At 48.6% G+C, this 144,179-nt stretch overlaps 3 protein-coding genes across 14 annotated transcripts; 2 read left to right on the top strand and 1 right to left on the bottom strand.

Moving 5' to 3' along the window:
* Positions 1-18,520: 18,520 nt before the first annotated feature.
* On the top strand, positions 18,521-40,495 carry LOC123166227 (protein enabled homolog). Of its 11 annotated transcripts, XM_044583992.1 has the most exons (7): positions 18,521-19,173; positions 19,246-19,303; positions 19,545-19,796; positions 20,668-20,830; positions 21,012-21,183; positions 21,656-23,216; positions 31,731-32,446. In XM_044583992.1, exons 1-4 carry the CDS (start codon positions 18,576-18,578, stop codon positions 20,765-20,767), a joined length of 1,008 nt encoding a protein of 335 aa, XP_044439927.1. In that variant the 5' UTR covers positions 18,521-18,575; the 3' UTR covers positions 20,768-20,830; positions 21,012-21,183; positions 21,656-23,216; positions 31,731-32,446. The 11 variants fall into 11 exon arrangements, 8 of the variants coding, with proteins under 8 accessions (XP_044439927.1, XP_044439928.1, XP_044439931.1 ...); XM_044583993.1 differs by lacking the exons at positions 21,656-23,216; positions 31,731-32,446 and adding an exon at positions 40,288-40,495; XM_044583996.1 differs by lacking the exons at positions 21,656-23,216; positions 31,731-32,446 and having other exon boundaries at positions 19,545-19,572; positions 19,669-19,796; positions 21,012-21,640.
* A 4,161-nt stretch (positions 40,496-44,656) lies between these two features.
* On the top strand, positions 44,657-46,309 carry LOC123169670 (protein RAFTIN 1B-like). The gene is made up of 3 exons (XM_044587548.1): positions 44,657-44,768; positions 44,907-45,027; positions 45,165-46,309. The coding sequence occupies exons 1-3, from the start codon at positions 44,724-44,726 to the stop codon at positions 46,202-46,204; spliced, it is 1,206 nt and encodes a 401-aa protein (XP_044443483.1). The 5' UTR covers positions 44,657-44,723; the 3' UTR covers positions 46,205-46,309.
* Positions 46,310-46,728: 419 nt separating this feature from the next.
* LOC123169671 (transmembrane 9 superfamily member 12) lies at positions 46,729-49,966 on the bottom strand. 2 transcript variants are annotated; one of them, XM_044587549.1, is made up of 2 exons: positions 49,843-49,966; positions 46,729-49,122 (listed from the first exon to the last, which is right to left on the bottom strand). In XM_044587549.1, the coding sequence occupies exon 2, from the start codon at positions 49,073-49,075 to the stop codon at positions 47,090-47,092; it is 1,986 nt and encodes a 661-aa protein (XP_044443484.1). In that variant the 5' UTR covers positions 49,076-49,122; positions 49,843-49,966; the 3' UTR covers positions 46,729-47,089. The 2 variants fall into 2 exon arrangements, with proteins under 2 accessions (XP_044443484.1, XP_044443485.1); XM_044587550.1 differs by having other exon boundaries at positions 49,522-49,864.
* Positions 49,967-144,179: the final 94,213 nt, after the last annotated feature.

Here is a 144,179-nt window from a genome sequence, read left to right on the forward strand (position 1 = left end):
AGGGTCCCGGGGTCCACCGGGTGGGGCCACCTATCCCGGAGGGCCCCATGGGCTGAAGTGGCGTGGGAACCAGCCCCTGGTGGGCTGGTGCGCCCCACCCAAGGGCCCAAGGCGCCTAGGGTTGGAAACCCTAGGGGCCGTTGCCCCCCGAGGGGGCATGCGCCCCCTGGTTGGAAACCCTAAGGGGGTCGTTGCCCCCCGAGGGCCCGCCGCCTCCCCCCCTCTAGATGGGATCTCCAAGGGGGCATGCGCCCCCCTAGCCCCTATATATAGTGGAGGGGAGGGAGGGCAGCCGCACCCTAAGCCCTGGCGCCTCCCTCTCCCTCCCGTGACACCTCTTCCTCCTCCAGTAGCGCTTGGCGAAGTCCTGCTGGAATCCCGCTGCTTCCACCACCACGCCGTCGTGCTGCTGGATCTCCATCAACTTCTCCTTCCCCCTTGCTAGATCAAGAAGGAGGAGACGTCTCCGCTCCGTACGTGTGTTGAACGCGGAGGTGCCGTCCGTTCAGCGCTAGGATCATCGGTGATTTGGATCACGACGAGTACGACTCCATCAATCCCGTTCTCTTGAATGCTTCCGCTCGCGATCTACAAGGGTATGTAGATGCACTCCTCTCTCTCTCGTTGCTAGATGACTCCATAGATTGATCTTGGTGATGCGTAGAAAATTTTAAATTTCTGTTACGATCCCCAACACCTATGAACTCCTAACTGGTAAGAAGCCAAATGTCAGCTACTTCAGAGTATTTGGTGCTAGGTGCTGGATCAAGGATCCACATCACACTTCAAAATTTGCACCGAAAGCACATGAAGGTTTTATGCTTGGTTACAGAAAGGATTCGCACTCCTACAAAGTCTTCAACCTCTTTCACTATAAAGTGGTTGAAACTGTAGATGTGTGGTTCGATGAAACTAACGGCTTGCAAAGAGAGCACCTGCCAAATGTGATAGATGAAGTTCCACCTAGTGAATCCATCAAGCTTATGGGAACTGGAGAAATCATACCGTCTGAAGCTCAGGCTGAAGATGAACTTTTCATTTCTGCACCTAATTAACCTGAAGACAGTGCTCAGCCTGAAGACAATCCTCCTAATGATGTCAATGATCAGCAAGAGCAAAATCTTCGTCCAGTTCATCCTCGTGTTGCAAATGAAGTACAAATTGAGAAGATAATTGATAGCATCAATGCACCTGGTCCACTCACTCGTTCAAGAGCAACACAGCTATCAAATTTCCGTGGGCACTTTGCATTTGTCTCAATATCAGAACCCAAGAAAGTTGCTGAAGCCTTCATGGAACCTGAATGGATTCAAGCTATGCAAGAAGAGCTTCAACAGTTCAAGCTGAACAATGTGTGGGAACTTGTCAAGCGTCCTGATCCTCGTAAGCACAATATCATTGGCACCAAATGGATATATCGCAACAAGCAAGATGAGCATGGTCAAGTCGTCAGAAACAAGGCTCATCTCATTGCTCAAGGATACACTCAAGTTGAAGGGATTGACTTTGATTAAACATTTGCTCCTGTGGCTAGGCTTGAAGCCATTTGCATACTGCTAGCCTGCGCAAATCATCACAACATCCTTCTGTATCAAATGGATGTGAAGAGTGCGTTTCTCAATGGCAAGATTGCAGAAGAAGTGTATGTTGCACAACCACCTGGCTTTGAAGATCCAAAACATCCTGATATGGTATACAAGCTCAACAAGGCATTGTATGGCCTCAAACAAGCCCCTCGCGCTTGGTATGACACACTCAAAGACTTCCTGAAGAGCAAAGGCTTCAAACCTGGTTCCCTGGATCCCACACTCTTCACGAAGACATATGATGGTGAACTGTTTGTGTGCCAAATATATGTGGATGACATTATCTTCGGCTGCACTAACCAGAAATACAGTGATGAGTTTGGACACATGATGCAAGAGCAATGTCAGATGTCCATGATGGGTGAGCTAAAGTTCTTCCTTGGTCTTCAAATTCGTCAGCAAAGCAATGGCATCTTCATATCTCAAGAGAAATATCTCAAAGACTGCCTGAAGAAGTTTGGAATGCAAGACTGCAAAGGTTACACGACGCCAATGCCAACCAAAAGTCATCTGGGTCCTAACGCCAATGGTAAAGAGTTTGATCAAAAGGTATACCGCTCCATGATTGGTTCTTTACTTTATTTATGTGCATCTAGGCCAGATATAATGCTTAGTGTTTGCATGTGTGCCCGATTCCATGCAGCACCAAAGGAATCGCATCACTTAGCTGTGAAGCGAATTCTTTGATATTTGGCTTATACCCCAACACTAGGATTATGGTATCCCAAGGGCTCAGAGTTTGATCTAGTTAGATTTTCGGATGCTGATTATGCTGGTGACAAGGTGGATCACAAGTCTACATCAGGCACATGTCACTTTTTGGGACGATCACTGGTCTGTTGGTCTTCAAAGAAGCAGAACTGTGTATCTCTCTCCACTGCTGAATCTGAATACATTGCTGCCGGATCTTGCTGCGCTCAGCTTCTATGGAGGAAGCAAACACTCAAGGACTATGGCATCCATCTGAAACAAGTACCACTCTACTGCGACAATGAAAGTGTCATCAAGATTGCCAACAACCCAGTTCAGCACTCGAAGACAAAGCACATTGAGATTCGTCATCACTTTCTCAGAGATCATGTCATGAAGGAAGATATTGATATCATTCACGTCAACACTGAAGAGCAATTGGCAGATATCTTCACAAAGCCCTTGAATGAGAAAAGGTTTTGCAAGTTGCGGTGTGAGCTAAATATCTTGGAATCCTCGAATGTCCTGTGATTAGGCACACATCCTAACACTTATGCATGTTGATGACATAGATGTGCAACACACGATTGAATGTATGTCTTCAATCAATGAAGACTTACACTCTGAGTGTGAATACATTAATGCGGAATGTGACTTCAGAGCGCCACGATAATTGTGCGCCGTGTCTGGGTCTAATACTTCCTATACGGTGGGTAACGCCACCACCAAATTCTTGTTTGAAGTGTTTTTCTCCTGGCATTACATTTGCTAAGTCTTCGCATTTGATTTATCTTCAACATTGATTTGTCTTCCTGATGATTTTCACCTTTTTGATTTAGTTTCACTCAGATATATATATATATACCTGTGTTCTGTCCTCTACAGCATTCACTTATAGCTATGTCTTCTCGGTTGAATCTTTTGGACTAAGTGAATGTGATTGGACCCTAACCTCTCTATGCTTCTACCTCAAACTCTATTTATCCAAATCATATGCATTCTGTTGAAACTGCCGAATGTCTTCTCTGCGTCCTTGTCAGCAAAAGATACAGAGACAAACATTAAATCTATTTTAAATGCTCAGTCCTTATTGCCTGAAACCCCAAGAAGCCGGAACGACCACCCGACAGTCCAGGCATGCGTGGGAACATGGAACAACTTCCAATGTGTTGCATGTTCGCCACGTGTCCCTCAGATGTGAACCGCCAGGGGCACCTGCGTAATTGCGTTGTGATGTCCCTCTCCCTATAAATGCACATCACATCGCGGTCAAAATCTTTCTTCCACCTCTCCACCTCGACAAACCCTAGCGCCACCGCTAGCTCTCGACGATGCCGGCGGCGAAGCGCTTAGCTGCCGCAACCTCACCGACGCCGTCCTCACGCCGGCCGCGGACATCGTCTTCTCCGCCGCCGCCGTAGGTGTCCTCCGTCGCCAAGTTAGGGCACGGAAGATGGAACTGCTCGGCCTCCACTGTACCACGTCTAGCAGTTCTTCGTGTGGTAATTAAAACTCACTTTTACTGCCTTTTTGATCCGATTGATTCATCCTTTTTCACCAAAAGTGGTTTCTGTGGCTACATCGTTAGATCTATCCTGTTCTGCATCTCATAATATGCCTAGTATATTCACTTATGCTTCACATATAGTTAGATTCCTCACTTGTACCTATTCTTGGATTCGTACAAATCTGGAACCAACTCCCAACATAAAGTGAATGTCTTCGCACTATGAGGTCAATGTCTTCTAAACTGATTTATCTTTAAAATCTTCTGAGAATGCATATGACCTCTTCCCCTTCCCTCGCATCTCTAATGCTGTCACAGGTACATGTCCGTGGGAGAATCCCTTGGTTCTCATAGTCTGCATTCATTTGCAGAATTCTTACAGCATCACATCAATTCTCCCGAAGCTAGTTCCTGTCTGACCAGCAGACGGAAGCCTTTGCCAGTTTTGAAGCCCTTCAGTCTGAACTTCATGGCAACAGAAAAGTCTGCAAGGAAGGGCGGCAGGCAGCACCATGGGGGGACATCAAGAGATTTGCCACCAGACCTCTATGAGCTGTACAAGACAGATCCAGAAGAGGATTACAATCAGCGCAAAACATGAATCTAGTGGATTCGAAGATATTGGGCCGAGCAATGGTTCAAATACAGGTTCGTGACCCAGGAGTATGCTGAGAAGAATGCCATCAAGCGACCCTGGGGAGATATCTTGTACAAAAATCTTCCACCCAGGTCCAGAACTGAAGCCATTGATCAAGGCTTCTATCCTTGCATGGTTCGCGGACCACAGCTAGAGAATGTTGATCCATCTTCTCTGCTATGGTGTCGTGACGACAATCTGTTCAAGCGCAAATACAAGTTTGCCAAGGACTCTGCTGCGAAGAACAAGAAGTCGCTGGGATTAGACTTCAACCCCGGTCCCTCTGCTCCTCGTGCCGATGGCACACGCGATGCTGAACCCAATATCGTCGGGCCCTTCTACAACCTCGAAGGTCTCATCACTCACATTATGGTTCAAGGGGCAGCCGTGGAGCACTCTGTAGATGACGTTGATTCTGATGAAGCTCCTTCTCCACCGAAGCCTCAAAAGCAGAAGAAATCCAAGGCTTTAAAGCCCTCCTCTGCACCAAGAGCTTCACGTGCGAAGCCTCTGGCCACTGCTCCTCCTACACCAAGTGTGCATTCTAAAGATCTCTCTCGCATCTCCAAGTCTGAGAAGAAGAAGAAGAAGCCCATGCAGACTACTGGTCAAGCACTGACCCCAGTTGTCGTTCTGAGGAATGAGAACAAAGCCATTGATCTGTCTAGTGACGACGATCTTGGCGATGATGCTCTTGAGCTGCTGATAAAGAGCAAGCAAGATGCGGAAATCTTCAACGATCTTCCCCTTTTTGATGTGGACATCCTGAACAAGTTCATTGATGAGTGGTTTGATAGCCCAAACCTCAGTTTTGATGATCTTCAGCTTCCTGTTGGCCTAAGCATCTCCTTCCATGGAGCCATTGCTCCTGAGCTGGCTCTAGCTCTGAGGATTGTTGAGCTAAAGAACAAAATTGACTATGAAAAAGCTCAGTTCAAGAAGCATATGGCCATGCTCAGTGTGACTGATGTGCAAAACTTCAAGCAAATGATGCATGAGCTCAAGGAGGCGTTTCACAAGAAACGAGACGAAACTAAAGGTTCACGAGAGCACATGAAACTCCTCGCTGCCAAATGCATTCAAGCTTACAATGAAGCCGAGAAGCGCAAGGCACTTGCGCGTCCTGGCATCGACCCCAAGATGGCTGCCAAGAAGAAGAAGAAGCCTGTTGTGGACCAAGTTGAAGCATCCAGGCGGGAAGAACCTCGCATTGTCTTCCCCGCTAGTATGACAGGCGTGAAGCCAAAGGTCCCCACAGTGGCTTCAGAACTCAAGAAAACAAGGACAGCCGAAGCCGAAGCCAGAAAGTGCAAGAACAAGAACACCACTGATGATGCGCCACCAACCAAGAAGAGAAAGACTAAGAAGAAAGATCGGGCTGCTCCCACAGAGCCCCTTGTCGTCGAGCCAATCTCAATTGCTCGTCTTGCATCCGCACACCAAGAGCGTCGATTGATAGTTCACGAGCCTGCTACCACAGAGGCTCCCGAAGCTCAAGAAGATCCAGCTGTTGACCACACCGCAGCTGAAGACATTGGTCCCCAAGACAATGTAGATGATGATGAAATCCTTCCTCAGATCGGCACAACATGGTATCATCGCCTGTTCTCACGAACAGCGAACTCATCAGCATTGGTCATCCTTTGACGCCAATTGCTCAGGATGATTCATGGGCTGATCACCCTCAAGACTCCCCCCATCAAGAAGAATCACCTCGTACTCCCCCAACTCAAGTCACCAATCCGGTGCTTGATGATGAAGACTTTGTGGCCCAGACAACTCCATCTCCACAAGCATCGCCAGCATTTCGCAGGCTTCGCAAAGGACCAAGGCCACAAGTCACTCTTTCGAGTGTTCCAGAAGGAGAAGAGCACCACTCAGTATCACACCAAGTGTTTCCTGAAGACACTCCAACTGCAAATGTCTCAGAGTCTGAAGCCAAAGATGTTGAAGACATTCCGGCTGCATCAGCCGATGAACAAGAAGAACCCCGTCAAGAAGAAGAATGTGTTGCTACACCCCCATCCAACCAAGAAGTTGTTCTCGAGGAGAACGTGTCTGACCCTCCAGCTACTCAAGTGGAGGTTGATAACATTGAGGCGGCCACCAACACCAATACTAAATCCAATGACGTTGTCATGGCCGAAGCAAATGTAGCGCCTGAAGTTAATGTGGTGCCAGCAGTAAATGCACCTGAAGCCAATGCTGCACCTGAAGCAAATCTGCAGCCTGAAGTTAATGCCAATGCCACTGCTCCTGTATCGCCTCCAAGGCAACACACCATTGAGCAAGCATTTGATCATGGTCACCTGGTTACTGTCCGATGGCCCATTCTGGTTCCTCCACCTGCTGCCGGTCCACAATTTGACTATCATGTAGAGCACAGGCCTCATGTCCAGAAGCCTAAGCCAAGGTTGCCAAGGTTTCCAGGTACTGCAACTTCACCAGGATCTTTCAATGCCAATGGCTTCATTGCACACAACACTTTCTTTGATAGTGCCAAGAACCCCTACTCGAAGCCAAGAATTTCGTCTGGTCGGTTCTGGAGCTACCAGCAACACAGTTATTATTCCTGTGTTCTCTATGATCAAGGGCGCATCTTTCCACATATGCGTCTAGACTGTGAAGCTATTGCTGCTCTGCCCTGCTTAGAAGAAGCCCTTGACTGTTTCCGAGATGCTGGTCTGCTGAAATTTGTGACTGATAAAGAGCACTGGAACGAAGAGCTTCTACTGCAATTCTATGCCACCCTCCACATTCGTGGCTACAACAGGGATCCGAAGACATGGATCCTTGAGTGGATGACATGCAATGTACATCATGGAGCCAAAGCTCTTGATATTATTGAGCTAACTGGCCTGCCCACTCTTGGTGAACTCTTTGAACCTGGTTGTCAGCTTCACCGCAATGCTTTGGAGAGCATCTTCCAGAAGCCTGAGCCCAACATGAGCCAAATGCTGAGCATGATGAAGCCACTGCCACGCGATGCTAAATATCCACGGGAATTCTTTGTTGAAGACCTAGAGTATCTTCCCCGCACGATCTATCATATCATAAGGCGAACTCTATGGCCCATCAAGGGACATTCTTATGCAGCGAAGCTTGAAGGAGCAATGAAGACATTGGTCTTTTATATCTTCAATGGCATCAGCTTCAATGCTCAAGACTTCTTCATCAGGCAAATGGCTGCATCTGGCTCTGATCTTTTTGGATTGAAATTCTATGCTCCATGGGTTATGTGCCTTATCAAGCGTCACTCTGCCGTCAACTATCAGCCGTCTGCGCGCAACCATCTGATATTCTTGCCAGAGGTTGATATGTCTGTCGAAGCCATCTACCCAGAGCTTACCAAAGAGCCAATTTATCTTCACAATGCTGATCACCAAAGCTTCACTCAGCCCATTGAAGGAGTTCTGGCTGCCACTCGTGTTTATCCTTTGGCTGGCAATACACGTGCACCTCATCGTGCCCATACTGAAGCCACTGAAAGCCCAATAGCTCAAAGGCCTCAAAAGCGTTCTCGTGTTCTTAATGACCGAGAGCTTCTCGTTGCCTTACATCAAAAGCAAGATAAGCATCACTACTGGCTGAAGCGTCAGATGCAAAGCCTCTTGGTGGACGTCAATCGCATTCGCAATGTTGCCACCAAGAATGCATTTGTCACTCACGAAACCTGCCGGAGGTCATGGAAGAGTCGGACATTGCTCAGTGCTCAAGCTGATCTTCAAGACGATGGCTTCACAGAGAGATTCAAGTTTGATTCCACTCCTCCCAGGAACGCTGTCTTGCGTCGGACTCCCTCTCTTGAAGACTCTGACTATTCATCCTCAGCTGCAACTGTTAATGCCAGAGTCATTGATGACGAAGATGATGCTACTTCACCACCTCCAACTTGGGCGCGTATCGACAATGCACCAAGTTCTTCTGCACCACCAAACCTCAACAACAACCCTGCTGCTTCACCTACTCCTCATGGGAACGAGTAGAGGCTCTATGTCTTCAAACCTTTTTGGTCCTTACTGACAAAAGGGGGAGAAGCATATGAGTTGATAGTCTTCAAGCGGGTCCTTATGGGTGGTTGCTATACTTTTGCCAAGTGTTTACAACTCTCGCTTTCGATACTTTTGGTTCTTTGAGTTGTAACACTTAAACTTGATGGTCGTCTGCTACTTTTTCTGCAATTCTGTGATGCGATGATAAATCCCACACGAAGTCATATTGCAGACGTCCATTTTTCATTATGCATGTCATTATCTTCGTTATATCTAATCATGCGTGATGAATTGCCTTCATAAGTTGAAGAGGATCTCCACAAGTACAACCTGCCATGTGCATTTGCATTCCAAAAGCAAAATACTTATATGCACATCTTCAGGGGGAGCCTTTTGCTACTTATGAAGACAATACCTTAATCCTTTACAATTTCACATACTTTTATCCCCGTTGAAAACTTCAACCAGTTTGTCATCAATCACCAAAAAGGGGGAGATTGTAAGTGCATCTAGTGCCACCCCTAGTTGGTTTTGGAGTATTGACGACAAACCTGGTTGAGGGACTAATGTGTTTGTGAGAATTGCAGGATAACACAGGTAGTAGTCCCTCATTGATTCGGTTTACCTACCGGAGATGACCCCTAAAAATGAGTGAAGACATTTAAGACAATGGTGGTATGTGAAGACAATCACATCGAAGCTTATGACTCGAGAAGACATTCACGTGAAGACTAGGGAGTGCGAAGACATAGTTGTTTCGTAGTTTCCTTTTTCTTCTTTGTTGAGTCATAGGAACCACCATACTGTTAAGTGGGGTCCAAGTGAACAAAGTCAGAGTGACTGAAGTGATGCTCAACCAAATCCTATATCTTCGAGCGAAGACAATGAGAGCAAATCTTATCCAGAGTTGGATGAGTCAGCTTTACTTGTAGCCCAAGTCAAGCTGGCGCGTGTGTTTGAAATCTGACCATTGGAACACGTGTCAGTTCCTTAGTGACCCAGGGTCATTTCGGACAAATAAGGTCAGGTTGCCTAGTGGCTATAAATGGCCCACCCCCTACACCATAAATTGGTGGCTGCTCAGAGTTAGTGCACGACTTTTGTCGTTTGAGAGCAACCCACCTCGAAGCTTTTGAGAGAGAGAAATTATTGCAAGGACAAAGCCCAAACACCCAGAGCCAAAGAGTGTTAGGCATCACTGAAGTCTTTCTGTCTGCGTGACCTGAAGACTTGTTACACTTGAGGACTGTGAATCCTCCAGCCGTTAGGCGTCACGTTCTGAGCATCCAAGAGTCATTGTGGATCGCCGGTGAACGAAGTCTATAAAGGTTTGGAAGTCTACCTTGAAGACTTACCAGAGTGATTGGGCGAGGACTGGGTGTCCTTAGCTCAAGGGGAATAAGGTGAAGACGCGGTCTTCTGAGTTAAATCTCAGCCTCCCTAACCAGATGTACAGTTGTCACAACAACTAGAACTGGTCCAACAAATCTTTGTCCTCACCAAGCGACTGGTTCTATCTTCTCCCTCTCTTTATTTACAGTTTGTCTTCGTGAAGTCATTACCTGCCTATGTTACCTGTTTGACTTCACTGTGTGACTTCTATTGTTGTTTGGCTTCATACTATCTTCCATCCTGATCATCACTACCTAGCTGCTATTAGTCTTAGTGCTTTCACTTCATTGAATACTTGACTATGGCCTGCCTAGTGTAGTCTACCTTCCGCTGCATGTTAATAGGTTCATTTCTATTGTTTGTCTTCGAAACTTCCATGTTTTGAAGACTTTCATAAAAATCGCCTATTCACCCCCCTCTAGTCGATAACTAGCACTTTCAGCAGTCCCATCTTCAGGAGCAATCAATGCATTGATCTTTTTAGACCCTTCTGCCATCAACGCCATTACGACGCCGGACAACGCTAGCCTCATGCACGCCCATCAAACAACATTCCAATGCCGAGACCCTGCTACACCTTGCCATCAAGACTCATCGTCGTCGATACTGTAGATGGCACGCCGCTCCACCTTGATCACTGCACGAGAAGGATACGGAGACCTGCACCCAGCTACCAAGCCAAACACTTGTCCCTCCAGCCGATGTACAACCCCAGAGATGAAGCCCTGATGGAGGTGATGATGCATGAACCTCGCCATCATCTGATCCGGAAAGCCCGAATCTGGGGTTTCCCCTGAGGCACATAGGGAACATGGATCGCCCCACAATGCCTCCAACGAGGTAACGATGCCCGCGGGGCGCCGTCGTTGATGGTTCTGGCCGAGGCTGAAGCAAGCTTTCACTGGAAAATCACGTCCATGCCCGGCTGGACCAGCAGATCGACCTCCTCCGTCATCCAGCATGCCCATGGGTGACGTGTGCCGCCGGGAAACTGCACGACCGAAGCCGCACCACCGCCTGGGTGATCCATTGACGGCGGAGGGGCCCTCATCGCTGCGTCGTCGATGCCAGACGAAGCACATGTCCAGGACACCCGCGCGGATCATGCCGCCACCATCATCCCTTGCCTAGGCTTTGCCCTACGAAGCTCCGGGGGCGGTGAGGAGAGGAACAGTGGTGGCTCGAAGCCCTAGATTAGATCGGTAGGGAGGGGATCGGGGGGGAGGAGATCAGGAGGGACGGGATCGGAAGGGAGGGGCGGCGGCGGCTCGAGGAGATCGGAAGGGAGGGAGGGTCGCAAGGAGATCGAGAGGGCCTTATTGTGCTGATCACTGGTAGGAGTATTCCCGATGTATCTTGGGCATGGATCATTTCTGCCTTTGGTGGTAACGGGTTTTTGTCCTATAGTTTAGAGTTCGACGGCGATCTCTATACAAAAGGTTTATGTTAGTGTCGAGCTCGCTCTCCCCTTTTCCTCTCCCGAGTATGGTTTGTGCGTCAAATGGTCAGTGTTCACATGAAGCCGGTCTGGAAGGAATTGTGGCAACTCCGTTTCCCAGGGAAAATAAAACATTTTGGATGGAAGGTGCTAAAGGGTGTTTTACCATGCTTAGGTGTCATGGCTGGACAACACATCCCGATTCTTCCACAATGCCCAATTTGCAAAGTCGGGTTTGATGATATATATACACACACACACACACACACACACACACACACACACACACACACACACTAGGTGAATGCCCGTGCGTTGCAACGGGATACAAAATATGGAGTATTAAGAAATGATAATCAAGGTCATAATTCAACTTCATGGGTATTACATTTAACTTCCACCTCTACTATGACCAATGTGCACCTGAAAAGTATTGCAGCCTGTTTGTTTCCACAGGGTACATATAATCATGTGAATGCATCAAGCAAATGCCATCCTATTTTCTAGCATAGGACTGGCTCCATTCATCTACTGGGACCACTATACGCCCCGTTCCTTCCTTTTCATTGACATCTCCAAACACACCCTCTTGGAAGTAGCCCCACACTACTAATCAAATGCACTAGTAAGGGAATTGGTACTACTGACATGATAAATAACGTGATCCAAAATAAACACGCATTCCTTGGATATGAACTATAATAATCAAACGAGAAGTTGGATCTGGGGGATCTTGAATAAAGCTGGATCGGTGACCCCAGATTAAAGAAAATAATTGTACAATGAAATAACAAAGAAAAAGGATATGCTTCGACGAGCACCGCAATATCCGCAATGGAAAAGCTATTGTGACACAAAAAATGGAAAAACATTGGATTCAATGGATACTTTGTAATGTCTCTATGAAGTAAGGGCAAATGATAACTTGCATGAACTGGTTGTAAAATTAGATTGCAGCCAGCGGCAACAAAATCATAGCGAAGGTTGATGCGCTTCCTACAACACAAAAAAAACAGAATAGATCGTTAGAGAGCAACATAGGGGAATAATAAAGGGGGAAGTAGAAAGAGAACCCGAAAACAATAATCCACTTCGGAGCCCGGGTTCAGATGAGCCCGGTGAAGTAAAATCGCAAAAAATACAAAAATAAATCAAAAAATCCAACCCAAAAAATTGCAAGCGAGATGCGCATGTGCGTGATGTTCGTGCAATTTTTGGTGATAATTGGAAATTCGAAACGTGCGCGGCAAAAAAGATAAATCTGTACTGTTTCTGAGATGTTTCTCTCAAACCGGATTTTTTTTGCCACGAGCTCCTCGAATTTCCAAATGTCACCAAAATTTGCACGAATATCATGCGCCTAAGCATCTTTCACCATAACTGTTTTGAATTTGTTTGATATTTTAAACGCATTTAGATGAGCCCGGGATGTGGGAGCCAAAACTCTGCTCTCATGAGACGTCCTTCCATGACCTACATCCGCACAAAATAATAAGAAAATATAAAGAATGCTCAACATCCTGTTAATTGCGGCAACACATGATCTTAGGCATGGTTGTTCTGCAACCTGCAGATGTGTATAAGAAAACCCAGTCAAATAACCAGCCCACTTGAGCTTCTACTTGGCTAATCCTACAGTTATTGCCATAATCCAATAGTTGTCAGCTATCTTACATATACTATATAACCATTCATATACTATACTGCATCTATTTATTTTGGAGATCAAACTTGATATAAGCTATGGTTTACGCAATTCACAAAATTTGGGGTGTTGTCTCAAGTTCTTAAGTCGCCAAACACTCCATTAACTACAAGTTCACTGGTTCTTGTTGTCCAAAGAAGTTTATTGAACTCGAAAAGATCCAACATTCTAAGAAATTGGGCAAGTGAGGAAGCACAAAGCAAAGGTATACCTTGTGCTATGTGTCAACGAATCCACTTGGAATCCAATTTCTCTATGGGGGGCTCTCTGGGAGCTTTGTTTAGCTTTGGACTGACCATGATTTCTGGATTATCAGGCAGAGGTACAACATTCTTTATAGAAGTTGATTGGCTTGGGCCAACAGGTTGTTTCTAGCAGTTGATGCGAGGGAACTTCTGGGCACATGAGGCACATTTGAGTTCATGAAGACAGATGATTTTTTATTTTGTGTCGTCTCAGGTTTATCACAAACTTTACTTGTGTCAACCTTGCCATACTTCTCCCGCATAAACATGGCACACATCTCTGCTTTTTGGATATCATCTGCAGATAATGGTCTGCTATTATTGTACATATGCTCCTAGCAGAATGAGCATTCTTCCCGGCAGCTTCCCGATTTGGATGTTCTATAAGTAGAACTTTTCTTCTTTCTTTGGACTCTATAAATTAGCTATAGAAATTGAAACACGCAGTGTGAACTATGCTAAATGTCAAGATAAGTAAAGTAACGGAGTACAAAATTCAATTTGAAGATGACAACATGCACAATTATATACTTATTATTATTTTTATTACTCATTAACCATCCAATTTACACAGTTAAAACAACGGGTCTGTCTAGGACACATCTAGATGTGACATAGTTGTGTCACATCTAACCTGATGTCCACTATGCTTGTGGTTTATTTATTTTTTGTCTCAGCTTTTTTTTGTTCCTTGTTGCTACATTATTTGTGGGAGCTTAGATGTGACATCCTCAGAAAACATCTAGATGTGAATTAGACAAACTATAAAACAACAATAGACAGCAAGACTGCCTTTTTCAGGACCTATGTGTCCACAAGCTGTAATTGAAGAGAAAACAGAAAAGAAAGCTATTAGTCATACAATTTTAACCAGACACAACACACATCAACTAAGGAGAAAATAAAAATTTAGGATTTCCTAAAGAGTCCTTATAAGACATGCAAGATACTTATTAAACTACCAAAAAAGCCACCAGATCTTAGTACTGATTAATTAAGTAGAAACTACTATTTGCTAAGAATGAACTATAATATGAATGTGACTGGAACAATAAAATATCCTATGATAGCATATTGTAAACACACACACACGCAACAATATGTTCAGAAAAGAGAAGTAAAACTGGTAGCAATCTACTATAAACATAATAAAAGGATACTTGTCTGCTCAGGACTCTTTTTTATACGACTAATTAGCAGAAGCAGTGAAGCAGCAGTAGAGTTTTCTTGGGCTCAGACTTTCTGCACAGTGGCACATAGATCAAGTGGAACATGGGCCGACGTCCAAGAATGTTGATGCTGGGTTGTAGTTTTACAGATAAACAGAGCAGAAAGTCAGACATGCATCTGGAAATCTTGACACACATACACCATCGATGGACAAAATACCTTCACGTGACCAAAGCCACCACCAACATGGAAGTACAAGAAACGCGCCGCACACTCCAGCGCCTCTGCAAACCGCTTGCTCGAGGCCGCCCTCGTCGCACAGCTGCTTCTAGGCCGTCATTGCCGTGCTCGAGCAGGACGTTCCGAGACGTTGTCTGTCATCTGCCGTCGTGACAGGACTAGGGAGCTCGCGGCTCATGGTAGGAAAAGTGAGGATGGAGGTTGGACGAGAGAGAGAGAGAGAGGGGTCCGAGGCGAGTGGCGGCGAAGGATGAGTACGGATGCAGATCAGTGCGGCGGCGCGGGAAGGAAAACGGGGCGTGGACGAGGGGATCGGCTGCTCCGAGCCTCCGATCTGGAAAGGAGAATCCCAGTCCCTATTTTTTGGGGAGGAAGTAAATGCCATTAATTGGGGCTAAAAATCATGGCAAGTGCGGGAGGGGGAGGTCGGACGAAGTGGAGGACGTAAGAGGGGAGACGGATCCTTATGTTTCTTTTAGGTAGTAGAGAAGATATATATATATATATATATATATATATATATATATATATATACAAGCAGTGGTAGTTACCACCACTTGCGTTTTGTATGTTGTATGTGGTATCTATCGAAACCAAGAGTATGTACGTGTAGTATATACTCGTAGTATCTATCAATGATTAGGTAGTATATATACTAATTTTTGGGTAGTACCTACCATGTTTTGAGAATGCTCTTTTTTATCTCTCTTTTTTGAGGAAAAAATACTGCCGCTTTATTTAAAACACGAAGTTTGGAATGTCATCCGAAATTACATCAAGAACAAAATCCGGGGGAGCTTCTAACCAAACCTTACATAGTTCGTCTCCCACCCCTACTTTAGCGAACTTGTGCGCGGCAACATTAGCAGATCTCCTAACCCAAGAGACTTTAAAACCCTGAAAAGAATGCAGCAAAAGCTTTAAATCCTCCACCCATGGACCAATGACGCCCAGGTTCTTCGTGGGCTGTTTTAGCATCTGCACCAAGGCTTGACTGTCCAACTCCAGATGTATGCGCTGTGCATTGATCTCCCTGGCCAGTTCCAAAGCCCTTTTGCACGCCAAAATTTCAGTCGCTTCCGGGTCAGCAATATTCGGAAAGTGGTGGCACAAACCCGCCCTGAACGCTCCATGGTGATCTCTCAGCACAGCGCCCCCTCCACCCTTGTCCCCATGCCTAGACGTAGCACCATCAGAGTTGATTTTAAGCCATCCATCATCAGGTGGCTGCCATCTCTGGCGCGGTGTTGGGGCTGCATGTTGTCTCTGCTCCATGTGCACGCTCTTCCACTCCTTCATATGTGCTACAACAGTAGCCATTACTTCATGTGGCGCTGCTATTTTCCATCCCTCCCTTGCCTCATTTCGAGCCAGTCACAAGCCGTAAGTCGCCTGTATCATCGCCTCCCTTTTGTCGCCAGAAGCACCAGAGAACCAGTTCAGAAGCCAACTAGCTAACGCACTTTGGGAGCCGAGCTGAGGCGGTGGGATCGCCACCGCAACTCCCCTTTCTAAGTGTAGTAGCTGCCAGAATTGTACTGAATGTTAACACGCCCAAAATATGTGATAGATAGTCTCCTCTCGACCGCATGCAACACAAAAAACTCCGGGTTTAATCCGACGTCGGTGAAGTTCAGCTCCGACTGCCAAGCCGTTTCTAATTAGTCGCCACATGTGAATTTTCGCCTTGGCTGGCACTTGTGTGTCCCATAATGCCATGTATCCTCTATGCTTCGCAACTGAGCTAGACGTATCTGGCTGTCCAGACCTCGCTCTTAACTTTGCCATGCACATGTGATATGCTGATTTGACCGTGAAACAACCATTCTTTGTATAGTTCCATGCGAGATAATCTGCCCGGCCGGGTCGTCCCACCGCAATTTGCTGTATATCATGCATGTCCTCCGGCGTGAACATTGCCTGCAGCCTTCCCAGGTTCCAACTCATTCCATCCGAGGACAGTAGATGTGCAACCCGTGTGACACCCGGCATATAAACCTGACCAAGCGGTTTCATGTTGTTGCTTCGTGGGATCCAATTGGCATGGTGTATGCGTACTTGGGACCCATCCCCGATGCGCCAGATCAGTCCCTCCCTAAGGAGATCACGCCCGTGCAGAATGCTACGAAAAGTGTATGACGCCGTCGATGGACAGGTTGCTGTAAGTATTGAATCCTCGCTGAAATACCTCGCCTTAAGGACTCGAGCGCATAAAGAAGTCGGCACCTGCAAGATTCTCCATGCCTGCTTTGCGAGCAAAGCTTGATTAAACGCCTTCGGGTCTCTAAAGCCCATGCCACCATATCTTTTTGCCTCACACATCTTCTGCCATGAGATCCAATGTACTTTCCTCTCACCGTTCGCCTCACCCCACCAGAATTTTGAAGAGATAGAAGTCAGATTCCCGCACATCTTCTTTGTAAGGCAAAAACAACTCATGGTGAAAGTAGGTACAGATTGTAGACCTGATTTGACAAGTACTTCCCTCGCAGCCTTAGACAGTCCCTGCCCCTTCCATCCACACACCTTTCCTTTAGAGCTCCCCGTCACATATTTGAAAGTGCCATCCTTTGATCTCCCAACCAGTGTTGGAAGACCCAAATACCGCTCACTCAGAGCTTCCGTCTGTACACCCAAAGTGTTCTTCAACTCCGCCTTCATCACATCTTGACATCCTTTGCCAAAGAAAATAGAAGAATTTTGCAAGTTAACTCGTTGACCGGAGGCCACCTCGTACTGTGTTAATATATCCTTAAGCGCCTCCATATTTTCATTTGTCCCTTCAAGAAAGACAATGCTATCATCTGCAAAGAGAAGGTGCGTGACATGGGGGCCAGTGCTCCCGAAGTTCACTCCTTAATCCTTTTGTACCTTTGCGCCTTCCTTAGTAGGGCCGAGAATCCCTCCACGCAGAACAGAAACAGGTAGGGTGAGAGTGGATCACCCTGCCGTAACCCCCTGGAAGGAGAGAAACATCTTGAAAAGTCGCCATTTAATTTAACCCGGAAGCTTGCTGTTGTTACACACCTCATTATCATAGCAATCCATTCAGGAGCAAAACCATACCGTCCTAGCATTTGCTCCAAGAAAATCCACTCCACCCGATCGTATGCTTTCATCATGTCCAACTTCACCGCACACAATGCCTTCTTCCTCTTCCGCGTTCAAATAGCATGAACGCACTCATATGCAACCAAGACATTGTCAGAAATAAGCTTCCCTGCCACGAACGCACTCTGCTCCTCAGAGATAAGGATAGGGAGGATGCGCTTCAGGCGGTTTGCCAACACCTTTGTGGCGATCTTGTAGAGAACGTTACAGAGGCTAATAGGTCGAAATTGCGATAACAATTCCGGCGAGTTCACCTTGGGAATCATAACAATAACAGTAGCGTTGAAAGCACCCGGGGCTGCTACCCCATTTAGAAAATCCCTCACTGCTCCACACACATCCTCCCTTAACAACGACCAGTGTCGCTGATAGAATAGAGCCGGAAGGCCGTCCGGTCCCGGGGCCTTCGTCGGACCCATTTGAAACAATGCCTCTTCGATCTCCTCATCTGAGATTGGGGATACAAGGGAAGCATTCATGTCCTGTGTGACCGCATGTGATATATTCTGTAGTAATGTGTTTGTCCCAGTTGATCCCTCGGATGTGAAGAGTTGTTCATAAAAACCTGCGGCCATCTCCCTCATATCGTCATTTACTATACACTTTGTACCATCATCCCTCCTCAGTGCCTTGATAGTGTTTTTGCGCTTCCGATGTGAAGCTCTTTTTTATCTCTATTCCTAATGTCTCAGTTGGTATAGTCTCCGTTCCGGATTTATTTTCGTCCCACCACTTTCGTCCGGTTTTTTTTCGTCGGTTTTTTCGTCCCCTTCTCACACCCCGAATTGCCCGACCCGCTAAAAAAAATCCCCTCGTCCGATCCCCAACCTCCCCCCGATCCCGTCGCCGCTGCCTCCTACCGATGCGCCACCACTCCCGCCTCCTTCCGGCGCGCTGTCATCCCCGCCTTCTTTCGGCGCGCCGTCATCCCCGCACCCTACCGGCGCGCCGCCGGACCCTCCTTCTTCCCTGGAGCGCCGCCACCCCGCTGCCGCTGCCATCTTCCCGAGCGCGCCGTTGCCGCCGTCTTCCCCAGAGTGCCACCGCCCCGCCACCCCCGCCCACGGGACCAGTGGTCCCATCACCGGTCTCCCCCCACCCAGATCTGTTGGAGGCGCACCGGATCCTGCCTCACGGCCGGTTCCCGCGACTCAGCCGCCGCCCCAACCGCTGCAGTAGCCGAGCACCTCCACTAGGTGCCCCGGCGGTTCGGACCCCCACCTGGCCCCTCCCTCGAACCCAGCGAGCCTCCGCCCCGGCCTACTTCCCGCGCGAGGTCGCCTCCGCCTCCGCCTGGATGGATGGATTCAGGAAGGTATCCTTCCTCCCTGGGTGGAGCGAGCTGCAGATCCCGTCCGGCCCTCGGGAACCGGCCATCTCCGCCTCCTCCTCGCCGCTGCCGCTGGGGATCACGTCTTCACCAAACGCGAGCTCCGCCCCATCCGACCGACCGCAAAGGGGTGAGTTTTCTTCATCCCGAACCCTCCTGATTTGCTTACTGCACTGTGAGAACTCAAGCTTTTCTTCTTCAGAGGTACGACATGGCGGAAACAAAACTGCACGGCAATGTGCATTTCTGCAACACATCAGGTCTACATTTTCCATTGCCCTGGACTTATGAGTAAGTAGCATACAGAGTTCAGTCTGATTCTAAAGAACAAGAGTAGAAAATATATTCTGCCGAGTAGAAAATATCTTCAGGTCTACATTTTCCATTGCCCTGGACTTATGGCTATCTAATTGTAAAGAACAAGAGTAGAAAATATAGACATGCGTCTTCACGTGTGTCCATTAAATTTGTTTTGATTCTGTTAATATATTTTTGTTGCAGACGGAAGAAAAAGCAACATGAAGTTCCTGTCTGCATCAAACTGCTTTCACTTATATTCTGCCGAATTTGTTCCTTCTATGGGACTGTACATGGGGATTATCTACAAGGGTTATGTCCTCTGCAGGTAGATTATCTTATAGGACAGGCGAAATGCAACAGAAGAAGCTCCTCCGCTGCTACTCGCCAAACTCCAAGCAAAAAGGACCTTCCACTTTCCTTGCTAATGGTGAGCAACTCAAAGATGTCTAAAAGGTTACGCTTAATATTTACCCTCCGTATCTTATTTACTTGACCATTACATGTATAGATGCTTTTAGAGAACATGTATATATAGCTGCAGATCTGTTATATCTGAACAATGGCAGATTTGACCATTACATGTATATACCTGCCAGGAGAGAACATGTATATCTATCAGTTGTTTTTTGATCATTAAGATATTACTTTCTCATCTTATTTCTAGGTATAAACACTGGTGCTGTTTTGTTTAATTTCGAAACATGCAGATTATCGTGTCTTCATCCCTGCGAAGTGACATTCTTTCCCAGTAATCTGTGCATGTGAAAATTATTTTCAAATGCGATTCTACTTGGTAGTTTTCATATTTCCAATGGCCCGTCAAGTGTGCATTTTCACGAGCTTCAGCAAACCCTTTTTCAGTCATCTGGTCCATGTACATACCAAGTGCTTGTTGAAATAAAAATGCAATTGGCTGCCAATTTTATCTTGCGTGTATCACTGGTTAATTTTGTATAGTTAGTTTTATGTCTATATATTGTCAATATATCGAAATTTTGGTCCTCTGAGTAAGCACTCGGTTCCTTGTTAGGTCTGGCTAGATCGATATTTAAGGGATCATTTTAGTCCCAGTTTTCCACCTTGCATTAAAAGAATGCCTTTGTATCATAGGCAGCTGGTCCAATTACATGCTCTTTGTCTAGACTAACACTCAGATGGCTGAAACTCAAAGTTTCAGTATCAATACAGTAAAATTCTCCCAAATAGATAAGTATCAGTTCACTTCTGGGCATTCATCAATTTTAGTGCTACATATTCCTATTTGGATTATACTTGGTGCATCAAATTAATGAATCAGGAAACTCCTTTTTTGTTGTTTGGGCAGGGGCCTCAGTTTGTTCGGAATCAGATACAACCATTTGATCCATTATTGTTCGTGGGCGTCATATTTAAAAAAAATTGGATTTTGTAAAGTTTGCGGTTAATAAGCCGGTGAGAGCTGATGGTTCAGTTTGATCCTGCATATTCTTGACCTCTTTCTCTGTCAGGTAAATTACCATGGTACTTTTCTAATGTGATTTGTAAAGTTTTACCAATCTGGTGAGCATATGAGACTGCAATATTGTGTTCACTCTCAGGATTAAACTGCTTGCTGAGTAATTCGCCTCTTATTATTTGCATGAAATAGCAGTAGTTTTCTTGTCTAACTTCATTTGATTTTGTATGCAGGAGGATATTCAATACCAAGATTTATGATTTGGCATAAGTGAGATGACATACAAGTGAGTTTAATTCGTCAGAGTGAAATAGCAACAGTTTTCTTATCATACCGCCGGCAACTGCACCTCAACTGCGGAAAAAGAAATCTTGAAGAACCAAGACCACCACCAGCTGGAAGAAGGTAAAAATCCTTTTTTTCTTCCCCCTCCTCATTTGATTTCCATTTCCTCGCAGCTCTAGGTAATTTCGTGACCTACCTCTTGGTAAGTCACCGATCTGCAGAATGCATGTAGTGTGTGTGTGTGTGTGTGTCAGATATACAGTGAAAAAACACCACAATGCAAGTGTCAGATCCTATTCTTGGTGCAATTTTGCCACTATGTTCTGGACCGTAAGCAACTGCTTCATGTTAAACTAAAGCTCCAATCAGGCTTGTGGCTCTTCTGTACCTGTATGCCTAGATTATTTACTAATGGGATATGCACTAGATCTTCCTGTATAGGATCATCAATTGCTAGGAATAGTCATGGTTTTTTATTAATTTTTCATGTTTTTTTATTTAGTTTGACTTCCACTTATCTGGTACACTAAATGATCTCTAGCTATTTTTTAACTATTGATTAGTACACTGAGATGAATTCTATTGGTCTCAGAGTGCAAGAGATTTCCTGGATGCCTCAACTATATGCATACTTGTGTTATATTTGACACCCTCATGAAATGTACTAGATGGCGTATTCTTCCGTGTAGCTTAAAATTCTTAAAACAAATGTCCCTAAAATAGCAAGGTGAAATCTTGATTTTTCTTGCTGTGAACAAATGCATCATAATTAATTTCCCTGATTGATCAATATCATCACGGGCATCACTAGCCATCAGACTACTGATAGTTCACAACTATCAGACCAGTCCAAGGCCGTTGGGTCAGATGCCGGACGTACGCTCGATCTGGTAGTCTGCTTGTTTGATTAGATGCTTCCAATCCCTAATTTGTTGCTGCTTCCTAATCGCTCCCGCAATGCACGCCCTGCATCCCTGCGTCTCTCTCCATCCCGAATATTACTTCCTTGCATGGTTCCCTCGAAATCATGAAAACATGGCGCCTGATTCTTTCCAAGTTTGTTTCCTAACGAGTGCTTCCATAAACCAGGGCGAAAACTACTTCCAGAAATCACATGAGTACATGTTCTTGATTTTCGCATGAGGCTATTTGCTTCCTCATGAAGCACATCTTGATGCCATTTTTATTTAAATTTACTTCCATTCGTGTGGATGTTCTTTGACATCATAAAAAATGTTTTTCCAGTGTAATGCAAAATTAAACTTGCTTCCGTTTATCAATGAGTTTGCGCCCATAGTGAACTAAACTTGCTACGGTTAATACATATTTGTTTTCTACCTAGAGGATTGCACCACCAAAATAAGACATTCTTCCTATAAAAATAACCATTATCACGAGTACAAATAAAACATGCTTCAAGCATATTAGGGATGTGATTCCAAGAAATACAAATATGCTTTGCTTTCATCATCTGAAAATCATTCTTCCAACACTACAAACTATGCTTCATAATCCAGTCATTTTTTTCTCTCAAAGCAGTTTCATGTGTATTGTTTTATTTGTTTTTTAGGTATGACTCCATGTGTTATGACCGCCGTTTTTTGGCTTACTAGAAGTTTAGTTGCTTTGTACATAGCTTGTAGGATTCCTGCCTACTATGTCGCTCCGCCGCTACGGTCCTGTCGAAGCCCCTCCCTGCTCTGCTCCATCCATCGTGTTCGGCCTAGCCTCGATGACCTTCCTTTTTCCCACAAATCTGTGGGTTTTGACATCGCGAGCCACAAGAGTTGGTGAGGACCAGAGAGGCCGGCACCATCGAGGGTACGACGCCCTTGACCTTTGACAGCCGAGTGTGCATCTTGCTTGTTTGCTTGCAGCACGATGACAAAACAATGAGCAATGAAATGCTTGATCTCACGTCGCACGCCATGCCCCCATCGACGACCGTGGCATGCTCACAATCAGTAAAGCAAGATCTTTCGCTCAAGTTAGTTCTGCAGGAATTTAGGAAGCATGTGTAGTTTGATTTGGGTACAAACATGGCGCCTACAAAATAATATGAAACATGGAAATGAAGCAAACTAAACAAGGTGTAGAAGCACAGTTGTTAAGTACATGAAGCAAACCATACACTATTAAGAAGCATAACCATGGTCCTGTTGGAAATATGCCCTAGAGGCAATAATAAATTGGTTATTATTATATTTCCTTGTTCATGTTAATCGTTTATTATCCATGCTAGAATTGTATTGATAGGAAACTCAGATACATGTGTGGATACATAGACAACACCATGTCCCTAGTAAGCCTCTAGTTGACTAGCTCGTTGATCAATAGATGGTTACGGTTTCCTAACCATGGACATTGGATGTCGTTGATAACGGGATCACATCATTAGGAGAATGATGTGATGGACGAGACCCAATCCTAAGCCTAGCACAAGATCGTGTAGTTCGTTTGCTGAGAGCTTTTCTAATGTCAAGTATCATTTCCTTAGACCATGAGATTGTGCAACTCCCGAATACCGTAGGAATGCTTTGGGTGTACCAAACGTCACAACGTAACTGGGTGGCTATAAAGGTGCACTACAGGTATCTCCGAAAGTGTCTGTTGGGTTGGCACGAATCGAGACTGGGATTTGTCACTCCGTGTAAACAGAGAGGTATCTCTGGGCCCACTCGGTAGGACATCATCATAATGTGCACAATGTGACCAAGGAGTTGATCACGGGATGATGTGTTACGGAACGAGTAAAGAGACTTGCCGGTAACGAGATTGAACAAGGTATCGGGATACCGACGATCGAATCTCGGGCAAGTAACATACCGATAGACAAAGGGAATTGAATACGGGATTGATTGAATCCTCAACATCGTGGTTCATCCGATGAGATCATCGTGGAACATGTGGGAGCCAACATGGGTATCCAGATCCCGCTGTTGGTTATTGGCCGGAGAACGTCTCGGTCATGTCTGCATGGTTCCCGAACCCGTAGGGTCTACACGTTTAAGGTTCGGTGACGCTAGGGTTATAGAGATATTAGTATGCGGTAACCCGAAAGTTGTTCGGAGTCCCGGATGAGATCCTGGACGTCACGAGGAGTTCCGGAATGGTCTTGAGGTAAAGATTTATATATGGGAAGTCTTGTTTTGGTCGCCGGAAAAGTTTCGCACTTTATCGGTATTGTACCGGTAGTGCCGAAAGGGGTCCGGGGGTCCACCAAGGGTCCACCAGCCCCGGGGGGGGGGGGGCACATGGGCTGTGGGGGGTGCGCCTTGGCCTATATGGGCCAAGGGAACCAGCCCCAAGAGGCCCATGCGCCAAGAGATAAGATAAACGGAGAGTCCTAAAGGGGGAAGGCACCTCCGAGGTGCCTTGGGGAGGAAGGACTCCTCCCTGGCCGCACCCTTCCTTGGAGGAAGGGCCAAGGCTGCGCCCCCCCTCTTCCTTGGCCCTATATATAGTGGGGGGAAGGGAGGGCAGCAATACCTAAGCCCTGGCGCCTCCCTCTCCCTCCCGTGACACACCTCCCTCCTCCCGCAGCGCTTGGCGAAGCCCTGTTGGAATCCCGCTACTTCCACCACCACGCTGTCGTGCTGCTGGATCTCCATCAACCTCTCCTCCCCCTTGCTGGATCAAGAAGGAGGAGACGTCGCTGCTCCGTACGTGTGTTGAACGCGGAGGTGCCGTCCGTTCGGCGCTAGGATCATCGGTGATTTGGATCACGACGAGTACGACTCCATCAACCCCGTTCTCTTGAACGCTTCCGCTCGCGATCTACAAGGGTATGTAGATGCACTCCTTCCCTCTCGTTGCTAGTAAACTCCATAGATTGATCTTGGTGATGCGTAGAAAATTTTGAATTTCTGCTACGTTCCCCAATAGTGGCATCATGAGCTAGGTCTATGCGTAGTTTCAATGCACGAGTAGAACACAAAGCAGTTGTGGGCGTAGATGTTGCCAATTCTTCTTGCCGCTACTAGTCTTATCTTGTTTCGGCGGCATTGTGGGATGAAGCGGCCCGGACCGACCTTACACGTACGCTTACGTGAGACAGGTTCCACCGACTGACATGCACTAGTTGCATAAGGTGGCTAGCGGGTGTCTGTCTCTCCCACTTTAGTCGGAACGGATTCGATGAAAAGGGTCCTTATGAAGGGTAAATAGAAATTGGCATATCACGTTGTGGTTTTACGTAGGTAAGAAACGTTCTTGCTAGAAACCTATACAAGCCACGTAAAACTTGCAACAACAATTAGAGGACGTCTGACATGTTTTTGCAGCATGTGCTATGTGATGTGATATGGCCAGAAGATGTGATGAATGATATATGTGATGTATGAGATTGATCATATTCTTGTAATAGGAATCACGACTTGCAAGTCGATGAGTATGACAACCAGCAGGAGCCATAGGAGTTGTCTTTATTTTTGTATGACCTGCGTGTCACTGAATAACGCCATGTAAATTACTTTACTTTATTGCTAAGCGCGTTAGCCATAGAAGTAGAAGTAATCGTTGGCGTGACAACTTCATGAAGACGCAATGATGGAGATCATGGTGTCATGCCGGTGACAAAGATGATCATGGTGCCCCGAAGATGGAGATCAAAGGAGCAAAATGATATTTGCCATATCATGTCACTATTTGATTGCATGTGATGTTTATCATGTTATGCATCTTATTTGCTTAGAACGGCGGTAGCATAAATAAGATGATCCCTCACTAAAATTTCAAGAGAAGTGTTCCCCCTAACTGTGCACCGTTGCGAAGGTTCGTTGTTTCGAAGCACCACGTGATGATCGGGTGTGATAGATTCTAACGTTCGAATACAACGGGTGTTGACGAGCCTAGCATGTACAGACATGGCCTCGGAACACATGCAAAACACTTAGGTTGACTTGACGAGCCTAGCATGTACAGACATGGCCTCGGAACACAAGAGACCGAAAGGTCGAACATGAGTCGTATAGCAGATACGATCAACATGGAGATGTTCACCGATGATGACTAGTCCGTCTCACGTGATGATCGGACACGGCCTAGTTTGACTCGGATCATGTATCACTTAGATGACTAGAGGGATGTCTATCTGAGTGGGAGTTCATTAATCAGATGAACTTCATTATCATGAACATAGTCAAAAGGTCTTTGCAAATTATGTCATACGCTTTAGTTCTACTGTTTAAGATATGTTCCTAGAGAAAATTTAGTTGAAAGTTGGTAGTAGCAATTATGCGGACTGGGTCCGTAAACTGAGGATTGTCCTCATTGCTGCACAGAAGGCTTATGTCCTTAATGCACCGCTCGGTGTGCTAAACCTCAACGTCGTCTGTAGATGTTACGAAACATCTGACATACACATTTTGATGACTACGTGATAGTTCAGTGCGTAATGCTAACGGTTTAGAATTGTGGCACAAGAGACGTTTTTGAAACGTCGCAGAACATATGAGATGTTCCGAAGACTAAAATTGGGATTTCAGACTAGTGCCCACGTCAAGAGGTATGAGACCTCTGACAAGTTTCTTAAGCCTGCAAACTAAGGGAGAAGAACTCAATCGTTGAGCATGTGCTCAGATTGTCTGAGTACCACAATCGCTTGCATCGAGTGGGAGTTAATCTTCCAGATGAGATAGTGATGGTTCTCCATAGTCACTGCCACCAAGCTATTAGAGCTTCGTGATGAACTATAACATATCAGGGATAGATATGATGATCCTTGAGCTATTCGCAATGTTTGACACTGCGAAAGTAGAAATCAAATAGGAGCATCAATTGTTGATGGTTAGTAAAACCACTAGTTTCAAGAAGGGCAAGGGCAAAAAGGGATACTTCATGAAACAGCAAATCATTTACTGCTCTAGTGAAGAATCCCAAGGTTGAACCCAAACCCGAGACTAAGTGCTTCTGTAATGAGGGGAACGGTCACTGAAGCAAAACTACCCTAGATACGTGGTAGATGAGAAGGCAGGCAAGGTCGACAGAAGTATATTGGATATACATTATATGAATGTGTACTTTACTAGTACTCCTAGCAGCACCAGGGTATTAGATACCGGTTCGGTTGCTAAGTGTTAGTAACTCGAAATAAAAGCTGCGGAATAAACGGAGACTAGCTAAAGGTGAGATGACGATATATGTTGGAAGTGTTTCCAAGGTTGATGTGATCAAGCATCGCATGCTCCCTCTACCATCGAGATTTGGTGTTTGCGTTGAGCATGATTGGATTATGTTTATCGCAATACAGTTATTCATTTAAGGAGAATAATGGTTACTCTGTTTATTTGAATAATACCTTCAATGGTCTTGCACCTAGAATGAATCTCGATCGTAGTGATACACATGTTCGTGCCAAAAGATATAAAATAGTAATGATAGTACCACATACTTGTGGCACTGCAATTTGAGTCATATTGGTATAGAACGCATGAAGAAGCTCCATGTAGATGGATCTTTGGACTCACTCGTTTTTGAAAAGATTGAGACATGCGAACCATGTCTATTGGTATATATGCATGAAGAAACTCCATGCAGATGGATCGTTTGGACTCACTTGATTTTGAATCACTTGAGACATGCAAATCATACCACATGGGCAAGATGACTGAAAGGCCTCGTTTTCAGTAAGATGGAACAAGAGAGCAACTTATTGGAAGTAATACATTTTGATGTATGCAGTCCAATGAGTGCTGAGGCATGCAGTGGATATCGTTATGTTCTTACTTCACAGATGATTTGAGTAGATGCTGAGTGTATTTACTTGATGAAACACAAGTCTGAATTATTGAAAGGTTCAAGTAATTTCAGAGTGAAGTTGAAGATCGTCGTGACAAGAGGATAAAATGTCTGTGATATGATCATAGAGATGAGTATCTGAGTTACGAGTTTGGCACACAATTAAGACATTGTGGAAAGTGTTTCACAATTAATACCGCCTGGAACACCATAACGTGATGGTGTGTCCGGACATCATAGCTGCACCCTATTGGATATGGTGCATACCATGATGTCTCTTATCGAATTACCACTATCGTTTATGGGTTAGGCATTAGAGACAACCGCATTCACTTTAAAAGGGGCACCACGCAATTCCGTTGAGACGACACCGTTTAGAGAAACCTATGTTGTCGTTTCTTAAAAGTTTGGGGCTGCGAGGCTTATGTGAAAAAGTTTCAGGCTGATAAGCTCGAACCCAAAGCGGATAAATGCATCTTCATAAGAATACCCAAAACAGTTGGGTATACCTCCTATTTCAGATCTGGAAGCAAAAGTAATTGCTTCTAGAAACGGTTCCTTTCTCGAGGAAAAGTTTCTCTCGAAAGAATTGAGTGGGAGGATGGTGGAGACTTGATAAGGTTATTGAACCGTCACTTCAACTAGTGTGTAGCAGGGCACAGGAAGTTGTTCCTGTGGCACCTACACCAATTGAAGTGGAAGCTTATGATAGTGATCATGAAACTTCGGATCAAGTCACTACCAAACCTCGTAGGACGACGAGGATGCATGCTACTTCAGAGTGGTACGTGATCCTGTCTGAGATATCATGTTGTTGGACAATACTGAACCTACGAGCTATGGAGAAGCGATGGTGGGCCCATATTCCGACAAATGGTTAGAAGCCATGAAATCCGAGATAAATAGATCTTTGAGAAGAAGACGGACGTGGACGGTAATGTTACCGTCTATGAAGCTCGACTTGTGGCTAAGAGTATTTGCACAAGTTCAAGGAGTTGACTACGATGAGATTTTCTCATCCGTAGCGATGCTTAAGTCCGTCGAAATCATGTTAGCATTAGCTGCATTTATGAAATCTGGCAGATGGATGTCAAAACAAGTTTCCTTACCAGTTTTCGTAAGGAAAGGTTGTATGTGATACAATCAGAAAGGTTTTGTCGATCCTAAGGATGCTAAAAGGTATGCTAGCTCTAGCGATCCTTCCATGGACTAGAGCAAGCATCTCGGAGTCAGAATATACGCTTTGATGGAGTGATCAAAGTTTTTGGGTTTATACAAAGTTTGTTAGAAACTTGTATTTACAATAAAGTGAGTGGGAGCGCTACAACATTTCTGATAAGTATATGTGAATGACATATTGTTGATCCGAAATGATGTAAAATTTCTGGAAAGCATAAAGGGTTGTTTGAAAGGAGTTTTTCAAAGGAAGACCTGGATAAAAGCTGCTTACATATTGGGCATCAAGATCTATAGAGATAGATCAAGACGCCCGATGATACTTTCAAAGAACGCACACCTTGACATGTTTTTGAAAGAGTTCAAAATAGATCAGCAAAGAAGGAGTTCTTGGCTATGTTACAAGGTCTGAGTATTGAGTAAGACTCAAGACCTGACCACAGCAGAAGAGAGAGAAAGGATGAAGGTCGTCCCCTATGCTTTAGACGTAGGCTCTACAGTATGCTATGCTGTGTACCGCACATGAAGTGTGCCTTGCCATGAGTTGGTCAAGGGGTACAATAGTGATCCGGGAATGGATCACATGACAGCGGTCGAACTTATCTTGAGTATCTAGTGGACTAAGGAATTTTCTTGATTATGGAGGTTAAAAGGAGTTCGTCGTAAAGGGTTACGTCGATGCGAACTTTGACACTAATCCGGATGACTCTGAGTAGTAGACCGGATTCGTATAGTAGAGCAGTTATTTGAAATGGCTCCAAGTAGCGTGTGGTAGCATCCACAAGATGACATAGATATTCGTAAAGCACACACGGATCTGAAAGGTTCAGACCCGTTGACTAATAACCTCTCTCACAAGCATAACATGATCAAAACAGGACTCATTGAGTGTTAATCACATAGTGATATGAACTAGATTGTTGACTCTAGTAAACTCTTTGGATGTTGGTCACATGGTGATGTGACCTGTGAGTGTTAATCACATGGTGATGTGAACTAGATTATTGACTCTAGTGCAAGTGGGAGACTGTTGGAAATATGCCCTAGAGGCAATAATAAATTGGTTATTATTATATTTCCTTGTTCATGTTAATCGTTTATTATCCATGCTAGAATTGTATTGATAGGAAACTCAGATACATGTGTGGATACATAGACAACACCATGTCCCTAGTAAGCCTCTAGTTGACTAGCTCGTTGATCAATAGATGGTTACGGTTTCCTGACCATGGACATTGGATGTCGTTGATAACGGGATCACATCATTAGGAGAATGATGTGATGGACGAGACCCAATCCTAAGCCTAGCACAAGATCGTGTAGTTCGTTTGCTGAGAGCTTTTCTAATGTCAAGTATCATTTCCTTAGACCATGAGATTGTGCAAATCCCGGATACCGTAGGAATGCTTTGGGTGTACCAAACGTCACAACGTACCTGGGTGGCTATAAAGGTGCACTACAGGTATCTCCGAAAGTGTCTGTTGGGTTGGCACGAATCGAGACTGGGATTTGTCACTCCGTGTAAACGGAGAGGTATCTCTGGGCCCACTCGGTAGGACATCATCATAATGTGCACAATGTGACCAAGGAGTTGATCACGGGATGATGTGTTACGGAACGAGTAAAGAGACTTGCCGGTAACGAGATTGAACAAGGTATCGGGATACCGACGATCGAATCTCGGGCAAGTAACATACCGATAGACAAAGGGAATTGAATACGGGATTGATTGAATCCTCAACATCGTGGTTCATCCGATGAGATCATCGTGGAACATGTGGGAGCCAACATGGGTATCCAGATCCCGCTGTTGGTTATTGGCCGGAGAACGTCTCGGTCATGTCTGCATGGTTCCCGAACCCGTAGGGTCTACACGCTTAAGGTTCGGTGACGCTAGGGTTATAGAGATATTAGTATGCGGTAACCCGAAAGTTGTTCGGAGTCCCGGATGAGATCCTGGACGTCACGAGGAGTTCCGGAATGGTCTTGAGGTAAAGATTTATATATGGGAAGTCTTGTTTTGGTCGCCGGAAAAGTTTCGCACTTTATCGGTATTGTACCGGTAGTGCCGAAAGGGGTCCGGGGGTCCACCAAGGGGTCCACCAGCCCCGGGGGGGGGGCACATGGGCTGTGGGGGGTGCGCCTTGGCCTATATGGGCCAAGGGAACCAGCCCCAAGAGGCCCATGCGCCAAGAGATAAGATAAACGGAGAGTCCTAAAGGGGGAAGGCACCTCCGAGGTGCCTTGGGGAGGAAGGACTCCTCCCTGGCCGCACCCTTCCTTGGAGGAAGGGCCAAGGCTGCGCCCCCCTCTCCCTTGGCCCTATATATAGTGGGGGGAAGGGAGGGCAGCAATACCTAAGCCCTGGCGCCTCCCTCTCCCTCCCGTGACACACCTCCCTCCTCCCGCGGCGCTTGGCGAAGCCCTGTTGGAATCCCGCTACTTCCACCACCACGCTGTCGTGCTGCTGGATCTCCATCAACCTCTCCTCCCCCTTGCTGGATCAAGAAGGAGGAGACGTCGCTGCTCCGTACGTGTGTTGAACGCGGAGGTGCCGTCCGTTCGGCGCTAGGATCATCGGTGATTTGGATCACGACGAGTACGACTCCATCAACCCCGTTCTCTTGAACGCTTCCGCTCGCGATCTACAAGGGTATGTAGATGCACTCCTTCCCTCTCGTTGCTAGTAAACTCCATAGATTAATCTTGGTGATGCGTAGAAAATTTTGAATTTCTGCTACGTTCCCCAACAGGTCCATATATGAAGCAAACTATGCACCATGAAGAAGCACAACTATGATACAATTGAATCATGAAAACTGGATACATCGTATTCATGTAATCTCAACATAATTTCTACATAGTGGAAGCACATATAAGAAAAATGGGGTGCAAAATATCTATGCACAGTCATTCAAATTAAGACAAGCGGTGACATGCATCTTGTCCATAATATGTGTGAAATTTAGGAAGCATGATTTAGTTGTTCATTAAGTAAAAACATGATGCCTATAAGAACGTGCAAAGGATTGGCAGAAAGCAGAACTGAACACGATGTAGAAGCACAAGTTTGATATGTACGAAGCAAAGTGGACTCAATGTAGAAGCATTGGCATGATAAATGAAGCAGAGTTTAACCAGCAATGGTGTAGTAGTACTATATGTATGTATGAAACATGAAAAGCTGGAAGCATTGTACGGATGCAATCTCGACATACTTTCTATATAGCGAGGATAGTCATGAAAAGGTTGGATGAGGATGGTATGGCGGATTCGCGCGACCAGCAGCGTGTGCTCCCTTCACCAACTTTGAACATAGACAACAAAGAGGGGAAAAAGAGCGACAAAAATCTTCTCGCTTCTCACTTATATTGCAGCCAACATTGAGAAGCACATGTACATATGTACATACCAAATTCAGAAATATTACTCTGATTTAGTCATATAATACACAATGGTGTGGCCAAAATAATGAATGAGTTATACAAATACACAATGGAGGTGTACAAAATTCATCAAACAACACTGGTGACATACAAACATGTTAGAAATCAGAGAGGGCTATATCAAGATTTCCCAGAATTACCTAGGTCAGATGAGGATGCTACCTGCAGAGGAGATGGGGGGCGACTCCAGCAAGGTTCCTCGCATGATGGATTCGTTCGAAAACCGAGACGAAGCTCCGCCAGGGTGGCCTGGACGCCGGGGGATCCGAAGCAAGTGTAGATAACCGGGACGACCATGGACTGCGAGCTTGCTTGTCATGCTCGACGTGGCTAATGCCGGCCACCACAATCGTGTGGGACGACGCACCTGCGAGTTGTGTCTCATGGGAATTGGGGAGGCTGGTTCATGGCGGCGAGAACAAGGGCAGGGCGGCCGAGGACGAGATTGGCGAGCTCCGGAGCAGGCGACGGGGATGGGAATGGGTGGGCTTTGGCAGGTGTCGGGGATATACCCCGCAGTATGACCCGGCTGGAGATATAACCCGGCTGGGATTGGGTGTTTCATTGATGACCCGGCAGACTATAAGCCGGCAGGAACAGTTAAGTAGGTTAAGCTCGTGGGAACAGTTGAGCATTGTAACCCGACAGACATGGTCATGTAACCCGGCAGACACAGTCATGTAACCCGGCACATGTTAAGCCAGGTGGTAAGCCAGACGGTAAGCCAGATGGTAAGTCAGATCGTAAGCCAGACGGTAAGCCAGATGGTAAGCCAGATGGTAAGTCAGATCGTAAGCCAGATTGTAAGAAGCCCAAGACGTTAAGAAGCCCATGGTGAGACGTCAAAGTAAGGTTAAATCTTAAGTCCGAGTTGGACTCTACATGTAACCTGCCCCTTCAGCTTATATAAGGAGGGGCGGGGCACCCCAAGAGGGGACAAGAAACAATCGATAGGGCTAGACACCGAGAGCCGGTTCCCGGCGACTCTCCCGTGATCATAATGAGACCTAGCCTCAAACAGCATGTAGGGTTGTTACCGGATGATGTTTCCCAGGGCCCGAAGCTGTCTAAATCCTTGTCTTGTGTTGCGTCTCTCGATTCCGCTCAACCCCTCTCAAGCTACCACATAGATGCGTTGGCCTCACGACTAAGTCCTGACACTAAGGACATCTGCCGTGACAATTCCACGACAGTTGGCGCCCATCGTGGGGCCCGCGCACGGTGGTGTTGAGTCCTTGAAGGGATTTCATCTAGGGATTGAGAAGTTCGCGTCTGGATAAAGAAAAGACCAATTTTTTGGAGGGATCTGCATCAACTTCGAGTTCACTGGATTGAGATCAGAAATTTTATGGGCAGTAACCATCATCTCTGTTAACAAAATCATCAGAGAAACCCCCGAAAATTTGGCATAAGCCGCCATGTTTCTCAGCAGGATCATCTACTGTCACCAAACGAGCAAATCCAGCATGGAAACCTGAAGGAAGACCCGGACGTGGGCGGTCAAACCTGCCACAACCCGGAAACCGGGCCAACCACAGGATCTCCAGAGTCAATCTCGATTGGTTTTTGTCTTGGATTAAAAAAAAGGAAGGCAGTCAGCGACCCGGACCCGGGAGATCCACGGGCTCGGACTCCTCCTACGACCCGCCTCGTTGACCCACTGCGCCCCCGCCGTCGCCGGTTCGCGCATCCAACCCGCCGGGCCGTTGCTGCGCCGCCGGCTTTGCCTCTGCTGGGGTCGCCTTGACCCGCCCGCCGTCGAACGGCCTTGTCTCCACCGCAAGTGAGCCGCCGCGAGTCACCGGGACCCTCTGCAGCTCGCCGCGCCGCACCTTTGCCTGAGCCGTTCCGCCGGTGAGCCGCCCGGTCGCGCAGCCGTCTCTGGCCGTGGCTGGCCTCGCGCCTCCGCCTCTCTGCGAAGGACTCCGCCATAAACGACTGCATTGAAACATCACCTTTACGGTGGCTCGGAGCATCTCCATCAGCCCAGCGCTAAGCCGCCTTCACTACCACGGCCACGGCCGTGCATCTGCGACCACGCGCCGGCTCGCTCCCATACGACATCGCCACGAGCCGCCGCGTTGCCTTGCTGCGGCAGGTTCGAGCCGCCAAGTCGCCGGCTCCGCTCTCTGCAAACCACGGGTCGTGCCTCCCTTGAGTCGCCGCGGCCGAATCATGCCCGGACTCAACTCTGAGTGGCCGAGTGGCCTCCACCCGGACCCGCTCGGACCCGACCTCGCTCTGGTCTGCCCTCGCCTCTGTGACCCGTTGTCGCTTTCACAAGCCGGCGTTCTGGGCCGGCCTAGACAAGTCACTGGCCTTACATTCAATCGCCGCCACCGAGTCGCCGCCTGCGCCAGGGCGGGCTACCTCACCTACGACGGCCCGCCTACCTTCAAGACAACCACTGTCGGTTCTAACTCTGCCCTCGCTCCTCCTGAGCCGGTTCACCGCCGTCTCTCTACTCCAAGTGCCCTCGACTCCGAGTCGCCCTTGCGACCTCGTTACTTCGATCGCCTCAGCCACGGCCCATCTGCCTGCGAGTCCTGTTGAGTCACCACGCCGGCCCTGTCTCCAGATCGCCTCCGAACTGCGTCACACTTCCGAGCCGCTGCCATGACCAGCATTGAGTCACCGCCGTTGAGCCGGCTCTGGCTTCAACCACCGCCTACTCGACTGCGTGTCGCCGCGTGATGAGCCGCTGCCGCGAGCTCACTGGCTCGCCAAGCCAAGTCGCCATTGTCGTGAGCACCGACCCGCCACAACCGCCGGGTCAACTTTATCTCAGAAACAGCCCGCCCAGGTTGCCTCACTGAACTGCCGATGAGCCGCCGCTGCCGCCGTGAGTCGCCGCAGCCACGAGCCGATGCCTCCACCGCCAGCCTCGCGTCACCTCTGAACCTGGCGTCACCTACTGCCTCCGACGAGAGTCGCCAAGTGGTCCTTGAGCTACTACCCGCATCTCCTTTTGCAGCAGCATCTGATTGAGCCTGACGCGCCGAAACACTCCATTACCGAGGACCAGCCTCGAGCCACCGCCTTGGGCTGCCGTCGCCTTTGCCTGGATTCGATCGAGCCGCCGCTTCGTGCCAGTCTTAGTTAAAACTCCGGGCCTGTTTCGGCCGTCACTGAGAGCCGCCGTCTACTAGACTTCCTTGTGCCCTGAGCCACCGCGCTTCGAGTCCCCGGCCGGCCCGTGTGTCCGCTCAAACCGAGCACGACCCGGAAGAGGTCTCGGTTGCGCCTCGCACGGAGTCGGCAGCTACCACAGCCGGCCTACGCCCATCTATCGCCGCCGCTCACTTCTGTCTCCGCCGGGTTATAAAGTATAAACTCACCGACGACAGAGAGCACTCCGCCGGGCCACCTCTCCAACATACTGAGCTGCTCTCGCCAAAATTATTCGCCGGAGTCCTTCAAACCACGGGTTCACCGGGGCACCGTTGAGTCTTAACCACATCGCGGTCGAGCCGCCGAGGCCTGCCTTAGAGCCGTCACCGGGTCTACACCGCAGTTGAGTCGCTCCGGCCGTGAGTTCTTGAGAAACAGCAAATGAGATCCAATCGAGGAAGTTTGCAGATGGTGGCGGCGGAGTATGCAGAGACGCGTGAAGACCTAATCCGTCGCTGATTTTTCATCACAGAGCACCCGCGACATGTGCTTTCAAGCAGTCTGGGTGTTGGAACCTATTGCTGGCTACTGAAGAAAGAAGAGGGAGAAGCAGACGATGACCCGGAAGCGGACGTGCTACGGCCGGCCTGAGCCGCTCGCGCGCCCGGGCAAGTCGCCGTTGCTGGTTGCATCCGCGCGATCTGATCGTAGCCACTGCTGGTGAGCCGCCACCGCGGTCTCCAATGAGCCGCCGCTCCGCCACCGTGAGTCGCCGCTGTCGTGGTCTCCGCCATGATCCCCGTTCAAGCCGGCTTGTAGCTTCTGCCACGGCCGCTTACGAATCGCCGGGTGGCCCAGCTGTTGTTATTGCCGGGCATCACTTTGTTTCAGCCTGTTCAATCTCTCCGCGGAAGAAAGAGAGAAGAAGGAGAAAACCTACTCCATGCATGAATTATGCGGCCAGAGTGCTAATCACATGCGTACACTAATCACTTTCCATGCACTTCCAATACCTTCACACACGGTTCAAATTCCAACTGGGAGTACTGATCGTACATCCAAGGAGACAGTGTCAGTGAAGCGCTCGACAATTATCCAGCAATGCATGGCGTGGTTCCCTAGGTAAAAAAGAGGAAGCCAGAGGAGGTGTACTGATCGAGCATTATTGAATGCCAGTGTGCGCGTTCGCCCGACAAAACATCAGGTGATATCTATTTGAATCCATTTTATTAACATATATTGTTTTCATCAGAGAACAACTGCTTTGCCCTGCTATATTTTATATGCAGGAGAATTATTAATTACAATGTGGCATTATACCGTGGAGATGGAGGCGCGTCAACATCTTTCGGCACCGGTGATTGTCGTTACTCAAACGGACTCCCACACCGGCTTACAATGCCATGGCCCTCTCTCGCGACCGCACCGGCTTACAAAGCCATAGACGACTCACCCATTCGCTCTCGCGGCCGATTCACGCGTCTACGCCGGTTTACAACGAGGAGGACAACTTGCTCGTCCGCGCGGCTTACAATGCCGCGGCCGACTCACACATCCACTCCATCTTCAGCCACTTTGATCGGCACATTCGGAGGATTATCTATCGCTGGGACAAATCAGGTGAATCCTGTCCAGTCAAATTTTTATTTAAACAACAAGTACTCGGGCTTGTGATGTTTTTTGATGCAGGACAATTGTTCACTGCAAAAGGTGACTGTCATGTCATGGAGCTTATTGAATGACTCATACCAAGAGTATACGGCGAGTGTTGCGAAGATCATCAACTCGCCACCTTGCTTACACTGGACGGCTCAATGGACAGGAGCATATGGTCACTAGGGGGCTTCCTGTTCAAACATAGGTCGTATTCGAACCAAAGAGAACATAGCTGTCGGTACCCTTCTGATCGGCACACTGCCAACCTCACTAGGGGGCTTCTTGATCGTATTCGAATCATAGCTCAAGCCCTTTTTGGGTCCGACGTGGATCGTATTCGAATCAGCGTCGTTAAACAACTCTCAAGGTCATTTGGGGGCTTCCTGTTCAAACATAGGTCGTATTCGAACCAAAGAGAACATAGCTGTCGGTACCCTCTTGATCGGCAACGCCAAAGCCACTGGGGGCTATATGATCGTATTCGAATCTTAGCTTAACCCCTTTGGGACGGTTTCTGATCGTATTCGAATCAGAAGCCTCAAAAATTTTGAAGTCTCTTTTTGCAAACAATTTTTAGATTTTATTTGAAGCTCTTTTTCATATCTAAAGTGTATATGAGTGGTTGTTATTTAACCCGGCTTGATTTTCAATGGTAAATCGCCAGCTTATAACAATCATCATCTATGTGGAAGCATTGGCTTCTAAAGGATTGGGTTATCACCCTTACTGCACAGGTCATGTAAATCGGCAGTACAAAATCAATATCACAGTGGTTATATGTGAGATATTATGACCCGACTTGCGGTAAACCGCCAAGGGATCTTGTGATCTACTTGTGTGCAGGATAAGACTACATTTGGGTGATTACCCGCTCTGGTTTTTAACGTTAAGTCGCCAGGGCATATGTTGTTTAAACTCTGTGCGGGATTTACAGGGCTATGACTTACATAAATGATTAAGTTCAAGCCCATCATCAAAGATTGAAATTGGTGTCTCGAAAGGGTTGTCAATTCTTGGTTTTCTCAAAGGCTATAAGCCGCCGGGTTCTAAAATTTCCGGGTATTTAAACTCCGGATTTATTTGTCAACAGATAAGGTATTTGAATCTTTAAATAGCCAAGCTTGGCTGGATTTTCACTATGATATTGAATGATTGAGGTTTCAAACCGGGTTATTCAAATGTTTAATAGCCAGCATGGCTGGATTTTTATTATGGTTATCAGTAACTAATGTTATGGTTGAGGTTTTCAAAGTCGCTTTGGCGCAATGGCTATTATTTTATCAATGGATATGATTTATTCTACAATGAAAGGAATAGTCCCGAGTCGCTGCAGGCTTACAACCCGGCACTTGGGGGCTACATTATTTACATTGAGATCACATCAAATATGCAAGTCCCATGTCACTGCCAGCATGCACCATGGCACTTGGGGGCTAATGCAAAGTCATTTTTTGCTCATTTCATTGAAAGACCCGACTCATCACATTCTGAATGAGCCGGCCCTTGGGGGCTACCAATTGCTCCTGTCAACAATTCAAGGTACACAAATTAAATCCATTATATTGAAGGGTCCATTACTCAGTTGATAAAGCACAAAGCTCTTAACCTTGTGGACGTGGATTCAAGCCCTACGATGGAGGTTATATCATATAATGTTATTCTCAATGAGGTATATACAAAGTCCCTGCTCATTATTACATAATGAGCCGGCCCTTGGGGGCTACATTGGTTGAAGTTTTTATGAGCATAAGGCAATTTCAAGTCCCAGGCTGCTGCAAGCATGACAACCCGACACTTGGGGGCTACATATGTGGAATACTCAGTTTTGACTAGTGATTGAGATAAACAACATGGATTTCTTCAAAGTGATAATATTTTTGTTCAAGCAAGTCTTAAGTCATTACTTTGTTTCTGCTCAAGACTTGGGGGGCTACAGGTAATATGGATAGGGGGGAGAGAATCATGACTTGGCATCATCTATTTATAAACCCGGCAAGTTTTTTCATCTTTAAGCCGGTTGAAGGTCACATGAGTATTTCAAGACCAGGATTTAAGCTGGGTCAGCAAATTGATTATGAAGTTGGCTTATTTGACCCGGATTTTTGAAGAAGGAAATAACAAGGAGTTAAGGATGATCAGGTGCTGGCTTACAAAGATGTTTTAACCCGGAGCGTAACCTGTTAAAATTGTTCTTGTGTTGTTTTACAGGATCAGTTTAACATGGATGAATCCAAATTAAACTGGGGGCTAATGTCGGGGATATACCCCGCAGTATGACCCGGCTAGAGATATAACCCGGCTGGGATTGGGTGTTTCATTGATGACCCGGCAGACACAGTCATGTAACCCGGCACATGTTAAGCCAGGTGGTAAGCCAGACGGTAAGCCAGATGGTAAGCCAGACGGTAAGCCAGATGGTAAGCCAGATGGTAAGTCAGATCGTAAGCCAGATTGTAAGAAGCCCAAGACGTTAAGAAGCCCATGGTGAGACATCAAAGTAAGGTTAAATCTTAAGTCCGAGTTGGACTCTACATGTAACCCGCCCCTTCAGCTTATATAAGGAGGGGCGGGGCACCCCAAGAGGGGACAAGAAACAATCGATAGGGCTAGACACCGAGAGCCGGTTCCCGGCGACTCTCCCGTGATCATAATGAGACCTAGCCTCAAACAGCATGTAGGGTTGTTACCGGATGATGTTTCCCGGGGCCCGAAGCTGTCTAAATCCTTGTCTTGTGTTGCATCTCTCGATTCCTCTCAACTCCTCTCAAGCTACCACATAGATGCGTTGGCCTCACGACTAAGTCCTGACACTAAGGACATCTGCCGTGACAATTCCACGACAGCAGGTGAGATTAATGCTGGAGTAGTTATGGGTGGAAAATCAGGCTGTTTTGGAAACTAATCAAAGGATTTCGGACGCAATCTCGGCCGTGAGATGAAAGAAGCACCGATGGTGTGCGATTAGTCTGACAAACGTCTGCTATCAGATGCCTGGTAGGAAGCGTTTCCAGTCACGGTTTCTGATTTTCTGTTGTTTGAGTATGTGAATAAATTCACTTTTGGTCCATTTGCTAACTTGATGATTGCCTTCTTATAGCTCACGATGGATCTGTGCATCAAAGTGTGATCAGGCATAAACATGAAAGAACTAGGAAGCAAACCATACTTCATGTGTGCATTGAGATGAACTGATTTTTAGACGCAACAGTAAGTTGTAAAACTGAGATTAACCTTTTAAAGTTATATCTGATACATCAGTAGTAGGTTACTTGAAGTAGTCAGCAACAGTATTTTTCTTTACAAAAGTTTAGCTAAGCCTGTCATTGACGTGAGATTATGTGGGATCTTCACTTGTTCTGTAATTTTTTTTTACACACATGTGGGCCTCCCACTTATATTATGCGATGGATGTGATTTGGGGTTGGGGTTTGTTCTGTTCAATTATCGTTCTATGAGCGGAATAATTTCCCTACATTAGAAAATCTGGCAAATTGCATTTCATTAGAGCTGACTTTGCAGCAAATTGCTTGAGCGAGCGGTTCATTTTTTTTACATCAAGTCATACAATGTTTTAGTTAGCATAGAATGGTACATACATTTGTTGGTTGCTTCAAGAGTTAATAATGGATACAGCGACAACGAACATCATAGTTTGTCCAGTGGCTAAGGAAACATTGGATCTGCCTTCTTGGCTTAGGAGGCATTGTGGGCGGCCAATGCCTCCTTCCCCTTCCATGGAGGCGGCGGATCAACACGAACACAGAGGAAGGGATGTGGGTGGAGAGTTGGGCGGTTTGCAGGGTCTCCTGGATGGTCCATGGAGAAGTTCGGTATGAAGGAGAGAGGGTGCTAGCGAAGGCGAGGTGGGCGTCATCCAGTTTTAAATGAGAGGGCTCCATCGACAAATGTCACGCTACGATGAAAATCGAGCAGGAAGGGAATGGTCTGACAGGAAAAGGAAAGGGTGTGTCGTGAGGTGGATTTTTTTTGTGTTGGGCCCTCTTTTTGTTGGAGATAACATGATGAATAGTCCGGACAACCATATTTCTCCTCCATATATGGTATGTATTTGGGGAAGGCTGAATTGTCTAGCTGGTTTAATTTTGGGGTGCCGGCTGGGCACCCATTTGATGTCAAAACACCTTCGGACATGGGAAGGATATATGAGCTTCAACGTTGGAGACAATCTTAATTATTTGTTTGATTCACTTGTAGCCTGTAGCAACGCACGGGCATTTTACTAGTGTACAAATATGTACGTATTTCACAAATATAACAAAAACTATGGACTCATATGCAATTTTTTCATGTAACTTGCTTTGAAATATCTTAGATATAGTATATGAATATAATTAAAATAATAAAATAGTATATATAGTACCACATGGTAGTATATAAGATATGTGGGGTAACTACCACCGGGTGATGTCCTCTTTAATTGTTCAAGAGCGAAGGAGGTATGGACCGAACTTGGTTTGAATGATGTTGTCCAACATGCACTGGTTCAAGATAGGTCCGGTCAGTTACTCTAGAAATTTTGTTGAAAACCCGCGAGATGATTGATGAACTTCCAAAGGTAGAGCTAATCTTGGTAGCTACGTGGTATATTTGGTGGCAAGGGCGACAAATTGGAAAAGGCGTGACCGTCCAGGATCCCAGTTGCTCGACCATCTCAATTTTGGTGCAATAAATTTTCTCAGAGCTGCAACTCAGTATCAATCTACTAGGAAAGAGATCCATAACCGGCGGAAACCTATCGATGGCAGTGTTAGATAAATGTTGATGCATCTTTTCACATGGAAACTCTTTCCGGAGCTAGTGGAACAGTGGCGACAGATCACAAAGGGGAACTTTATAGGTGCTGCAACTTGGGTTTTACCTCATGTTTGCAATGATGAATCAACGGAGTTAAATGCTAGCCGGAATGATCTTTATTTGGCGAAGAAAATAGGATGCAACAAGTTGGTCAATAAATCTGATTGTATGTCCGCAGTTGAGTTTGTTACCCGATCAGCTGATTATATGGGTCTAGATGTGGCAGTTATAGCTGCATGTACTCATCTCCCTCTAGACTTTGCAAGTGTTGGCCACTGTTTCTGTTGCATAGAAGCTAACTCGGTCGCTGATAGTTTAGCCAAACACTATTTAATGTCTAGCTCGTCTGAATTCTGCGAGAATAGTATCCTGACTTTGTTCTTCCCCATATTGTAAACAATATGTCTATTATATGAGGAATAAAGTTGATGATTTTAAAAAGAAAACAACCCAAGTTGGCACAAAAGATGAAGCTTTTTTTGCGGGTGATACAAGCGATGAAGTTAAATAAAACTGAGGTGTGCAACAAATTCAAAGCATCTCGAGTAGCGCTCTCTCTCTCTCTCTAGTAGTAATCAAAATTTATTCCATAATTAAGGACATTAACAAATTAACAGAATGAAAGAGTTGCGACACACAACAAGGCTATGTGCACTTCTTTTGATAAGCAGAATTTGCTTCGCTACAAAGAAGGATCTCTTATCCCAAGCATTAAGAACAGTTGCAACATCCAGATCTAACAAAAAAATCGGCATCAAGAACAAGAATAAAGCTAGATTTTTCTTTTAGAGGGAATAAAGCTAGGTTTTGCATCAATACCTTGGTAGTGTGGTGGAGATGAATCCAAGCGAAGGCTGTGAGGAAGCGAATGGGACGCTGCGGCTATGAAGTTGGGAGTGAGGAGAGCTTGCCATGGACGGTGCCTCCCTCAGTACACTCGGTGGCCGTCGACGGCGAGAAACAAAAAGAGATAATTGTGCGCAATGGGGAAGCGAGAGAAGAGATCGCGGCAGCCGGCATCGACAGAGGAAACTAGCTGCATAACGCATGTCGACCGCCTAAAAATGACATCTGTAAAAAAATAAACCCGCTTTCAACTTTCAAGGGAAATAAACAATTCAATGACAAAATAATAATACTAGTTTATTATAGTTCGACATGAGGTAGCAGGATCCACTCAAACACTACAATGAAAATGTGTTGAATCAAGAGTAGATAGTAAGCGCCTTTATTATAACCTTTCATCCTGTCCCGCTTAGAAAAGGTCAAGCGGATACCGTCGGTATTGTCTTGCGAAGAGCTTTACTTTGGAGAAATAGAAGGAACATGTATCACACGTGCAAAATTTGGGAGTGTGCCGCACGAATATTCTATAATAGCACTTTATCAGGCTTTTCATAATTTGATTGATTTCTTTCTTCCTTTTCTACACGCGGTGTAAGAGGGCACTAGTTTTGAATAAAATAAAAACAGAATTACTCCACCCCTTTTTATTTTAAAAAGATTAACTAATCTAAAGAAAAACAGAAAAGGAATTCCGTTGAATTGTATTTTTATTGATCAATTAGAATTGACTTCTACAACGTATAATTGTCTATGATTAAGGAGAAGATTGTTCTTTTACCAAACATATGCAGATCAAATCACGTCTTATAATAAGAAGAAATGTTTCTCTGCAACAATCCCCTTGCCCCTCATTCTTCGAGAATCAGAAGGATTCTTTTCGAATTTTCATTTCTTCATTTGGAATCTAGGTTCGTCTATCTTTGACTTATTTTTTGGCTTTATTCTTTATTTTTTCATTTCGATTTTTCCCTCTTCCTCTATACCTATCCCCTAGGTACAACGTTTGCATCAATAGAGAATCTGTATTATTCCATTCCAATTTCTTCCCGAAACTTTCCAAGAAAAATCCCGAATTGAATCCAAAATTAACAGGTTAATGAAACTGGCTTTCGTGCTATGATGAGTCATCCGAGATCTTTACAATGACCTATGTCGTGTTGAAGGGATGGAGCAACATTACCCATTGATAAATATTTAACTTTAAGTCATTTTTACATATTTTTTGATTCATTCAACCGTGAAGCACCATAGGAAATAGTTACTTCCAAGTGAATCTTTCCTAGATACCTAAAATCCATTTATTATAATCCATTTCATGAAAATATAGATTGTACCAAAGATGCAAAATTGTTTTCTTTTTATTCTAACTCAAAAAAGAAGAAGAAAATTGCAATGTATTTAAAACGAGAGTTTATTCTTAAGTAAATCAATTGGAAGATACTTCTCTAGAGTGTCCCATATATGTTTCTTCCATACTAAAACTGTCAATTCTCAGAAGATGTTCTTTAGTCTTGCTCAAAATGGCCAATATATGGCATCTCGTTTCTCCCTTCGTCGCCTTCCTTCGCCCTGGCATCTCCGATGGCCGATGGCGGTGGAGCACAAGGAGCGGGGTGCCGTTAAGGTCGGCAGGACAGCATCAACGGCGCCGTCGAGCTCCAGCCTTGCGCCATCGCACTCCCTCGACGGCTCAACCGAAGATGCTCTATATCTGGTTGGCAGGTGTGCTAATGCACGTCCATTTCCTGTCGAGCCGACGACGCCTATAAAGTACCCCGCCTGATCGCCTCGTCATTCCCAAGTGCAAGCTCTGGAGTAGCTTTTTTTTTTTTGCGGGAAGCAAAGCTCTGGAGTAGCTAGCAGCGCACATCCATGGCGCGCTTCCTCCTTGCCCTCCTCGCTGCCACCGTGGTCGCGGTAATGGTCAAACAAGCCACTAAGCAACGCCTTCATCTCTGCATGACATAATTCACTCACGCGTACGATTAATCAATTACGTACAAAGTGGCGCTAACTACACGTCCGGCCGGCAACGGCCTGTTTCGTTCGTCTCAGGTTCAGGCTGGAGGTCAGCTGGCCCAAGCGGCGCTGGCGCCGGCCGAGGTGTTCTGGCGCGCCGTGCTGCCGCACTCGCCATTGCCCGACGCCATCCTCCAGCTCGTCCAACCTGCAGCGGGTCTGTCTTGCATGTTCCTCATCGCCCTGCATTAATTGTCTTCTCTCTTCTCTCGAGTTTGATCATCTCAAACACAAAAATGCATGCACGCATGGATGATGTTGGGTTTATGGGCATGAGTGTTGCGTTGTACGCAGACACCAGCTTCTTGAGCAAAGGCAGGGTCAAGCCTCCCTTCGACTACCAAGAGTACATCCGCTCGTCGTCCGATGATGAGTCGAGCGAACGCACCGCCGGAGAGCGGGAGTTGGAGTACGACGACTACAAAGGCGCCGACAAACGCCGTGACGCCACCTTTAACCCTTTCAACTACATGTACAAGGCGCCTAGCAAAACACGGCCGAGCCCTTTCGATTACATGTACAAGGGGCCTAGCAAAAGCCAAGCGGGAGAACGGCTTGGCGCCCCCGCTGGTAACCCTTTCGGGTACCACTACAAGGCGCCGAGCAGCAGCCATGCCGGAAGCGGGGCGTCCACGGCTAGGGTCGGCAAGGCGGAGACGACGACGGTGTTCTTTCACGAGGAGGCGGTGCGCGTCGGCAAGAGGCTCCCGTTCTACTTCCCGCTGACGACTCCCGCCGCTCTCGGTTTCCTGCCGCGCCAGGTCGCCGACTCCGTCCCGTTCACGACGGCCGCGCTACCCGGCGTCCTCGCGACGTTCGGCATCGCGTCCGACTCCGCCACGGTGGCCAGCATGGAGGCGACGCTGCGCGCCTGCGAGTCGCCGACCATCGCCGGCGAGTCCAAGTTCTGCGCGACCTCGCTGGAGGCCCTGGTGGAGCGCGCCATGGGAGTTCTGGGGACCCGGGACATCAGGCCGGTGACGTCGACGCTGCCCCGCGCCGGCGCTCCGCTGCAGTGGTACACCGTCCGCGTCGTGCGGCCGGTGGAGGGGGGCCCGGTCTTCGTGGCATGCCACGACGAGGCCTACCCGTACACCGTGTACCGGTGCCACACCACCGGCCCGTCCAGGGCGTACATGGTGGAGATGGAGGGCGCGCGCGGCGGCAACGCGGTGACCATCGCCGCCGTGTGCCACACCGACACGTCCCTCTGGAACCCGGAGCACGTCTCCTTCAAGCTGCTCGGCACCAAGCCCGGCGGCACGCCGGTCTGCCACCTCATGCCGTACGGGCACATAATCTGGGCCAAGAACGTGAAGCGCTCGACTGCGTGAGCGTCCCGGCCAGCTCTGTTGTCTCGCCGGAGCCAAGATCGATGTACCACTAGTCTACTACTATCTGTTTCTTACCTACGTATTCTGTTGTTCATGCCACCAGATGGTCACCAGAGCAGCGTTTGTAATAAAAGAACAGCTTCTGCAGAGCTGTGTTTATTTACATTACATTTGCAATTCGTATTCAACTGCATACAAAAACTCTGTACTTTTGCATGTCACTGTGCCACAGAACCACTAGCATGCCAAGAAATGGCTTCCTGGACCGCTTAAGTGACCAATATGGCTGTTCGAACCATATTCTTGTAGAAGAACAAATGGGACATTCTGTAGAAGAAACATAAAGAATTTTTTCTTGTAGAAGGAATATGGCAGGACCCTGCCATTTGGCTAACAAAGTGTCATTCTGTAGAAGAAACAGAATGAAATTTCCCAAGGAATATGGCAAAAGACATCTGGCTTTTGGTTGGAAGGAAAAACGACATTGTAAAAGAAACAGAAAGCGTTTTCCGATAGTTTTGAAATTAGGTCAAGAAACACGTAGCAAATAATGTTCACACATTAAGATCTTTTACAAAATAGATGGCTACCATGCCTTGCCACTCACAGATTAGAGTTTCATAGTCATTACCCCTTAACACTTTGTAGATATGGGTTGCAGTATCTATCCGAATAAGTGTAGCAGCTGACCAAAATCTACTTAAGAAAACATCTGCAGTTGAACAACGGGGCTACATTTACTAGGGAAAAACTGCATCGACATCTACTAAAAACATCTGCAGTTGATCAAAATCACCTCATTAAACTGCGCATCTCATCGGTGAAACTCACGCGCGTACTTTTAGCAATACAGATACAGAAGGCCATTGATATGGCAACCATCCATCAATCGATCTTCACGGACGCAAAGAGGTAGTGCACGAAGGATATTGACGTCAAGAAGCCAATGGTTCCAGTGGCAAGCATGATGGCGAATGCCATGAGGAATGAGTAGCCGATGTAGAGCATTGCAGAGACAGGACCGCTCAGGCTTCTGAGATCAAAGACCAAGTAGTTGATGGAGTAGAGGAACACGTAGAGCGCAACAGAGCCCGAAGCAAAGAAAGCCTTCCACCACCACCTCCAGTCCTCAACACAGAGATTCATGTATGTAAGGACAACAGATACCTCGGCGCAAACAATGACAAGCATCAGCAGGACAATCAGCAGGAAGCCAAACACATAGTAGAACCTTCCAAGCCAGATGCTCGACAGAATGAAGAACAGCTCAATAAACAGGGTTCCAAATGGCAGCGTGCCTGCTCCAAGGACCAGAAGCCATGATGGATATTTCCGTGCAGGGATCTCTCTAGGAATCTGGTTGGTGCGAACAGGAAACTCAATTTGCTCTGCTCTTGTACCAAGGAAGCCACCGACAAGCGTTAACGGCACAGAGATACAGAACCACAGAGCCAGAAGGGTGAAAAATAATGATATAGGTAAAGCTCCAGTGCTCTTGCTTCCCCACAACACAAAGTTTAAGATGGTAAGGACCGTAAACATGACACCAGGGAAAAAGCAAGCAGTCAACCATGAGAGTGATCTCCATCCTTCAGACGTTCCCTTAATAGTCCTCCATAGCCGAACACTGACATACCCAGCTACAATACCAAGGAAAAGATAGAGAATAATCATTCCGGTAAGAAGCATTCCTCTTGAAGCTGGAGACATGAACCCAAGTGTGGAAAAAACAATTGTAACAATTGACATGCCCAGAATTTGAACTCCATCACCAATCATGATGCATAATAGCTTGGGGCAAGTTGGCTCTCTGAACACATCTCCAACAACAAGCTTCCACCCAGATAGCTCCTCATTCATCTGTGCTTGCGCTTCCTTGTCGAGCTCTTCATATGTGGTGAGATCCCTCCTGACAGTTCTCAGGAATATAATAAAGACGATTCCTGCCAAGAACAAGATGACCATGAGGGAGTTCATTATAGAGAACCAGTGGACCTTGGCACCAGCCTCCATCTTCAGATAAGCATCCCACCTAGATGGCCACCTGATGTCACTCTTCACAAACTCAACATCATAGGTAAATGTGATCCTCTCCTGTTGCCTGATCACTTGGGACATTCGAAGCTCCACCGGGCAGCTCACAGGTTCAATGGTGTCATGCATGTTAAGCTTAGAGAAATCCTCGGGGTCACGCTTCACACTGCAAGGCACGACCTCAAAACCAACAATCTGATACCCAGACATCCCCTTCTTGTCCATCTCTGATATGACAGCAGATCCTTCTTCTCCAGTACCGATGATTTCTACATTTGTTCCTTCGTACTCATGGACCAAGACCTTAAACTTTAAATGGTTGATGATATAATCATCAGCACTACCAGCGGGAGTGTAACCAACAGGAAAACCAGTCCACTGTACTGTGATACCATTCTGCTCAGCGAAACGCATGACAGGCAGATTGTCCAGCATCATGTTCACCTGATATAGATCACGGGCCCGCTGCTTGAGAAGCTTTGCATCATTCTCATTAAGCCCTTTCGTGGTGCAGAGGAAGAGGGACTCATTGACATTCACACGGAACCGGTAGGGTGAGTTGTCGATCTGGTCACCCATGAGAAGCTCACCCAGGTTCTCGGCGCTCTTCTTGATGCCACCAGGTGGACGGCAGTATGGCAGACTGTAGTAGCTGAACGGCATCTCAGTCTCAATGGACGTGAGTGAATTAACCTTTGCCCATATATCCTCACCTTGGGAGTATGTGTGCATGTAGCTGCCAGGCAAGTAGAATGCATTGCCTGGAGACAAAGTCAGCAACAGCACAGCCAACAATAACAGAGCCAGACAACGAGAACTGTGCAGCGCCCCAGCCATCTGAAGCACAAACTCTCGCCAACAATTTAGAACATGTGAGGAATACCCTGTAACAAGAACATTTTTATTGATCAAAATCACGCATAAATTACATCCATCGTTATTTTGGTATGTATCTTTTTATCTGGACAACAACATCTGAAAGGTGTAATGATAATTGCAGAAGACTAGTCGTTTCCTAGAGCAAGAACATGCAAAATCCATCCATTCCCTCATAATCTAGAACAATCACATCTAAGTTACTAGTGAACATTAATTCCCCTCCCATAAACAATAATTGACTACGTTAAGAAGTAACTAACGCAGTGCAACCAAACTAGAACAGTGATTTCTAAGTATAGAAGCGCGATGACAAAATTCTCCAACAAACAGAGGGCACAGCCACTCACTGGGAGCAAAATACTGCAAAAGGTTACTATGAAACTCTAAAATACAACAAATCTTACCTCTAACCAGAGGAACAATTCCTTATTTCCTACGCGCCCAAAATCGGAAGCGTTCGGCAACCATGAAACACTTCACGGTTGACACATCGATGGCAGAGCAGGTACTGCACCCCCCATGACCACGTACCTACGCCGAAAACCCCCGCAGATCTACAGAAAAGCGCCTAAGGAACTCGGAGATCTAGAGCAAGCAACTGCGGGGGAATGAAATCCGGGCGCAAGGCTGCAACACCGCGCTGCTGGTAGAGCTAGGGACGCGAATAGAAGGAGTGGGAATGGGTGGGAGCGTCGAGAAGGTTCCAGAACTGCGGAGGAAGGTACCTGACGGTGGCGCACCGGGAAGAAGCGAGGGCGGAGCTGGCGAACGGGATGGGTGGATCCGGGGAGGGGAAATATGGGAGGGCAGGCGCACGGAAAAAAAGTGGGCAAGGGGGGTCGAGATATTTGGGTGGCGCATCCAAATCTTGGCGATGTTGGGCTGGGCTGCTGCAGGATAGGATTTCCATTTCCTGGCCCGGTGGTGCTGCCGTTTCGACCGGCATCTTCTCTCTTTTTTTAGGGAAAGCCTTCATATCGGTTTTATTCATTAGGCAAAACACTTACATCGTTTTTTTTTCTGTGAGAACACTTACATCGTTTGACAAGACAGACACAAGAAAATTAGGAGGATCCTCTTGCACACAAGAGGGCTAAGCTCCGACTTACTAGCTAAAACATGTCCCGCCATATTGGCTTTCATGGGACAAAACTCGAATGAAACATCACTAAACTCATGACAAAGGAAGAAACAATCATCGTAGATCGCTGTTGCAGGTCTAAGAGAATGGCCACCATGTTTCATAATCTCGATCACTTCCTATGTGAAAAGAACTTAAATTTGTGGTTGAGGCAATGACAGATAAGTATCTTGGATTACCCTCGCATGTGGGGGTGGACCGCGGTAATTGTTTTCGGCATCTGCTTGATAGAGTCTGGGCTCTTATTGATGTGTGGAATGAGAGGATGCTATCACTAGGAGGGAAAGAAGTACTGTTAAAATCTATTGCATAACCGGTATATGCAATGTTCGTTTTTAGTTTGCCAAAGTATTTATGCAAGAGTATTTGTGATGCAATTACTAGGTACTGGTGGGGTGGCTCGCATAATCAAAGAAATTGCATTGGAAAGCTTGGTGGAGAATGTGTATCCCGGAAAAAGAGAGAGGAATGGGATCCGTGATTACAATGTTTTAATCAAGCAATGTTGGCTAAGCAGTGTTGGAGACTTATATGTGAACCACACTCATTATGTGCTCAGGTACTTCGAGCAAAATAATACCTTGATGAAGACCCTTTTAAAGCTAAGCTATAAAAAGGTGCCTCGTTTACATGGCGCGGTATCATGTCAGGATTAAAGACTTTGAGGAGGGGTGCAGTTTGGAGACCAGGTAGTGGGGCAAACATTAAAATTTGGTCGAATCTTTGGATTCCAACTACTCATGATAGGCGTGTTTTGACACCACGTGGGAATTGTCTTCTTGAGACTGTGCAGGATCTTATTGACCCTCAAACAGGCGAGTGGACGTCAAGGAAGCAACGAGGCGACCACGAGGTAGGAGGGCGCGCCCAGGGGGGTAGGCGCGCCCCCCACCCTCGTGGGCCCCTCGTGGCTCCACCGACCTACTTCCTTCGCCTATATATACTCTTATACCCTGAAAACATCTAGGAGCACCACAAAACCCTATTTCCACCGCCGCAACCTTCTGTACCCGTGAGATCCCATCTTGGGGCCTTTTTCGGCGCTCCGCTGGAGGGGGAATCGATCACGGAGGGCTTCTACATCAACACCATAGCCTCTCCGATGATGTGTGAGTAGTTTACCACAGACCTTCGGGTCCATAGTTATTAGCTAGATGGCTTCTTCTCTCTCTTTGGATCTCAATACAAAGTTGTCCTCGATTCTCTTGGAGATCTATTCGATGTAATACTTTTTGTGGTGTGTTTGTCGAGATCCGATGAATTGTGGGTTTATGATCAAGATTATCTATGAACAATATTTGGTTCTTCTCTGAATTCTTATATGCATGATTTGATATCTTTGCAAGTCTCTTCAAATTAGCAGTTTGGTTTGGCCTACTAGATTGATCTTTCTTGCAATGGGAGAAGTGCTTAGCTTTGGGTTCAATCTTGCGGTGTCCTTTCCCAGTGACAGCAGGGGCAACAAGGCACGTATTGTATTGTTGCCATCGAGGATAAAAAGATGGGATTTATATCATATTGCTTGAGTTTATCCCTCTACATCATGTCATCTTGCTTAATGTGTTACTCTGTTCTTATGAACTTAATACTCTAGATGCATGCTGGATAGCGGTCGATGTGTGGAGTAATAGTAGTAGATGCAGAATCGTTTCGGTCTAATTGTCACGGATGTGATGCCTATATACATGATCATGCCTAGATATTCTCATAACTATGCACTTTTCTATCAATTGCTCGACAGTAATTTGTTCACGCACCGTAGAATTTGCTATCTTGAGAGAAGCCACTAGTGAAACCTATGGCCCCCGGGTCTATTTTCCATCAGATAAGTTTCCTATCTATTTTGTTTTGCAATCTTTACTTTCCAATCTATACCATAAAAATACCAAAAATATTTATCTTATTATCTCTATCAGATCTCACTTTTGCAAGTGGCCGTGAAGGGATTGACAACCCCTTTATCGTGTTGGTTGCAAGGTTCTTATTTGTTTGTGCAGGTACTAGGGATTTGTGTGTAACCTCCCACTGGATTGATACCTTGGTTCTCAAAAACTGAGGGAAATACTTACGCTACTTTGTTGCATCACCCTTTCCTCTTCAAGGGAAAACCAACGCATGCTCAAGAGGTAGCAAGAAGGATTTCTGGCGCCGTTGCCGGGGAGGTTTACACCAAGTCAAGTCAAGAGTTGATCTCCCAGCAACCAGCCGATTTCTGGCGCCGTTGTCGGGGAGATCTACGCACAAGTCAAGACATACCAAGTACCCATCACAAACTCTTATCCCTCGCATTACATTATTTGCCATTTGCCTCTCGTTTTCCTCTCCCCCACTTCACCCTTGCCGTTTTATTCGCCCTTTTTCCGTTCATCTTTTTTTTGCTTGCTTCTTGTGTGCTTGTGTGTTGGATTGTTTGTCACGATGGCTCAAGACAATACTAAATTGTGTGACTTTTCCAATACCAACAACAATGATTTTCTTAGCACTCCGATTGCTCCTATTACCGATGCCGAATCTTGTGAAATTAATGCTGCTTTGTTGAATCTTGTCATGAAAGATCAATTTTCTAGCCTTCCTAGTGAAGATGCCGCTACCCATCTAAACAACTTTGTTGATTTGTGCGATATGCAAAAGAAGAAAGATGTGGATAATGATATAGTTAAATCGAAGCTATTTCCGTTTTCGCTTAGAGATCGTGCTAAAACTTGGTTCTCTTCTTTGCCTAAAAATAGTATTGATTCATGGAATAAGTGCAAAGATGCTTTTATCTCTAAGTATTTTCCTCCCGCTAAGATCATCTCTCTTAGAAACGATATTATGAATTTTAAGAAACTTGATCATGAGCATGTTGCACAAGCTTGGGAGAGGATGAAATTAATGATACGTAATTGCCCTACACATGGTTTGAATTTATGGATGATCATACAAAAAATTTATGCCTGGCTGAATTTTGCTTCTAGAAATCTTTTAGATTCGGCCGCGGGAGGCACTTTTATGGAAATCACTTTAGGAGAAGCTACTAAACTCCTAGATAATATTATGGTTTATTATTCTCAATGGCACACCGAAAGATCTACTAATAAAAAGGTTCATGCAATTGAAGAGATTAATGTTTTAAGTGGAAAGATGGATGAACTTATGGTTTGCTAATAAGAGTGTTCCTTCCAATCCTAATGATATGCCTTTGTCCACTTTGATTGAGAATAATAATGAATCTATGGATGTGAATTTTGTTGGTAGGAACAATTTTGGTAACAACGTGTATAGATGAAATTTTAATTCTAGGTCGTTCCCTAGTAATTCCTCTAATAATTATGGTAATTCCTACAACAACTCTTATGGAAATTTTAATAAGATGCCCTCTGATTTTGAGACTAGTGTTAAAGAATTTATGATTTCGCAAAAGAATTTCAATGCTTTGCTTGAAGAAAAATTGCTTAAGGTTGATGAATTGGCTAGGAACGTGGATAGAATTTCTCTTGATGTTGATTCTTTGAAACTTAGATCTATTCCACCTAAGCATGATATCAATGAGTCTCTCAAAGCCATGAGAATTTCTATTGATGAGTGCAAAGAACCGCTAGGATGCATGCTAAAAAAGATTGTTTTATGAAAGCGTGTTCTTCTAGTTTCCATGATAATAAGGATGAAGATCTAAAAGTGATTGATGTGTCTCCTATTAAATCTTTGTTTTCTAATATGAATCTTGATAAAGATGGGACTGGAGATGAGTCAACTTTAGTTAGAAGGCGTCCCAATGATTCGGAGTTTTTAGATCTTGATGCGAAAATTGGTAAAAGTGGGATGGAAGAGATCAAAACTTTACATAGCAATGAACCCACTATTTTGGATTTCATGGAATTTAATTATGATAATTTCTCTTTGATAGATTGTATTTCCTTGTTGCAATCCGTGTTAAATTCTCCTCATGCTTATAGTCAAAATAAAGCTTTTACCAAACATATCGTTGATTCTTTAATGCAATCTTATGAAGAAAAACTTGAATTAGAAGTCTCTATCCCTAGAAAAATTTATGATGAGTGGGAACCTATTATTAAAATTAAGATTAAAGATCATGAATGCTATGCTTTGTGTGATTTGGGTGCTAGTGTTTCCACGATTCCTAAAACTTTGTGTGATGTGCTAGGTTTCCATGAATTTGATGACTGTTCTTTAAATTTGCATCTTGCGCATTCCACCATTAAGAAACCTATGGGAAGGATTTATGATGTTCTTATTGTTGCAAATAGGAATTATGTGCCCGTAGATTTCATTGTTCTTGATATAGATTGCAATCCTACATGTCCTATTATTCTTGGTAGACCTTTCCTTAGAACGATTGGTGCAATTATTGATATGAAGGAAGGAAATATTAGATTCCAATTTCTGTTAAGGAAGGGCATGGAGAAATTTCCTAGAAAGAAAATTAAATTACCTTATGAATCTATTATGAGGGCCACTTATGATTTGCATACCAAAGATGACAATACCTAGATCTATTCTTGTTTTTATGCCTAGCTAGGGGCGTTAAACGATGGCGCTTGTTGGGAGGCAACCCAATTTTATTTTTGTTCCTTGCTTTTTGTTCCGGTTTAGTAATAAATAATTCATCTAGTCTCTGGTTAGATGTGGTTTTATGTTTTAATTAGTGTTTGTGCCAAGTAAAACGTATAGGATCTTCTTGGGTGATAATTATTTGATCTTGCTGAAAAAGACAGAAACTTTCTGCTCACGAAAACAATTGTTAAAAATCACCATAAAGTGATAAAATACTGATTCCAATTTCAGTAGATCAATAAACAAATTATTTAGGTCGTCCTATTTTTGCAGAATTTTTGAGTTACAGAAGTTTGCGTATGATACAGATTACTACAGACTGTTCTGTTTTTGACAGATTCTGTTTTTCATGTGTTGTTTGCTTATTTTGATGAATCTATGGCTAGTATCGGGGGGTATGAACCATAGAGAAGTTGGAATACAGTAGGTTTAACACCAATATAAATAAAGAATGAGTTCATTACAGTACTTTAAAGTGGCAGTTTGTTTTATTTCGCTAACGGAGCTCATGAGATTTTCTGTTGAGTGTGAAGTTTTCAAGTTTTTGGGTAAAGATTTGATGGATTTTGGAACAAGGAGTGGCAAGAGCCTAAGCTTGGGGATGCCCAAGGCACCCCAAGGTAAAATTCAAGGACAACCAAAAAGCCTAAGCTTGGGGATGCCCCGGAAGGCATCCCCTCTTTTGTCTTCGTCTATCGGTAACTTTACTTGAGGCTATATTTTATTCACCACATGATATGTGTTTTGCTTGGATCATCTTGTATGATTTGAGTCTTTGATTTTTAGTTTACCACAATCATCCTTGCTGTACACACCTTTTGGAGAGACACACATGAATCGGAATTTATTAGAATACTCTATGTGCTTCACTTATATCTTTTGAGCTAGATAATTTTGCTCTAGTGCTTCGCTTATATCTTTTTAGAGCACGGTGGTGGTTTATTTTATTGAAATTATTGATCTCTCATGCTTCAATTATATTATTTTGAGAGTCTTTTAGAACAGCATGGTAATTTGCTTTGGTTAAAATTTTAGCCCCAAAGTGATGAGCATCCAAGATAGGTATAATAAAAACTATCGTATAAAGTGCATTGAATGCTATGAGAAGTTTGATTCTTTATGATTGTTTTGAGATATGAAGATGGTGATATTAGAGTCATGCTAGTTGAGTAGTTGCGAATTTGAGAAATACTTGTGCTAAAGTTTGTGATTCCCGTAACATGCACGTATGGTGAACCGTTATGTGATGAAGTCGGAGCATGATTTATTTATTGATTGTCTTCCTTATGAGTGGCGGTCGGGGACGAGCGATGGTCTTTTCCTACAAATCTATCCCCCTGGGAGCATGCGCGTAGTAATTCTTTTCGATAACTAATAGATTTTTGCAATAAGTATGTGAGTTCTTTATGACTAATGTTGAGTCCATGGATCATACGCACTCTCACCCTTCCACCATTGCTAGCCTCTCTAATACCGCGCACCTTTCGCCGGTATCATACACCCACCATATTCCTTCCTCAAAACAGCCACCATACCTACCTATTATGGCATTTCCATAGCCATTCCGAAATATATGGCCATGCAACTTACCACCATTCCGTTTATTATGACACGCTTCATCATTGTCATATTGCTCTGTATGATCATGTAGTTGACACCGTATTTGTGGCAAAGCCACCTTTATAATTCTTTCATACATGTCACTCTTGATTCATTGCATATCTCGTACACCGCCGGAGGCATTCACATAGTCATATTTTGTTCTAAGTATCAAGTTGTAATTTTTGAGTTGTAAGTAAATAAAAGTGTGATGATCATCATTATTAGAGCATTGTCCCAGTGAGGAAAGGATGATGGAGACTATGATTCCCCCACAAGTCGGGATGAGACTCCGGGCTAAAAATAAAAAAGAAAAAAAGAAAAGAGGCCATAAAAAAAAGAGAAAGGCCCAAAAAAAAGAAAAAAAATGAGAGCCAAAGAGAGAAGGGACAATGTTACTATCCTTTTACCACACTTGTGCTTCAAAGTAGCACCATGATCTTAATGATAGAGAGTCTCCTATGTTATCACTTTCATATACTAGTGGGAATTTTACATTATAGAACTTGGCTTGTATATTCCAATGATGGGCTTCCTCAAAATGCCCTAGGTCTTCGTGAGCAAGCGAGTTGGATGCACACCCACTTAGTTTCTTTTGTTGAGCTTTCATACACTTATAGCTCTAGTGCATCCGTTGCATGGCAATCCCTACTCACTCACATTGATATCTATTGATGGTCATCTCCATAGCCCGTTGATACGCCTAGTTGATGTGAGACTATCTTCTTCTTTTGTCTTATCCACAACCACCATTCTATTCCACATATAGTGCTATGTCCATGGCTCACGCTCATGTATTGCGTGAAGATTGAAAAAGTTTGAGAACATCAAAAGTATGAAACAATTGCTTGGCTTGTCATCGGGGTTGTGCATGATTTAAATATTTTGTGTGATGAGATAGAGCATAGCCAGACTATATGATTTTGTAGGGATAGCTTTCTTTTGCCATGTTATTTTGAGAAGACATGATTGCTTTGTTAGTATGCTTGAAGTATTATTGTTTTTATGTCAATGCTAAACTTTTGTCTTGAATCTTTCGGATCTGAACATTCATGACACAATAAAGAAAATTACATTGAGAATTATGCTAGGTAGCATTCCACATCAAAAATTCTGTTTTTATCATTTACCTACTCGAGGTCAAGCAGGAATTAAGCTTGGGGATGCTTGATACGTCTCCAACATATCTATAATTTTTTATTGTTCCATGCTATTATATTTTCTGTTTTGGATGTTTAATGGGATTTATTATGCACTTTTATATTATTTTTGGGACTAACCTACTAACCGGAGGCCCAGTGTAAATTGCTGTTTTTTGCCTATTTCAGTGTTTCGCAGAAGAGGAATATCAAACGGAATCCAAACGGAATGAAACCTTCGCGAGGATCGTTTTTGGAACAAACACAATCCAGGACACTTGGAGTAGACGTCAAGGAAGCAACGAGGCGGCCACGAGGTAGGAGGGCGCGCCCGGGGGAGGGGGGGTAGGCGTGCCCCCACTCTCGTGGGTCCCTCGTGGCTCCACCAACCTACTTCCTTCGCCTATATATACTCTTATACCCCGAAAACATCCAGGAGCACCACGAACCCCTATTTCCACCGCCGCAACCTTCTGTACCCGTGAGATCCCATCTTGGGGCCTTTTTCGGCGCTCCGCCGGAGGGGGAATCGATCATGGAGGGCTTCTACATCAACACCATAGCCTCTCCGATGATGTGTGAGTAGTTTACCACAGACCTTCGGGTCCATAGTTATTAGCTAGATGGCTTCTTCTCTCTCTTTGGATCTCAATACAAAGTTGTCCTCGATTCTCTTGGAGATCTATTCGATGTAATACTTTTTGCGGTGTGTTTGTTGAGATCCGATGAATTGTGGGTTTATGATTAAGATTATCTATGAACAATATTTGGTTCTTCTCTGAATTCTTATATGCATGATTTGATATCTTTGCAAGTCTCTTCGAATTATCAGTTTGGTTTGGCCTATTGATCTTTCTTGCAATGGGAGAAGTGCTTAGCTTTGGATTCAATCTTGCGGTGTCCTTTCCCAGTGACAGCAGGGGCAGCAAGGCACGTATTGTATTGTTGCCATCGAGGATAAAAAGATGGGGTTTATATCATATTGCTTGAGTTTATCCCTCTACATCATGTCATCTTGCTTAATGTGTTACTTTGTTCTTATGAACTTAATACTCTAGATGCATGCTGGATAGCGGTCGATGTGTGGAGTAATAGTAGTAGATGCAGAATCGTTTCGGTCTACTTGTCATAGACGTGATGCCTATATACATGATCATGCCTAGATATTCTCATAACTATGCACTTTTCTATCAATTGCTCGATAGTAATTTGTTCACCCACCATAGAATTTGCTATCTTGAGAGAAGCCACTAGTGAAACCTATGGCCCCCGGGTCTATTTTCCATCATATAAGTTTCCGATCTATTTTATTTTGCAATCTTTACTTTCCAATCTATACCATGAAAATACCAAAAATATTTATCTTATTATCTCTATCAGATCTCACTTTTGCAAGTGGCAGTGAAGGGATTGACAACCCCTTTATCGCGTTGGTTGCAAGGTTCTTATTTGTTTGTGCAGGTACTAGGGATTTGTGTGTAACCTCCTACTGGATTGATACCTTGGTTCTCAAAAACTGAGGGAAATACTTATGCTACTTTGCTGCATCACCCTTTCCTCTTCAAGGGAAAACCAACGCATGCTCAAGAGGTAGCAACCTCCAACTTATGGCAGCGGGAGTGGTTCTATATCACTGAACCCCGCAGTACCAAATGGGCAACCACGCCTGCGTTTCGATCAGGCCCTCCATTGCGACTCGCATCGTGGATTAATAAGGGTCTTGATTGGGGATCAACTGATGAAGTGCAGACGCTGCAAAGTCGTATCCAGAGCATCCTTGAAAAGGACACCGGCCTCATTAACGTGATCCAAGTGATGCTAGTCCGCCGGATCCTCCCGTGCCAGCGATGGCCTCTTTGCATGTGGGAGTTCAATCCGGAAGGACCGCGGACCCTTCAGCAAATCTTCGGCACAACGTACAGAGGGATGTGGAAACTATTCTTTAAGAATCGAAAGCAGTGGCCGGACACATCCGAGGACATCAGCCTCGACTGTAACCATCTAGATACCTCAGTAAGCACCCAACTTCTGAACGCAACTCGATTGATTATCCCATAGCGATGTACTGAGAAACCTATCTTCGACCAGGGCTGGATAAAGAAGGCGGAACGAATTAGGTGTTCGGCTCCACTTCCCGAAGACCCAACGGATCCTGTGTTAATGAGGATGCTGGCCGCGACGCTGTATCAAATGCCGGCGAAGGAGGACAAGAAGAAGTGCAAAAGGGCTGAAGGCGGCCTCCGCTCAAAACGTATACTGGACGCTACGTCCGAGGAGACTGAAGCATCCTCTTCTGAAGACGAAGACTAAGGGGAAGAAGAAGGGGATATCCCTTCCCCCACGGGAAGAGGAGGACTGCCTCCGAAGACTTGGAGGTGGGGGCACCCAAGAGAGGGAAGATATCCCTATCAGATGGCTCGGGTTCGGAAGCCGATGTTGACGCCGAGCTCCTCTCTAGGGACAAGCCCTTTGCCGAATCATAAGTGAACAAGGATGCTCCATACATGTCCCTTTTTTGGTTTGCAAGGGTAACATTTAAACTATATGTTTGCAGTCCAGCCCGCTATCTACCTCAACAGCCCTCCTCATTGGGGGACTTGCCTTCGGAGATGATGGAAAGCGAGACGCCTCCACAAGCTTTCTCGCCCCTAAGGGCGGACGACTTCGAGGTGTCATTTCGAAGGATCTCCCCTGACCATCCAGCAGCGCGGGGGACAATGAAGACAGCGCCCGAAGGTGATACTTCGACCGTCAAGGGTCCAGGGGAGGCAGCCCCCACGGGGACCAACAATGAGGGCCCCGAACTATCCGGTTTACAGCCGAAAACGACTCTAGGGTCGAGTAAGTGTACCCTTTTGAAGGGAGTCCATACTCCTGCAGCAGCCTCCGGAAATCCGGAGGTGCCGGATACACTGACGGGCACATTGCAAAGTGCGTCCATCTCAGAGGAACATCGTACCTTAATGGGTACGGTAGTTGAGAGGATTCTGTCCACGAGAAGCGGATTGAATGAAGCCTCCGCGGGCCTGCTGATAGGCTTCGAGGTATGCAATGTAATATCTTTCACCGCTCTTTACATGCAAAATGCGCCTGTTATATAGATAGTAGCCCCTGAGACTCTGGTCGGTTTCCACAGGGAGGCGATCAGAGGATCAAAAAGATATGCTCAGGAAGTAACATAATTAATTTGAAAATAGGTTGTTATGTCAATGGCGACTGCCCAAGCTGTGGAAGTTGCATATCTAAAGCATAAACTTGAGTTAGCTGATGAGGACATTATGCTTATTAACAGGCGGCTCGATGAGGCACAAGGTATGTTTTTGGACAACCCGCTTATGCATGTATAATAGTATGAGCACGAAGCTGAAAATTATACACTGTGACATGCATAACTGTAGATGGTGCTACCGCGGTTGAGACCCTTCGTGCCGAGCTTGCCCGGGCCAAGGAGCGGGCCAGAGTGAGCAATGCAGCTGCCAAGAAGGCGGCTGCTGATTTGAAGGCCGAACAGGCCACTCGGCGCCAGTGCGAGGAGAGAATATCTACCATGGAGTGAGAGCTAAAAGATGCCACTGGCAAATGCAAATCACTCGAGGAGGATAACAAAGCCAAGGCAGCCGAACTTGACAAGGCCTTACAAGAGGCGAGAGAAGCACGGTCCGAGTCTAGAGCGGCTCGGGAGGAGATCCGGCAAGCTGGGGAGATAGCGGCTGGTAAGCCCTTTCTTTTACAGACTAAGTTCGGCGACCTGAAGTATGCTCTGCTTAATCAATTGTGGAGTTCTCCAGACGCGTTCTTGGACCTGCCGAAGAGTGTCTCTGACGCGGCGCAGTTCTTCCAAGCGTAGGATGGACGTGCTTCGGAGAAGCTTTTCTGGTCACAATTCAATGTGCCACGGCGTTCGGCGTTGCTGAATGAACAGATGGCCCAGTGGGCCGAGCTCCACAAGATGTCCGGAGCTGCCATGAAGGACGTCGTGGTCCGGCTATGGCCGGCTGAACCCCTTCCGAACAGCTATTTTGGTTTGGTGCAGCCACTTGTCGATGCAGTGCCGCGTATCGACGCCGTCAAGCGGTCGGCGTGCATAGAAGGTGCCCGAATGGCCTTCGCCCGTGTCAAGATGTACTGGGCGAAGATGAAGGCCACCAATGTTGCAGTTAAGGGCCCGCCCAGAGGCAAGGACCATCGCACGCCGGAGCATTATTTGGAGGACGTCCTAGAGGGCGCCCGCTTGATAGAGGGTCAATGCTCGAAGGATATTATGTTCAAATAAGTGTACCGGAATTGTGAGAACAATATTGTGATACATTAAGGCTGTGTTATATTGATGCCTTTGTTTGAAAGGTATTTCCTCCTGTGCGGCCATTTTTATAATCTGAAAGTTTGCCAGTCGTCGGCTTCGGCCCCCTTGTATATAATACGGGGGTGTTCGGAATAGCACCTGATCACACTTGACCCAACGTCTTGGTCCGTAAAGGAGGTGTTAGTGCGGCGAACTAGGCAATCGGACTATAGGGCTTTACCACTTTCACTTAGCCATAGGAGTTTGACGGTGGGACTAGATGCAGCCCCTGGCACTACAAAAAAAAGACACATCCGTGACATTTTGGGCCGAACGAATTTTTTTCTGTCATACATATGACACTTCTATGACGATAATTGTGACAAAACCCGGTATCATCTTAGATGTGGTGGGCTCCTACTTCTATGACAAAAAATCATGATAGAAAATGGGCTTTTCGTCCTGGGCGGGCCGGAGACGCAGCTGCATGACATTCTTTGGGTCGTCCATGACGGAAAAAACCGCGGTAGAAGCGAGGGCGAGGAAAATTTCGGGGAGTTCCCAGTTACGGTGGGAGGTCAGGGGCCGAGCAATGCGCGTTTCTCTCGTACACGTACGCGCGTGTGTGCGAGGCGTTGGCTCTAACTGAACCCGAGCGAGGCGTTGGGCTCTAACTGAACCCGAGCGATTGCACTGCAGGCTACGCGTTACTGAACCCGAGCGATCGATCGATGGCTGTTAACTGAACCCGATCAAGCGATTCCTTCGCTACTGCTGCTAACTGAAGCCGATCGATGCTGCCTCTGGGATGAACAGTGAGCGTTGCCGGGGGGGTTTGGATGAACAGTGAGCTGTGGCGTTGCCTCTGGATGAACAGGACCCCGTGGTGTGGTGGAGGGCTGGATGAACAGTAGACGGTGGAGGGGTGCCCGTGGAGGGGTGGTTGAACAGGACCCCGTGGTGTGGAGCGCTGGATGAATAGTAGACGGTGGAGGGGTGCCCGTGGAGGGGTGGTTGAATAGGACCCCGTGGTGTGGAGGGCTGGATGAACAGTAGACGGTGGAGGGGTGCCCGTGGAGGGGTGGTTGAACAGTAGCCGGTGGAGTAACGCGCAGTGGAGGCTGGATGAACAGGAGCCCGTGGAGGCTGGAGGAGGTCGATGGTGGAGATGAACAGTATCCCGTGGAGTCCCGTTTTGCGGTACGCCACACCCCTCCCGATGAACAGGACCCCAATTTCGACCATAGGAGGTCCGTTTCGTCCGTTTTGCGGTACGCCACACCCCTCCCGATCAACAGGACCCCCGTTTCGACCGTAGGAGGTCCGTTTCGTCCGTTTTGCGGTACGCCACACCCCTCCCGATCAAGAGGACCCCCTTTTCGACCGTAGGAGGTCCGTTTCCTCCGTTTTGCGGTATGCCACACCCCTCCCGATCAACAGGACCCCGTTCCGAACGTAGGAGGTCCGTTTCCTCCGTTGTGCGGTACGCCATGCCTCGTTTCCATCGCCTGTTCCGTCCAAGCCCTCCCGATGAACACGACCACGCATTCCGTTCCGACCCAGCCGGTTGGCTCCCACGCGTTCCGTTGCCTCCCGATGAACACGACGCATTCCGTTGGCTCCCCATGAACACGACGTATTCCGTTGCCTCCCCATGAACACGACGACGATGCTGTTTCTCCGTTCCGACCCAGCCATGTCAACGAGCCCTCGCCGTACGTATGCGCGAGTAGGCGTTCGAGACCCCGCTCGTATGTAGACATACGTGGCCGTATTTTCTTTCTTGCACCCTGGCCGCTGTACGTACTTGTACATGCTACGTGCGCGCCTCTACTACGACACGTGCGCGCCTCTACATCCACCAGTATATATGTACGTACACGTTCGCGACCAGAATGACAACGCTACGTACGCTTCGACCAGGTGGGTCCCGACTGTCAGGCACTTCCTTGCGTGCGAAGACGTAGCTGGTGGGTTCCAGCAGTCAGGGGGCCGAATCGTTTTGTTTTTTTGCCCGGACGCACTTCCTTGCGTGCGAAGGTGTAGCTGGTGGGTCCCAGCAGTCAGGGGGGAAACGTTTTTTTGCGAAATACGGTGGCCCGTCCGGTGGGTCCCCAGGTGGAGGAATAATTATTTTGCGCGTAATAAGGAGGCACTTCCTTGCTGCGACCGTGGACCCAGTTGTCAGTGTCTCCACGCACAGTACTCTTCCGATGGAAGTCGGTCGTTGACCACGCCGTGCCGAGAGCACCACGGCGGTGGACGACGGCGAGGCCTAGGAAGGGGACGACACGGAGGCAGGGAAGACTCGGCAGTTGTTTCCCATGCGGAGGGGAGTACGACTGTACGAGGGTTTACTGGTTCGTCTGCCGTCGCCGGAGAATAACAGCAGGTGTGGGTGAGTAGAGGGATGGCTAGGCCAGCGATGGGAGCACGGTGGGGCGGTGAGGCCTGCGCGGCAGCACAGCCGGCCGCGGGGAGGAGGGAGCAGGCAGTCCCGCCGACGCTTGTTTGAGCGGCTGGAGCAGGAAGAGCAGAGATTGAAGAAGCACGACGGCCGTTGGATGGACATCCAACAGTCAGTGCTTGTGCGTCAACCTTTTTTTAGGAAAGCCTCAAATCTATGGAAAACATCATACAGCCCATCTGCCATTATTTCTAATAATTTACAGCCCATTTGCTAATTCTTAAGGTTTTTTTGGAGCCAAATTCTTTTTGTTAGCATTACAGCCCATATTGTGGCCACGGTTAAAAAATTATACGAAATTTTGCATATTTCGGTGCGGTCCGAACTGTTTTTAATCCCGAAATTTCGACTCACATTCAAACTAATTTTAAAAATAAATGTATATCAATATAAAATCCAACAAATTCTCCACGCATAAAAATTAATGTAATTTAAAATCTTGAAATGAAAAAAAAGATATTTGAAACTAATTGCCGGTTTGATGTGTTTTAAAAATGTACAGCCCATTTCTCATTACTGATGGGCCATTTTCTCGGCCAGCCGAATGAAAGCTCTCCTCGTCTTGAAAGATTTGCAGCCCAACAGGCCTGACAAAGCGACTTACTTGGCAAATCACAAAAAACTGGGCTGTGGCCGTGGACCCAGCTGTCAGCCTCTCCACGTACAATACTCTTCCGATGGAAGTCGCTCCTTGGCCACTTTGACCACGCTGCGCGGAGAGCACCACGGCGGTGGACGACGGCGAGGCCTAGGAAGGGGACGACGCGGAGCCGGGGAAGATGCGGCAGTGGAAGCCCGCGCGGAGAGGAGTACGAGGGTTCACTGGTTCGGCTATGGTGTGAGGCTGCCGTTACCGCAGGGCCTGGCCAGCGGTGGGAATAGTAGGGGGCGGTGAGGCCTCTGCGGCAGCAGAGCCGGCCATGGGAGGCAGGAGCATGCGGCACGACCGGCGCTGCTTTGGGCGGCTGGAGCAAGAAGACCAGAGGTTGAAGAAGCACTACGGCCGTTGGATGGACATCGTACGGTCACTGGAGCTAGAATCGTTCATATTGACTAAGTTGACAAAGCCCTTCGTCCCCGTCAACTTAGTAGGCCCACAAGTCAGCCTCCCACCAAGGTGGGTCCCAGCTAGCCAGGGGAGTATTCATTTTTTTGTGCGTAATAAGGAGGCACTTCCGATGGGTCCGAGCTGACAGCTGGGGGATTTTTTTTTCGCAAAATACGATGGCCCATCCGGTGGGTCCCAGCAGTCAGGGGGAAATGATTTTTTTCGCAAAATACTGGTGGCCCGTCCGGTGGGTCCCCGCTGTCAGGTGGAGGAATAATTATTTTGCGCGTAATAAGGAGGCACTTCCTTGCGGCCGCCGTGGACCCAGCTGTCAGCCTCTCCACGTACAGTACTCTTCCGATGAAAGTCGGTCGTTGACCACGTTGACCACGCCGCGCCGAGAGCACCAGGGCGGTGGACGACGGCGAGGCCTAGGAAGGGGACGACGCGGAGCCGGGGAAGACGTAGCAGTGGAAGCCCACACGGAGAGGAGTACGAGGGTTCACTGGTTCGGCTGCGGTGTGAGGCTGCCGTCGCCGCAGAATAATAGGGGATGTGGGTGAGTGGAGGGATGGCCTGGCCAGCGGTGGGAGTAGTATGGGGGCGGTGAGGCCTCCGCGGCAGCATAGCCGGCCACGGGAGGCAGGAGCAGGCGGCACGACCGGCGCTGCTTTGGGCGGCTGGACCAAGAAGACCAGAGGTTGAAGAAGCACTACGGCCGTTGGATGGACATCATACAGTCACTGAAGCTAGAATCGTTTATATTGACTAAGTTGACAAAGCCCTTGGTATGCTCCAACTTAGTAGGCCCACAGGTCAGCCTTCGAAACGGTGCGCCCCAGATGTCAGGGGGAGGAATCATTTTTTGGGCGGCCGAAGCTAAGAATATCCGAGATTGAAGAAGAAGCACGACATCCGTTGGATAGACATCCAACAGCCACTGCTGCTAGAACCGTGTGTTGACTATAATAAGTTGACAAAGCCTTGCATACGCGTCAACTTATTTTTTTTAGGGGACGCGTCACTTAGTAGGCCCACAAGTGTGTGGCAGAGAACTTATAGCCCATTTGCGTTTTGTAAGAATGTACAACCCATTTTTGAATTCTAATGGAATTTACAACAGCACATTTATAGTTTGTTAAAAGTACAACCCATTTTCTAGCTAGGACAACGATTAATAATTTCAACCAACCGTTGAAGACAGAATTCAATAAAATTTCCCACATTTTGATGGGATCCGAAATATTTTTATCCCGAAATTTCTAGTCAGATTAAATGTAAATTTGTATTACGTAAAAATCCAACAAAACATTGCGCGTGCAACAATGAAAATTTAAGATTTTCAAAATCCATAAATAATATTTTATAAACTAATTTCGTGTTTGGTGCATTTTTTTATAGTTACTGCCCAGTTTTTATAATTACATCCCATTTATTATTTTTTAAAGCCCATTTTCCTGTTAAGCCTAATGCATCCCTCCTAGGAAAGATTTGCAGCCCAGCGGGGCGGAGAATAATAAGTTGACCTTGCCTGGGTATTCCTCAAAAAGACGTATAGCTGGGCTAGCCATTTTCATCTTGAAAAAATTAGTATCTGGGCTGGATATCTGGCCTAGGCTAGACGGGCCACAGCCCGCCCAGTTAATACCCTGCTCTCCTCTGAACAACAATGAAATCATCGCCAAGAAAAACTCTGCAGTGCTCACGCCTCAAAAACACAAATACTCCTCGAGCTGCTTGGTCCCAGCTGTCGGCCGCACCTTGTGCAATTCTCTCGTTTATATTGACTACATAGGTTGACAATGGTGTGGGACCGTGATGTCAGGAAACTAGGAGAAAGCAAAAAAAAATATAGTTGTACATAATAAGGAGGCACTTGCGTACGTACGGCTATGGCCCTAGTGGGTCCCTAGTGTCATCCAGTCAAAATAAAGTCATCTCCTGAATCCTCATGTTCGTTGACGATGTTAACAATGCTCGGCGCCACGGCGAGCGCAACAACTCGAAGGACAACGGAGAGGGCCTCGCGGGCCCTACTGATGGTCTGATACAGCGCCCGCTGCTCTTTCAGGAAGCCAGGATCATCAGACACCTATGAGCACCTTCGAGAAACTGAGACGGCATGAAACGGTAAGGCCGCGCTTGGGAGCTCTGGTTTATTTCAAACCTGTATTAACATACAAGTGTAATTTACTCGTCATCGGAAACAACGCGTAAAATATAGGCGTAATGAAACCGAGGGCCCGAGGTCTGTAAGTAAAACCGGCGGGTTACGCGTGTAATTTGAGAGACCGGTGTATATTTTACGAGCACTGCTATATGGACGACATTACCAGACGATACATGCACGACGTGCGTATCATGCCATCCATGGGCAAGGATGAAACAGCAGCTAACGGCTGGATTAGCAATCATCCAAGTGTCGTTCAATGTTTTTATCGTGTGTGAAGTACTTCTGATATTTTACTAGTCGAAATCGACCAACCAAGCGCCTTCGCCCGAGACCATCTGCTTTAATTTACAAGCGTCAGTTTTACAAGAGGTTTTGGTTGGAAAACGACGATCCAATCACGGCCTAATATCATGAGTTGGTCAAAAGATCATATGGTTTCACGTCTAACCTACCCGACTTGTCGTATAGGCGATGAATGAAACATCAGACGATGAACTTCTTAAGCACGGAAACAACAGAAGAGGATGATCTTCTTAACAAGCAAAACACTGGCATTAGATCGACATGCAAAACAATACGAAGCATTATTCTCAGGAGGCACGGTGAACAGCTCGTGATGCCGCATGCCACAACATTCCAAGCTCAACTTTGCAATCAAACACAAGGCCTGGCATTACATAGCCAATATTCAAAACAAACTCTTAACACAAGAATATCTCAGCAGAGTAACTATTTACTTCTAAACTGAACACAGGAATAGGAAAAAACACTCGACGCTGCTCACAGCAAGGGCGTCCCACTCAAAAATATCAAATGCATGTCTTCTGGCTAACATCAATGAGAAAATTTTGACAAGGTTTTCCAATTCCAATATATTAAACTAACGTCTTCTTGCTAACATCAATGATTAAACTTTGACAAGCTTTTCCCATTCAAAATATGTAATGCCTATGATCGTGGAGTCCTGTCGTAGCTTCTTGTACTTGTTTGGGCACTTTTTGCCCAGGGCACTCCACGTGTTGTTAAATTGCCAATGGTCTCTGCAGACTGGTCATGTCATCGGTGTCTAATAATACTCTGTAAAGCTTCTCGGTCATTCCTTCTGTAATGTAGCGCAAATAGTGATTGCTTCTTTTTACAAAGTGGAACGACCAACTGGACCCAGTAATGCAGCCATTTGCCTTGGACACATTGGCTCCTTTTGTGCAGTTCAAATAAAATCGAAGTCGGAATAAAAACGAGCTTTAATTTTGATATCCCTGTAAGCAACAATAGGTATAAGGGAAACAATTACTGAGAAATAATGGTTGATGACTTGTACTCCCAGAAGAAAAGCATCTACTGATCTACTTTATCTTAATGGGAAACAAAGCAGGAGAGTAGCAATTCTCCATCAGTGTGATTCATTCATATTGACTGAGACATTATCTTAACAATGCCTTGTTTCAACATGTATAAAGAACGACAAAGCAGAAAAGTACCATTCATAAAACAATGCAACTGATTCATTTTAACAAAGACATTATCTTAACAATACCTTGGTTAAACATGTAGAAAGAACTACAAAGCAGGATAGTACCATTCCTAACAAGTGTTGCAGTTTTGAACTAAGATTCAGTAGTTAATTAATTCTGAGAGTGGCAATGCTTAATTTTACCAGCGGCATTAGATTAACGAAAAGCATAAACGGTTCCAGGGGAGAGTGGGCGCAACAACAATATGTGCTTCCATCTACTTATAAAGGGGGTGATGCAGAGTTTATTGTAACAAAGCAACAAACATCATGTCTGGGTTGGTCCCATTTTTGTTCACTACTTAATGGGAAAAGACAGCAATACAATAGCTTCAATTCAACATTTATTTAAAACAGTACCAATACAAGTAGCACAACATCTCAAAGCACACTGCACAATCATGTGGATGAAGGCCTGTACTGACCTTTCATGAGACCGACAAAGGTAAAATACGAATCTCGATCTCCTTTTGTGCAGTTCCACAAAAATTAAGCAAAGTCACCGGTGTGACATTCAAGTTGAACTGCACAAAACACTCTTAAAACATAAGTGTTTCGAGTAGCGAAGCAAAATGTCGCAATAGCAACAAGTTGAATCGATAGCCCTGTTTTAACAGAGGCAAAAAAGGAAACAATTACTTGCCGATAAAGGAGGATGAAACAAACGGTGACAGAAAGAAGCATCTAACTTATCTTGGATGGAAAACAAAGTAGGACAGTAGCATTTCTAAAACGGTTGCATTGATTCATATTAACAGAGACATTCTCTTGAAACAACATTCGTTAAAAAATGTAATTTACTTTTAACAGTGGCATTGCTTCAATTTTCCGGCGGCATTCTTAGATTAACAACAGCAAAATAGCTGTATGGGACATGCCAGCACCATGTGCGTCCACACGTATAAATGGGTGATGCAGAGTATGTAGCCAAGCAGCATATATGCGCTGGTCCCATATTTGTTCTCTTTGAACCTTCTTCCTATGTGGGCAGCAAATCTAGTCCTGCACAAACTACCCGACCCCCCCAGTTTCTTTCCCCTTTCAACAAAGAGATCGGTTCCTTACAGATGTGTGTACTGGGTTACCCCCTTTTTCCCTTTTCGACCTACAAAGCGGCTGGATAGCCAGTCTATACTACTTTCCGCCCCTCCTTTCCTCATTGAACCACGTCCTAGATTCTTGCTCCAGCCCACCGCACCCTTCTTTCCTCTTTGAACCAAGACCTAGATTCGACTACAGATCAAAAAAGATCCACATGCAGCTAGAGCAACGATGGTTTCAAAGAAACTTATACCTTAGGGTCGTCGGGATGTGGCAAGGCGTGCGGCGGGAGGCCGGATCTGCCCACACTATGTACGACAGCAAGGAAGAAGGGGTCGGTGGCCCTCCCGCACAGGCGCTGGGTGAAAGAATACAACGCAGCCGGCAGTGGATTGCCTCCCTCGCCGAAGGCGATAGAGTGAACGCTGCACCTCCTCCCCTTCCCGGTGCGCCGGGATACGGACGCCTCCTTCACCAGCTGTGAGGGGGAAGAGAGAGATAAGAGGCCAACGCAGTCTTGTTTAGATCTGGTGAAGAGAGGGTGAGAGACTGTGAATATAGGAAACCCTAGCAAATGAACACTGAGCCTCCAGCGTGTAACATATATGTAGTGCGGCGAGCGTGTGGAGAGTGCAAACCCTAGCGAACAAGCGCTGAGGCTCTCGCTTATATATATACTACTGTAGTACGGACTGAGCTCCGGTGCCTTCATTGCACCTGCTTTTGGCTGTATGATAGGTGAGCCAGCCACATTTTGGGCCCACCTGTCATAAATCCAAAGGCAGGTGCACTAAGTCAATGAAGCTGCGTCCATATAGTACTCTCGTGTATACGACTAATATATAGTGGAGTGGTTTTCTTATTCTCTCCATAACAATCATTTTAAATTGTGTAAGTACGAAACGAAACTCTTTATTTAATGTATAGTGAAGAAAACTAGTACTACTTCCGATGAACTAACGATCCACGCCCACGCGTCCTGGTCGCACTTCCTGTCCTTCACGTGTGGTACACTACCCTCCCTTAAGTGAACAACCACACATGCGCCAAATTATCGGAAACGTGTGAGAGTGTGTACAAATAAAGAATTTTAATTTCAATTATCGGAAAGGTTTGAGAGTATTACAAAGTTTGACTTCAGTCAAATCTAATATGCGGAGTAAATAAAAATGGAGGGTTACTACATCCATCCGGGTTTTTAGTCCACACCATTTTTTAAATCAAAGTTAATAGCTGGACAAATAAAATTACAGGGGAGCTGGAGACAAAGTTGTGAGAAGGCTTAGAAATCAATACAAAACTTATGCTCTTAGTACCAACGTTGATCCTTCTTCGAGGAAACATTTGGTTCATAGCCAATTGTGTGATAAAATTGCACCAACGTGAAAGACGACTGTGTCTCCAACGCAACCAAGGTGAACTGACGAAGGATATCATCTTTGTGTGTAACAAGCAAAGAGCACTGATGGAAGACAGGTTGTTTTTCATTGAAAATCGATCAGCTTCACCAGCCGACGCAACCATGAGGCGCAACCATGAGCATCGATAGGTCATCGTGGTGATGCATCATCCATTTGGCATCAAGTTTGGGTGAGGCACCTATGAAGTTCGACAAATCCTCACTGTGGTCTGTTTCTTCTCAGTAATCAAGCTCGAGGAAGGAAGAACCACGTGGCAGAGGACAGTGAGGCGGAACAACAATGGCCATCCAATTTTGTGCAGTTCCACTAAAATTGAGGAAGACATGCCCGGGTATGGAGACACGCATCGCTGTTTCCAAAAATATAAAAAAGGGTTAGCAACGACATCTCAATTGTCAATAAGAATTAATGAAAAGTACACCAACAAACAGAAGCATCATAATTATCTTGATGGGAACTAAACCAGGATACCAGAGAAAAAAGCATTTCTTCATTTAACTAGTGATAGTACTACCACCATATGGACAATGACCGCACAACCACCATGTACTTTTTGTCGAAACAACATGTATACCTCCACCGAGGCATAAATCAGGACAACTTTTTGAGTGGCATTTCCTCTATAATAATACTAGTAGGTGATGTTGGACCAGCCGACGAACCCTAGCTACTATGCATGGGGAGCTGGGGAGTAGTCGCATAGAAGAAAACCCGCACGCGGCGACCTGGGGAGCTGGACCAGTACAAGAAGTTATACCTCAGGTGGGCGAGATGTCGTTTAGGCAGGTGGGCGGGATCTGCCCACACGACGGCAGCGAACAAGGGCGCGGAGGATCTTCGTCCGCGCCAGCGCCGGCTCCGAGAGGACGGTTCACATCGGCTTCCTCCGTCGCTGACGGCGACAACGTCAACGCTGCACCTCCTCACCTCCTGCAGCGGACGGGATTCGGCCAGATCTGTGACCACCGGTGAGGAGAGAGATAGAGTGGACACTGTCATCTTGTTTTGATATGGAGAGGGTGAGACAGCGAGACGCGAGAAACTCTATCAAATAAGAGGCTATAATGGAGTAAAAAAATCTCTCCATAGCAGTGGTTTTAAATAGAGTACGCGTGTTCCCGGAAAAAAGAAACGAAAACTGGCGGACAATTTTTCTAATGTACCAAGAAAGAAAACTCGATCAAAAACACGCCCCCGCTTCCAGGTCGCGAGAGTCGTCGCGCACACACACATAGACATAGACATGCATATCCGTGTTTACGTAAAATTCCATTTCCATCTCCATCTCCAATCATATTTGTGCAACTGGCACATTATTTACGTTGTTAATTATATACGCAGCAATATTAACGTACAACATCTCTTGTTTTTGCACGTTCGGACCGCTGCCACGGCCGGTCCTGACCAACCCGAACCCTCTTCATCACCCGCGCGTGCTTCCCGCCCGAATCGGTCAGTGCCGCATTCATGCCCGGCCAGAGCGGACGCAACCTCTCACTGGCGCCGGCATTGAAGCGGCGCGCCGGCCGAGAGAGCGTCGCCCGCGCCACTTCCGGGTGCACGCGGCTGCTCCGCGTTCAAAGGTCGCAATAGCCGGCTACAACATGCATGTAAAAAGTTCTTGGGAGTCCGTGCTACAGCTAGCTATCCTCCCCCAATTCGTCAATCTCTTCCAGTAGTGCTAGTACTCCATGGCGCGATCCATTGACAAGCAGGCGGGAAAGTTATCGTATACTTGGTTTGCGGTGAGTGGCATGCCGAGCGACCGTGTGGGGTCGAGCCGTGGAGGAGGGTGAGACACGAACACGACAGACGTGATTTAAACGTTGGTTTTGCTCGATGGCGCGATCCAACGAAACGAAACGTTGGTTTCTCTCCGTTTCCATTTTTCTCCTGAAAAATGGAAACTTTCCACTCCATTTTCATTCCTATTCCAAGGTTGCCCCGTTACAACATTCCATCAAATACAAAGGAAAACTAACACGCATGCTGATGCATCTCAATGATTCACAGATCATAGCCAATATTTACTTCACAACTAAAGAAAAAAGTTGTGAGAGCGTGTATGAAAGAAAAACTACTAATGGGGTCACTACGACTTAAACCCTAAACCCTAAACATGATTTAATTTCCTGGCCAGGTAGAACCTGTCGAAGGAAAGATGGCTGGCACCCTCGGATCATACGATGCTTTTGTGCAGTTCCACTAAAATCGACCTGAGCATCCCTAATGGCAATGATATTGAAGAAGTGTGATTAGAATAATAGTACTGGCACTAGTTCATGAGACATAAACTCATCACAAGTAGAAGCCGGTAGAAGTAGAGAAAGATCGACATGGAGATGGAGCTACGGCAGTGGAGCAAGCCGGCTCCAAAAGGAAGATGGACTACCTGGGACGTCGGGCTGTAGCTAGAAGGGCGGTTGGGACGCGACATCGGCCCATACCGCGGTGACCCCCGATTGGGATGCACCGACTGTGGGTTTTCTCCCTCGCCGATGTCGACCGTGTCTATGTAGAACATTGTTCCCTTCCCCCAGCTCCGGGATCAGGCCCGTCGTTCTATGCTTGTGAAGAGAGCAACCTAAGCAAGCAGGCTTGTAGCTTAGGCTCCTGCTAGTGTATATATAGTGGTTTTCTTTTTCTCTCCATATCAACCATTTTATATTGCGTACGTGTCATTCAAGAGTGAAATGATGGTTGCTTCTTCTGACTAACTTACTGTGTGATTTGACTGCTCCTTAGTGGCCCCTACACGTATTCCCCCTACGTGTATGCAATAGTCACACGTACACATGGACGCAAAAACACGCGCGACGCCCTAATGCATGCATGTCCGAGCACACGATGGAACACACACGGTCACGCTCAAGTGCTCAACCTACACGTGCATGCACACACATACTCAGTCAGGGTGAGCTAGTGACCGTATAAACACCGGAAAATATATATATTGAGCGCAATGAGCGTATTATGAAGTCCACTGACTGTATTTTTACAAATATACAGTGACAGACAGTGTATTTATCTCGTTTCAAATTAAGACAATATTAACCGGAGAGGAGGCAGTATGGACTAGCATTACTTTGCTGTCTCCCGTCAACTTGCCGAACGAGGAGAAGGTTGCAGGACGGGAGAAGCTTGCGCGCGGTGGCTCACAGGACGAGGAGAAACTTTTGACTAATGCAAGCTCTCCCTCGCTCAGGCGGTGGATGTGCAATAGTTAATTCGGTGTCAGATTGCCAGAAGCATACACTATACTACTAGTGCTATTATTGTTCGACTTCCCGAATAGGCGAACAGCCAAGCGCAAAGTAAACAGGTCAGGAAACCTTGCGGCGCATCTTCGTGTGAACCGTGCGGCGCATCTTCGTGCGAACCGTGCTTGCTGCACTTTGAATGTGGCCGAGAGCTGGCTTGATGAAACATCTCGCTTCCTACTTTTTTTGCGGGGTACCTCGCTTCCTAGTGACCAGTGTCTTGGCTGATCGTCCTAAGAATGCTTATATATGAATAAAGCTCTGTCATTTACCCGCAAAAAAGATTAAGCCATATTAACCGGAAAGGAGGGAGTATGGACTAGCACTACTTTTTGGTGTGTCCCATTAACTCGCAGAACAAGGAGAAGCTTGCAGGACAAGGTGAAGCTCGCTTATGCCTTTTGACTAATGCAACCTACCCTCGATGGACATGCATCAGTCCATCCGGTGCCAGATTGTCAGAGGCATACACTATAGTACCCAACATGCGGAGTACCATCATTGTTCGACTTCACGAAGAGGCGAAGAGCCAAGCACAGTAGTACGAGTACTACTACTACTAGAACCGCATGGTGGAGCGTCTGTACTCTTATTTTTTATCTCTGATAAAGTACACGTTTATTCCGGAGAAGGGCGGAAAACAGCAGCCCAACATGTAATGAATGATATCGATCAACCAACCATGCTCGAATATATCTTGGCCTCCGTGCGAGCCCGTCTGTGTGTTCTCGCTCCTCATCTCTCTCAAGGAACGGCGGGTTGGCTCTTTGCCGTCAATTGAGATCGGTTTGCTCACACTCCTGTCCCACATGTCAGTGATATGCCAAGAGGAGGTGCGTTGACCGACTGGCCATACGCGTACTTGGTTTTGCACCTTCATACTACTCCTCCCTCCGTCACAGTTTACAGGGCGCGCTTCATTATGATGCATTTCTCTCAATGCATTTCCACCACCAGAGAGACTTTAGACGCGTTTGGTTTAATGATCAATTAATTAGGGCGTGGTAACCGCAATCAAGTCCACAATTTTCTCTCCATGTACTGTACTACTACGGAGTGGAGTAAGTGCATGCATGTGTGTACCCGGGGTGGAAGCACTGCATGCATGTGTGTATGCATTATTCCCTCTAGCAATAGACGCCGTGCTATAACTACCAATGCTATTTTTCAGGCCGATCGCTAGTCGCCGTGGTCCCACAGATTTTTTTCTTTTTTCTGAAGCGCGCTGTATAAACAGTGACGGATGGAGTAGTATGAGCAGATTCAAAGAAGAGCGTATTGATGGTTGCTTCTTCAGAGCAACTTATAGTGGGAAAGGTGGGGCTTATGATTTGACTGCTCGTTACTCACTATTAATGCGGCGCAACGACCGGGCTGAGTCTCCCATGCGGTTGTGCACTACCCCCTCGATTCTTAAATATACTCCGGAGTATTTGTCTTTCTAGAGATTTCAACGAGTGACTACTCAAATATTTGTCTTTTTAGATATTTCAAATGGACTGGCACATACGGATGTATATGGACATATTTTAGAGTGTAGATTCACTCATTTTGCTCCGTATGTAGTCACTTGTTGAAATCTCTAGAAAGACGAATAGAATTTTTAGGAACGGAGGGAGTACACATACGAAGGAAAATGAGTGAATCTACACTCTAAAATATGCCCGTTTGAAATTTGTAAAAAGACAAATATTTAGGAACGAAGGAGTATAATTTTGTGCATGGCACATGGACCCGGATGATGAAGAGGCTTTTGGCAATGCTATCAAGCTTCCATCATTTGTTTACATAATTGACGTACTATACAAATAATTTTCCAGCGACATGAAATTGTACAATGGTGTGAGCTTTCAGCTTTTGTTTCGCGTGTCTTGCCATCGATGCTCTTTCAGAAACAATAAAAAACTAACTTCCTTGCTAATGCATGTCAATTATTAGCAGATCAGAGCTAATAATTACATCACAACTGAAGACAGAGTTGTGAGAAGGTGTTAAATTAAAATTGATCCATGCTTTCATTGGCAGCAACGTCCCCCCAGCTCTGTCTAAATCAACAAGGCATGTTGGGAAAAAAGTAGCTGTCTGGAGCATGCAACATTCCGATGTGCAGTTCCACTAAAATAGAGCTGAGCGTCCCTGTTCCAAAGATATTAAGTGTGATTACGATAATAGAGGACTGCTGATGAAACAATAAACACACAAATAGAAGCCGGTCACCTTTGCAGTCTCTCTTAAGACTAACTAGTTGGAGAAGATTAGGCTCGGAGTTGGATGAGGAGGATAGATCAAAACCAATCTCCCTTTGTCCAGTCGCACTGAAATGTAGAGACGTTGCCCGTGTGACATTTTAGTACAACTGCACAAAACACTCTTAAGAAAAAAGTGATTTGTGCAGTTCACCAAAAGGTCGCAATAGCAACGAGTAGAAAGGAAACAATTACTGGCCAATAACAGTTGATGACACATGCGACGACAAAAAAGAAGCATATTCCTTGTCCTAAGGGAAGATAACAACACGGTTGTGTTTGTCTAAAACGGTGTGAGGACGAGAATGCAATATGGAAAGTACGCCGGACGAGCTACGTTTTGGGCAAAGAACTATGGAAGATCCACATGCAGCGACGTGGGAAGACGGGCAGTGGAGCAAGGCCGGAGGGGATACCTGGAGGTCGTCGGGATGTAACTAGGTGAGTGGCGGCGGGCGGAATCTGCGAGCAGGTGGCGTAGGCCCTGCCGCGCCGGAGCTTGGTCAGAGAGAACGACGTGTACCGCAGATCGGGACGTGCTGCCTCGGCGCCGTCAAACGGAGAAACGATGCACTTCCTCCCTTTCCCCCGGCGGACGGGATGCGGCCGGATCAGTGACCAACGGTGAGAGAGAGAGAGAGGCCACCGCATTCCCTTTCCCCCGGCGGATGGGATGCGGCCGGATCAGTGACCAACGGTGAGAGAGAGAGAGGCCACCGCACTCCCTTTACCCCGGCGGACGGGATGCGGCCGGATCAGTGACCAACGGTGAGAGAGAGAGAGAGAGGCCACCGCAGCCTTGTGTGAGATACTCTGAAGAGCGACAAACCAGGCAGGCAGGCTCCATTGTATATAGTGAGCGGACTACCTTTTTCTCCATAAAAATCGTTTTATATTCTGTGTACGTGCCATTGAGCGCTATAACTTTATTTAAAAATAATGCGGCAACGCGTCAAGTCGAACTTTGTTTCGTGCACACGTGGTACACGACCTCCCTAGGTAAACAACCGCTACAGGCGTTCAAATTAGCACGTGGGCTGCCATTTCGTAAAGAAATGAGCTCCACCGTGTACCCGCACGGGTGTGGCTGGGCACGAAGCGTGAGTACGTGCACGGTGCACCTATTCTCTTCTTGTATACGTACACCACCTACGTGGGGTTGTGTGAGAGAGATACAAACCTAGAGAGATATAGTGTGCGGGTTCTTGAGAGTTTTGGGGGGGGGGTCAATCAAAAAATGTAACATATGCAATGTGTGTGAAATAGAGTCCTGGATATAACATATATATAGAGGGGGCGATCCACGAGAAGAGAGTGGAGGTATCATCGGCTTGAGGTGTCCATAGAATCGAAGAGAGGGATGATGTGTGTGTGCGCGCGCGATCGATAAAGAGTGCCATCAAATTTGTGTGTGCCCACGTCAAAGATATAGAGTGGCTGGCCTACTGGAACGTGAGATGGGACATGTGCAGTTTGTCTCTGTGGCATGGATACCTACCTGCAGCGCTCACTATCGGTGTGTGGTGGGGGAAGAGGGAGGCCCAATTAACTATAGAGGTACAATGGCTGGTATATGTGTGGAGGAGGAGAGAGGCCTACCTAATGTATTAAGGAGATCGATCTGCCTCATGTATTAAGGGAGATCGATCGACATCCATGCATATGTGCAGGAGAGGAATAAGGTTGGGAGAGAGACAGAGCTAGAGTGTTGGAGGGGGTGGTAATGGAGTTTCTTCTAACAAATGGTGGGATAGGCTTGCTAGACAAACGGAGGGCACACCCGCAATATCAATAAGAGAGGATATGGCTGCTTGTTGTCTGTGCACGTGCGTGTGAGAGACGGGTCAGGAGGCATGCACGAATGATGAGGGGGGACGATGTGGCTGTGGTAAGCAGACGTAACTACATAGGAAGATCAATCTCCCTTTGTTAGAGAAAGGAGAGACATAACTTGTGAGGTACGTCGATCGATGGGGGGGGGTAGTTAAAGTCGATCTAGGTATATGTTGGGAGATCGATCGGTATACATGCATGTGTGTGTTAGAAGCAAATGAGGCACGAGGAGAAGGATAGAGAGAGAGGGATGCATGTAGGAGGTGGTACGAGAGGCATACTATATCGAGGGGGAGGAGTGTGCGAGTACGAGAACGATGAAAAGAGTGGTGGGAGTGAGGCATGGACGGTGACAAGAGAAGAGGGGAAGCTTGTGTTTGTGCTAGGCACACCTGGCTAGAGAGGCATATCGATCGATGTGTGCCGTAAAGAAGGAGCTGGGGGGCCTACACACACCGTGGGTGAACGACCTAAAGTGAAAAGACGAATTTGCGCGATGGAGCTAGAGAATGCTGAGGGAGGGTGAGAGGGATGCGGGCGTGTGCAGGCACAAGAGAAAGTTAGCGCTAGCTACAAAGATAAGAGGGTTATGTGGGTGTAAAAGACGAATAGAGATCATATATACTTCATTATAAAAAGCGAATTCGGATATTTGAAGAATTTATCATAGTGTTTCAAACCGACGCATGTGTGAATATATATAACGGTGATACACATGGTGTGGTTATGAACATGTTATACTACATTTAATATATTTTATCTCTACTCTTATAAAAAATGGAGTTGTTGATGATCGTGTGCCTGCCATCCTGCATTATAGGCCGTCCGATTTATATCTGGCGGATAGCAAGGAAACTATGATGGTTGAAGTTGGCAACAATCATGATTGTAGATTCTTATTGAAATAGAGAAACGAATTCAAATTTAGTTCGAATTGCAGCGGTAGTATAGACATTTGGAATGCACTAAAATGTTGGTATGAGTAGGTTACATGCATTATACAGCAAGCGAAAAAATTTAATCGGACATAACATGGATTCATACTCCCTCCTTCCATCTATATAGGGCGTAATGAGATTTTTAAGACCGCCTTTGACTATTGACAAGATTAATAGTACATGACATGCACAATGTGAAAATTATATCATTGAAAGAACCTTTCACAGACGAATTTAATAGTGTGCTTTGTGTAAGTTGCATGTCATATATCATTGCTCTAATATTTGGTCAAAGTTAGCATCGAAAAACGCATAGGCCCTATATAGATGGAAGGAGGGAGTAGCTTTAAATAGCATTTGTATAGTAAAACGGGGCAAGACTCTCTCTTTGTGTGGTGTGAATAGTTTTATTTTTTTCGTTTTCTTTTTGGTTGAGGGAAGTGCGAATTGATTTGGTACGTACAAGTACAATATTACTACACGTTAGGCTTGTCCCTAAAATTCAACCCGCGTCTTGTTATATCCCGAAAATTCAGATATCGTGCTCCCAAAACTGGCGCCTTCACAACCCGCGCCTTGCTATCCCGAAATTACAACGCGCGCAAAAATGACCTGCAGCTGCCAAATCCCGACATGCGAAATCCCCCTTCTAACCCTGAGCCGAAAGGGCCGCTAGTTCAAATCGGTGCGGGGTACTTTTGTAACACACCCTACATTTTGGACAAGCGCATCCCTAAGTCATGCTTCACCCCTCCCATCGCCCCCTTTTCGCCATTCGAAATCCCAGGCCGCCATAACCTCTCCGCTCCAGCCGCGAAACCCCACCCTCCTCCGTCCGCCACATCACCGCTGCCCAGCCGGAGCCTCTTCCCCGACGACGTCGTCCACCACAATAGCTCGACGTCCCTCGTCCACCTCCCCGGATGAGGATCCGTCGTCCATCTCGCCGTCCCGCCGGTTCAGCTGCCCCGTCCTCCACCTCCAAGGAGCTGCTCCGACGATCGCCTCGTCTATCGCGGCTGCTCCATCCCCACAGCACCGCCTTAACCTGCTCCACCGGAACCATAGCATCCTCACCGACTCCTCGGACGAAGCCGAGGCCTACTCGGCGCCACCAAAGAGGTAGTACACTCATCGCATCGCACCTTCTCCTTAACTCGACCTCCCGGCGCCGACGGTGCTCCATCCCGCACCCCCATGGAGCGGCTACCTTGAAGCCGGCGCCGCGGGCGACATCTCCACGGCGGCTCTCCCCCAATGCGAGGCCCCTTCAGCGTCGGCGTCCATACCAGCCGGATCTGCTGCTGCTGCTCCGGCTCTCGCTCGCTTGCTCGCGCTGCTGTTGCTGCTCCGGCTCTCGCTCGATCGCTCGCTCGCCCAGCTGCTGCTGCTGCTCTCCCCCTCGCTCGTGCTGCTGCTCTGCTCTGATTAAGCCACACTTCAGTCGATTGAATCGACTTTTGGGTCAGTCGATTTTCAGGGGTTGGGGGGCTCGCCGGAGTTAAGGAAGAACCACCCGCAGCGGGGACGGGGGCTCGCCGGAGAGGTACCCCACTATCTATCTTAGGGTTCAGGGTGGGGGCAGGGGGCCTAGAGGGATGGCCGGGGCGGCGGTGGCGAGTTGTTTCGGGGCGACGAGGCGGCGCTGGGGCCGGCGGTTCGGCCGGTGGTGGCTGGCGGCTCAGGGGGGTGCAGGTTGAAGATGAACTGCAGGCCCTCCCTAAACTACATGTCAAGTGCCTCTCTGCTACCATTGTGTTCAGTTTCGACAGTAGCATTCAGATTCCACAGTAAATTTCAGTTTTGACAGTTAAGTTCAGAGTCAACAGTTTTTACCTCATCTGTTGTAGTCAGGTGGGTTTTGGTAATGTTAATTTTACATCCATTTTACATCATCTATTGGAGATGCTATTAGAATCCCACTTGAGATTGACGATCTCTGTCTTGTGCTGCTTCAGCCTTGACGTCTTACGGCTCACCGGAGCTGCTCCAACGACAGAACGATCCATCACAACAGAGCAGTGCCCTGGACGCCGTCTACAGATTCCTCAGATCTCCCTCCACACCTCCGACAGCCACCTCTACCTCAACTGCTTCAGCGACCAACCCAATGATGCTGAGGTCGACACGGCTACGGCAAAGAGGTTGTACACTTGTTGCATCACTTATTACTATACATTCACGTCGATCCATTAGGGCTATTTTGGTTCAACAGAAAAACGTCGATCCACTGGTTGTTACCATCACTCTAAATTTCTGCATGCTCTCCTTACATAATCTCACCATATTTTTTTCGTATGCATGTCAGATATTGTACACAGTCATGCTGAACATGTAGAGAAAAAGAGAAGAGTTTTGCGCGGCAATACAATGTCATGTAGACATCGCTCCATGGTGGGTTCAATGGCAAACCCTCCCCACCCCTCTCCAGATTGTAATCCAGAGGAAGATATCTGTTCTGAGGCGGATTCAGACGCCGCTGACCACTCCTATTTACCCCCCAAGGTGTTTGCTCTACCTTGGCATGATGATGTTAGTCATATCATGCATATGTTGCCTTGCAGTGCCTACTTTTGACATCATATATGTCATCTGCTTAGTTTAGACATGTTCTATAATGCCACCTGTTTAGTTTCTATATCATATATGGGAATTATGCAGTCTCATGTCTTTTAGCCAGCCATAATATATGTGAAATGTGCAATGCCATCCTGTTTAACCAGGCATCATATATTTGAATGATATCTTGCCCATCCTTTTCTTCATTACATTTCCATTTGTCGACAATGTTTGTACATTAAACTACTGTTCCTGTGAATCAGCCATTTGGGTGGGAGATCGAAAAATCTGGAGTGAAAACAAGGCCTTCAGAGCAGACGGTGCTACCTGTCGAAGCAGATCTCTTGTTGGGTCCCGATAGCTCCTCAGAGATGGATTCAGAGACAGATGACCAGTCCTATTCCCCCACTGAGGTGTATGCTCTAACTTGGCATGGTTATACTGCTCATATCATGCATACGGTGTCTTGCATTGCATAGTTTAGACATCATATACACAATATTCAACACCACGTTCTTAGTTCAGACATCATATCGAATGCCCTCTGTTTAGCATATAAATCACATATGTGAATTAAATGATGCGATCCTGATTACTTAGATAACATGTAGGTGAATTATGTCATGCGATCCTGTTTAGTTATTCATCATATCTTCGAATTATGTTATGCTATGCTATCCAGTTTAGATAGACATCATATATGTGAAATTATGTCATGCTATCCGTTTTAGTTAAACAATATACATGTCAACTATTTCATGCCCTCTTTTTTCTACACTATCTATTGCATCTGTCTCTCATACAATGTCTGTACATTCAACTATGTTTCCTGTTTATCAGCCATTTGAATTGGAGTGGGTGATGCCAGTATCTAGCGGACTAAAAACAAGGTCTTCAAATAAAACAGTGCTACCTCTTGGTGGAGATAGCACCCCAGTTGTACATGCACAAGAACTAGCCCTACCACACATAACCCAAACTCTCGCAGATTGTACCCCTACTGCGATGGACAGAGAACCAGCTTCACCCAATCTAACCCCAACCCCAGTCGATAGTAACCCAGTTCCTGTTGACACAACACCATCTCCACCACAGAGCTCCCAAACAAGAGCAGTTAGTAAGGCAGCACCAGTGCCCAAAGGGCCAGTACTATCACGGCGAACCCCAACTCCACCAGTTAGTACGCCTATTCCTGTGGAGGAAGCACAACCAGCTAGTCGTAGTTTAGCATCTATCGCATTTGATGTTGTTAAATCGTATGTGCGTATCTTCCCATCTTGGAAATATTATACTGAAGATGAAGGAAAATGCCAGTTGCAGGTGTTTGTCCAGGAGTTATGTGTAAGTAATGTTATTCATGGCAATTACTTTGCTTCGTCCCATACATCCTACCTCCATGATGGTTATTATACAGCAAATTTTCCCATTTTTCTCTATAGAGAAGGACCGATTTGGAAACTCAGGATGAGGTAACCTGTGCTAATACCTCTGCTATCTTCAAGAATGCTTGGTGGTAGTATCGGAATTACCTGAAGAAAACGTACTTCTCCGGCAAAGAAACTCATCAAATTCCCTTACGTTCTCCTGAGACACATTTACTGGACGATGACTGGGAACGCCTTGTTCTGTACTGGTCCCGAACCAAGAATGTGGTAAGGTCTATGAGCTCATTTTCTATTTTTTAGTATTATATTCTTGCGTCTTACTGTACTCTGTTCATGTAGAACAAGTGCCTAAACCTGAAGAACAACTGTTCTAATTTAAGATTCCATTGCTATCATAGTTCAAAAAAGCGCTATGCGTTAATTGTGCGTTTTGCCACCGCCTTGCGCTTTACTGACCAAAGCACATGCTTATGCGCAGTTATGCGCAATGCGTTTTGCCAACGCCTAGAGCCTAGGCGCGCTTAAGCGCTCGCTTAGGTGCGCCTTTTTTTAACTATGATTGCTTTGCTCTTGTATCACTGTATTTACTCATACAAACTTATTTTTAAATTGAAGGATCCAATCAAAACTCCAATGGCACAGCAGGTATGTTCACGCATGTTTCTTTAACAGGTTTGCTCTTATCAATAGCTCTGTTGATTTCAATTTCAATTGTGTATACAGTTGACTTTCATATCATGCACATTACTAGCATCACAACAGAGCCAATAGTGTTGTTGTACATGTAGACCCGTGGTACCCATCTGAAATCTTGTTGTGCCGTGTAGTTTCCCACACTTTGTATTCTTTCACTGCTGCTTTGTCTTGAACTGATATGATTTGAACCGTGTCTCTATTTTGATTTGGCAAGACAATGCAGTGACCATAGGACATAGATATATGTTTGTTTGATGCTTTTATTATGTACTAGTACTTGGCAATAGAAGACTTGGTAGTTTAATCCTGTCCACCTTACTAATGAACTGGTTCACCGAAATGAGTTTCATATACTAGTACATGCTAAACTTGTTATGTGTCTGCTTGTTTCTTCTTTTAGAATGCTGACAGAATATTGGGGAAGAGTGCCTTATTAAGCAATGGTAAAGGAAGTAATGCAGATAAGGTTCAGGATAGTGACACATCCTTGTTGGTCTTCAACAAAGCTGATAAAACAGCTAAGGAAGACTATTGAAGACAGCGAGACAACCCCAAAGTCATGTCTTGGTTTAGTGTTCGAGTTACTGGCCACTACCGCTTGCACAAGCTATTCAAACTCACTGTCTGAATCAGTTCGGTTTCTTGAGTCTCAACTACAAGCTGAAAGACATCGATCAGCTGTGCTGCGACAAGAAGCGGAAGGACTGCGGAAGTCCCTGGAGCATTCAGATGCATACTTTCTGGTGCAACAACAAGCGTTGGAGGATTTTAGCGCCAAACAGGACAAAGCTAATCAGCTTGCTAAGCTTATTGCCAGCATGGTGGATACCCAGGATAACGTTTTTTGAGCTCTTCTGAAGTTGTTTCAGTTATGCTCTTGTTTTGCTGCCGCGTTTATTTGCACTGGTGGCCAATTTTGATGGCCAGTGTATGTAATGTGCTGCTTTGTTCCCTATATTTGCACTGGTGGCGAACTTTGATGCCCAGTGGATGTAATATGTGTAATAGCGGTAATAGGCTAGCGTTAATTGCTTGCTTATTTATTTCCTTATTGTCTTGTTTAGTTGTTTGCTTGTAGTCACTGCAGTTCTTTTTCTGTTTTTTTCTAGTGGCCACAATAGCCTATTTTTGGTAACTAGGCCAAAATAATCGTGGCAACACACGGACTGTTGTAACCATGGGCCTCCTGCAGGCCGTATGATCCATGGGCCTTCGTCGGGCCGTAGGATCCATCGGCCTTCTATACGGGCCTTAGGGTCCATGGGCCTTCTACGGGCCATAGGGTCCATGGGCCTTCTACGGGCCGTACGATCCATGGGCCTTCTAGGGGCTGTACTATCCATGGGCCTCATACGGGCCGTAGGATCCATGGGCCTTCTACGGGGCGTATCATCATTTCGCCAATCATGGGTCGTACTATTCATGGACCATAACGGGTCGTTAATAGGCCGTATTTGATAACTCTATGAAAACAGCCCAACGGGTTTTTTTGACATGAAAACGGCCCAACGTATTAACGGTCCGCAAACGGGCCGACTGTAACGACGGGCTGAATTTGGCCCACAAGCAGAAAATGACAGTAACGGGCCATATGTAACTGAATGCTACAAATGAGCCCAAGAATCAATGGGCCCTGAGAAGGCCGAAAGATAACTTGGGCTGGAAACGGCCCAATGGAATAACGGGCCGTTAATGGGTATAAAGTGATACACTGTTCATTACGGGCCAGTTTCACCACGGGCCGTTAATGGGCCAAGAGTTACAAAGGTCCTCATATGGGCCGAAAGAAGTCATGGGCCACACATGGGCCGGAAGTTAAAATGGGCTGAATCATATTGGACGGCCCAGATGACGCTATTGGGCCTAATTCATATAGGGCGTAACGGGCCCTGGGTTAGCGGGCTGTAAATGGGCTATATGCGAACAGGCCGTTAACAGGCTTTCCGTGGGCCGGCCCGCCACCTTTTGACCAAGTCAAACGGGCCGGCCTTTTCACAGGAATGGGCCTTTGTTGGGCCGTGCCACGTGTCGCCGTATCATAGGCGCCTTCGGTCCAATGAGCGGATGACATCTGTCCCAACGGTGAGCCGACACGTGTTTCCTCCAGCCAATGATGATTTTACACGTGGAAAATCCCCATTGGTTGGGGCTGTTAACGGGTTATCGGATCCAAAACCCGACCCGATAGCTTAACGGCGTTCCGTTATGGTGGATGCCACGTGTCGGTCACCCTTGACGAAAGCACTTCTGTGACGCGCGATTTATCGTCATGGAAGTGGACACTTCCGTGATGATAATTTTGGTAATGTCATGGAACACTTCTACGACAGCACAAGTATGACTATCTTGATTCTGTCATAAATTTGTCATGGATGTACATGCATGACAAAAAACGCGACCTACTGTGACAAACACGTATCATCACGGAAGTGTATTTTTTTGTAGTGTGGTATGTACGCAGTTAGCCGAATACGGTTGCGTTACATAAGTGACCAGAAAAACGGTCCTTCGTGTTATACGGAAGAAATCGCAAAAGATTCAAATAAGTCGCCGAGTGGTTGACCAGCTCTCACCGCATCATGACAGTCAGTTTTCGGCTTTCTCTACTGAGGTGTTTAACCAGGTGAACCGGAAACACAATTGCAGTAGTTCTCCCATTACTACCCTAGCCGATAAGACAGAACGTAAGGTAGTAAGAACAGGAGCCGGGCAACCCAATTATTGACCAAAGACATGATTCGGAGCTGATGCATATAATGCCAAACTCGTGACGCCGAAGTGTGCTGGAGAGTTGTTCAAACTTTTCGGCAACCAATATGTTGCCGTATCGAGCCCTTGGCGATTAGTGCCGAGGTGTGTGCGTGAAACAACCGAAGGAGCAAAATACAGTTCTGTGAGGAAAAACAAGTACCGAAGACGGATTATGTTCACTGGAATCTGATTGATACGTCGAACGCAATCTTACAGATTATAACACCACCACCCAGGCCATTTTACATGCCAAGGGTCAAAGGCTGAGGAAAAAAGGCTCTATACAGGTTTTAAATAGAGTGTGTGGTATACAAAAAATCTTTTGGACCTCCAGTCGCACGCCTGCGCTGCCTTGGCCTCAGCAAAAAGGATTCCTTAAAAGGAGCCATCTTTGTTTTTTTATTGGATGAAACCGGTCTCCGAAAGAGTCCTTGTAGGTCCGTAGGATGGACAGGTTTTGATTCACCTGTGGCAAAAGATAATAAATAGTTAGAAAAAAGAGAAGAAGGCTGTAGAGGAACGAACCGTATTGTAGGCCTGTCCGTATTGTGCCTCCGCCGATGACCAAGGTATTTTAGGTGCATAATTATGCATGCACGATATGAACTTCGTGGGTATATGTGGCGAATGACGGAGGTGGAACTGCTAATCCAGCTCTAAGATTAACCGGTCCTGCGTAATAGAGGCCGGCAGCTTAATGGCCGATGGGATATGCGGCTTGATGGGGCCGCTTTGTATTTCGGCTGCGATGGCCGCAGTATGCTCCTCGGTACGGTGGGAGCGTTCCGTATTTCGTTGATCGTTATGACGCCGTGTGGACATGGCATCTTAAGCTTTAGATAGGCGTAGTGTGGGACTGCATTGTAACGAGCAAAAACGGCCCGTCCGAGCAGTGCATGGTAGCCACTGCGGAACGGGACAATATTGAAGATCAAGTCTTTGCTTTGAAAGTTGTCCGGCGAACCGAAGACGACTTCCAATGTGATAGAGCCCGTGCAGTGAGCGTCGACGCCGGGTATTACTCCCTTGAAGGTAGTTGTGGTGGGCTTGATCCTTGAGGGATCAATGCCCATCTTGCGGACAGTGTCTTGGTAGAGTAAATTAAGACTACTGCCACCGTCCATAAGGACTCGCATGAGATGGAATCCGTTGATAATTGGATCGAGGACCAGAGTTGCCGAACCTCCATGATGGATACTGGTTGGGTGGTCCTTACGATCAAAAGTGATCGAGCAGGCCGCCCATGGGTTAAATTTTGGGGCGACCGGCTTTATGGCGTAGACGTCTTGTAGTGCGCGCTTGCGCTCCCTTGTAGGGATATGCGTCACATATATCATGTTTACTGTTTTTACTTCGGGGGGAAATTGCTTGTCCCCCTGTGTTCAGCTGGCGATTCTCTTCGTCTTCGCTGTCACTGGGCAGCCCCTTCCCTTTGTGTTCGACATTGAGCTTGCCGGCTTGTTTGAAAACCCAACAATTTCTGTTGGTATGGTTGGCGGGTTTGTCAGGGCTGCCATGAATCTGACAGGGCCGATCCAGTATCTTGTCCAAACTGGATGGACCATCTCTGTTTGCCTTGAATGGCTTCTTCCGTTGACCAGATTTGGGGCCGCTGAATCCGGCATTGACCGCCGTGTCTTGGGTTCCTGCATTATTGTTTCGATGCTTGTTTTTATTGCGTCGTGGCTTGCCATTGCCGCCCCTGGCTTCGGAGGTGCCAGGATCGCTGGTGCTATTGCTTCTACAAGCAAGCCAGCTATCTTCTCCCGCACAAAAGTGGGCCATCAGTGCAGTAAGAGCTGCCATGGACTTAGGTGTTTCTTGGCCGAGGTGACGGGCAAGCCACTCATCTCAGACGCTATGTTTAAAGGCCGCGAGGGCTTCGACGTCCGGACATTCGACAATTTGGTTCTTTTTAATTAGGAACCTAGTCCAGAGTTTCCTGGCTGACTCTTCGGGCTGCTGGATGATGTGACTTAGGTCATCGGCGTCCGGAGGCCGGACATATGTACCTTGGAAGTTTTCGCGAAAAGCGTCTTCCAAGTCTTCCCAGTTGCCAATGGAGTTCTCTGGGAGGCTGTTTAGCCAGTGTCGGGCTGGTCCCTTTAATTTTAGTGGGAGGTATTTGATGGCATGGAGGTCATCACCGCAGGCCATGTGGATATGGAGAAGAAAATCCTCAATCCATACTGCGAGGTCGGTTGTTCCATCATATGATTCGATATAGGTTTAAACCCTTCTGGGAATTCGTGCTCCATTACTTCCTCGATGAAGCATAAGGGGTGTGCGGTGCCTCTATAGCGGGCAACGTCGCGACGGAGTTCGGCGGACGTCCCTATGCGATTTTCGCCCCGAGTGAGGTTGTGTTGATCACGCCGGGCCTGATAGCCGTCCTCTCGTGTTGGGGCATGTCCCCTTGACCCATAGATTGATCTGTCTAAGCCCGCCCTAGTGTCCAGGTCCTGTCGTAGGTCGTAGGTGTAATCCCGGGCCGCTGTCTCCCTGCCTTTATGGCGGGGTAATGTGGGCTGGTGTTCGGTTTGGGTAGCCATTCTATATTGGCCACACGGTGGCCGGTCTGGTTTACTGTGACACCCAAAATTTTATTTGGCTTTTCAAAAACTTTTTCCTTGATTTGAGGGAGGTGATTTAAAATTTTCTTCTAAAAGAACTCTCCCTCTCAAAATATTTTCTTTTATGACTAGTGCTTCATTTTTGGATTCACCCAAAACTTGATTTTGGTCTTGGAGGTTTTCCTCTTTTATTTGGACTCAAACCAAAATGTTTTTCTCTTGGAAAAAAATGTCCTCTGAAAATTTCTTTAAAAGGCCCTATAGCTTTTGGAATGATCTTTTTCCACTTTGAAAAATTCCTCTTGCCATGAGCTATGTGCAAATCCTCTTCCATAAACTTTTCCCCACCTTTGGATCATGATGTACCTCAAATCCAGCAAGTTGAACCTCCCCATATGATTATTTTTCCATTTAAATCCTATCAAAACAATTTCTGTCTCCTATTCTAGCTGTTGGAGATTTACAAGGGAGCTACCCTTTCTGTTTTGATTTTTGCACCCAAACCAATTTCCCTTCCTAGTACTTTGAACCCTCAACCAAGATCCATGAAGATCCACTGGTCTCCAGTTCAAAATTTCAAACTATACTTGCTGCAAGTTTGGACCAGATTTGCCAAATTTGATGAAATTCATTCAAATCCCTCTCCAAAAATTCTGAGAAAAATCAGGCAGCCTCTGGGTGCATTGAGAGGTCACCTCACCAAGTCCCAGCCCCAGGAATAATTTTCTCCTTGCCAAATCATTCTGTCGAACACCTGCAGAGCATTGTCAAAATCAAGTTCAGAGATTCAGAAATACAGTTCAGTGATCTACTATCGTTTTCTTCAGAACCTGTTGTCGATCTCGACAATGCCGCGTTGGCGCCTTGCTCCCGGTCCCCTCGCCCTTGTTCCTGCGCCGCACGATCCCCTGGAACCTTGCGGACGTCGGCGACGAGCAGGAGGAGGTGCGCCGCCCCGTGACCGACGCCAGCGGCGGCTTTGCGGCCGCCAGAGAGAGGCGCAGCGCAGACGGCGCCACCCAGCGCCGCCCAAGCCACCGGAGATCGCCGCGTGGTCTTCCACTCCCCAGTGCGCGCTGCCACCCTCGTCGTGAACCGCTGGGCGCGGAGTGCGCTCTCTGCCACCGTCATGCCCGTGCGGCCACCCCACCGTGGACCGGCACCATTACGCCAAGACCGACCGGGATTAGCGGGGGAACGGCACCAGTACACCTCACTGATGCTGCCTGGCCACCTAAACCCCCTTCCAATCCACTGCCTCGCCGTAATTGCTCACCGGAGATTCTCCGTTCACGGCCACCCCCTCGATCCGCCTATAAATAGAGGCCCCGAGCTCCAGCTAGTACCCACACCACCTCTGCACTCCACCAAGACCCTGCCTAGCCACTGGAAGAGCCCCGAGGGAGCCTTCTTCCTCAACTCCGGCCGCCGCGACCCGCCACGGGATCCAACTCGATTCGCTCCCGTGCGTGCACCTCTGCCTCCCATCTCTTGCCAGTAGCTCTCTAGTGCATCCCTCCTTCTGACCCGCGCTTCAATTCGAAGTTTGCAGCACACCACCGGAGTTCCCCACCATCGCCCGAGCCGCCGTCCGCCGGAGAAAGTGTCGCCGTCGACGTGGTGCTCTCCGTCGGTCGAGTCCACCACCCACCGACGCGGAAGGACACGCTGAAGCTCTTGGTACACTCCGATCTCCCTGCCTCGCCGTGGTTCAACGCCGGCGACCACCGCAGTCTTCGGGCGCCGGCGAACTTTTTAAACCTGACATGTGGACCCCCCCTGTCAGCCTCTATTCTCTTCTCCCTCGAAACGTTTTCTGTTGGCACCTTTGGGCAAATACGTTTTCTCTTTGGGCTTGCGCATTTCTATTCAAACCGTTTTCTGTTTTCTCAGTTAAACCCCTGGAACTTTTCTGTTTCATTGCAGATGAGTCCCTGGACAGAAACCCTTATAACTTTTTAATAAAAAGTGATTTTTGAGTGATTCTTTTTCTGACAGTCTTATAATTTTGTCTAGTTTTTTATGGGATTTATTTGGAAATTTTTTGGAACAACTTTTATGCACGCGTTGGTTTTCACGTTAGTATGCATTTTTCGCTATACCGTAGGTTCCGGGAGAGGTGACGGAGCCGCGAACTTCGCCGAGCTAGACTCCGACTTCTCCGAACCAGGCAAGCATGTTTGAACCTTTGATATGACGGGTGTTTTGCATGTTTGCTTGAATGGTTTGTGCATGGCATATGAGCATCGGTGAGCATCTCGTTGCATGTAAGGCAACTATCCGTGTGCTCCAAAGTTACCGTGATCTCTGATGAGAGATGGCCTAGTCATGTGGTGACATGAAAGGTAGTAAGGTGGTATTGTTGTAGCATGCCAGCCTTACGATATCCGATAAATTCCGACGTTAACGTGAACTGAGTCACGTTATCGTTCTTCCCCTTTCCGTGCCGCCACATGTTTTCTGCCAAGAATGCGGTGCAGTAAGTTGGTAACCTCTTTCCGTGTACACACCAAATAGAGGGGCCGGGATGAGGGTTCCATGGCCCTGGATTAAAGCCAGTCATCCGGTCAGGGGGCATGGGTGTTTCCGGTTGGGACCGAGAGGGGGGCACCCCTTAGAGCGCGCGTATATAAATTTGATCCCATGCTACGCGAGGTTGTAGCCTCCCCGTCTCAAGGTTTTTCTTGAACGTTGCCGAGGGTGATTCCTGGCTTCGGAATGTTGAATGGGTGTGTACTGGTTAGATGTGTTTCTTCCAAAACACCGTAAACGGAACTAGTCCCAGTGACTACTGAAATCCGTTGGCTGTGGTTAAAGTACAAACTCTGCAGAGTCAAATCCCTTAGAGTCATCGTATCCGGGGTCAAGTATCGCGATCAGCGTATCCATGTCTATGTCGTAACCTCGTGGTATATGCTACTTTCCGGTAAGTGAGCTAGAGTAGTAATCTTGGCTGAACGTTATTCCTGTGGATGGACTAACCCTGTTGTGTGTCTCATGTCTGATTATTCTCTTGATATGATTTAAAACTCATGAGCTACTAAGTTATGAATATAAGCCCTTTATGTGATGTCGCTCAGATGTCCGACTGTGGCATGTTTGTCTCTTATTTTCAATATAAGCCCTTTATGTGATGTCGCTCAGACGTCCGACTGTGGCACGCACTGCCTTTCATTTTCTGTTATAAGCCCTTTATGTGGTGTCGCCCCGACGCCCGACTGCGGCATTATTATTCTTGCAGTTTCCTCTCGAGGAGTCATTCAGACCCTCGTTTGGCACCGGCATTATTATTCTTGCAGTTTCCTCTCGAGGAGTCATTCAGACCCTCGTTTGGCACCGGTATTATTATTCTTGCAGTTTCCTCTCGAGGAGTCATTCAGACCCTCGTTTGGCACCCAGTATATTATTTTGGGATTTCGGGAGGACTACCGCCCGACTTCTCTTTTATTTTTCGTACAGTATTATCTCTATGTCTGAGTGCACTTGTTAATCTGTTCATACGCTTCATGTTTACATTTGTTATATCTTATGTCCGAACTGTCTTGCGAGTACTTTCATAGTACTCACCTGGCTTGTTGATTTGGCCAGATGTTGACGAAGGCGATCTCATGGATGAAGAGTTTGATAGTGAGACCGACGCCTAGAGGAATCCCAGTCAGTCCTGTGCGATCCTAGATATTGGTCACTTGTATCATATACGCTTCTGCCACCCGTAATAAGTCTCCTCGAGCCTCACTCCGACGCTCGAAGAGCTGTAGTTTTCAGGAGTCATATCACCCACTTCGTTGTGATATATCCACCACCGTTGTTATCGTGAGTTAGTAGTTATGTCACCCTATCCGCCGTTATGTTTTATCGGCGTGCATGTAATAAATTGTTGAGCAGTCTCCGCTCAACCTTATATTATATTCAGTACTCCTGGTATTTTTCTTCTGTGACCAAGATATTGTCTACCAGTAAGAAGGAATTCTTCTTTACTGGTCAGTAAAAGGGATTGGTCTCTCAATAAATATTTTATTGAAAAACCGGTCGTGACAAGCTTGGTATCAGAGCCAGGCTGACTGTAGGAAGCCACTAGGTGCGATCGCTAATCGGTTATTAGCGTCTTTTGTGCTTTTTCAGCATTTTGCAATTGTAGCTATTTTCTGTTGGTCATCATAAATTTATGACTCGACTACTCAGAATTTTTGCCTACTTTTGTAGATGGCTGGCAGCAACTGCGAGACTCGAGTGTTCACTAACGTGCCCGAGGGGTTTGTCAAACTCCTCGTCTCCATCACCAAGCTCGCGATCGGGCCAGCGACTCGTTCGGAGTTCACGCTTTATCAGCACAAGCTCAGCGACGACGTGTCTATGCACCAGGCCGTGGTGCAATTCAAGGGAGGACGTTCTGCGTCTCGCCACTTCCATTTTGTGGGAAGGGCCATGCCTACGGAGAGGCATGCCATGCAGATGGCTGCCCGTGAGGCGATAGCTCGCCTTCGGGACATTCTTCCTATGATGAAGACTCGTCGCTACCGCTACCTCCCATGCCATGTGCCATATACTTGTCACTATGCATTCGCCTGCCATCGGGGAGAGCGAGATGAAGCCATCGAGATGGTCGTGGAGTACCTCAAGGCTCTGGAGGAATCCTTCGACAACCTCGTGGATGATCTTGTGGCTGCCCGCATGGACTTAGTCCGGGGCGGTCCTGCCTGCAGGAAGGAGCTTCTCCACATGGCACCGCCTCTGACATTCGTCTCGTCTTCAGCCTCTTATGCACCGGCCATTTTGGCCACTGCTCGCCGTCTGCCTACCACTGAGGAGTTCGACCGAGTCATCGCTCCTACTCCAGTCAGAGCTGCACCGCCTGCCACACCCGCACTACCGCCTGTCGCTCCCGCGCCATCACCACAGCGCAGTGTTACGCGCCTGGAGCCAGCTAGAGAGGAGGTGGAGGTTGAATCTCCTGCACCGCTGAGTCTTGCCCTCGGCAAGGGAAAGGACATCGTCACCATCTCCAACTGAGAGCGCCGAGTAGCCGCGCGTTATGTCTGCTTGTATGATGTGTTTTATCTGTACGCTAGTTTGTATTAGTGTGTTCGCTGCTTTCCGAGGGAGTATGCTAGTCTAAATAACATGTCAGGATTGTGTACGCACATCCTGAGTGCTGTATCGTGTGTTTGCTTTTCGCGTGTAAGATTTGGGTTAAACAGTTCGCCTCCATGCAAAATCGTTTATGCTTTCTTGAAAAATCTTGAGGTCTTTTAAGTTTTTGCCTTTGCAAGATTTTCCTTGTGCCACACAGTTCTTCTCATGAGTTTTGAAAAATAATACCCCAGACTGGAAAAATGTCTCGTCCGTGGACTCGTTCCATGCCCAATCAGCCAGAAGAAGCTTATGGGACACAGACTAGCAACAACTTCACTCAGGGTCAGTCCAGTCAACAGGACAACGAAGCAGCCCTGTCTCAAGTATGCCGTCTCTTCGAGCAAAGCCAGCAACAGCACCAAGAGATGATGAATCACGTCATCAATATGGGAAACCACCGTGAACCCTATCAACCACATTCCAAGTTATCTGAGTTACAGAAGACTCGCCCTTCAACATTTGCTCACACCGATAGGCCACTAGAAGCCGATGATTGGCTTCGTGACATCGAAAGGAAGCTGATTATTGCTCAGTGTTCAGATCATGAGAAGGTGCTTTATGCACCCCACTACCTTACTGGAGCAGCTGCAGCATGGTGGGAAAACTTCCTACACATGCATCCCAGTGAACACAACATCACCTGGGAAGAGTTCAAGGAAGGCTTTCGTGGGGCACACATCCCCAGGAGCATCATCAAAATCAAGAAGAGAGAGTTTGATGACCTCAAGCAGAGAGGCATGTCAGTGACAGAATACAACGGTCAGTTTACCCAGCTATCTCGTTATGCCTACGACGAGCATATGACTGAGAACAAGAGGATGGAGAAATTCTTGGACGGCCTGGCACCAGCTCTAAGATGCCAACTGGTGGTACACACTTTCCCGGATTTTAAAACTCTGGTTGACAAGGCCATTACCTTGGAGAATGAGCACCGTAGTCTGGAAGATCTCCGTAAGCGAAAGAGGGACAAGACGACTCTTGCTCGCAGCAACCGAAGCAAGACTGAAGTTCCAAGGACAGAAGCAAGGAAATCCGCGACTACTGATCTAAGGCCCGTCAGACAGTTCCATTCAAGGGACAAGGACTTCACGTACCGTCCAGGGGTCACTTGCTACGCTTGTGGTGAAGAGGGGCACTATGCCAAACAATGCCCAAAGCCGAGGAACGCAGCCCCCAAGCCAAACAATGGTGGGAACAATCCAACCCCCAAGCGCAACAATTTCAACCCCAACAACAACCACATGAAGGGTCACCTGAACCATGTGACCAGGGAAGAAGCGCAGAATGCCCCAGACATCGTGCTCGGTACGTTCCCTGTCAACACAGTACCTGCCACGGTTTTGTTTGATTCTGGAGCTTCCCATTCGTTCGTTTCGAAGAGTTTTGTTTTGCAACATGGTTTTCCGATACTTCCTTGGAAAAATCTATGATCATCAAGTCCCCCGGAAATAAGCAGATCGCTCAGAGTTACTGCCAAGGAGTGATCATTGAGTTCGAAGGACTAAAGTTCCAAGCTAATCTCATCGTGTTGGAAAATAAAGGACTGGATGTCATTTTAGGGATGGACTGGTTGACCACCAACAAAGGATTCATTGACTGTTTCAATCGGACCGTGATTCTCACTCATCATCACGGCAAGACAATAAAGGTCACAGCTCAAGAAAGACCACGGTCACGGCAATCAAAGCTGAACAAAGTGGACATGTCAGAACTGAGAAAAGTTCCAGTGGTATGCGAGTTTCCTGACGTATTTCCTGAAGAACTACCGGGCATGCCACCAGACCGAGAGATAGAGTTCAGCATTGAACTAGCACCTGGCACCGCTCCCATCTATAAGAAACCTTATAGAATGGCACCCTCAGAATTGGTGGAGTTGAAGAAGCAGATAAAGGAATTATTGGACAAAGGATTTATTCGAGCCAACTCCTCACCATGGGGTTCGCCAGTATTATTCGCCAAGAAAAAGGATGGGACACTGAGACTGTGTATAGACTATCGAGCTCTCAATATGGTCACCATCAAAAACAAATATCCGATGCCACGGATAAATGATTTGTTTGACCAGCTCGCACAAGCCAAGGTGTTCTCAAAAATTGATTTGAGATTGGGATATCACCAATTGAAAGTACGGACAGAAGATATTCCCAATACAGCATTCACCTCCAGATATGGGTTATATGAGTTCACAGTGATGCCTTTTGGACTAACAAACGCCCCCGCATACTTCGTCCACCTCATGAACAAAGTGTTCATGAAATTCATGGACAAATTTGTTGTGGTGTTCATTGACGATATTCTGGTATATTCAAGGACACCAGAAGAGCATGCTGAGCATCTCAAAATTGTCTTGGGAGAATTAAGGAAACATCAATTGTACGCCAAGTTTAGCAAGTGTGAGTTTTGGCTAAGGCAAGTTGGTTTCCTAGGCCATATATTGAACCAAGAAGGCGTGGCCGTAGACCCAGAAAAGGTCAAAGCCATACTTGACTGGAAGCCACCCGCCAACGTGACAGATGTGCGGAGTTTCCTGGGAATGACCGGATATTACAGAAGATTTATTGAAGGATTCTCCAGTGTGGCAAAACCAATGACACAATTGCTCAAGAAGGACAAGAAGTTTGTATGGACGGAAGCATGCGAGAAAAGCTTCCAAGAGCTCAAGAAGAAGCTAACAACCGCACCGGTATTAACCGTGCCAGACATACACAAGAGTTTTGAAGTATATTGTGACGCGTCCCGAAAAGGCCTCGGATGTGTACTAATGCAGGATGGCAAAGTTGTCGCGTATGCCTCCAGGCAGCTGCGAAAACATGAGGAAAATTACCCAACACATGACTTGGAGCTAGCAGCAGTCATACATGCACTCAAGGAGTGGAGGCACTTCCTGTTGGGAAATCGCTGTGAAATATATACGGACCATAAGAGCCTCAAATATATTTTCACACAGCCAGAGCTAAATTTACGCCAACGACGCTGGTTGGAATTGGTCAAGGACTATGATGTCGGCATTCACTACCATCCAGGGAAAGCAAATGTAGTGGCTAATGCCCTTAGTCGAAACCCCAGCCCAGACAATGACAGTCCGCAAAACTTGAGGCCTGAGTTTCAGCAAGAGTTCGCAAGACTCAACATGGTGTTGGTCACTAAAGGAACCGTATCGAATCTGGAGATACATCCCACCCTCGTGGAACAAATTAAGAAGGCTCAACGGGGACATCCCAGCATCGAAGGTATAAGAAAGAAAATGAACCTTGGTAAGGCTTCAGAGTCCGTCACAGACAGTGAAGGAATTTTATGGTACGGAGACAGACTTTGCGTACCTAACATTGAGGAACTCAAACAACAAATCCTAACCGAAAGCCACACCGCTCCATACTCGATCCACCCTGGAGGAACCAAAATGTACAAGGACATTCAGGAAAGATTTTGGTGGCACGGTATGAAAAGGGATATAGCCACATTTATTGCTTGTTGCGATTCATGTCAGCGCATCAAGGCCGAGCATCAAAAGCCAGCAGGGCTACTCCAGCCAAACAGGATACCGGAGTGGAAATGGGATGAAATAGGAATGGACTTCATTGTAGGACTACCTCGATCACAACGCGGAAATGACGCCATATGGGTCATCACAGACTGACTAACCAAGGTTGCTCATTTCATTCCCGTGAAGACTACCTACTCCACACAAAGGCTGGCCAAGCTTTATCTCTCCCGTATAGTTTGTTTGCACGGAGTCCCAAAGACTATAATATCCGACCGAGGCACCCAATTTGTCTCCAAATTTTGGGATCACCTGCAACAAGCTCTGGGCACGCAACTAGCTTTCAGTACAGCGTACCACCCTCAGACTGATGGACAAACAGAACGCGTAAACCAAATCTTAGAGGACATGCTGAGAGCCTGTGTGCTCACCTATGGATCTAGTTGGGAAGAGAGTTTGCCGTATGCCGAGTTTGCTTACAACAACAGTTACCAAGCCAGCTTGCAAATGGCACCCTTTGAAGCATTGTACGGACGGAGGTGTCGTACCCCACTGAATTGGTCAGAAATAGGTGACAGCCGTATCTTCGGCCCAGACATGCTCAAGGAGGCCGAGGAGAAAGTTAAGCAGATCAAGGACAGACTCAAGACAGCGCAGAGCCGACAAAAGAGCTACTATGATCAAAAACATCGTGAGGTCAGCTTTGAACCCGGTGATTCCGTATACCTACGAGTGTCTCCTATGAGGGGCCTGCAACGGTTCAAAATTAAGGGGAAGCTAGCCCCGAGATTTATTGGACCATTCTGTATAGTTGCACGAAGAGGCACGGTAGCCTACCAACTAGACCTACCCAAGGAGCTGTCAGACGTCCATGACGTGTTCCACGTCTCACAATTAAGAAAATGTGTAAGTAACCCGGAGAAGCATGTATCTCATGAAAGCATTGATGTACAACCAGACCTCACCTATAGAGAGAGGCCAGTAAAGATTTTGGAAGAGTCTGAAAGGAGGACCTGTCAGAAAACAACAAATTTTTTCAAAGTTCAGTGGAGCAACCACACTAAGGATGAAGCGACATGGGAAAGGGAAGATTTTCTTCAGGCAGAATATCCATACCTATTTGAGGATCAGCTGAAATCTCGAGGACGAGATTTTTCCTAAGGGGGTAGGTGTTGTGACACCCAAAATTTTATTTGGCTTTTCAAAAACTTTTTCCTTGATTTGAGGGAGGTGATTTAAATTTTTCTTCTAAAAGAACTCTCCCTCTCAAAATATTTTCTTTTATGACTAGTGCTTCATTTTTGGATTCACCCAAAACTTGATTTTTGGTCTTGGAGGTTTTCCTCTTTTATTTGGACTCAAACCAAAATGTTTTTCTCTTGGAAAAAAATGTCCTCTGAAAATTTCTTTAAAAGGCCCTATAGCTTTTGGAATGATCTTTTTCCACTTTGAAAAATTCCTCTTGCCATGACCTATGTGCAAATCCTCTTCCACAAACTTTTCCCCACCTTTGGATCATGATGTACCTCAAATCCAGCAAGTTGAACCTCCCCATATGATTATTTTTCCATTTAAATCCTATCAAAACAATTTCTGTCTCCTATTCTAGCTCTTGGAGATCTACAAGGGAGCTACCCTTTCTGTTTTGATTTTTGCCCCCAAACCAATTTCCCTTCCTAGTCCTTTGAACCCTCAACCAAGATCCATGAAGATCCACTGGTCTCCAGTTCAAAATTTTCAAACTATACTTGCTGCAAGTTTGGACCAGATTTGCCAAATTTGATGAAATTCATTCAAATCCCTCTCCAAAAATTCTGAGAAAAATCAGGCAGCCTCTGGGTGCATTGAGAGGTCACCTCACCAAGTCCCAGCCCCAGGAATAATTTTCTCCTTGCCAAATCATTCTGTCGAACACCTGCAGAGCATTGTCAAAATCAAGTTCAGAGATTCAGAAATACAGTTCAGTGATCTACTGTCGTTTTCTTCAGAACCTGTTGTCGATCTCGACAGTGCCGCGTTGGCGCCTTGCTCCCGGTCCCCTCCCCCTTGTTCCTGCGCCGCACGATCCCCTGGAACCTTGCGGACGTCGGCGACGAGCAGGAGGAGGTGCGCCGCCCCGTGACCGACGCCAGCGGCGGCTTTGCGGCCGCCAGAGAGAGGCGCAGCGCAGACGGCGCCACCCAGCGCCGCCCAAGCCACCGGAGATCGCCGCGTGGTCTTCCACTCCCCAGTGCGCGCTGCCACCCTCGTCGTGAACCGCTGGGCGTGGAGCGCGCTCTCTGCCACCGTCGTGCCCGTGCGGCCACCCCACCGTGGACCGGCACCATTACGCCAAGACCGACCGGGATTAGCGGGGGAACGGCACCAGTACACCTCACTGATGCTGCCTGGCCACCTAAACCCCCTTCCAATCCACTGCCTCGCCGTAATTGCTCGCCGGAGATTCTTCGTTCACGGCCACCCCCTCGATCCGCCTATAAATAGAGGCCCCGAGCTCCAGCTAGTACCCACACCACCTCTGCACTCCACCAAGACCCTGCCTAGCCACTGGAAGAGCCCCGAGGGAGCCTTCTTCCTCAACTCCGGCCGCCGCGACCCGCCACGGGATCCAGCTCGATTCGCTCCCGTGCGTGCACCTCTGCCTCCCATCTCTTGCCAGTAGCTCTCTAGTGCATCCCTCCTTCTGACCCGCGCTTCAATTCGAAGTTTGCAGCACACCACCGGAGTTCCCCACCATCACCCGAGCCGCCGTCCGCCGGAGAAAGTGTCGCCGTCGACGTGGTGCTCTCCGTCGGTCGAGTCCACCACCCACCGACGCGGAAGGACACGCTGAAGCTCTTGGTACACTCCGATCTCCCTGCCTCGCCGTGGTTCAACGCCGGCGACCACCGCAGTCTTCGGGCGCCGGCGATTTTAAACCTGACATGTGGACCCCCCCTGTCAGCCTCTATTCTCTTCTCCCTCGAAACGTTTTCTGTTGGCGCCTTCGGGCAAATACGTTTTCTCTTTGGGCTTGCGCGTTTCTATTCAAACCGTTTTCTGTTTTCTCAGTTAAACCCCTGGAACTTTTCTGTTTCATTACAGATGAGTCCCTGGACAGAAACCCTTATAACTTTTTAATAAAAAGTGATTTTTGAGTGATTCTTTTTCTGACAGTCTTATAATTTTTTCTAGTTTTTTATGGGATTTATTTGGAAAATTTTTGGAACAACTTTTATGCACGCGTTGGTTTTCACGTTAGTTGCATTTTTCGCTATACCGTAGGTTCCGGGAGAGGTGACGGAGCCGCGAACTTCGCCGAGCTAGACTCCGACTTCTCCGAACCAGGAAAGCATGTTTGAACCTTTGATATGACGGGTGTTTTGCATGTTTGCTTGAATGGTTTGTGCATGGCATATGAGCATCGGTGAGCATCTCGTTGCATGTAAGGCAACTATCCGTGTGCTCCAAAGTTACCGTGATCTCTGATGAGAGATGGCCTAGTCATGTGGTGACATGAAAGGTAGTAAGGTGGTATTGTTGTAGCATGCCAGCCTTACGATATCCGATAAATTCCGACGTTAACATGAACTGAGTCACGTTATCGTTCTTCCCCTTTCCGTGCCGCCACATGTTTTCTGCCAAGAATGCGGTGCAGTAAGTTGGTAACCTCTTTCCGTGTACACACCAAATAGAGGGGCCGGGATGAGGGTTCCATGGCCCTGGATTAAAGCCAGTCATCCGGTCAGGGGGCATGGGTGTTTCCGGTTGGGACCGAGAGGGGGGCACCCCTTAGAGCGCGCGTATATAAATTTGATCCCATGCTACGCGAGGTTGTAGTCTCCCCGTCTCAAGGTTTTTCTTGAACGTTGCCGAGGGTGATTCCTGGCTTCGGAATGTTGAATGGGTGTGTACTGGTTAGATGTGTTTCTTCCAAAACACCGTAAACGGAACTAGTCCCAGTGACTACTGAAATCCGTTGGCTGTGGTTAAAGTACAAACTCTGCAGAGTCAAATCCCTCAGAGTCATCGTATCCGGGGTCAAGTATCGCGATCAGCGTATCCATGTCTATGTCGTAACCTTGTGGTATATGCTACTTTCCGGTAAGTGAGCTAGAGTAGTAATCTTGGCTGAACGTTATTCCTGTGGATGGACTAACCCTGTTGTGTGTCTCATGTCTGATTATTCTCTTGATATGATTTAAAACTCATGAGCTACTAAGTTATGAATATAAGCCCTTTATGTGATGTCGCTCAGACGTCCGACTGTGGCATGTTTGTCTCTTATTTTCAATATAAGCCCTTTATGTGATGTCGCTTAGACGTCCGACTGTGGCACGCACTCTCTTTCATTTTCTGTTATAAGCCCTTTATGTGGTGTCGCCCCGACGCCCGACTGCGGCATTATTATTCTTGCAGTTTCCTCTCGAGGAGTCATTCAGACCCTCGTTTGGCACCGGCATTATTATTCTTGCAGTTTCCTCTCGAGGAGTCATTCAGACCCTCGTTTGGCACCGGTATTATTATTCTTGCAGTTTCCTCTCGAGGAGTCATTCAGACCCTCGTTTGGCACCCAGTATATTATTTTGGGATTTCGGGAGGACTACCGCCCGACTTCTCTTTTATTTTTCTTACAGTATTATCTCTATGTCTGAGTGCACTTGTTAATCTGTTCAGACGCTTCATGTTTACATTTGTTATATCTTATGTCCGAACTGTCTTGCGAGTACTTTCATAGTACTCACCTGGCTTGTTGATTTGGCCAGATGTTGACGAAGGCGATCTCATGGATGAAGAGTTTGATAGTGAGACCGACGCCTAGAGGAATCCCAGTCAGTCCTGTGCGATCCTGGATATTGGTCACTTGTATCATATACGCTTCCGCCACCCGTAATAAGTCTCCTCGAGCCTCACTCCGACGCTCGAAGAGCTGTAGTTTTCAGGAGTCATATCACCCACTTCGTTGTGATATATCCACCACAGTTGTTATCGTGAGTTAGTAGTTATGTCACCCTATCCGCCGTTATGTTTTATCGGCGTGCATGTAATAAATTGTTGAGCAGTCTCCGCTCAACCTTGTATTATATTCAGTACTCCTGGTATTTTTCTTCTGTGACCAAGATATTGTCTACCAGTAAGAAGGAATTCTTCTTTACTGGTCCGTAAAAGGGATTGGTCTCTCAATAAATATTTTATTGAAAAACCGGTCGTGACATTTACCGGCTGTGTTGCGCTCCGATGTTAGTGGCTGCCGCGCCTCAACGTCGAATTGGTGTAACAACTTGCGCTTCGGGTAGCTTTTGGTTGGTCGCGCGAGGCCCTATTCCTCGGCTGCCAGGACAGTAGTCCATCTGTCGTTGAGCGTATCCTATTCAGCTTGAAGCCGTTGCTGTTTCCTTTTAAGGCTCCTCGCGGTTGTGATGAGTTGTTGCTTAAAGTGTTCTTGATCAAGGGGTTCCCCTGGTACGATGAAGTCTTCATCGTCGAGGCTTATTTCGTCTTCGGAGGGTGGCATATAGTTGCTGTCCTCCGAGTCCTCGCTCCCGACTAGCTCGTCAGGGTTACCCTACCCCTCCTCCCTATCATCCTGTTCGGATGTTGGTTCGACGGGGGCGTCTGGGTCTTCGGCATTCTCCGGAGTGTTATCGTCTCCATTGCCGGTATTGCTTTCTTTGTCGCGGCGTGATTTTCAACGGCGCCGCTGATGCCGTCGTTTTGGTGGTTTATCAGTGTTATTGTCCTTTATTGGATTCTTTCAGCCTTCATTGCCATCCTCTTTTGGTGTATCCACCATGTATACGTCATGTGTGGAGGTGGACACCCAGCGTCCGATATGCGGCGGGTTTTGTCTTTGTTCGTCTCCGGCATTGTCGTCCATACCGTCGATGTCTTCGGAGCCATAATCGAGCATGTCGGTTAAGTCCTCGATAGTGGCTATGAAGTGGGTGGTGGGTGGGGCGTAGAATTCCCCGCTCCCAGCCCCTGGTCCGGGCTGGGTGTAGTTCGGACGTTGCCCCTCTGTAATGACGAGGGATCGCATTAAGTCTAGAGCCTCGCTTAAAGGCGAGGTTTGGTCAGGGAGAAGAAAGTCCGTGGAGTATGGCGGGAAGGAAACTCTTTGGCCGAACTCACACGATGCTGAGTCCGAGGGTTCGGAGCCAGTGTTCGGAGAAGGGTCCGGCTTTATGATGATTGCTGGTGATGCTACTTCCTCCGACTCTCCCGTACGAGGCTCAATAGCCACAGAGAGTCCGATGGGCTTGAAAATCCCGTCTTCAGACCTGGTGATGCGCTCCGGCTCTAAGGCCAGAGCGGAGGTTGGGGTCGCGAACCCTTGGGAGATCAAATCTCCTCGGATATCGGCGACATAATCCAGATTTCCAAAGCTAATCTGGTGACCTGGGGCGTAGCTGTCGATCTGCTCTAGATGGCCAAGCGAGTTGGCCCGCAGTGCGAAGCCGCCGAACACGAAGATCTGGCCAGGGAGAAAGACCTCCCTCAGGGCATCATTGTTGTAGATGACTGATGGAGCCATCGAACCTTCTGGCGATGACACAGCGGACCTCTCAATGAAAGCACCAATGTCGGTGTCAAAACCGGCGGATCTCGGGTAGGGGGTCCCGAACTGTGCGTCTGAGGATCGGAGGTAACAGGAGACAGGGACACGATGTTTCCCAGGTTCGGGCCCTCTTGATGGAGGTAATACCCTACTTCCTGCTTGATTATCTTGGATGAATATGGGGTTACAAGAGTTGCTCTACCTCGAGATTGTGATGGCTAAACCCTAGATGTCTAGCCTGTATGATTATGATTGCCTCTACGAACTAAACCCTCCGGTTTATATAGACACCAGAGGGACCTAGGGTTGTACAGAGTCGGTTTGCAGAGAAAGGAATCTTCATATCCGAACGCCAAGCTTGCCTTCCACGCAAAGGAGAGTCCCATCCGGACACGGGAGGAAGTCTTCTGTCTTGTATCTTCATGGCCCATTAGTCCAGCCCACGTCACACAGCCTGGACGCCCGAGGACCCCTTAATCCAGGACTCCCTCAGCCCTCCCGTTCTTCAAGCTGATGAAGAAGAAGGGCCCGTTTGAGTGGACTCCAGAAGCCGACGCGGTGTTTCAAGACCTCAAGAGATACCTCACCAGCCCACCAGTGATGGCGCCGCCGCCTCCTCTTGAGCCCCTGGTGCTCTACCTGGCTTGTAAGTGCATCTAGTGCCCCTTAGTGATTTTTGTGTATTGAAGACTTATAGGTTAAGGGACTAATGTGTTTATGAGTGTACACAGGTCTATAAGTCTATAAGGAGTTTGATATTTACAGAGAAAGTCGACCCCTAAAAATGAAGTTCTTCGACTGAAGACTTTGGATTTCTGAAGACTTTCTGAAGACTTTGAAAATGAAGAAATTGGTGTGACCTTGAAGACTTGGTATTCATTTGAGGAACATGAAGCGTGAAGACTTTTGTTTTCATAGTTTCATTTTCTCTTTCTTGAGTCATAGGAAACACCGTACTGTTAAAGGGGGTCGAGGAAATACTAAGGAAAAATTTCCATGTGATGCTCAACTCAAAATCCTACACCTACCAATCCCTTCGAGTGAAGCCATTGGAAATCTTATACAGTTCAGTCATATTCTTCAGTGACAGAGACGAAGTTCTTCTGGTCTCTGAGGAATTTGTTCTGACCGAGGAGTTAGGAATTCGCCAGTGCGGATTGCCTACACAGTGAGGAACATGATAGCCCTGAGGAATTTGATACTCAAATTTCCGACCGTTGCTGTGCTATGCGCCAGCTGTACCAAAATATCTACCCACCTAACGGTCATATCATTGAAGGGCATTTATGTCTTATCATGTCGGGCTGCTCCCTAGGCTATAAATAGCTGCCCCCTACAACCACTAGCTGGTTGGCTGCTCCGAGAGAAACTGAAACTTGTCATTTGAGAGCATCCCATCCTCCGAGGACTTTGAGCGAAAATCATCGAGTGAGGAAAACCCAAACCCAAACACCTACAAACCCAAAGTGATTGAACATTACTGAAGAGATTGATCTTGTGTAGATCCGATGCTTGTTACCTTTGAAGATTGTGCTTCTTCCTGACGGTTACGTCATGGTCTAGAGCATCCAAGAGGAATTGTGGATCGCCGAGTGACCGAGTTTGTGAAGGTTCGGAAGTCACCTGAAGACTTACCACGAGTGATTGGACGAGGTTTGTGTGACCTTAATTCAAGGAGAATACGGCGAGGACTGTGTGTCCTCAGGTTTAAATACCTAGCCGCTCCAACCAGATGTACAACTGAGACAGCAGTTGGAACTGGTCTACCAAATCATTGTCTTCACCAAGCTTATTGGTTCTATTTCCTCAACTCTTTCATTTCCTCATTACTGTGTTGTGTGCTTGTCATATCTGTGTTTGAAGACTTTGGCAGAAGACTTCCTCAATTTCCTCAGTTCAATTTCTTTAGTCTGTTTGTCTTCATCTTGTGCTATCTTGTGTTTACGCTTTCTGTACTCTGTGTTTGTCTTCATTTCATCATGATGACCATGCCTTTGTTCTGCTATGCTTACTATTGAGTACTTATTCCGCTGCAAGTAGTTCTTCGCTAAGGAATTTCCTCACCCGCAAATTCCTCAGTGAAGAATTTATAAAAATCGCCTATTCACCCCCCTCTAGTCGATATAACGCACTTTCAATTGGTATCAGAGCAAGGTACTCCCTTGTTCTGTGTGATTTTGGTTTAACCACCTGGAGTTTTAGTTATGTCGACCGCAGGTATGATCAAGGTCTCTGCTGGGTGTCCTACCTTCGATGGGACGGACTACCCCTACTGGAAGAATAAGATGCGAATGCATCTTGAGGCAATTGATAACGATCTTTGGTATGTTGTGGAAAATGGTGTTCCCTCTGTCTCACCCTCACTGAACGCTACCGATGTGAAGAGATTCAAGCAACTCGATTCTCAAGCGAAGAATATCATATGTGGCCATCTGAGCAAAGGACAGTATGGAAGAGTGAGTGCTTTGGAAACTGTTAAGCTTATCTGGGATAGGCTGTCCAAAGTGAATGAAGGAGTCTCAACTCAGCGTGACTCTCGAGTTGATGTTCTTCGCAATCTCTTCAACCGCTTCAAAAGACTTGACAATGAAAATGTTCGACAAACCTTCGATCACCTCACTGACATCTCAAATGAGCTTCAAGCGCTTGGTGCCACTGACATCACCGACCATGAGGTGGTGAAGAAATTGTTGAGATCGCTTGATTCCTCATTTGATACTCTGGCATTGATGATACAAGAACGTGCCGATTACAAGTCACTTGATCCCGCTGATATCCTCGAGAGGCTAAACACTCATGAGTTCCAGCTTGCTGAAAAGAGAGACCCCTATGGTTCGAGCTATGGCAGATCACATGCACTGAAGGCCAAGGCAGTTTCTGAGTCTGAAGATGAAGACTCTGGCAGCAGCCTTGGTGATCCTGAAGAACTGAGCCAGGAACTAGCACTGCTTGTGAAGAAATTTCAAAAGTTCTCAAGACGTGGTCGCTTTGGAAGATCCTCAAGGAGCAATGATTCCTCATCCAGTGACTACAAGAAGAGGCTTTGTCACAAATGCAAGAAACCTGGACACTACATTCAAGATTGTCCTCAGTGGGAAAAGGAATCAAAGAAGAAGAAATACAAGGATTACATTTCTGATGATGCAAAGAAAAAGAAGAAATCCTCAAAATCTTCATCATCAACATCCTCAAAGTCTTTATCTCACAAGAAGAGCAGCTCCAAGAAGGCTCGGGCATTCATTGGCAAGGAAATGGACTCTGAAGCTGAATCTGAGGAACATGAGGAAGAGGAGGCATCTGAGGAGTCCGAGTCTGGAGTAGCGAGTCTAGCTCTCGCTACTGCATTCGTCAGCAAGTCTATCTTCAACTCTGAAGAAAATGGCTTCACCAACAAGGCTGATGAAGGCAATGATGACTACGCTCCCACCTATTGCTTCATGGCAAAGGGTGCCAAGGTACTCAAATATACCTCCTCTGAATCTAGTGAGAATGAATCTGATGAAAACCTCAAGCCCAGCTACTCTAAACTTGCTAAGATTGCTGTGAAACAACAAAGGGCTTTTGAAAAGGTTCAAAACATGCTAGACAAAAGTGATGATATGTTGGGTGAAGAAATGGATCGCACTAAAACCTTGACTGAAAATCTTCAGAGACTTCAGTCTAGATTTGACAACCTTCAAGGTCATCATAACACTCTCTTATCTGATCATGAGAAGCTTTCTTATGAATTTCTTCAAAGAAAGCAAGATCTTGAGAAGTTAAGAGTGAGTTATGAAGATCTTCAGAAGGAGCGCGATTCATTACTTGCTCAACAAATCAGCGCTGCTCAGGAAGAATTCATTCCTCCATGCTTAAAGTGCATTGAACGTGAATCTGCTAATTCTTCACCTGAATGCTCAAATGCTTCTAATGCTACAAATTCTTCAACTGTCTCTGCTATCACTAATTCCTCATCTGAGGACATTGCTAGTATCACTGATGATGCAGGGCTGAAGGAATTGTACATGACAGGCATGTACAAAAGCCTCAAAGGGCATCAGACTCTTTGTGATGTGCTTAAAAAACAGATCCTCAACAGGAACCCTAGGAAAGAGGGTATTGCCTTTGAGAGGAAACTCAATGCTGATAGTACATATTGGAAGCCTAAGCAGTACCCCAAAACCTCATGGGTTGCTGCAAAGGGACCTCCAGTTGATCCATCTAATTTATCTGGCTTTACATGTGAATCTTCTCATTCTTCTGATGAGTCATTCGACTCCAACTATAAACTGTTAAAAAATCAGAATGGTAAAGTATTTGCTAGATATGTTGGCACTAACTGCAGGAACGGTTCTCCTATGAAGAAAATCTGGGTTCCCAAAAGGTGCTTTGAAAGTCTTCAGGTGAATGTCCTCATGACACCACCTGTGAAGAATAGGAACCCCAGATCAAATTCTTCATATGGACCAAATTCTTCTTATGGATCCAAGTCCTCATACGGATCGAATTCCTCACGTGGATCATATTCCTCAAAAGGATCAAAGTCCTCATATGAACATCATCGTGCTAACAACTCTGTTTCGCAGGGAAGAGCTAAGGGCTATGAATATGAGCATTATTCTAATCATTATGTTCATAAGTCCTTGAAGAATTTCTCTGCTTATTCATATGCTTACCCTAACCTCTTATGTGAAACGAAATGGATTGGCTTCTATGCCACCATTCTCATATGGAGCTCGCAGAGTGATGAACTCTTTGCCACCCCTTCAGATGTGGGTGGTGAAGAAAAAGAACTAATCTCTTATGCAGGGTCAGGTCTCCAGACGTGCTAAAACGTCTGAAGAATTTGCTGGAGACCTGAAAAGTGCCTGAAAGGACGCAGGCTAATCATGAAGAAATGAAATTTCATTTCTCACGTCCTCATACTGTTTTAACTGTTGCATTGCTTGATGAAATTGGTCTGATGAATTGTGATGTCATATTCTTCACTGATGAAGTATATGAAGTTCGTAAGCTGCACTAATTCATCTGCAGGATGATCAACCCAAAGCCACTGAGTGGGTCCTCGATAGTGGATGTACAAATCACATGACTGGTGACAAGAATCTATTGATGGATGTTCCCTTATCACCATCGCATCTGAAGCATATCATCTTCGCTGACAAAGGCAAAAGTCAGTTATTGGGTCTAGGTAAGGTTGCGATCACAAAGGATCGACACATGGACAAAGTCATGCTTGTCGAGTCCTTAGGATACAACCTTATGTCTGTCTCAATGCTTTGTGATCTTGATATGGTTGTTGTCTTTGGCAAGTATCGTTGTGTTGTGGTTATGGAAGCTGACAATTCCAAAGTCTTCGAAGGCTTTAGGAGAGGAGACATGTATATTATTGATTTCTCTACAGGACCGCAACCAGCCGTGTGCCTACTTGCAAAAGCTTTAGAAGGCTGGCTATGGCATCGACGACTTGGTCATGCAGGCATGAGGAATTTGCACACGCTTGCGAAGAAGAAGCACGTCATTAGCATTGAGAATGTCAAATTCCTCAAGGATCACTTATCCGGAGCCTGTGAAGCTGGAAAGATGACCAAGGCTAAGCATCCAGCAAAGACTATCATGACCACTACTCGACCATTTGAATTGCTTCATATGGATCTCTTCGGTCCTAACCATTACTCAGCAGTCACAAATGATGCATCTCTCTATGGCTTTGTTATTGTTGATGATTACTCTCGTTACACTTGGGTTCATATTGTCACTTACAAACATGAAGTGCAGGAAGTCTTCAAACGATTTTCCTCGAGGGCTTCAACCAACTTCGGTGTGAAACTCAAGCACATCAGAAGTGACAATGCAACTGAGTTCAAGAATTCTGGTCTTGATGACTATCTTGATGAACTTGGTATTACTCATGAGTTATCTGCTCCTTACACTCCTCAGCAGAATGGTGGTGGAGCGCAAGAACAGAACTCTTGTTGAGATGGCTCGCACTATGCTTGATGAGTACAAGACGCCTCGTCACTTCTGGATTGAGGCAATTTATACTGCGTGCCACATCATCAACAGGGTATATCTTCACAAATTCTTCAAGAAGACTACCTATGAACTCCTCACTGACAAGAAACCCACTGTGAGTTATTTCAAAGTCTTCGGTGCTAAATGTTGGATTAGAGATCCTCATCACAATGCTAAATTTGCACCAAAAGCACATGAAGGTTTTATGCTTGGTTACGGAAAGGACTCGCACACCTACAGAGTCTTCAACAACGTTATTCACAAGGTTGCTGAAACTGTAGATGTGCGGTTCGATGAAACTAATGGCCCGCAAAGAGAGCACCTACCCTCTGTGATAGATGAACTAGCACCTGAGGAAACTATCAAGTTCAAGGCTACTGAGGATGCCATTCCTACCGAAGAATCTGCTGAAGAATTCATTTCAGAACATGAAGAACGTCGAGCTAATGCACCTGAAGAAAATGCTGAAGAAAATGGTGCTGAAGAAAATGCTGATCAAATTCCTCGACGACAACCAGCTCATCCTCGCGTTGCAAAAGAAGTGCAAGTTGAAAAGACCATCGATGACATCGAAGCACCAGGTCCTCTCACACGCTCAAAAGCTTCACATTTATCTAACTTTTGTGGGCACTATGCTTTTGTCTCTATCACAGAGCCCACTAAGGTAGATGAAGCATTTCTGGAGCCTGAGTGGATTCAGGTCATGCAAGAAGAATTACATCAATTCGAGCTCAACAACGTCTGGGAACTGGTTAAACGTCCAGATCCTCGCAAGCACAATATCATTGGCACAAAGTGGATCTACCGCAACAAGCAAGATGAAAATGGCCTTGTGGTGAGGAATAAGGCACAGCTTGTAGCTCAAGGCTACACACAGGTTGAAGGAATTGATTTCGATGAAACTTTTGCACCTGTTGCTAGACTTGAAGCTATTCGCATATTACTTGCTTATGCTAACCATCATGATATCACTTTATATCAAATGGATGTGAAAAGTGCATTCCTCAATGGTAAGCTTGAGGAAAAAGTATATGTTGCTCAACCCCCTGGTTTTGAAGATCCAAAGCATCCTGACAAAGTCTTCAGACTCAATAAGGCCCTCTATGGCCTCAAGCAGGCCCCTCAGGCATGGTATGATACTTTGAAGGAATTCCTCATGAAGAAAGGCTTCAAACCCGGTTCACTCGACCCTACTCTTTTCACTAAATCTTAAGATGGTGAATTGTTTGTGTGCCAAATATATGTTGATGATATTATCTTTGCCTGTACTGACCAACGTTATAGTGATGAATTTGCCTATATGATGAGTGAAGAATATCAAATGTCTATGATGGGAGAATTGAAATTCTTCTTAGGTCTTCAAATTCGTCAATAGCGCAATGGCATATTCATATCTTAGGAGAAATACCTCAAGGATGTACTGAGGAAATTTGGCATGCAAGATTGCAAAGGCATCAAAATTCCGATGCCCACAAATGGTCATCTGTGCACTGATGAAAATGGTATTGACTTTGATCAAAAGATATAACGCTCCATGATTGGTTCTTTATTGTATTTATGTGCATCTAGGCCAGATATACTGCTTAGTGTTTGCATGTGTGCCCGATTTCAAGCTACACCGAAGGAATCACACCATAAGGCTGTGAAGCATATTCTTCTATATCTAGCTCACACACCAACACTTGGATTATGGTACCCCAAGGGCTTGGATTTTGATCTCATTGGATATTCTGACTCTGACTATGCTGGTGATCGTGTGGACCGCAAGTCAACATCTGGTACATGTCATTTCCTCGGACGATCTTTGGTCTGTTGGTCCTCGAAGAAACAGAACTGCGTATCACTGTCTACTGCTGAAGCTGAGTACATTGCTATGCTCAATTGCTGTGGATGAAGCAAACTCTCAAGGACTACGGCGTCAACGTGAAGAATGTGCCTCTCTTCTGTGACAATGAGAGTTCCATCAAGATTGCTCACAACCCAGTTCAGCACTCGAAGACAAAGCACATTCAGATTCGTCATCATTTTCTTCGGGATCATGTGTTGAAGGGCGACATTTCTATTGAGCATGTGAAGACTGAAGAACAGCTAGCCGATATCTTCACAAAGCCCTTGGATGGGAAGAGATTTAGCAAGTTGCAGTGTGAGCTAAATATCTTAGAATCTTCGAATGTTCTTTGAAAAGGACACTCATCCTAACACTTATGCAAAATTGATGACTTAGATGTGCAACACATGAAGAAACATTTTTATTCAATCAATGAAGAATAACACTCTAAGTGTGAAGAAATTAACGAAGAATTTGATTCTCAGAACCCTACGACAATTGTACGCGGTGTCTGAAATCATCATTCTTATATGGTGGGTCACGCCACCACCAAAAGTTGAAAATCTTCAATTTGAGTTTTTTTTCTCAGTTTTGAAATTCCTCAGTTGTTCGTTGTCTTCACTATTTCTGTCATTTTTCTTCATTGGCTATATATATATATATATATATATATATATATATGAGTTTATGTCCTCTACAGTATTCACTTATGGCTAATTCTTCAAGTTGCTTTTTTTGCTAAGTGAATGTGATCGGACCCTACCCCCTCTATGCTAAACTCAACCCAATCTATTCACAAATTCTTCATGTGCGTTCTATTTGAAACTCGTTCAAAATCTTCACTGTGTCCTTGTCAGCTGAAGAATTTGCGAACGGAACGTTAAAACTTATCTTATCCAAATTTTCTGCTTTGCCGCTCAAACCGTTCCGCATCCCACGAAATACTTATCTATTCACCCACGATCTAACACGATCTCCACTTCTCAGTACGTGGGTGACACATGTCAAGCGAATGAGAAGGGTCAGGGGCACGTTCGTCCAAAATCTTTGGGCGAACAGTTTTTCACCGTGGCTATAAATACCCCCCTCTCCCCTTCCTCACTTCCTTTACTCCGCCCGACCTCTCTCCAGCTCGAGCTTCTCAAACCCTAGCGCCGCCGCTACTTCATCATCACCGGTGAGGAAGAGCTTCACTGCCTCGACCTCGTCGCCGCCGTACTCGCGCCGGCCGCGGAAATCTTCACTCCGCCGCCGCCGTAGCCGTCTTCCTCCGCCGAGTTAGGGCGTGGAAGATCTGCACATATGAACTTCTCATCTCTACCTCACAATTCGTCGTGTTCTTTGTCCAGGGTAATTAAAAGTTACTTTTACTGCCCTCTTTGATTCAAATGATTTCTACAAAATCTTCAAAGGTGTTTATTCTTCAAATTCTTCACACACTAAACACCTCACATGTCATCTGTTCTTGATTCGTTTCTCTAAGCAATAATTTTTCTTCAAGATTCCTCAATTGTGTGGATCTTCGATCTATACAACTCTGGAACCTAAGACAAAGAACGCTTAGTGAAATTCTTCAAGACTCATCTGGTCAAATTCCTCAAACTTGTTCTTTTTGAAAAACCTTCTCAGAACGCATATGACCTCTCCAAATTCCTCGCAACTATACTCTGTTCACAGGTACTCATGTCCGCTGCCGAATCTCTAGGTTCTCATCAACTTAACTCATTTGCATCGTTCCTCGAAGAAAAGTTGCATACTTCTTCAGAGAATTCAATTGTTCAAATTCCTCATCTGAAGAAAATGGTTGATGGAAAGAAGCCACATAAAGGAGGAAAGAGGCCTGAAATCAATACTGCCTTTGAAATCCCTGAGGACATCTATGCTGGGTACTGCACACCCCCCGAGGAAGATAAAAATCAGCGCAAGGTGCGCATTCAGAAGATAGAGAGGAGATGGGCAAGAGAGTGGAGGGAGTATAGGTATGTGACTCCCAAGTACATGAAGAAATTCGCACTCAATCCTCCATGCCCAAGATCTCCGTTGGCACCTGGCCAAGAAGCTGATCTCACCAGCCTCAAGTGTGGTGAGGATTATGCTGATGAATGGGCCAAGCGCCAGGCCAAGCTGGCTAGACAAGCCAGAGAAGCAGTGAGGAAATTCAATGAAGACTCTGCTGCTGCTGCTGCCGCTGAGGCCTCTATCAAGCCGAAGAAATCCATGGCAAAGAAGCCTGCGCGTAAGCCAAGTGCTTCATCTTCAATGCCCTTAAGGCCAAGTTCCTCAGCAATGCCCTCACGGCCAGAATCCTCAAAGCCCTCACGGCCAATTCCTCATGCTGCTCCTGCTCCTCCAAAATCCTCAGCTCCTCCGCATAAGTCCTCAGCTGCTCCGACCAAATCCTCAACACCTGTGCATCTTGCCACGTGCCAAAGGACTACAGGCATCTCTATTGCCTCAGGAGCTTCAGCTAGTTCCTCAGCTGCTCCAAATTCTTCAACAGGACCCTCTCTGCTGAAGACAAAGACCACTGCTGGACGAGGTTCTTGCCCAAGTCCTCACAAGAAGCAGGTCGCCTTCCAAGTGCCGTCTGAAGAAGACGAAGCTGATGATGAAGAACTTGCTGAAATCATCAGAGATAGGCAAGTTAGGGCCGCTAGAGCCAAGGGCACAAATGTGCCTCTGCTTTTGGATCCAAAGTTGATCCTCGATTACATTGATCTCTGGCACAAGGACCCAAACACTCCTATGCCTGACTTCAAGCTGACTCCTGGCCAAAATCATATGCTGACTGCCTTCATCCAAGAAGAGAAATGGAAATTTGAGAAGGCCAGGCAGATCAAGAAAGCGCAGTACAGGAAGGAGAAATTCCTGAAGAACAATGTTGTCTCTATGACAACTGATGATCTTGTGAAGATCCAATCTGAAGTCCTCAGCGATGATTTCAATGCTTACTATGCTAATTGGCAAGGAGCCAAGGTCAGGTTTGTTAAACTGACTGAGAAGTTCACCTCCAATGTTGCAGCCCCATCGCAACAAGAAATTCCTCAGACTGAAGCATCTGCTCAGCCAACTGAAGAACATGCCAGCACTGCTGATGACATTCAGGCTGCTGAAGAAAATGTGAGTTCCAGGGCTGATGACTGCATTCCAGCCGCTGATGAAATTGCCAGGGCATCCACTAGTGGTGCGCCTGAAGAAGATGAAGAGGTCAGGGCAACTGCATCAGTTGTGCCTGAAGAAAATCAACCACATTCCTCTGCTCCTCCTGCTCCTACCCCAACTCCAATTATTCCATCTGCATCAGATGTGAAGAAGACCAAGGCTGCAGAGCGTACAACAGTGAAGAAAAGGAAAGCATCAGCTTCATCAGATTCTTCAGCTCCGAAGAAGATGAAGAAATTGACCAGCTCAGTTGCAAACCCCATTGATGCTGTTCCGATCTCAACCATGCCATCAAAAGACCTTGTTCCTTTTGATGAAGAATATGTGATCCCTAGCGGATCTGATGAAGAAAATCCTTCTGCTGCTTCGTCAGAGCAGATGGATGAAGAAATTGAAGTGGATGAAATCCCTTCAACTCCAGCTGTTTCCTCGCCTATGCCTCAGTTTACTGCTGAAGAGGCCGGCGTTGAAGAAATAGAAGATGAAGACATGGACATTGGCTGTACCACACCAGTGATGAATGATGACTTTTGGGAAAGTCAGCACCCCAACTCTCCACTCTTCACACCTTTACAGCAAATTCCTCAGTCCCCTGTTGCTACTGAAGTACAAATGGGATCTGAAGAACCTTGTGCAACCCCATCTGTCCATGAAGAAATTCCAGTCACTAGTGCTGAAGAAACTGCTGGTGCTGAATCACTGAAGACACAGACTGCCACTGAAGAGGAACTAGAAATTCCTCAGCCTGAAGAACCTGAGATTGCGATTCCTGAGGTTGTAATGCAGCTGACTGACACTCCTCTGCCCAAGCCAAAGGATCCATTCTCAAGGAAGCAAAAATTCAAGGCTAATGATTTCTTCGACGAGCACGTATTTTTCACTGATTACAACCCCTATGACTCTGCTCGCATTAGGAAGAGGCGTTTCTGGACTGCCAGCCAGGCAAATTTTTATTCCTAAGTGCTGTTCAACAAAGACAAAGTCTCCGATCATGAGCACATTCCTCACGTGGATATGGAATCTCTGCCGTGCTTCGTGCCAGTCCTCAGTGTTCTTCACGACGCTGGGCTGTTAAATTTCTGCACTGATATATGTGATTGGAATGAAGAGCTCATTCTTCAATTTTATGCAACTCTACACATCACCGGAGACTCTGAAGATGTTAATTCTTGGGTGCTGGACTGGATGTCTGAAAATACTCACTACAAGGCACCAGCTACTGAATTGCTTCGTGCTTTGCCTCTCAGTCCTCCCCTTGAAGCTGCTCGTTGCGTCTATAGTGAACCTGAGCTTACAGATCACTATATGCAAGTGCTGATGAAGTCATTGAAGCCAGGTCAGGCCCCAAGAACTAAATTCCTTGTGAAGGAATTGTTATATGTGCCTCAGACTGTCTATCGCATTCTGACGAAGACATTGAGTCCTATCAAGGGCCACGACTCGAATGAAGAAAAAGTCGTTGGCATCATGAAGAATCTACTTTTCAATATCATTCATGGCGTTCCCGTCAACTTCCATGATTTCTTCATGAGGACTCTGGCCAATGTCGCAATGTCACCTTTTGAGTTGAAGCCTTATGCTCTGTGGATTATGAGATTCATCAGAACAAGGTCTTCACTCAACTACAAAGCTGATACACTGAACCATTGCAGCTACTTGCCCCCGATTGAAGTCCTCAAACGGACATTTTTCTCAGCTGATGAAAAGGGCAAGGCTACTGCTGTTATTGATGAAGGCATTCGTGCACTGGATGGTCAATTTCGCAAGGCTGCATCCTACTCCACCAATGATGACTCTGCCACCCATGACTCTGCCGCCAACACAACCAAGCCAAATCCTCAAGGCACAGCTCCCAGGGTGATGACTGACCGTGAGCTTCTCCTCAGTCTTCACCAGAAGGTTGATCGAATCACAAATGGGTCAAGCGTCAGTTTGGTTCGATTCTTCACAACATGACTGCTACCCACAATGCAGTGAAGAAAAACCATTACTACCTCAATGAAACCTTCAACCGTACCTGGGCTATTCTGTCTCACATTTATAGCGCAGAATATCTGAAGAAAATGGGTCTCAAGGAAGATTTTGACTGGTATGCTCCTCCACCGAAGAAATACAAGAGGGTCAAGGTTCCGTCCTTGGTGGCCAGCTTCTATTCTTCATCGCGTGACACCGACGAGCATGAAGACTTGGACGACACTGCGGCAGGCCCTACATCAACAAACGACCCCAACAACGCTGGCGCTCCTTCATCAACTTGATATTCTTCAGGGGCGTTAGTCCTCATTTTCGAACCTTTTGGTCATTCGATGACAAAGGGGGAGAAATTTGAGTTAGTCTTCAAGCGGTGTCGGGTGGTTGGTGCGACATATGCCAAGGGATGGCTTATCATTGTGGGAGCCAATAAAACGTCGCCGGTGCCTGGAAACGGGATGAGGCGAAGACATGCACGCCGGCGGATCTTACCCAGGTTCGGGGCTCTCCGAGGAGATAACACCCCTAGTCCTGCTCTGCAGGGTCTCCGCATGATCACTAGATCGATAAAGGGTAGCTACAATCGCTCCTAGAGCTGTTGGGATCAAGGGAGAAGAAGAACAAGGCTGGCTCTTGCTTCTCTCTATCTATGGTGTGTATGTGTGCTATGCTTGGATGCCAAAACATGCAGAGGTGCCAACCCTTTGCATGGGTGCTCCGGGGGGTTTATATAGGCCTACCCCCCGGGGGTACAATGGTAATCCGACTGGGAACTGGTCCCAGCCGTCAGTGTCTACTCTCGCCGGCTTCTCCGCCGGCTGCTGGGTCCCGCCGGCTGGTGGGTCCCGCCGGCTGCCGGCTACTTGGTCGACAGGCCGGTCCCACTGCCTAGGGTTTTGTCGGCGGCTGCTTACTGTAGCCGCGCCTCTGATGATGAGGGCTTTGTCGAGGTGAGCGTGGCTACAGTGGGCCGACTCGGGGGCTATCACTGTAGCCTCACCTCGTCTTGTCTCCTTAATGGGGCTCCTGCTTCGAGGAAGGGAGTGGCCGACTTCTGGAGGCCGGCTATACTCTTGGCCGACTAGGAAGAGCCGGGCCGCCTTCACGCCTCTCTCTGCCTGAAGGGGCCCGCAGTCCTTGGGCCGTACAGGAGGGGGTCGTGGATGACGTCGTAGCTGGCGTGGCTACAGTGCCGGGCCGCACGGGAGACATCCCCCCGTACGGCCTCCTGTAGCCATGCCCGCCTCGGGCTTCGGGGGTCGTGGGCCGCACTGTGGCCATGCCCCGTCAGGTCGTCGTTATGTAGGAGTGGTTGTGATCTTGGCCGGCTTCTAGGAGTCAGCGTCCTTCTTGGCCGGCTTCTTGGAGTCGGTGAGGCTGGGTCGTCTTCCGGGAGTCGGCTTTAGTGGTAGCCGGCCGGGGAAGGCGGCCCAAATGCTTGGAGTGCTTGAAGGCCCAGAGGCCTGATAAATTTTCTTAAGAGCCAGGGGTAGTCGGTTAGTCTACCCGTGGCCATTTACCCCGACAGTAGTCCCCGAAGCTGGTTGAGCTTTGAGGTGGAGTGGGGTTCAAGAAGCTCGATCAGCGTCCTATCATGACGAGCCGGCAGCTGGGAGCCGGCCTCGATCAGGCGCGCCGCCTTAGTCGAATTCTTCTGGAGTCGGGGGGCGGGAACCCGCAGGGACGCGCACCGGGCCGCGGGCCGGCCATGGGCCGTTGGCGCGCCACGTGGCCGGAAAGCCTGCCAGCCCACGCGCGTGACGGGACGTCGCCTCAGAGAGGGGGCCCGCCACGTCCGCGCCCCGGCCCAGGCGCGGATCCTTTGCATCTCGAAACCGCCCGCACGTTCCGTGCGGCAGTTTCGGCTCACACTTATGCGTAATAAACGCGAGACGTGGGGGGAGTGGGCGCAGTTAATCCCACGTCTCCCCCCACGTCCGGCCTCTTCGGCCGCGTGAGGCTATAAGTAGGGGGAGGTGGAGGGCGGCAGGCCCTCGCACGCTCCTCCTACTTCCACCATCTTCTGGCCTTGCTCGTTCTCGCGACAGCGCCTCGCCGCCGCGCTCTTCCTCCGCACGCTCCTCCGCCGCCGTGCTAGCTTCCGCTATGCCTCCCCACGTAGAGCAGCTTGGCGGGGATTGGGATGGCTCCATCGTCCACAACGACCACATCGACTTCCTCCGCGACACCCGGCGTCTGCCCAGCGCGGACAAAGTGGAGGTCCGCCTCGCGCCGGAGAAGGAAATCAGGCCGGCGCCGCGGGATGGCGAGCGGGTGGTCTTCCGCTCGCACTTCCTGCGCGGCTTCGGCCTGCCAGTGAGCGCCTTCTTCCGCTCCTGGCTGGACTTCTATCAGCTCCAGCCGCACCACCTCACCCCCAACGCGGTGGTGCTGCTGTCGGCCTTCGTCACCCTGTGCGAAGGCTATCTCGGTGTCCTTCCCACCATCGTGCTCTGGGGGGAGTTCTTCCAGTCGAAGCTGGGTACGTGCAGCAAGGGCGTGCCGGCCCACACTGGCGCCTTCATCGCGTCGCGGAGATCGGGCGCCGACAACCCCTTCCCCGTCATCACGCTGATCCAATCGGTGAAGAAGTGGCAGAAGTCATACTTCTACGTGCGGAACATCGCTCCACGTGGCGACTACATCAACCTGCCGGCTTACGTAGCCGGCCCACCGGCGGGGAGGCTGCCCCAGTGGTCCTTCCGGGCGGTGACGCTATCGCAGGGAGGAAACGCCGCCATCGCCCGCCTGCGGGTGATGGTCCAGTCGGAGGGCCTGACGGGGCCCGACCTCCTGGCCTCGTTCGTCACGCGCCGGGTCCTCCCGCTCCAGAGCCGGCCTCATCTGATCTGTCAGATGAGCGACCAGCTCGATCCGAGCCGGATGTGCACCAAGGAGATGCCGCAGCCCGACGCCGCCGACATGGTGAACTACCTCGCCAACTGTCAGCTTTCCGACGACTGGCAATTCGGCAAGGAGCCATACAGCCACGCCAATCCTCCGCCTACGGTGCGCTCCCCTTCTCTTTTTCTCTTTCTCTCTCTCAGCTTTGTCGCCGAGTTCCTCTGGGCCAACTCTAACTCAGTCGGCTCGCTCTTTTTGACAGAATCCTCTGCTTCGGCCGGCCGGCGGAGCGGACGTGGAGCGCCGCTTCGTCCCCGACCGGATCGAGCACGACCAGGAGGACCCCGACCTGGGGGCGGTCCATATGGAGGACACCGCCGAGCCGGCTGGAGGCCCAGCCGGCGGCGAAGCAGGCGGCTCCGGGTTCACCGCTACCTTCGAGGACTGGCCGGACGAGGACGAAGCCGAAGCCGTCCCGCATCGCCAGCCGACGTCCGGACGCGGTGCGGGCTCCTCCGGCGCGCAGCCTGTTCGGGGTAGAGGCCAGAAACGTCGCGCCACCCAGGGCATGTTCGGTAGCCGGACGAAGAAGCCCAGGGGTGGGGCGGCGGCCACCAGGCGGGAAGAGGCAGCCGTGAAGGCGGCTCGTTTCCGCAAAGTGGTGAAGCAGCCGCAGACTGTGTCGGCGTAAGTTCTCCCTTTCTTTGTACTGTCCTTCTTTCTTTCCTTTGATGATTCTTGAGTCTTCGTCTTCTTTTTCAATGGTCAGAGCTCCGCTATCACTTGAGCGGGCGGACGCCGGCTCCGTCATCGAGTCGCCAGGGGGCTCTGGGAGCACCACCCGCCGCGTAGATCCCCGCGCCGCCCTCCTGGAGGCGACGGAAAGGAACGCGCGGGAGGCGCGGGAGGAGCGGGAAGCGCGGGAGGCGGAGGCACGGCGGGTAGCCGCCGCCCAGGCAGCTCGGGAGGAGGAGGCGGTGAAGGCGCTCGCCGAGGCCGCTGCCAAGGCCCAGGCAGAGGCCGAGGCCGAAGTGGCGGCAGGGGAGGCCTTGATGGTCACCCCCGTGCGCACCATGGCGCCCGGGGACGTGGACCCCTCGCCGGGGGGAGCCAGCGGTTCCCAGCCGGGGCTGGGAGGAAGCGGCGATGACGTCGTCATCTTGGGGGAGGCGACGGGGCCGACTCCTCCGACTAGGACGACCCAAGGCCGCCAGCCTGAGCTTGCGCCCGCACAGTCGGCGGGGGGCGAGCCGGCCGCGGGGGCTGAGGTGGCGGTCCGGGTTCCGCCAAGCCGGCGGGCGGGGAAGGCCGCGTCTGAACCGCAGAAGGCTGCGTCGGAGCCACGGCCGGCCGTGGGCTCCAATTCGTCGGCCCGAGACGCGGAGGCGGCCAGCGCTACCTCGGGGTGGACGCCGGGCGGAGGGACAGCCGTGGTGAACGTCGCTGCACAAGACGTCCGGGCCCGGCTGCAGGGTCAAGTCGCGGCGCTGAGGCAGTTCACCGACGAATTCCTCGCCACGTGGGCAGCCATCCGGGTTAGTATTCTTATCTTGTTGTTTCTTGATCTTGATTTCTCTCGTGGGGGCGCGTCAGCGCACCCACTGGGTGTAGTCCCCGAGTTCCGAGTCGGCTGCTGAGCAGGCGGCTTGGAACTTCTTGGAGATTTTGTTTTTGCTGCTTTGTTCTCACTTCGGTCTTCTGTCCGCCTTGCAGGACTACCACAACCTCTGAGCGGCCGCCTTCAACTCCCAGGCTCGGGAGCTGACTCAGAAGACCGCCGACTCACTGAAAGCCGAGGTATGTGACTTGATTTTTATCTCATGTGGGGGCGCGTCAGCGCACCCACTGGGTGTAGTCCCCGAGATTCGGGCCGACTGCTGAGCAGTCGGCTCGGATCTTCCTTGATGATTTCTCATTATTCTTCTTCTTCTTCTATCTCTGCAGCGGCCAACGCCGGTCTGAGGGCACAGCTGGGGGAGTCCCAGACTGCTCTTCGTGCCAAGGACGCGGAGCTCGCCGCCTTGGTGCAGGAGCACGACCGCCTGGTCAAGAAGCTGGCCGACCAGGAGGAAAGCCACCAGGCGGCGCTGAAGGCTGCGCAGGATCGCGAAGCCACCCTCCAGGCCGAGTTCGAGACGGAGGCGGCCGGCTGGGCAGAGGCTAGGCAGACTCTGGTCTCCGGCTATGGCCAGATCGAGGATCTGGTTGACGGTAAGTCGTCTATCCCTTCATCCTTTCTTGCCATCTGCCACTTCGGCTTGTTTTTCTGATTTTGCTGTTCTTCTTTTCTTTTCTTCTTTGCGCAGAGTACTTCCCCGGCTATTCCACTGCCGCCAACCAGGCCATTGAAGCTCGTCGCCAGGCGAAGAGGCAAGCCAGCTTCGAGATCTCGCCAACCGCCGGCCGCTCGCTGGAGGAGCAGCTCCTGGCGATCCAGGCTCGCATCCAGCCGGCTCACAGGCTGCTCCGCCGGCTTCAGCGTGCCGGGTCGGCGGTCTTGGCTGCCCTCTGGCCCGGCCAGGTGGTCCCTCGCACCCCCAGTCGGACCGCCGACTGGCTGGAGGTGGCCGTCGGCCGCTTCGAGGCGTGGAAGGCGTCAGCGGCTCGCTCCGGCGCCAGGCGGGCGCTGGAGTTCGTCAAGGCCTGGTATCCCGGCCTGAAGTTGGACCAGCTGTCGACCTGGCGGCAGCAGGCCGACACGGAGCTGGAACCGGCACGGCCGGCCATCATTCGGTGGGCTTCAGCGATCGCCGACTACACCGACACCAACGTCTTCGCCCCCGAGGTGGACGACAATGGAGTCGCCCAACTGGAAGATTGGTTCGGGCTGGACCCGGCGTACGGCGAGGACTCGGCGGAGGAGATTGACTCCAGCGACGAGGGCGAAGAGGAGGAGGAGGAAGGTGAAGATGCCGAGCCGGCTGGTGGAGTAGCCGGCCAGCCTGACCGCGCCTCCAGCACTACGTCGCGTGCGAGTGCGTCTCCGGCAGCGGGAGGCGGTCAAGCCGGGACCAGCTAGGCGGCCACTCCTTTAGCCGGCGAGCTGCCTTCACCGACCAGCTCGGCCTCCAAGTCGCGCCTTAGTCTTCTTTCTTTGTTTTCCCGTCTTGTTACTTTTGAACAATGTTTGGTTAAGTCTGCACAATTCCACCCACTGGGTGTATTCAAACTCAAGTCTGTTGCCGGCCTGTGGGCGGCTTTATGTATATAAGTTATGCAATCGGTCTTTCCTTGTACTTTCGCTTTTTTTCCTTCTGCTATTTTCCTTTGCCACCCTCCCGTGGTTGCCGCCTCCCTAGTCAAACAGTTGCTCTGCAATCTGTAGCCGGGGAGTGCCTGGCCGATTGGGGAGGGGGAAGTACTTTTAGCTCTGCTGGACTTAAGCTAAGTTTTTTAGGAAGCCGGCCAGCCGGCTGCTGTGACAGCCGGCAGGCGTATATGGAGGCCGTCTCTTTGCTATATGGGTTAGTTGTTCCTTAGCCGTTTTTCGTGTGGATGTCCTTTCTGTCTTTCCTCTTGCTAGTCGGACAGTCAGTTCTTTGAGCTGCGACTTTCAACAAGGGAGGACTTGGGAGCCGGCACGCTACTTTGCTGACTTCGGGAAGAACTTAGAATATAGCTCAAGGCGGCCAGTCCCCGGGCCGACTAGTCGGACCCGGTGCCGGACAAGAATTCAAAATGTAACAATACATTCATGGATATGACACTCGTCATTCATAGATAAATAAAAGGCAGTCCCCGAGTACTGTTCGGGGGGCTTGTTGGTTTGTAACTTAATACAAAAGGGGTAGCGTGATACATACTGCTTTTCAGCTGTAAAATCGTCTTAGGAGGTTCGCGTTCCATGGTCGCTCCGACTCCTTGCCGGAGTCGTCTCTCTTGCGTGCTCTTGGCTTTTGCGCGTCGATCAAGTAGTAGGAGTCGTTGCCGAGTGCCTTGCTGATGATGAAGGGGCCTTCCCAAGGGGCCGAGAGCTTGTGCTGGCCGGCTGTTCGCTGGATCAGCCGGAGCACAAGGTCGCCCTCTTGGAAGGATCTTGGCTTGACCCTGCGGTTGTAGTAGCGGCGCAGGCCTTGCTGGTAGATGGCCGACCGGCTGAGGGCTAACAGCCGGCCCTCTTCCAGTAGGTCGACGCCGTCTTCTCTTGCTTCTTTGGCTTCCTCCTCCGTGTACATGGTGATCCGAGGCGAGTCGAACTCGATGTCTGTTGGGATGACAGCCTCGGCACCGTACACACGTACACAAGGAAGAATGGAGTGAAGCCGGTTGACTTGTTGGGTGTAGTGCGCAGACTCCAGAGGACAGCCGGCAGCTCTTCGAGCCAGCAGCCGGCCAATCGCTCCAGTGGTACAACCAGTCGGGGCTTGATGCCGGAGAGGATAAGTCCATTTTCTCGCTCGACCTGGCCGTTTGACTGCGGGTGGGCAACGGACGCTAAGTCCAGTCGGATGCCCTGTGTCGCGCAGAAACGTGCCAGTGCGCCTTTGGCGAAGTTCGTGCCGTTGTCGATGATGATGCTGTGCGGCACGCCGTACCGAGTAGTGATGTCGGTGATGAATGTCACGGCAGTCGGCCCGTTCAGCTTCTTAATCGGCTTTGCTTCGATCCACTTTGTGAATTTGTCCACCGCAACGAGTAGGTGTGTCATGCCACCGCGGGCTGTCTTGAAAGGGCCCACCATGTCCAGTCCCCAAACGGCAAAGGGCCAGGTGAGGGGAATGGTCTTGAGGGCGGAAGCCGGCAGGTGTTGTTTGGAACTGAAGACTTGACATCCTCTGCAGCTCTTGACTATTTCTTTAGCATCCTCCAAGGCAGTCGGCCAGAAGAAACCATGGCGGAAAGCCTTGGCCACGAGGGATCTTGAGGCGGCGTGATGGCCGCATTCGCCTTGGTGGATGTCTTTGAGGATTGCCACTCCTTTCTCTGGCTCGACGCAACGCTGGAAGACTCCAGTGACGCTGCGCTTCACAAGCTCCCTGTTGATTATTGTGTATGTTGCGGCTCGTCGTTGCACTAGTCTTGCTGCGATCTCGTCAGCCGGCAGTTCTCTGCTGACTAGGAACTTGAGGATGGGCTGGGCCCATGAGGGAGCTGTGACTTCTTCTGCTGTTAATGTGGCCACCATGACTCGGGTGGGTGGGTTGGGTGTTGTATTGGAGTCGACCACCACATCTTGCGTCGTTGCAGTCCCCGGGCCGACTGCTGCAGTCCCCAGGCCGGGCTCTGAGGTCCCTGGGCCGGGTGCGACTACGTCAGTCCCCGGGGCAGTCGTCGAAGTCCCCGTGCCGCCTGCGGGATTTCTTGAGCCGGATCCGGCTGTTTCTGGCGCAGGCGGTACGAAGATGGAATCCGACTCTGGAGACGGCTTGATGGACGGCTTGAGGAGGCGCTGGAGGGAGACGCCAGTCGGTATGGCTTGTCGGGTGGAGCCGATCCGTGCTAGGGCATCTGCTTGGTCGTTGTCGGCCCTTGGTACGTGAAGGAACTCGCACCCTTCGAAGTATCCGCTCATCTGCTGGACGAGGAATCGGTAGCTTGCCATGTTTGCGTCCTTGGCGTCCCAGTCACCAGATGATTGCTGGACCACCAAGTCTGAGTCGCCGTAGCACAGGATCCGGCGTATGCCGAGTTCTTTGGCTAGCCGGAGCCCATGTACGAGCGCCTCGTACTCGGCCACGTTGTTGGAGGCGGCGAAGTGGATCTGTAGCGTGTACTTGAGCTTGTCGCCTTTGGGAGAGGTGAGGACGATGCCGGCTCCCAAGCCGGTGCGCATCTTGGACCCGTCAAAGTGCATCCGCCAATGGGTAGAGTCGGGAGCCGGCGGTAAGTACTGGGTCTTGGCCCAGTCGACGAGGAAGTCGGCCAATGCTTGCGACTTGATGGCGGTGCGAGGTTGATAGAAGATCGTGTAGGGCGCCAAGGCAATGGCCCATTTGGCCACCCGGCCGGATGCATCCCGACTGCCTATGATCTCGGCGAGCGGGGCAGTGCATACGACCGGTATGGGGTGCTCTTGGAAGTAGGGCTTCAATTTCTTGGCAGCGAAGTACACCCCATAGCACATCTTCTGGTAGTGCGGGTAGTTTTGCTTTGAGCTGGAAAGTACTTCGCTGAGATAGTAGACCGGCCTCTGGACCAGCTGGGCTCGGCCTTCCTCCGGGCGCTGGACCACAACAACAGTGCTGACGACTCGGCTTGTCGCGGCGATGTAGAGGAGCATGGGCTCCTTCTCAGTCGGCGCAGCCAGGACAGGCGGAGTGGTCAACATTTTCTTCAACTCATGGAAGGCTTGGTCGGCTTGATCATTCCACTCAAAGTGAGTGGACTTCTTCATGACTCGGTACAGGGGGAGGGCCTTCTCTCCTAGTCGGCTGATAAAACGGTTCAGGGAGGCTAAGCAGCCAGTGAACTTCTGCACATCTCGCAGCTTGGTGGGAATCTCCATCCTCTCGATGGCTTTGATCTTGACAGGGTTGCACTCAATGCCGCGTTTGGAGACCAGGAAGCCTAGCAGCTGGCCGGCTGGCACTCCGAACACGCACTTCTCGGGGTTGAGCTTGATCTAGAATCGGCGCAAGTTGGCAAATGTTTCCTTCAGGTCTTCCAGCAAGGTACCGTGCTTCTCTGTCTTCACCACAATGTCGTCTACATAGACGTGGGCATTTCTGCCGACCTGTTTCAAGAGACATTTCTGCATGCAACGCTGAAAGGTGGCACCGGCGTTTCTCAAGCCGAATGTCATTGTCAGGTAGCAGAAAGCTCCAAAGGGTGTGATGAAGGCAGTCTTTAGGCGGTCAGCCGGGTCCAACTTGATCTGATGATACCCTGAGTATGCATCCAAAAAACATAACAGCTCGCATCCGGCTGTGGAGTCTATCACTTGGTCAATCCGTGGCAAAGCAAACGGATCCTTTGGGCAGGCCTTGTTCAAACTTGTGTAGTCTATACACATGCGCCACTTGTTATTCTTCTTCAAAACCAGAACTGGATTGGCAAGCCATTCTGGAAAGAACACCTCCATGATGAAGCCGGCTGCAAGGAGCCGGGCTATCTCTTCTCCCACGATTCTTCGCTTCTCTTCTGATAGTCGGCGGAGGGGTTGCCTGACCGGCTTCGCATCAGCTCGGACATGTAATTTGTGCTCGGCGAAATCCTTCGGGAGACCCGGCATGTCCTTTGGGGACCATGCAAAGATGTCTCGATTCTCACGGAGGAAGTCGGCAAGCTCGCCTTCCTATTTACTGTCCAAGTTCGCCCCAATCACGGCGAACCTCTCCGGGTGCTCCGGGTCTAGAGGTATCTTCTTCGTCTCTTTGGCAGGCTGGAAGGAGCCCTGCGCATCACAGTCCTTGGGGTTGGGGGACAAGGCCGGCTGCTTGCCGGCCATGGCCACAACCCGTTCCAACATCTTCTTCTCTTCGGCCACCACGAGGGACTCGGCCAGCCGGCTGCTGGCCGTGGCACACTCGGTGGACTTCTTGTAGTCGCCGGCTACCGTGATGATCCCCTTCGAGCTCGACATCTTCATCTTCAGGTAGGCATAGTGGGGCACAGCCATGAACTTGGCCCAAGCAGGCCGGCCAAGTAGTGCATGATAGGGGCTCTCCAAATCCACCACCTCGAACCATATTGCTTCCCGGCGAAAGTGATCTTTGTCTCCAAAGAGAACATCCATTTTGATCTTGCCGATTGGAGAGCAAGATAGGCCGGGTACGATACCATGGAAGACGGTGCGGCTCGGCATAAGCTGCTTCGCTTTGATGTTCAGCTTGTCCATGGTGTCGCGGTACAGTATGTTGATACTGCTTCCGCCGTCTATCAGGACGCGGGAAAATCTGGCGGCTCGCCTCTCCGTCGCAAGGGTGACGTCCAAGACCATAGCATAGGAGCCAGGCGAAGGCATCACCTCTGGGTGGTCGGCCTGGCTCCAGCTGATGGGCTTTTCCGACCAGTGCATGAACTCGGCGGTGCTAGAGGCGACTGCGTTTACTTCTTGGTGCTGCCGGCGTCGGCTGCGCTTGTCGTCGACTTGACTTGTGAAGACGACGTAGGCGTCGTGCGCTTCGGGGAACTCATCTTGGATGGCGCCGACTGCCGGCCGGGCCGCCGGCTGCTGGGGAGCTGGAGGCGGCGGGCCGGGAGGTGGAGGCGGCACCATCCCTTCTCCCTTGGTGATGCGGGTGAGCCAATGGCATTTCCGTGTTGTATGGTTGGACGGCTTCGCGCCGCTGTGGAACTTGCAGGGAGCATCGAGTGCTTGTTCGTAGGAGAAGGACGGCTGCCAGGGCGGCCGGCCACCCTTCTTCTTGGGTGCGGGCCGCTCCTCGGGCTGCTCGTCTTCAATTGTGGCCACCTGCCGGCTGGAGGAAGTCAGCATGGGGCCCTTGCGCTTGCGGTCGTTCTGGTAGGGGCGCCGGTTAGGGTCGCCAGCCGGCGTCTTGGGAGCCGGAGCAACTACTTTCCCCGAGGCGTCCACTCGGAGCTCGGTCTTCATGGAGGAGTCGGCAGTGGCATACTTGTCGGCGGTGATCAGCAACTCGTCGAGGGTAGCCGGCTCGTCGCAGAGGAGTCGGTGCTTGAGGAGGGTGCCCTCTCGGCACCCGGCGGTGAAGTATTCGATGGCCTGGACCTCGTGCACTCCCTCGCAGGAGTTGCGGAGCTCGGCCCATCGTGTGAGGTAGTCGCGGGTCGACTCGTTGGGCCCTTGGACGCAGAGGGAGAGTTGGCGAGGCTTGGGAGGCCGCTTGTAGGTGCTGGTGAAGTTGCGGACGAAAACTTCGGTGAAATCCAGCCAACTGTTGATGCTGTAGGGCTTGAGGCTGTTGAGCCATGTGCGCGCCGTGCCTTGCAGCATCAAAGGGACGTACTTCACGGCGACGCGCCGATTGCCGTTGGCGATGCTGACGGCTGTGGAGTAGTCGATGAGCCAATCTTCCGGCTTCACCGAGCCGTTGTACTTGGGTGTGTCTCTGGGGAGCGAGAACCCTTTGGGAAAGGGCTCGTCGCGGATGCGGGGGCCAAAGCATGGTGGGCCGACAACGTCTTCTTCTTCTAACGCCAAGGATCGGGCAAGGCGGTCGATCCTGTGGCTGGCGTCACTCTCGCCGACTCCTTCTCGGTGGCCGAGTCGGTCGCCAAGAGTCGGATGCGTGATGGGCGGCGGAGTGAGGCGTCTTTCTCTTCGAGGCGGGGGAGGCGGCAGGTTTCCTTGGTGTTCGACCGCCCGAGGGCGGCCATCCGCGTCGCGCTCGATAGTGATGCGAGTCCGGCTGCGGCTGGCAGCCGGCTTCTTGTCTTTCTTCTGGCGCGTGCCGCTCGCAGTCGGCGAGCGGGACGTCGCGGCGTGCTCCCGGCGCGGGGGATGACTATCAGCACGGGCGCCAGCTTCGTGCCGTTCTGCAGCCGCGTCGATCAGCTGCTGGATCCGTCTTGTCATGTAGGGGAGCTCATCGGCCCCCAGCCCATTGAGCTCCTCTGCAGCCGCCTGAGCGGCTCGCAGATTCTCGAGCGGGGTGGCGTAGATGGGGCGATCTGCGCCCAGCATGCTGGCAACGGCTGCGCCACGCTTCTGGACGAAGCCGGCTCGGCTCGGACCGCTGGGCGGCGGCGTCCTGAAGGCGGCGCGGTCGACTTCGCGCTGGTGGGCCTCAGCGAGGCGTCTCATCGAGGCTATCTTCTTGCTCTCCGTGATGAGGGCAAGACGGCGTGCCTCCAGGGTCTCGGCGTCGGCGTCGGCCGGGATGGGGATGGAGAGGTCGTGCATCGCCGCTTGCTGAGCGTCGCGGGCGTCCTCGCCGGAGTTGGAGACGTGGCTGATGACCAGCACTTCGGTGACAGCGCTGCTGCCGCTGTCAGCTCGAGGGAGGGGGTCGTCGAAGACCACCACGTCGGAGGGGTAAGTGTCGAGCGACGCGGTGTCGGAGTTGATGAGCATCGGGTCGGTGGAGCCAACCGACTCCATGTCCGCAGCAGGCTCGCTGGAGACGTGAAGTTGGTCGAGGAGGCTGACGAGGCGGCTCTCGGGGTAGTCGGTGCCTGCGTCGGACGCAGGCTCGTCGGAGATGCGAGTCTCGCCGAACAGATCGGCGAGGTGGCTCGCTGCGCAGGCGTCGTCGACGCCTTGCAGCGCGTCGGGGAAAACGCCATCGAACTGCAGTGTACGAGCCGAAGGACGAGCACATGGAGGCATACCTCGCAGAGGTACGCAAAATAGAGAAGCAATTCTTGGGCCTGGAACTGCAGCATGTGCCCCGCGACATGAACAAGGAAGCTGACGACATCACCAAGAGGGCATCCAGGCGCCAGCCTCAGGAGCCCGGTGTCTTCGAGGAGCGGCTCTTCAAGCCCTCAGCGGCCCCTCCAGCTATGGGGCCAGCGCCGCCTCAGGAGGAGCTTCCCCTGCCACCAACCTCGGGAGCCCCCACCTGCGGCCCGACCTCGGGAGCACGCCTACTCCTCGCGCTCGAACCCCAGGAGGGGTGCTGGACCGAAGAATTCAAGGCGTACCTGACACAAGGAACCCTGTCGGAGAAGGAGAAGACGCGGAGCGCGTAGCCCGGCAGGCTACAGCCTACTACATTCAGGACGGTGAGGTATAACGCAAACGGCCGAACGATGTTTCTCTGCGATGCATCTCCAGGGAGCAGGGGTGCGAGCTGTTAGCTGACATACACGGCGGAGACTGCGGGCATCATTCGTCGTCGCGCACCTTGGTGGGCAAGGCGTTCCGCAGTGGATTCTACTGGCCCACGGCACTCAACAATGCAACCGAGCTGGTGAGGCCCTGCGAGGCCTGCTAGTTCCATGGCAAGCAAATCTACCAACCAGCTCAGGGCCTTCAGACTATCCCGCTCTCGTGGCCATTCGCAGTCTGGGAGCTGGACATTTTGGGTCCGTTCCCCCGGGCGCCCGGGGGCTACCGCTACCTCTATGTTGCCATCCACAAGTTCACCAAGTGGGCGGAGGTGGAGCTAGTATGTACCATCCTTGTCGGCTCAGCGGTCAAGTTCATCAAGGCCTTGTAAGCTGGTTCGGAGTCCCTAATCGCATCATCACCAACAACGGCTCGCAGTTCACTAGCAATCTCTTCAAAACATATTGTGCTAATCTTGGAACGCAGATATGCTATGCCTCTGTGGCACACCCCAGAAGCAACAGCCAAGTTGAGCGCGCCAACGCGGAGGTCTTGAGAGGCCTCAAGACAAGGACCTTCAAGAAGAAGGTCGAGGCCTACGGCAGAGGCTGACACGACGAGCTCCAGTCCGTGCTAGGGTCCATCCGCACCACCGCCACCAAGCCAACGGGCGAGACTCCATTCTTCCTCATCTACGGAGCCTAAGCGGTTCTCCCTCACGAGGTCAAGCATCGCTCCACATGGGTCTTGGCCTTTGACAAGGCACATCAAGATGCCAGGCGGGGGATGGACCTCGTGCTAGGGGAGGAACGCCACCGCCAAGCCTCGCTCCGAGCGGCAAGGTACCAGCAGGCGCTACAGTGGTACCACTGCCGCAGTGTCCGCTCCAGGACGCTCGACGTGGGCGATCTCGTCCTGAGGCGGGTGCTCTCCAGGGAAGGGCTGCATAAGCTCTCACCCATGTGGGAGGGCCCGTTTAGGATTGCCCGCGTCTCCAGGCCTGGCGTCGTGTGCCTGGAGACGCAAGACAGGATCCCCATCCAGAACGCCTGGAACATCCAGCACCTCCGGAAGTTCTACCCATGAAGCAAGGCCCAGTGCCTGTGCTCGTGACACTCTCACGTAATAATGAGTGGGGCTGTACACGCGCCGGAGTCTCCGGTGTGCCGCCCTCGGGCCTCGGGGGCTCCCTCCCACGTCCTAGTGGCAGCACTTAGCTCCGCGCTGGTGAGAAGACTAGACTAGGTGCCGGACGCAGATGTTCATTTGCTTTCTGTAGCTGGTTTGCAACCTTTTAATGAAATTTGGAGTTTTGGCGTTTCTCGATTGCTTGGTTGAGTTTTCCCCTTTTACTTCGCTCGTTTCTTTGTCGACAGGGAGGATGGCAGTTGCCCGACGCTCTCCCTCATGCGCCCCGCGTGGGGGCTGGGCAGGTGTGTCCGTGTGCTGGGCTAGCCAACGCCACGGGCACACCTCGCCAAAGCCCTGTCGCTCCAGAGCTTCGGCTTCCTTGATCTTCACGAGGCGCCCTCGAATGAGCTCATGACTTGCGCACCCTCTTAAGTCTGTGCCCCCCGGGTACTGTGACGTAGTGCACTAAGCCATGCTGATGATGTCTCCTGAGGCTAGCCGCTCCCGAGCCGGCAACAAGGAGGCCTCACCAGATGCCAAAAGGCGCGCCCTCGCGAGGCGGGAAGCCACCCCGAGCGTATCAAGCTAAGTTATCCCTCTACGTTCACACGGAGCACGAACACCATAGCATAACGCAAGAATAATAAACATAGCATAGCGGCATAAGTACCATGGTTCATTACATGCCCCAGCAGGGCTATCTACTTTTTCAAATGCAGGAAGAAAGGAAATGTTAAACAAAAGCGGCCGCACGACCGCAGCGGCCCTCGGACTCTGCTTGGCTTGAGCCCTCCTCGCGCTTCACCGTCGCGTGGCGACGGGACGACCCACCACCGTCCTCGAAGCGAGCCCCGCGGCGTGGTGGCTGGTCGTAGCCGCCACTGCTGATGCTCTCGCTGGCGGAGGAGCTGCCGCCGCTGGACGATCCGCGGCCGTCGCCAAGGGCAAGTTCGCCCTCAGCCTCGTCACAGCCGTCGCCAAGGCCGAGCTCATCGTCACCGCCGCTGTCTTCGGGGCGGCACCCTACGCGGCGACCGTCTTCCCCAAACACCCTCACGAAGAGAGTTGCGGCGCCGTCGTACTTGAAGTGGAGGGTGCACTGCCTGCTCAGGCCGCGCGCGCGGGAGAACGTCTGCCAACCGTGGGCCAGGGCCACATTGCCCATGGCAGAAACCTCCACCGCGACCCACGAGGCCTTGCTGCAGCAACCGTCGGCCTGCAGCCAGAAGCCGTCAAGACCCCCGGCCGGCAGCTCGCCGGCAAAGGAGCGCGGAAGCTAGAGCCAGGTGCCGGCCGGACTCAGCGACCACACGATGAACTCCGGGAGCACCTCCACTAAATGGAAGCGCGTCCGGGGAGGCCGGGCAACCACGGCGCGCCTCCCCTTAGCAGGGGGGCTGCCTCGCCGGGGGCGGCTTCCGCCGTGGCCGCCAAGGACGACGCCGGTCCCCGAAGGAGTGCTTCCATGGCCCCGAGGCGCCACTGCAGGGGTAGCGGCATGCTTACGAGGGCGGCCCCGCCCTCTCTCGAGTGGCGGCGAGCCAGTCCCCTCCTGGCGAGCTTTCCCATTCTCTGCGGTGGAGAACCTCTTCGTCGGCGCCATGGAGGCTGCAACAAGACGACGAAGCAAGGAGGAAGAAGAAGGAGCAGGCGGCAAGGAGAAGGAGATGGGAAAGGGGGGCTTCGCCCCTCTCCTCATTTATAGCCAGGAGGAGGCCAACCGCCGGCCTCCACAATCGTACGTAACGATGGTTTTTCTCTGCATGCAGCAGAGTCTTGTCAAGTCGAGGACGGTTGCCAAGGCAGCGTGGGGAAGCGGAGGCGCCCACGTCCCATCAATCGCCACGCGTCGACCGGGGCCGCATGCGGTCGGGGCCCGCGGCGCTCCGCACTTGCCCTTTGGCTTCGCCTTGAAGCCAAGTTCAAGCGCGCCTTGGGCCCGGGGGCTACTGTCGGCATCCTGGGAACGGGGGTGCCCAGAATTGCCTGCCTGCGGCCCGTGGCGTGTCTCCATCGACGGCTCGGTATGGCCCAGCTTCAGCAGCAACAACTCAAGACCCTCGCGAGGGGCCAAGCCTCATGAGGCGGACGACACCGAGACCTCCCTGGGGGCTGCCTCACTAGGATGGCTCCCGAGGAGCGGAGATATCTATGCAAGGTGCACCTCGCGAGGTTCACATGACGTGAGCCATGACGACCAAGGCCAGGCGGGTGCCAGCGGGCGCGGTGTACCAGTTTCCTTTTTGGTGCTAAGGAGGCAAGCGCAGGCGCGGAGTCCCGAGGAATCAAGCGAAGGCTTCCTTATCGGTGCAACAAGACCAAGACCGCCAGGACGGCGGGACGGAGGTCATTGCGGAGCCCGCCGCAACTGTCGGTGTCAAAACCGGCGGATCTCGGGTAGGGGGTCCCGAACTGTGCGTCTAAGGCGGATGGTAACAGGAGGCGGGGGACACGATGTTTACCCAGGTTCGAGCCCTCTCGATGGAGGTAATACCCCACTTCCTGCTTGATTGATCTTGATGACATGAGTATTACAAGAGTTGATCTACCACGAGATCGTAGAGGCTAAACCCTAGAAGCTAGCCTATGGTATGATTGTTGTTGTTGTTGTCCTACGGACTAAACCCTCTGGTTTATATAGACACCGGAGGGGGCTAGGGTTACACAGAGTCGGTTACAAGGGAGGAGATCTACATATCCATATAGCCAAGCTTGCCATCCACGCCAAGGAGAGTCCCATCCGGACACGGGACGAAGTCTTCAATCTTGTATCTTCATAGTCCAACAGTCCGGCCAAAGGATATAGTCCGGTTGTCCGTGGACCCCCTAATCCAGGACTCCCTCAGTAGCCCCTGAACCAGGCTTCAATGACGATGAGTCCGGCGCGCAGATTGTCTTCGGCATTGCAAGGCGGGTTCCTCCTCCGAATATTCCACAGAAGTTTTTGAACACAAGGATAATGTCCGGCTCTACAAAACAAATTCCACATACCACCGTAGAGAGAATAATATTTCCACAAATCTAATCTGCTGACAGCTTTTCATAACGTGACGTACTGCCGTGGTCTGGTCATGACGAACCGTTTTTTTGAGCCTGCCACTGCACGTGTCGCGAGGCGGTTTTATAGGCACGTCCTGTCGAAGCAGAGATCGTGCCCCTTTTTCACGGGATTCTCATCAATACGGGCGTGGGTAACCCCATCGTGCCTGCTGGTATGACTCCTCGATTTTAGGCAAGTTCCAAACGGCCACGCGGAGGACGCTTGATATTCACCCTCTTTATAAAGGGGCTAAGGCCTGTCCTTTTCTTCTCGCACTCAATCGAATCCTTCCCCCACCTTGAGTTCCAACACCCAAGGCTCAGGCTAGGCGCTTCGGACCTTCAGTCATGTCCGGATCCAACCTTCAAGGTCGGTGGGTGCCCTCCTCTGTCACAGAGGAGGATATCAAGAAGCTAAGAGAAGCCAGGTATCTGACCGCCGAAATCTCGCACAGGCTGCCTGCTCGAGGGCAGGTCGTTCCTACTCCCGAGCCCAACGAGAGTGTCGTATTCATTTCCCACTTCCTCTGAGGGTTAGGTTTTAGTCTAGATCCCTTTGTTAGAGGGCTCATGTTCTATTACGGGCTCGATTTCCATGACTTGGCCCCGGATTCCATCCTTCACATCTCGTCGTTCATCGTCGTGTGTGAGGCCTTCCTCCACGTCACCCCACACTTCAGCTTGTGGCTCAAGACCTTTAATGTGAAGCCGAAGATGATTAATGGGTGACACGCAGAATGCGGAGGTGCCATAATAAGCAAAGGCGCCGATGCTCCATGGCCAAAGGGTTCCTTTCCGGAGGTGTCCAGCTTATGGCAACGGGAGTGGTTTTACATCACAGCTCCCCGTGGTACTAAGTGGGTTGCCGCCCCTGCTTTCCGCTCGGGCCCCCCGCCACGACTGGCGTCATGGGTCAACAAGGGGCTGGACTGGGGGCCAGTAAATGATGTGCCGACATTGCAGAGCCGCATCCGAGATCTCCTCGAGAGAGATGTCAGCCTTGTCAAGGTAATGCAAGTCATGCTAGTTCGTCGAGTCCTGCCTTGCAAACGTCGACCTCTCCGTATGTGGGAGTTCAACCCGGAAGGACCGCGAACTATTCAACACTTCTTCGGCATGACGCATGAAGAGATGTATGGATTGTTCTTCGGATCACAAATAAAGTGTCCAAACACCATCGAGGATGCGGGTCTGAGCTGCAATCGTCCAGATACCCAAGTAAGTAATTCCGCGGCCGAACATGTTGTCTTTTAATTTACCACAACATCATTCTGAAAAGTCGCCTTTTGACCAGGGCTGAATAAAAAAGGCGAAGATGATCAGGTGTTCGGCCCCCCTTCCCGAAGGCCCACCGGATCCTGTACTAGCCAGGATGCTTGAGCTTGCGCCTTATCAAGCGCCATCAGGGGAAGATAAAGGGAGGAACAAAGAAGCCGAAAGTGGGCCTCACTCGTTATTCATCCTAACCGGGGGAATTAGTGCCTCCGCGAAGGAGGATAACCGGGGAGAAGAATCTAAAATTCCCCCTCCCCAAGGAAGAAAGAGGGCCGCCTATGAAGAATTGGAAACAATGGCTTTCAAACGAGGGAAGAAACCTTTGTCAGAGGACCCTACCCCGGAGGGCATCCTTACCGCACAGTACCCGCAAGGGGACCAGCCCTCCACCGAGCTGTAAGTAAACAAAAGTACTTTATAGTAAATATACCCTGCTTCATTTCTGAGAACAATAACCGAGACGTGTGTCTTGTAGTTCAGATTGTAGCCCTTCTCGACAGAGTTCGTCTTCGGGGGATCTTCTTCCGGAGATGATGGAGAGCAAAACGCCTCCCCGTGCCTCCCCGCCTTGTGAAGTGGACGACCCTGAGGTGTCGTCAAGGAGGATTTCTCCTGATCCGCCAAGGCCAGAGGGTAACCCTTCGGCCACCCGAAGTCCGGAGTATTCAGCTCCTAAGGAGAGCAACAGAAAGAGTCCAGGACTGTTCGGTGCGCGACCAGACGCACTGATGAATCTTCTGGAGCAAGCGGCTATCTCAGAAGCGCATCGTACGCTAATGGGTACGGTGGTTTAGAGGATTTCATCCGCCGAAAGCGGGTTGCATGAAGCTTTTATGAGCCTGCTGAGAGGCTTTGAGGTAGGCAAAGTAATATATATTTTTTGATGGTACCGCACACGCTAAGTGTACCCTATGCAGATAGTAGCCCCTGAGACTCTAATTGCTGTCAAAAAAGACGGCAAATAGAGGATCATACTCCCAGGTAATAACCGTGCTGCTTTCACATGCAGGCGGCTGAGGGTCCGGTGGCTAGGCGGACTGTTGAGTTTGCCGAACTGAAGCGGCAGATGCCAACATCGTGCTTGTAAACAAGCGGCTTGACGAGGCACAGGGTACATATTCTCCCATGTTCAACACATATTAAGAGGAGCATGATGCTAGTATCTGTAATATGCTGTGACTGTAGATGGAGCTGCCGCCGTGGAGACCCTTCGGGCGGAACTTGCCCGAGCCAAGGAACAAGCCAGGAGGAGTGATGCGGCCGCCCTAAAGGCGGTCAAAGAGCTAAGAGCCGAACAGGCTGCGCATTGCCAGAGCAGAGAGAAAATAGCCAAGATGGCTGTTGAGCTGAAAGATGCCGCCGACCGTTATGAGCTTCTTGAAAAGCAAAACCAAACGAAGACGGCGGACCCGGAGAAAGCCACGGTAGCAGCCAAGGAAGTCTGCCCTAATATCAGAGCGACGAAGGAGGAGCTACGTCAAGCCAGAAATATCACGGCTGGGAAGCCCTTTTTGTTGCGGACAAAGTTCGGAGATCCTAAGTATGCCCTTCTGGATCAATTATGGAGTTCTGCGGACGCGTACCTGGATTTGGCAGCAAGTGCCGCTGATGCGACCAAGTTTTTCGAAGATAAAAAGATCACGAGGTGGAAAAGTTGTTCTGGTCGCAGTTCAATGCTCCGGCGCGTCCGCTGCTGTTAAATGAGCAAATGGCCGAGTGGGCCGAGCTCCATAGGTTGTCCGGGCTTACCATGAGGTCTGTTGTGGATCATCTTTGGCCGGAAGGACCAAAGCCAAATAGTTATTTTGGCTTAGTGCAACAATTCCTTGGTGTTGTGCCGCATATCGACGCTGTGCAGAGGTCGGCGTGCATAGAGGGTGCGCGGATGGCTCTTGCCCGTGTCAAGACATACTGGGCAGAGATGGAGGCCACCGCTATTGCATCCCAGAGTTCGGCGGTAGGCCGGGTACCGGGTGAGCACTATTTTGAAGAAGTCTTAGAAGGCGCTCGTGTAATAGAGGCTCAGTGCTCGAAGAGTATCATGTTCTAGTGACATGTATCCCAATTGTAAGAACAATGTTATTTGAATTATAAAGGCTGTGTTTATACTTTTGCCTGAAAGTATTATTATGCCTCCTGTGCGGTCGTTTATGTATGTATGTGTGTATATATATATATACTGAAAGTTTGCAGTCGTCGGCTTCAGCCCCCACGCATATAATGCGGGGGTGTTCGCAAAAGTGCGTCTTCACACTTGATCCAACGTCTTGGTCCATGAAGGAGGTGGTAGCGCGGCGAACGAGGCAATCGGACTATATTGCTTTAACACTTTCACTTAACCATAAAAGTTTGACAGTGGGGCTACGATATAGCCCCTGGTATTTTCGCGGCTATCCGAATATGATGCGCGTACGTAGATGATCGGGGAAACCGGTCCTTCGTTAATGCGGAGGAATCCCGAAGATTCCGATGAGTCATCGAGTGGTTGACCAGTCTCACGCTTTATCATGACAGTCAGTTTTCGGCTTTACTGAGGTGCTCGTCCGGATGAACTAGGGCACAATCGCAGTAGTTCTCCCAGTGCCACCTTAGCCGATAGAGCGGAACGTAAGGTAGCAAAACGCGAGAGCCGGGCAAACCCAACATTTGACCAAAGACATGATTCGGAGCTGATGCATATAAGGCCAAACTCGCGACGCCGAACACTCCCTAAGGTATTCGGTCTTTACAACATATACCGGGCTGAGTAACGCCCTTGATAATGAACCCCAAGTGTCCAGGTACGTGCATTATTCTGATGTGGCGAAATGCCAATAACGTCAACATCCCTCTCGGTTATACTGAGTATCTGGAGGATGTGAAGCAACAAGAGACAGTAAAAAAGGTTTACACAGGGTCTTAATCTAAAAAGAAACCTTTGAGCGGGGCCCTGCTGCACGTCTACGCCTGTGTCTCCGTTGTGCCGTATCCTGGAAGGGTGTAGCACGATTATCATCTGTAAAAGAGAAGAACTTAGGTGAAAGTTGTCGTGCGAAAAATTGGTTATTCTCAATAAACCATTAAAATTCAAGATAAGTAAGGTCGAGCCGAATTGTAGTCCTTTTTACATGCGGGAAGCCCCTGGTACCACCTTCGGGGGTATATCCATCAAACCAATCTCAGGTTTATCCAAGCTGTTACAGCTAGTGATGCGCCAGACTCGTCTAGTCGTGTCCGCGGTCTTGATGACCGATCGTTTATTCTGATTGGAGGGGCCGTTTAGTGTTCGGCCGCTAAAGCCGCCACACGTTTCTCTGCGCGTAAGGAACGCTCAACATTTCTGCTAACTGTGATGATGCCATGTGGACCGGGCATCTTAAGCTTAAGAGAAGCATAATGCGGTACTGCATTAAAACGAGCGAAAGCTGTTCTTCCGAGTAGTGCTTGATAGCCGCTTCGGAATGGAGCGATGTCGAAGGTTAACTTTTCACTTCGGAAGTTGTCGGGAGAACCGAATACAACCTCTAGTACTAGAGAGCCCGTACAGTGGGCCTCAGGGCCTGGTATTACTCCTTTAAAGGTAGTATTACTGTGGCTGATTCTTGTCGGGTCTATCCCCATTTTGTGGACTGTGTCCTGATATATCAGATTAAGACTACTGCCGCCGTCCATGAGGACTTGGGTGAGATGGTATCCGTCGATAATTGGGTCTAGCACCAAGGCAGCCAATCCTCCGTGCCGGATACTTGTCAGGTGATCCCTGCGATCAAAAGTGATCGGGCAGGCCGACCAAGGGTTGAACTTAGGGGTGACAGGCTCTACGGCACGTATGTCTCGGAGTGCATGTTTGCTTCTCCTCTTCGTCACGTGAATCATGTTCACTGTTTTGACCTCTGGTGGGAATTTTTTCTGTCCCCCAGTGCTTTGCTGGCGAGGCTCATCCTCGTCTTCACTTGGTGTATCCCTCCCCTTGTGTTCGGCGTTTAACTTGCTGGCCTGCTTGAAGACCCAGCATTCTCTGTGGGTGTGATTTGCAGGTTTATCGGAGGTGCCATGAATCTGACATAATTTGTCTAGAATCTTGTTTAGGCTGGACGGTCCATCTCTGTTGCCTTTCAAAGGCTTTTTCCGCTGACCGGGTCGAGAGCCCCTAAATCCGGCGTTTACCGCCGTGTTGTCTGGGCTGTCTTCGTTATTCCGACGCTTGCTTTTATTACGTCGTGGTTTTCCATTACCATCCCTGACTTCAGATGTGCCTGGGTCACTGGTGCTACTACGGGCCAGCCAGCTATCTTTGCCCGCGCAAAATCGGGTCATAAGGCTTGTTAGGGCTGCCATTGTCCTTGGTTTTTCTTGGCCGAGGTGTCTGGCGAGCCATTCGTCTCGGACGCTGTGTTTGAAAGCTGCTAAGGCTTCGGTGTCCGGGCAATCGACGATTTGGTTCTTCTTAGTGAGAAATCTGTTCCAAAGCTTTCGGGCTGACTCCCCGGGCTGTTGAATTATATGACTTAAATCGTCTGCATCCGGAGGTCGGACATAGGTCCCTTGAAAGTTAGCCCTAAAAGCATCCTCAAGCTCCTCCCAACTTCCAATCGAATTTTCGGGGAGGCTCTTCAGCCAGTGCCGAGCTGGTCCTTTCAACTTGAGGGGCAAGTATTTGATGGCGTGGAGATCGTCTCCCCGAGCCATATGAATATGGAGGATGAAGTCCTCAATCCAGACCCCAGGGTCTGTCGTTCCGTCGTACGCCTCTATGTTCACGGGTTTGAATCCCTCTGGAAATTCGTGATCCAGCACCTCATCGGTGAAACATAGGGGGTGCGCGGCACCCCTGTATTTGGATGTATCATGGCGTTCTGACGGTTGTAGTGTTCGGTTTTGATTATGCGCTGGAGCGCGCTTCCTAGATCCGTAGATAGATCTGGTCACGCCGGTCTTTTGATGCGAGTCCTCGCATGGATCATGTGCTGACTTATGTGCGGTCTCGTTAGCCGCTCTATCACGGCCACGAGGTGGTCGATCCGACCTGTCGGCCATTTTATTTTTCGGCTGTGTGGGCTCTAAGGCCTCATCATCGAATTCGGGCAAGAGCTTGCGCTTTGGATAGCTCTTTGTGTGGCGACTGCCACCATACTTTTCTTCAGTTTCAAGCACTTTGTTCCATCTACTGTTGAGCGTATTCTGCGTGGCCTTAAGCCTTTGCTTCTGCTTCTTCAGACTCCTCGCGGTGGCAATAAGCCTTCTACGGAGGTTCTCTTGTTCCAAGTGCCTTTCCGGGATGATGTGTGCATCGTCGTCCAGACTGTTTTCCTCTCCGGAGAGAGGTTGATGAGCTTTATCCTCGGCGTCGCCGTGATCGGATAGCGGTTCCGTACTATGTTCGCCGTCCACTGGTTCATCCTATTCTGTTTCTGGGTCTATGTGGTCGTCGTTTCCTCTAGAGTCGACCAGGGTGTTATTTTTTCCTGCGCTGTTATTGCTGTTCTTGCCAAGGCGGGATTTGGAGCGGCGCCTACGCCCTCGCTTTGGTTGCTTCTTGGAGGGATTATCCTCCGTTGTCTTATCGCCATCCCCCTCTTTGGGGGTGTCCACCATGTATATGTCATACGATGAGGTGGCAGTCCAGCGCCCTGTGGGCAGTGGTTCTTGTTCGTCTCCTGCATCGTCATCCATACGGTCGATGTCTTCGGAGCCGAAGTCGAGCATGTTGGTTAAATCGTCGACAGTGGCTACTAAGTGGGTGGTGGGTGGGGAGCGAATTTCTTCGTCGTCCGCATCCCATTCTAGCCGGACATAGTTCGGCCAAGGGTCTCCTGACAGGGAGAGAGACCTCAACGAGTTTAGCACGTCGCCGAAGGGCGAGTGCTGAAAGATATCCGCGGAGGTAAACTCCATGATCGGTGCCCAATCGGATTCAACAGGCACGGATGCAGGCGGCTCGGAGTCCATGGCCGGGGACGAATCCAACGGTTCCGCAACACGGGTCTCGTAGGAGGTGAAGTCAGTATTCGGCTCTATCGCCACTGAGTGTGCGGCCTTCATGACGGGATCCATCCACCCGTCCTCAGATGGCGCAATTTGTTCCGGATTGAGGGCCGGAGTATTTGCAGGTGTGATCTCCCGAACACTATCCGACGGCAGAGCTAAGTCATGCTCGTCGTGATTGTGCGGCGCACCTGACATGGGCACAAATCTGTCGAAGATCAAGTCTCTGCGGATGTCGGCCGTATAGTTCAAGTTTCCAAATCTGACCTGATGGCCAGGGGCGTAGCTCTCGATCTGCTCCAGATGGCCAAGTAAGTTGGCCCGCAGTACGAAGCCGCCGAATACGAAGATCTGTCCGGGGAGGAAAACCTCACCCTGGATCGCATCATTGTCGATGATCGAAGGAGCCATCTAGCCTTACGGTGACGGCACAGTGGAACTCTCAATGAGAGCACCAATGTCGGTGTCAAAACCGGCGGATCTCGGGTAGGGGGCCCGAACTGTGCGTCTAAGGCGGATGGTAACAGGAGGCGGGGGACACGATGTTTACCCAGGTTCGGGCCCTCTCGATGGAGGTAATACCCTACTTCCTGCTTGATTGATCTTGATGATATGAGTATTACAAGAGTTGATCTACCACAAGATCGTAGAGGCTAAACCCTAGAAGATAGCCTATGGTATGATTGTTGTTGTTGTTGTTGTTGTCCTACGGACTAAACCCTCCGGTTTATATAGACACCGAAGGGGGCTAGGGTTACACGGAGTCGGTTACAAGGGAGGAGATCTACATATCCTTATAGCCAAGCTTGCCTTCCATGCAAAGGAGAGTCCCATCCGGACACGGGACGAAGTCTTCAATCTTGTATGTTCATAGTCCAACAGTCCGGCTGTCCGAGGACCCCCTAAGCCAGGACTCCCTCAGCACCATCACCACCAGAGCCTTTGGCAGGCGAAGACTACTTTTGTCAGGATAGCTTGTACTAGTTGTCTCCTTCAAAATTGGCCATTGTGGGATCCCTTCCCGCCTACGTTTGGGAAGAGGACCAAGGCCGCTATAAATAGGACTTAGCCACAACCATAGAGGGGGATAGATCGATTCTACCCTAACCACCTCACCAGCTCATCGAGCCCAAGAACACCTCACCTCCTGAGGCTGTTCCACCACTGTACTAGTTCGTCCTCAGCCCCTCAAGGCAATCCACCACAAAGCTGGAGTAGGGTATTACACCGCAAGGTGGCCCGAACCAGGATAAATCCTTGTGTCCCTTGTTCTTTGGGTTCGTCGAGCTAGGCCGTGGGATCGTTGAGCGGGCAGACTGGGAGGAGAGAGTTCTTCGTGCGCACCCCAGAGTTCGAACCTCTGAAGGGTCTGCGGAACCCCAAATCCGACAGTATGTACCAGTAATGTGTTTGATCTCTCTCTCTCTCTCTCGTGTTTTTGATTTGGCAC

Source organism: Triticum aestivum, chromosome 7D (genome assembly GCF_018294505.1).
Source record: "Triticum aestivum cultivar Chinese Spring chromosome 7D, IWGSC CS RefSeq v2.1, whole genome shotgun sequence".
Classification (NCBI taxonomy): Eukaryota; Viridiplantae; Streptophyta; class Magnoliopsida; order Poales; family Poaceae; genus Triticum; species Triticum aestivum.

Excerpts from the sequence above, each read along its gene's own strand:
- LOC123169671 (XM_044587549.1), bottom strand. The coding sequence starts at position 49,075 with ATGGCTGGGGCGCTGCACAGTTCTCGTTGTCTGGCTCTGTTATTGTTG.
- LOC123169670 (XM_044587548.1), top strand. The coding sequence starts at position 44,724 with ATGGCGCGCTTCCTCCTTGCCCTCCTCGCTGCCACCGTGGTCGCG. Across the intron at positions 44,769-44,906 it reads TCGCTGCCACCGTGGTCGCG|GTTCAGGCTGGAGGTCAGCT; the intron begins GTAATGGTCAAA and ends CGTTCGTCTCAG. Across the intron at positions 45,028-45,164 it reads GCTCGTCCAACCTGCAGCGG|ACACCAGCTTCTTGAGCAAA; the intron begins GTCTGTCTTGCA and ends CGTTGTACGCAG.
- LOC123166227 (XM_044583993.1), top strand. The coding sequence starts at position 18,576 with ATGCGCCACCACTCCCGCCTCCTTCCGGCGCGCTGTCATCCCCGCCTT. Across the intron at positions 19,174-19,245 it reads ATCCGACCGACCGCAAAGGG|AGGTACGACATGGCGGAAAC; the intron begins GTGAGTTTTCTT and ends TTTCTTCTTCAG. Across the intron at positions 19,797-20,667 it reads AACTCAAAGATGTCTAAAAG|GGGCCTCAGTTTGTTCGGAA; the intron begins GTTACGCTTAAT and ends TTGTTTGGGCAG.